This window comes from Gossypium hirsutum, chromosome A08 (assembly GCF_007990345.1).
Source record: "Gossypium hirsutum isolate 1008001.06 chromosome A08, Gossypium_hirsutum_v2.1, whole genome shotgun sequence".
NCBI classification, from domain to species: Eukaryota; Viridiplantae; Streptophyta; class Magnoliopsida; order Malvales; family Malvaceae; genus Gossypium; species Gossypium hirsutum.
In genome coordinates this window covers 118,335,008-118,449,348 of record NC_053431.1, presented here as the reverse complement: position 1 = coordinate 118,449,348, position 114,341 = coordinate 118,335,008, and the positions used below count along the sequence as shown (strand labels likewise).

The 114,341-nt window shown below is 33.7% G+C and overlaps 9 protein-coding genes across 35 annotated transcripts; 5 read left to right on the top strand and 4 right to left on the bottom strand.

Moving 5' to 3' along the window:
- Nucleotides 1-27,850: 27,850 nt before the first annotated feature.
- On the bottom strand, nt 27,851-31,263 carry LOC107962980 (uncharacterized). Of its 11 annotated transcripts, none has more exons than XM_016899584.2 (5): nt 30,898-31,246; nt 30,181-30,333; nt 30,032-30,094; nt 28,750-29,936; nt 27,851-28,637 (listed from the first exon to the last, which is right to left on the bottom strand). In XM_016899584.2, the coding sequence occupies exons 4-5, from the start codon at nt 29,926-29,928 to the stop codon at nt 28,293-28,295; spliced, it is 1,524 nt and encodes a 507-aa protein (XP_016755073.1). In that variant the 5' UTR covers nt 29,929-29,936; nt 30,032-30,094; nt 30,181-30,333; nt 30,898-31,246; the 3' UTR covers nt 27,851-28,292. The 11 variants fall into 11 exon arrangements, with proteins under 11 accessions (XP_016755073.1, XP_016755074.1, XP_040930867.1 ...); XM_016899585.2 differs by having other exon boundaries at nt 30,032-30,068; XM_041074933.1 differs by having other exon boundaries at nt 31,106-31,244.
- Nucleotides 31,264-35,473: 4,210 nt separating this feature from the next.
- On the bottom strand, nt 35,474-40,055 carry LOC107962979 (titin). Of its 2 annotated transcripts, none has more exons than XM_016899579.2 (8): nt 39,581-40,055; nt 38,810-38,885; nt 37,987-38,709; nt 37,676-37,810; nt 37,505-37,588; nt 36,975-37,034; nt 36,784-36,870; nt 35,474-35,906 (listed from the first exon to the last, which is right to left on the bottom strand). In XM_016899579.2, exons 1-8 carry the CDS (start codon nt 39,616-39,618, stop codon nt 35,727-35,729), a joined length of 1,383 nt encoding a protein of 460 aa, XP_016755068.2. In that variant the 5' UTR covers nt 39,619-40,055; the 3' UTR covers nt 35,474-35,726. The 2 variants fall into 2 exon arrangements, with proteins under 2 accessions (XP_016755068.2, XP_016755067.2); XM_016899578.2 differs by having other exon boundaries at nt 38,810-38,872.
- Nucleotides 40,056-63,734: 23,679 nt separating this feature from the next.
- LOC107962977 (tubulin beta-7 chain-like) lies at nt 63,735-66,693 on the top strand. The gene is made up of 3 exons (NM_001327734.2): nt 63,735-64,272; nt 64,347-64,616; nt 65,766-66,693. The coding sequence occupies exons 1-3, from the start codon at nt 63,879-63,881 to the stop codon at nt 66,434-66,436; spliced, it is 1,335 nt and encodes a 444-aa protein (NP_001314663.2). The 5' UTR covers nt 63,735-63,878; the 3' UTR covers nt 66,437-66,693.
- Nucleotides 66,694-68,902: 2,209 nt separating this feature from the next.
- LOC107962976 (lysine-specific demethylase 5D) lies at nt 68,903-83,153 on the top strand. 4 transcript variants are annotated; one of them, XM_041074926.1, is made up of 35 exons: nt 68,903-69,016; nt 69,163-70,515; nt 71,129-71,186; nt 71,504-71,626; nt 72,093-72,150; nt 72,260-72,396; nt 72,707-72,865; nt 72,973-73,059; nt 73,534-73,716; nt 74,456-74,608; nt 74,706-74,891; nt 74,965-75,030; nt 75,150-75,245; nt 75,336-75,422; nt 75,540-75,656; nt 75,739-75,946; nt 76,033-76,097; nt 76,210-76,268; nt 76,373-76,504; nt 76,598-76,757; nt 76,836-77,171; nt 77,425-77,535; nt 77,644-77,700; nt 77,782-77,843; nt 79,368-79,446; nt 79,827-79,976; nt 80,063-80,196; nt 80,350-80,464; nt 80,543-80,616; nt 81,123-81,270; nt 81,432-81,593; nt 82,128-82,223; nt 82,313-82,408; nt 82,505-82,710; nt 82,806-83,153. In XM_041074926.1, exons 2-35 carry the CDS (start codon nt 69,194-69,196, stop codon nt 83,035-83,037), a joined length of 5,514 nt encoding a protein of 1,837 aa, XP_040930860.1. In that variant the 5' UTR covers nt 68,903-69,016; nt 69,163-69,193; the 3' UTR covers nt 83,038-83,153. The 4 variants fall into 4 exon arrangements, with proteins under 4 accessions (XP_040930860.1, XP_016755065.2, XP_016755064.2 ...); XM_016899576.2 differs by having other exon boundaries at nt 72,704-72,865; XM_016899575.2 differs by lacking the exon at nt 77,644-77,700 and having other exon boundaries at nt 77,425-77,607.
- Nucleotides 83,154-85,768: 2,615 nt separating this feature from the next.
- On the top strand, nt 85,769-89,256 carry LOC107962975 (putative pre-16S rRNA nuclease). 11 transcript variants are annotated; one of them, XM_041074918.1, is made up of 9 exons: nt 85,769-85,826; nt 85,961-86,082; nt 86,268-86,410; nt 86,615-86,672; nt 87,545-87,613; nt 87,700-87,795; nt 88,108-88,197; nt 88,611-88,645; nt 88,972-89,256. In XM_041074918.1, the coding sequence occupies exons 1-9, from the start codon at nt 85,808-85,810 to the stop codon at nt 89,015-89,017; spliced, it is 678 nt and encodes a 225-aa protein (XP_040930852.1). In that variant the 5' UTR covers nt 85,769-85,807; the 3' UTR covers nt 89,018-89,256. The 11 variants fall into 11 exon arrangements, with proteins under 11 accessions (XP_040930852.1, XP_040930851.1, XP_040930853.1 ...); XM_041074917.1 differs by having other exon boundaries at nt 88,969-89,256; XM_041074919.1 differs by having other exon boundaries at nt 85,770-85,826; nt 88,964-89,256.
- Nucleotides 89,257-90,989: 1,733 nt separating this feature from the next.
- On the top strand, nt 90,990-94,582 carry LOC107962974 (AT-hook motif nuclear-localized protein 5). The gene is made up of 5 exons (XM_041074916.1): nt 90,990-92,081; nt 92,498-92,565; nt 93,028-93,159; nt 93,781-93,939; nt 94,089-94,582. The coding sequence occupies exons 1-5, from the start codon at nt 91,643-91,645 to the stop codon at nt 94,314-94,316; spliced, it is 1,026 nt and encodes a 341-aa protein (XP_040930850.1). The 5' UTR covers nt 90,990-91,642; the 3' UTR covers nt 94,317-94,582.
- A 363-nt stretch (nt 94,583-94,945) lies between these two features.
- Nucleotides 94,946-96,842, bottom strand: LOC107962973 (probable phospholipid hydroperoxide glutathione peroxidase). The gene is made up of 6 exons (XM_016899563.2): nt 96,591-96,842; nt 96,413-96,489; nt 96,240-96,301; nt 95,840-95,958; nt 95,351-95,518; nt 94,946-95,174 (listed from the first exon to the last, which is right to left on the bottom strand). Exons 1-6 carry the CDS (start codon nt 96,636-96,638, stop codon nt 95,148-95,150), a joined length of 501 nt encoding a protein of 166 aa, XP_016755052.1. The 5' UTR covers nt 96,639-96,842; the 3' UTR covers nt 94,946-95,147.
- Nucleotides 96,843-100,248: 3,406 nt separating this feature from the next.
- On the bottom strand, nt 100,249-102,115 carry LOC107963598 (probable xyloglucan galactosyltransferase GT20). Its single transcript, XM_016900049.2, has one exon. The coding sequence runs from the start codon at nt 101,894-101,896 to the stop codon at nt 100,289-100,291; it is 1,608 nt and encodes a 535-aa protein (XP_016755538.2). The 5' UTR covers nt 101,897-102,115; the 3' UTR covers nt 100,249-100,288.
- Nucleotides 102,116-109,092: 6,977 nt separating this feature from the next.
- Nucleotides 109,093-111,541, top strand: LOC107896998 (beta-amylase 1, chloroplastic). 3 transcript variants are annotated; one of them, XM_016822328.2, is made up of 4 exons: nt 109,093-109,362; nt 110,015-110,225; nt 110,324-110,434; nt 110,523-111,541. In XM_016822328.2, the coding sequence occupies exons 1-4, from the start codon at nt 109,100-109,102 to the stop codon at nt 111,327-111,329; spliced, it is 1,392 nt and encodes a 463-aa protein (XP_016677817.2). In that variant the 5' UTR covers nt 109,093-109,099; the 3' UTR covers nt 111,330-111,541. The 3 variants fall into 3 exon arrangements, with proteins under 3 accessions (XP_016677817.2, XP_040930846.1, XP_040930845.1); XM_041074912.1 differs by lacking the exon at nt 109,093-109,362 and adding an exon at nt 109,584-109,911; XM_041074911.1 differs by lacking the exon at nt 109,093-109,362 and adding an exon at nt 109,585-109,864.
- The last annotated feature ends 2,800 nt before the right edge of the window (nt 111,542-114,341 follow it).

The following is a 114,341-nucleotide window of genomic DNA, read 5'->3' as shown; positions in this document are numbered from 1 at the left end:
AGATTAAAGAGTTCCTTTGCATTTTCTGGCCCCTGAGCACTAAACTCTTTTAAATGATATCGGATACTATGATATAAGGTAATATATCCATTTCGAATGCCATACCCAGTATCAGTAAGATAATATTTACCTACAATTTTACAAAACATAATTATTACTAATAAATTATGAGCTTACTTGAACAATTTGGTATTTAATGTTCATTCTTACCTTCCAGAATTCTTAATCCTCTTGGGCGTGAAAGTGCATCACTTAAAATACGAGAATCATGTGCACTATCTTCCCAACCAGCTAGAGCATAGGAAAATTTCAAATCAAATGTAATGGCAGCCAATATATTTTGTGTCGTCCCCCCTTTACGGCGAAATCTTCTTTGAATGCTAAGTGGAACGGATGCACGAACATGAGTTCCATCTAATGCTCCAATACAATCTTTAAAATAAGGATAAAACATTGGATTGTTTTTTATTTCACTAGGAGTTGACTCATTAGGTAACCTAATAACTAGTTTATACAATTTCAAAATAACTCTCAGTACAACTCTAAAGTAACAGTGAATTATCTCAATTGATCTATAATATCTAGATCCAATCACTTGAAACCCTACATTATGACCAATTATATTAAAAATATAACTACTTGCTACCTAATATTCACCGATTTAGTTGATTGTAACAAATTATTCCTACTAAGAATATCACACAAATTAAAAAAGGCAATTGATCTTATCCTTATCACATCAATACAATGCTGGTCACCACTATATAAAATACTATTAATATAATTTTCTCTTTCATAATCTTAATTCACACGAGGGTGAGAAGCAATTTTCTTCCTAGTTTTTAATTTTTTAATCCAAAGAGCCCCAAAAGCTAAAATTTAGCCACGACTCCGACAAGTGCATTTTAATCTTGATTACGATCCATCTACACAAAATAATGCCACACAAATGTTTGATCACTACAAAAAAGATGCAAGCTTGCCATAAGATCACACAAAAATTTACAAATTAATATGCAATTATTACAAATCAATGCGCAATTATAAGATAATTAATCGCTAAAAATCTTTATTGATTTTGTAAAGAGACAATCAGACAAGTCATGTCAGATTGATAATGGGACAAAAAGGTTTTCTGGAATTTTAAAGCTATGAATTCATCTACTAAGCTCAAGCATTTCCAACATCTAATTTATGACTTACATCTCAAAGCAAAGAATGCAAAGCATCAAGCTTAATGATCATAATATGCTCAACAAATGTAATGGCCCTGCAAGGTCTGCATCATGTCATGCATGCATAGATGCATTACATTACTATAAGCAAGTTTACAGCTTTTCGGTCTATAACACAGTAGCATAATCAGAAACTATCAAACACGTCAAAGCATGCATGTCAGAATCGAATTACAAAGGCAAAAATATACAGGTTTCTTCTCACGTCAATATAGAAGAAACAAACTTTTACTGACTGCAAAGGACGGAAGATGCTAACTCAAGCCTTACAACAGTGCATACTTCACAAGATGCATGCAAGCCAATGGCGCCTCAAGAGACATGAAACTTTACACAATTAGAATCTTCACATTTACCCAAAAAGTTTAGACTTCAGACAACAGAAAATGGTAGATGAACTAGCTTTTTATAGTGTCAAACATGCTGCATTGCAACAAAATATTCAGATTGATCTTCTCCAATAAAACAAGAGGTTAACATTTTAGAGTTTAAAACAAACGAAAAATGAAAAAAAAATTGAAAACAAAATATTAAACAAATGAAAAAATAGAAAATAATTTCCGATATATATATGCTAAATAAAAACCCAACATGGCAATCGGTCTTGAATCCCAATCTCTTAACAATTCAAGAAACAAATTCCAATTCAAAAAAATCTCAATCTCTTAACAAAACAAAATCCAAATATACCAAATACCCTTTCCCTTACACACAAAAGCTAATTCTAGAGATTACCGAAAAAAAAGTTAATTCAAGAACCAAGCTTGAAAAACAACCAAAACCCCCAATTAAAATCTTGGTCAGCTTACCCTGAAAAATCACATAGAAAGAGAAAAAGAGAAACTCATAAGTGGCCATGGAGAAAGCAACAAATTTACAAAGTAACTAATGTAACACCCTAACCCTTATCTGTCGCCGGAACAAGGTTACAGAGCATTATCAGACTTTTCAAATCAAATACGAACATTTTATAACATTTAAAATAATATCAAAAACCAATCATAAATCACTCATATTGTCCCTTGTATGAGCCCGCGAGGCCTAAAATATGCATTAAAAGTAAATCGGGAATAAACCGGAAACTTAAAAAAAAATTCCCAAAATTTCAAAATTGTCCTTGGGTGCAGGGGACACACGCCCGTGTAGCCAGGCCGTGTGGCTCACACGGCCAAGAGACACGCCCATGTCTTTGGCCGTGTGGGCATTCAATGTGAGGCACACGGCCATGTCCCAACCCGTGTCCATGCCCGTGTAACTCTCTAGCTTGGGTCACATGGCAAAGCCACACGCCCGTGTGCTAGGCCATGTGAAAATACCTGGGTATTCTATTTCTCAATTTTTAAGATGCAGGGGACACACGGCCAAACTACACACCCATGTGATAGGCTGTGTGTCACACACAGCTGAGACACATGCCCGTCTCTGCCCGTGTAGACGAAATTAAGCCATTTTAAAGCTACATTTCTCACCCATTTTTAAATTTCAACGTAAACACTTCAAATTACACTATCATAAGCCATAACAAATCCCTCAATACAACTAAATCAAGCTTTAAACATATGTTATTACCACCTACATCCTAGCATTTTTAATTTACCATATTGATCAAACCACATATTTGATTTATTATACCAATTAAAATATATTACATATTCACCTATATGCCTATAAGCTATTCATCATTTAACCACTCCAAACATATATCAAGCATGATTAAACCATACATATATAAGTTGATAGGAAATATATAACAAAATGTGATTTTTAAACATTTGCACAAACTAACTTTACTTTAAACCAGTCCAATCCTATATATGCTATATAAACCAGAGAATACGTTTCAAATACTATTGGGATGAGCTAGATAGTGTGACTTGATGTGTTGATCCGATCTCCCAACCCTACATTAATCTACAAGAATATTAAATAATACAAGTAAGCTTAATGAAGCTTAGAAAGTTCGATGGGTTAAACGTAAATCTTACCGAACCGAATATAACAAATCAAATTTACAAAATTATTCATGCAGTCTTCCTGTCAATCACAACCTTAATCGGTGAACTAACTTATTTCAAATCAATATCAATAATAAACAATAAATCCTTCAATTTCATTTACATAAGTCACTTACCAAGTCTTACCAAATCAGAGAACGGCTTACGGATATTAGTACATTGTTTACAGAAGCCCGAAGGCTGAACAGAAGCACATAAGTGCTAAACAGAAACCCATAAGGGTTGAATGGAAGCTCATGAGAGCTTAACGGAAACCAATAAGGGTTAAACAGAAGCTCAAAAGAGCTGAACAGAGACCCATTAGGGTTAAACAGAAGCTCAAAAGTGCTGAACGGAAACCCTTTAGGGTTGAACGGAAACTTATATGAGTTAAACAGAAGCTCATGAGAGCTAAATGAAATGTAAACACGAAAATTTGCAACAAATGCTGAACTTCAGTTTACTTGGGTAAGTTGTCGTCAATTCTTCCTTTGTTGTCTTTTGCCACACAACGATTGTACTCAATCCTGCGTTCCATTTAAACCGGATATTCACTTCAATTTTATAATTTATCAATATTCCATTTTTCAACAACATATTAAAATACATAATATCATTCACCAATTCAATATAATTAATAAAATTTAACCATACAAACTTACTTGGGTTAAATTGTAAAATTTGTAGAAGTTTAGGGATTATTTTGTAATTTTCCCTTTTCTTGAGTAATATACAAGCTCTTGATCTAAAATATAAAATTATTCATTCATTAGCATATATTTCAGTTCCAATTCACTTCACGATTAATACCTCTCAATTTTTGAAATTACACAATTACAAAATTACCCCAATTTTTACAACTTTTGCAATTTAGTCCCCTTACTAATTAGTCTATCAAATGAACTAATTTTTCTTAATTGAAAATTTATCTAAATATTCTAGGCTTCTCAATTGAAAATTTATCTAAATATTCTAGGCTATCATACAGTCCTTGGTAAACAAAAATTTAATACCAAACCCTAAATTTATCCTTTTCACAATTTAGTCCTAAAATCAATATCTATCAAAATCACTTTATAAAATCATCATATAACAAAATTAAAGCTCTAAATCCATTTTATTTCATCAAAAACATCCAGTATACATGTAAGCACTAAATTTTTGTCCGACTAGAGTTTGTGTTTAATTTTCAAAATTTCAAAAAAAAAATTTTAAAAAATAAAAATTGCATTTTGACCCCTAAACTTTTCCTAAATTTCATTTTGACCCTTAAACTTTCTTTAAATTTCACTTAGACCCCTAAACTTTCATTAAATTTCATTTTAATCCTAAATTTTCTAAAAATTACATTTAGCCCCAGAAGTTTTGCTGCATTTGTGATTTGGTCCTTCAGACAAGTTACGTGATTTGGGGCACTCACTTCCCAGATTTTCAGGCCATAAACATGGGTGGCTGCACCTTCTTCACCCACTACCTGCAAACAATGAGAAAGAGGACAAAATTTGGAGCTTTTAAAAAGAAAAATTGAAGAGAAGGGAGGGGGATTTTTTCGACAACCAAAAAAGCAAAAAAAAAACAGCAGAGAAAGTTCAAAAAAATAAAAACAGCAGCAAGCCAAAAGACTCTGGCCACCGTCGCGCCACCACCATCGTTGCTCCACCACCGAAACCAAATCAAGAGCCAAGCAAGCATAAGCAAAAAAAACAGCAAACAAGAAACAACAAAAAAATAGCAAAGAAGAAAAAGGAGAGAGAGGAGCACCGACCATCGCACCACCGAGCCGAGGACGAGCACGAATGGCGGCCTGAAGGAGGCGACGGCTTGGGGCTAAGGTGCGGCAGTGAAGAAGAAAGGAAAAAGAAAAAGGAAAGAAAGAGGTTTTTGAAAAAAACAAAGCAGCAAAAAAAACAAAACAAAGCAGAAAAAATAAAATAGAAGCAGGCCACAGCCAGGCCTGTCCAGTAACCAGCAGGCCCACTCCCAGGCAGCCCACACCAACAGTAGCTGACCCAGCAGGGCCCAGGCCCGTGCAGCAAGCAGCAGACCAAGCAGGCCCCCAGGCCCGAATTCGGCAGCAGGCCCCCAGGCCCGAATCCTGCAGCAGAAAAAAAAAGGTAAAAGAAAGAGCCCACCTTTCAAGCCCATAATATCAGGCCTTTGGTAATTTTTTTTATCTCTTTTAATTTAGTATATGTATTTAAATGGTGTTTCATTTAATTTAAAGTAGCATTTTTAAAATAGTTTTTTTATAAATATTATTATGTCATTCTACTTGCATGTTTAATATTAAAATAATAATATTTTAATGCATAAGGCAACGAACCGATTTAGCACTAAGCCGTTGATTTCATCGCTATGTTGGGTGGATATCGATAGCTCGTATTAAATTCGGGACCCGTTTTAAAAATAAAAAATGTTCAAAAATCCTCGTGTTTCAAAAAAATTTTCTCGTGTTTTAATACAACCCGATTAAATATTAAATTGAATTGGTTTGACACTAATTCGTCGATTTCATTGCCATGTTGGGGTGAATATCATCGATTCGTGTTAAATATGGTACGTTTTTCTAAAAAAAAATTCTTGTTTCAAATTTTCGAATCTTTAAAAATTACTCGTATTTTAGAAATTTTCGAATTTTCGCGTTTTCAAAAGTTTTCGTGTTTGAAAAAAATTTTCGCGTTTAAAAAATTTCTCGTATTTCAAAAATTGTCGTTTTTTACAAATTTTCGTGCTTTCAATAATCCTCGTGCTTTTAAAAATTCTCATGTTTCAAAAATCTTTGTGTTTTCAAAATTCTAGTGTTTCAAAAATTTTCTTGTTTTCAGAAAAAATTTTCGTGTTTAAAAAAAAAAAAAATATTTCCGTGTTTTAAAACTTTTCGTGTTTTAAAAATTCTCGTATTTAAAATTTTTTTTAAGAAAAAATTGTGTTTCAAAAAATGTCTTGTTTTAAAAATTCCCGTGTTTCAAAAAAAAATGTCGTGTTTTAAGAAAATTTCGTTTTTTTCCAAAAATTTTCGTGTTTCTAAAATTTTCGTGTTTACAAATTCTCGTGTTTTCAAAAATTCTCGTATTTAAAAAAAAACTTTCGTTTTAAAAAAGAAATACTGCGCTTCAAAATTCTCGTGTTTTTTTTTTAAAAAAAAGGGGTTCTCGTATTTCAATCGGATCACGATTAAATATTAAATGGAACTCGTATTTTTGAAAATTAAGACAACATGCGTTTAACGAGATACCAATTTTGGGCGTCGCGAGGGTGCTAATACCTTCCTCGCGCGTAACCGACTCCCGGACCCTAATTTTCTCTGGATTTTGACGTGGACCTAAAATTGTCTCTTTTTTTTAGAAAAGTTTTAAAAAAATTCTTCTAAAAAAGGATTTTTTTTGGTGTCCGATCACACCTAAAAAAGATCGGTGGCGACTCCTCTTTTGTAAATAAAATTTGAAACTTTAATTTTTCAATAATCATTTCAACTAGCGCCTATTGCCAAATTTTTAGGTCGCTACAGCTGGCGACTCCACTGGGGACTTTTTTTTCCGAGAGTCGAGTCTAATGTTAAACGCGTGTTGTCAAAATTTTCAAAATTTCTTGTTCAAATTAACATTTAGTCGTGATCCTTAAATTTTTTGTTTTTAAAAAAATCATGCATTTGCATCGTGTTGTACATATTCTAATTTGTTTTATCAGGTTGTTTTTCAGCTTTAAATTTTTGCGATTTTATTTTTGGTTTAGTTTTTTCTAAATAAAACGTAAAGGTTTACAAGTTTCTCCCCACACACCGTGCACTTGCATTTTTTTTTTTGCATAACATGAGCTCTATACCCGGGCTTCGTCCCTGTTAAGAGAAAGTAAACGCTACGCCTTCGTGAGTTAACTCGTTCCTCCGCACAGGCTAGTGAATACTTTCGGGTTACATATGACTTATGCTTTCGTGAGTTAACTTGTCCCTCCGCATAGGCATAAGTAAATGTAATCCCTCGAATTGATCATCGTAAGCCTATGATGGGCCATGACCGAGGCTCTGTACTAATCTTAGTAGATGACAGTGCAGACGATTCGAGTACCCACCTAGAACCAAAACCGCATATAGTGAACCATACGAGCTATCCAATTAGAGCCATGCTGAACCTCTGTCCGCTTATAGTCATTAAAATAAGTACACGGGGAAAATGCCTTTTGCCTTTCATTTACGCTGTTTATGCAAAATAATTGGATTGGGTAGTTTAATTTGTTTTTCAAATTATATTTGTTGTGTTTACTAACCAAGTTTATTTGTTTTTAGTTTTATTTTCATCATGCATCATAGGCATCATATTAGGAAGGTGTTGATTAAAAGTTGGTTGCCAAAAAAAACGGGTTTCTGATGGAGGAGTCAATTACACAAATAACCGAGAAGAATGCCGTGGTTCGGGACTGGTCTCTAAAAATTCAGAGAGAAAAGGGGGATAGTCTAGTGGAAGGGTGTGTCGCTAATTTGCCCGAACATATAACTGTAAATGTTCGCCAAAATAACTTTGAGGATTTGGTTCGAATTTGGAATCAGTGGGATTCAGACACTAGAGACATTTTCACTGAGAGGTATGGAGATATAGCTCACCTGATCACCATCCGTGTAGACGAACAGTTGATTCAAGCCATGGTTCGGTTCTGGGACCCAGCTTATCAGTGTTTCACCTTCAATCAAGAAGACATGACTCCAACCATAGAAGAGTATGCTGCTTTACTCCGCATCGACAATGTACAATTCGGCAAAATATATGTGAAGGAGCCTAAGCCGATGACCTTCAAGAAAAAGTTAGTGAGACTGACAGACATGACTGATGCATGGGCCGAAAAACAGATAAAGAAGAAGAATGAAACCATTTGCATTTCATGGTCCTCCCTACGAGATTTGGCTCTGAACCATCCCAACATGCTGAAAAGGGTAAATCTATTCGCTTTGGCCATTTACGGTTTGGTCATTTTCCCAAAAGTTCTCGGACATCTCGAAGTTGCAGTAGTTGATTTCTTCAAAAGGTTAAAACAAGGAATCAACCCTGTCCCGACCATCCTAGCCGAGACCTTCAGGTCCCTGAGTAGTTGTCGAAGAAAAGGGGAGGGACGATTTATCGGATGCGCGCAGTTGCTCAATGTTTGGATTTTGAGTCACTTCTGGAAGGTAGAGCGCACTCCGTTCCATATGTTTTCTAAAATATTCTCCCCGCTAGAAGCTTACCTCAATAAAGAATGGCCGAAGGAAGTCACCAAGCAACATTGGGTATCAGTTTTTCAGAATCTTCGCGCCGAGAATATAACATGGAGAGCACCCTGGATCCGTCCTTCAGTTCTGCTATACAAATGTGGAAGCCAAGATTGGGTACCTTTACTCGGGTTATGGGGAGGAGTTGGATATGCTCCGCTATTAGTCTAAAGGCAATTTTCTTCGCGACAATTTCTCCCCGCAACTGGAGGATTAGCACAGTTCGAGTTCGCTTTCGCGGGTGAAGGATATATGAAGAGAGTCCGAGACACTGCAAAGTATTGGAAGGAAATTCATTTCATGGAATTAGCTTTGTATGTTGATACCCTTACCCAAGATTACGACATATGGAGGAAACAACGGGTAAATAGTCAGCAAATCTCATCAACAAACTACACCATCCAAATCCTTTCTCGGAGGAAACGCCGTCTGAGCTAGAAATGGCAAGACAAGAATTCGAACGAGAAAAGGCCAAGATGTCTCGGGACCTTAGTGCCCTTCAAGAAGAAAACTATCAACTGAAGATTGAAGTTCAGGTTGAAAGGTCCAAGACTGAAAAAGTACAAAGAGAAGCCGAGATAGTGAGAAACGACTTAAGGGACCTTCATTTGGAAAACAAGAAATTAAGAAACACTATAAAGAATAGCGGGTTGGGCAAGTCGACAGCAGAATAGAAGGAAGAAATTAGCAATATCAAGGGAGGAATGGAGTTTTGGAAGGGAAAAGCAAAGAAAGAAGAGGAAAAGGTTGCGCGTGCTGTGATAGAGTTAAGAAGGAAGAACGCCAAGTATGAAATAGTGACTGCAAAATTGGCGAATAGTCAGTCTGAACATCAAGAATTAAAAAGGAAAACACGAGATCTAGAAAATATGCTGCAATCTCGTCAACAACAATTAGATAACCTCTTGAAGGCTCTAGAAGAAAAGAGTGAGCAGTACGATAGGGACATTCACGCGTATGAAGGAACTCTCAAAGAAAAAGAAATGCAACTTGACTTCTTGATCAATGAAATTCGTAAAGCGGCTATACTAGTTGTTCAATTATCAGATGAAGCCGAAGTTCTCAGTTGCCAATTCCCTCCGAGCCAAAGATCGAGCATATCAGAGTTTTTAGAGCAAGTGAAGAAACAAGGCAATGTGGCTAGGAAATTTGTGTAACTGTTGGAAAAATGAGAACTTTGTGTAATAGACTATGTTGATAAATGAAATGCCTAAATATGGGGCTATCTTGAAATCAACACAAATTTCTTGCATTTCATTCATAACTGACATTCATTTGACATTCATGCATTCATTCATGCATCAATTCATTCATTGCATATCCCATACTCGTTCGCTGAGGTTAAAACATACAATTCGCAGTTGCAAGACTTCAAGACTGGAACCACGTCATCCGTATAAAACGCGCCGACAAGCTAGAGTAATGGAGAATGAATTCAATGAGAGAATTGAAAGGATGGAAAGGGCTCAAAAGGAATTACAAGAGCAACTGGCCAAATCGTAACAAGAGACGAGAGACCTAATGGTGAGATCTCGAGAGGAATCGCTCGAGCAAAGAGATCAGATGGCTAAAATGATGGAGATGATGACAACTTTGGTCAAAGGAAAGGGACCCATGCAGAACTCCGATGTTATGGAACCTCGGTCAAGAATTCACCATGATCAGGATCCATTCTATCCCCCGAGATTCACTCCACCGCCCGCATATACAATACAAAGAGGGTATACTCAAGAGGAACCCACTGGCTTGGAACATCGACCTATGCCACCTGCTCCACCCACTAATTTGGGGCAAGGAATGTTAGCATCGAACCCAGGGGCTAATCCTGCTAATCCACTAGTTCCAGATCTGGATGACCCAACAGAGGTAGCCAAGTTGAAATTGGATAACCATGACGCAAAATATAGGAGTCTAGAGGAAAGACTCAAAGCAATAGAAGGCACTGAAGTCTTCTCCGCACTAGGTGCCAAGGAACTCAGTTTGGTACCTGATCTAATTTTACCTCCGAAGTTCAAAGTGCCTGACTTTGAGAAGTATGATGGGACAAGGTGCCCAAAAGCACATCTCATTATGTTCTGTCGAAAGATGACCGGTTATGTGAACGAGGATAAACTACTTATACATTGCTTTCAAGATAGTCTAACAGGGTCAGCTCTTCGGTGGTACAATCAACTCAGTAGAGAAAAGATTCGATCTTGGAAGGACTTGGCGTCAGCATTTTGCGAGCAGTACAAGCATGTATCGGATATGGTGCCAGACCGTATGACCTTGCAAATGATGGAGAAAAAGCCATCAGAGACCTTTAGACAGTATGCGCAGAGATGGAGAGACGTCTCAGCTCAAGTGGAACCCCCACTAACAAAAACGGAGATAACTGTTCTCTTTATCAATACTTTAAAGGCACCGTTTTATGACAAATTAGTGGGAAGTGCCACGAAAGATTTCGCGGATATTGTAATATCCGGTGAACTCATAGAGAATGCCATCAAGAGCGGTAGAATGGAAGGATCAGAAGGCTCAAGAAAAGCAGCACCCTTAAGGAAGAAAGAGCCAGAAGCCCTCATGGTGGGAACTGGGAGTCGTTACATTCCCAATTCGTATCCTAATCAACCCCGACCTCGAAATTATCCACCCTCGAATTTCCATTATCCCCCTCAAACCCCTTACTACCAAGCACCACATCCGTCCTGCCCCGTATACGCCACGAACAACCAAAGACCCGTCACTACTTTCCCACAAAACACGGTACCCGCCCAAAGCCAACCCAGAAACGAACCAAGACCATCAAGGCATAATCCCGAGATACCGCAATTTACCCCTATCCCTGTGTCGTATGGGGAATTGTACCCAAAACTTTTAGAAAAACAGCTAATTTCTCCCCATTACATGGCACCCCTTAAACCTCCATACCCAAAGTGGTACGATCCAAACGCTAGTTGTGCATACCATGCAGGGAACCAAGGGCACTCTACTGAGAACTGTCTCGCTTTCAAAAGAGAGTTCAAGGACTCATTGACGCGGGTATCCTACGATTCGATAGTGCTAGTAACGCCACGGGGAACCCGTTCCCTAACCATACCGAAGGGAATGTGAGCACAGTGGGGAAAGAGGATGAATGGAAGGTCAGAAGATGTGTGGCAGAAATAAGGACGCCTCTGCAGAAAATCTGGGAGGTATTAGTTAAGAAAGGATTGCTCTGTCACTCTGATAGAGTTTTTGGAGAAGAAGGTCAAAGTTTTTGCAATTTTCATGGGATTGTTGGGCACGACATTCAGTCGTGCGAGGACTTTAAAAGGTTACTTCAAGACCGGATGAATAATAAGGAGATCAAGGTCCTTAACAAGAGTGAAGATGCCAATGAAAGAGAAGTATGCGTCTCTGATAGCCAATCATCAGGGCCCCCTTATAGTGCTGATCGACCGTTGGTAATTTATTACGACGCGATGAGAGAGCCATTGAAACCACAGATGGTAATTGAAGTACCATCTCCTTTCCCGTATAAGGACAACAAAACAGTACCGTGGAGATATGATGTTAATATCGTTACACCGGAAGTTGAAAAGTCCAAAGCCATAATTGAAGATGTTGGGGAGGTAGGTCATTTTACTCGAAGTGGACGATGCTATTCTAAAGAAGTTGAACCGGTAAAGAAAAGTAGTGACTCGAAGCAAAAAGGGAAAGCAGTGATGCACGAGGTCGAAGTTGAGCAAGAAATTCCACCCGTGCAAGAAACTAAAAAGCCTGTGAATGATGAAGAAGCTCAAGAATTCTTGAAATTTATTAAGCACAGCGAATATAGTGTGGTGGAACAACTGAGCAAGCAGCCAGCACGAATCTCAGTTCTATCTCTACTGTTAAATTCAGAGCCACACCGGAACGCTTTATTGAAGGTGTTAAATCAAGCTTACGTGGCCAACAACATATCTGTCGAAAAGCTTGATAGGTGGGTAAACAATCTGAATGCGGACAACTTCATCTATTTTAGTGATGATGAGATACCGCTAAATGGTAGAGGTTCGATGAAAGCGCTGCATATCACGACCCGCTGCAAGGGCTACATAATACCGAACGTACTCATCGATAATGGGTCAGCAATAAATGTTATGCCATTGGCTACACTTTCCAGAATACCGATAGATTTGTCCTACTTAAAGCCCTGTCATTCCACGGTAAGGGCATTCGACGGGACGAGGCGTGAAGTCATGGGAAAGATCGAAATCCCTTTGGAAGTGGGCCCCTACATCTATGAGGTCGAATTCCAAGTCATGGACATTACACCCTCTTATAACTGCCTTTTGGGAAGACCTTGGATTCATTCTGCTGGAGCAGTCCCGTCATCCCTCCATCAAAAAGTGAAATTCATTATGGATGGTTGTTTGGTCACAGTCGAGGGCGAAGAAGACATCATCGCATCTATCTCTGCTGATGCGCCATATCTAGAAGTAAGCAAGGATGCAGTGGAATGTTCCTTTCGATCCCTTGAATTCATCAATGCCACTTTCGTCGCTGAGGGAAATAGAATTCCAATGCCAAAACTGTCGAGAAATACCAGAATGGGTGTCAAGTTGACCGTAGGAAGGGGAGCTCGTGCGAGAAGAGGTTTAGGGAGATATATGCAAGGAATAGTGAGGGCTTTAAAGCCAGTGCACCACAAGGCCCGATACGGTTTGGGGTTCCAGCCTGACATGCGCCAAAGAAGAAGACAGTGGAAGAAGGATCAAGAAAGAAGAATTGCAAGAACTTTAGGCCGAGAACCAGAATGGGAACCAATAGAGTACCCTCCTTTGTCAAAAACATTTACATCTGCGGGAATGATGTACCTGGACAAGAGGATCCACGAAACATGTTGGGTTTAATTGAAAAGGATTTTCAGAATGTTAGTATAAATGTCATTGACAAAGAAGCTGGTGCAAGTAAAGATGTCTCGAGGATACGCCCTTGCCCTCCTGGTTTCATGTTGAGCAATTGGATTGCTGAGGAGCTTCTTGTAGTTTATAAGCCTTCAGAGTAATGCTAAACATCAACCTTCTATTGTGTCCTTAGATATAATAGATTTCTTTTGTAAGAGTTTGCATTCGCTCTTTATCATTTAAATGAATATCAATGAAGATGCATTTTGTCACGATTTTTCGCATTATCACTAATTTCATAATCATTTTCTCATTTCATAGCCTATCCTTACATTTGCCTCATTGCCATGACATAACATTTTGTTTGTTGTTTCCAATACTTGGATGTTCCCCGATAGCTTCCTTTTCCATTCAACTTTCAGGTGCTCAGATATTGACGACATGAATAAGCCCGTTACGAATCTTGAAATTGATTTTGAGAAGGCTGTTAGCTTAGGAGAATTTGAAGCCGAAGAAAATGCTGAAGATTATGTCTCGTCTCCTGAATTGTTAAGAATGGTGGAACAAGAGGATAAACAGGTTCTGCCTCATGAAGAATCTGTAGAAACAATAAATTTGGGCACTGAAGAGAGGAAACAGGAAGTGAAGATTGGGACTTCTATTTCAGAAAGCACCAGGCGTAGTTTGATCACTTTACTCCGCGAATACAAAGATGTTTTCGCGTGGTCATACCAGGACATGCCAGGGCTAGATGAAGATTTAGTGGTCCATAAGCTCCCATTAAAACCAGAATGCAAGCCCATCCAGCAAAAATTAAGACGGATGAGGCCCGAAATGTGTTGAAAATAAAAGAGGAAGTCAAGAAGCAATTTGACGCTGGCTTCCTACAAGCCTCCAAATATCCAGAATGGGTGGCTAACATAGTCCCGGTACCAAAGAAAGATGGAAAAGTACGAATGTGCGTGGATTACCGTGACCTAAATCGAGCAAGCCCAAAAGATAATTTTCCCTTGCCACATATTGACACGTTGGTGGACAACACAGCAAAACATTCATTGTTTTCTTTCATGGATGGATTCTCGGGGTATAATCAGATCAAGATGGCTTCTGAGGATATGGAGAAAACTACCTTCATAACAATGTGGGGAACGTTCTGCTACAAGGTGATGCCATTCGGGTTAAAGAATGCTGGGGCAACATATCAGAGGGCTATGGTGACGTTATTCCATGACATGATGCATAAAGAAATAGAGGTCTACGTCGACGATATGATTGCTAAATCTCGAGGAGAAGAAGAGCATGTAATGAACCTCAAGAAGTTGTTCGAAAGGCTGAGAAAGTTTCAGCTAAAGCTTAATCCAGCCAAATGTACATTCGGGGCTACCTCGGGAAAGTTGCTAGGCTTCATTGTCAGTGAAAGAGGTATCGAAGTTGATCCAGATAAAATAAAAGCCATCCAAGAATTACCACCTCCGCGCACGCAAAAGGAAGTTAGAGGATTTTTAGGGAGATTAAATTACATCGCCCGATTTATCGCTCAACTTACCAACCAATGCGACCCAATCTTTCGGCTTCTTCGAAAACATAACCCGGGAGAATGGAACGAGGAATGCCAAGTGACCTTTGATAAGATAAAACAATATTTGTCCAGTCCTCCAGTGCTAGTACCGCCAACTCCGGGAAGACCATTAATTTTGTATCTGACAGTGTTCGAAAGTTCAATGGGTTGCGTACTGGGACAACATGACGAGTCAGGAAAGAAAGAAAAGGCGATCTACTACCTCAGCAAAAAGTTCACTGAATATGAGGCAAAATATTCGTCCGTTGAGAAATATTGTTGCGCTCTGGTTTGGGTAGCTCGGAGACTCAGACAATATATGTTGTATCACACGACATGGCTAATTTCAAAGCTGGACCCAATAAAATACATGATGGAATCGCCGGCACTATCAGGAAGAATGGCACGATGGCAGCTCCTCCTTTCGGAATATGACATTGCCTATGTAAGTCAGAAGTCAATAAAAGGGAGCGCAATAGCTGACTTCTTAGCAACTCGAACGACAGAGGAATATGAGCCTTTAAGATTCGATTTCCCAGACGAAGACTTAATGTGCATCACAGAAATAGAATCCGAGTCATCAAAAGAGAAGTCATGGAAGATGTGCTTTGATGGTGCGTCAAATGCTTTAGGGCATGGAATTGGAGCAATCCTAGTATCACCAGACGGGAATCATTATCCATTCACTGCAAGACTGAACTTCTTCTGTACCAATAATATCGCAGAATATGAGGCCTGTATCATGGGGCTTCGTGCAGCTATCGAACGAAACATCGAGATCTTGGAGGTGTACGGGGACTCAGCCCTAGTGATTTACCAAATCCGTGGAGAATGGGAAGTGAGGGACTCAAAATTGATTAAGTACAGCGATTTAGTGGCTGGATTGACCAAGGAATTCAAAGAAATAACTTTTCATTACTTCCCACGAGAAGAGAACCAACTGGCTGATGCCCTAGCCACTTTGGCTTCAATGTTCAAAGCAAGTAGAGAAGCAGAAATAATGCCCCTCAAAATGAGCATATACGAGGTCCCTGCACACTGTTGTAGCATTGAGAAAGAAGTAGACGGACGGCCTTGGTTCCATGATATCTTAGAATATATCAAGAATCAAAGGTATCCCGAACAAGCGAATGAGAACGATAAAAGAACAATTAGAAGAATGGCAGCGGGATTTGTTCTTGATGGGGATATCCTGTATAAAAGAGGAAAGGATCAGATACTTTTGAGATGTGTGGATGATGTTGAAACCAGAAAAATACTTGAAGAGGTCCATGAGGGAATTTGCGGAACGCATGCCAATGGTTTCAATATGGCCAGAAAGATCATGAGACTCGGTTATTATTGGCTGACAATGGAAAGTGACTGCATCAATGTTGCCAGAAAATGCCACAAATGTCAAATCTACGGCGATAAAATTCATGTAGCCCCTTCACCCCTTCATGTCATGACTTCTCCGTGGCCTTTTTCTATGTGGGGCATGGATGTCATAGGGCCAATTTCTCCAAAAGCTTCAAATGGACATCGATTCATTTTTGTGGTTATCGATTACTTCACAAAATGGATTGAAGCCGCTTCGTTTGCCAATGTGACGAAGACTGCAGTGTGCAAGTTTTTGAAAAAGGAAATCATTTGCCGTTATGGTTTGCCTGAAAGAATCATCTCAGATAATGCCACGAATCTGAACAATAAGATGATGAAAGAAGTGTGCGAGCAGTTCCAAATAAAGCATCATAATTCCTCGCCCTATCGCCCAAAGATGAACGGGGCTGTTGAAGCAGCTAACAAGAACATTAAGAGGATCATTGGGAAAATGACTGAGACATATAAAGATTGGCACGAGAAACTTCCATTTGCTTTGTTTGCATATCACACATCTGTGCGAACATCTACGGGAGCAACTCCTTTCTCTCTAGTCTATGGAATGGAAGCTGTGCTACCTATCGAGGTTGAGATCCCCTCTCTGCGAGTATTGATGGAATCAAAGTTAGAAGAAGCAGAATGGGTTCGAGCTCGATATGATCAGTTGAACCTCATTGAAGAAAAACGTCTAAGGGCAATTTGTCATGGGCAAATGTACCAAAAGAGAATGATCGCAGCCCATGACAAGAAGGTACGACCAAGAGAGTTCCATGAAGGAGAACTCGTTCTAAGAAAGATTCTCCCAATACAAAAAGACCTACGAGGAAAATGGGCACCAAATTGGGAAGGACCATACGTTGTAAAAAAGGCATTCTTAGGAGGAGCTTTAATCCTTACCGAGATGGATGGGAAGGAGTTACCGAATCCGGTGAATTCAGATGTGGTGAAGAAATATTATGCTTAAGATGAAAACCCGAAAAGGGCATCTTAAAAAAAAAAAGGATCAGGGCAAAAACCCGAAAAGGGTGTCTTGATTAGTACAAAAAGATTAGGATGAAAACCCGAGAGGGCGTCCTAATGAAACAAACCTGGCGGTCGAACGGTAGGTCAAGTAGTGAGACTACAGTATTTGAAGCACTTCTGAAAGCTCAAAATTTTCTACGCAAGAAGCCATGCTCGAAAAGATTATTGATTGAGGAACGTGGAAGAGTTCATGTGTTGAATATCTAGAGCATTTGTATCCGTTGTATACGACCTTTTCTTTCTTTTTGACATTTTTACTCTCATTGGTTAACTTTCTTTGTTTGCCACATTTGAAATAAAGGAATATGAGATATCCTTTTTGTCCCTACCTGACCATTCTCATGTATCTCATTATGTGTTTATTTAATGATAAATAGTGAAATGACATGCTCTAAACAAAAGAAATGTCAAGCATTACCCGGATAAGAATTTGATAAGTGCAAGATCTTCAAAGCAAGAACAAAGTTTAACCAAGGGCAAAAGGGTGATATCTGAGAAACGTCGGTTACTCGTAAAGCTCGAAGACAGGTATGAGGCCTGAAGAGAAGGTCGAGAATCAAAGCAATGAACGCAGATCCTCAACAATCGTGGCTAAATGGACATACGACAAACATGCTTAAGGAGCACCGCATAATCATGTAGGCATAAAAGCATTTAAGACAAACATGTGCATATAATGATACATGGCATATACAGGTACTCCAACAGAGCAAGAAATCTTGAATGAGAGTCGCACTGAATCAAAGGAAAAGATACCCGAGTTCTACCAAAAGACTGGTTTTGGGTATTTTAATGTTTAATGTTCATGCTTTCCAAGGAAAATCAACTCATATCACGAGAGGTGAGTTGAGCCTTTTAATTTCTGTTTTTCAAAAATCAACTCATATTGCGAGAAGTGAGTTGAGCCTAGGGCACGCCAAGGTATTTTTAGTTTATGTTTTAAATTGACTCATATTGCGAGAGGTGAGTTAAGCCTTTTAATTTATGTTTTTCAAAATCAACTCATATTGCTAGAGGTGAGTTGAGCCTCAGGACACGCTGAGGTAATTTTAATTTCTGTTGTTAAAAAAAATCAACTCATATTGCGAGAAATGAGTTGAGCCTCAGGACACGCTGAGGTAATTTCAATTTCTGTTTTCAAAATTCAACTTATATTGCGAGAAATGAGTTGAGCCTCAGGACACGCTGAGGTATTTTCAATTTCTGCTTTTCAAAATTCAACTCATATTGCGAGAAATGAGTGGAGCCTCAAGACACGTTGAGGTAATTTCAATTTCTGTTTTCAAAATTCAACTCATATTGCGAGAAATGAGTTGAGCCTCAAGACACGTTGAGGTAATTTCAATTTCTGTTTTCAAATTCAACTCATATTGCGAGAAATGAGTTGAGCCTCAAGACACGTTGAGGTAATTTCAATTTATGTTTTCAAAATTCAACTCATATTGCGAGAAATGAGTTGAGCCTCAAGACACGTTGAGGTATTTTCAATTTCTGCTTCTCAAAATTCAACTCATATTGCGAGAAATGAGTTGAGCCTCAAGACACGTTGAGGTAATTTCAATTTCTGTTTTCAAAATTCAACTCATTTGCGAGAAATGAGTTGAGCCTCAAGACACGTTGAGGTAATTTCAATTTCTGTTTTCAAAATTCAACTCATATTGCGAGAAATGAGTTGAGCCTCAAGACACGTTGAGGTATTTTCAATTTCTGCTTCTCAAAATTCAACTCATATTGCGAGAAATGAGTTGAGCCTCAAGACACGTTGAGGTAATTTCAATCTTTGTTTTAAATTGACTCATATTGCGAGAGGTGAGTTAAGCCTTTTAATTTATGTTTTTCAAAATCAACTCATATTGCTAGAGGTGAGTTGAGCCTCAGGACACGCTGAGGTAATTTTAATTTCTGTTGTTAAAAAAAATCAACTCATATTGCGAGAAATGAGTTGAGCCTCAGGACACGCTGAGGTAATTTCAATTTCTGTTTTCAAAATTCAACTTATATTGCGAGAAATGAGTTGAGCCTCAGGACACGCTGAGGTATTTTCAATTTCTGCTTTTCAAAATTCAACTCATATTGCGAGAAATGAGTTGAGCCTCAAGACACATTGAGGTAATTTCAATTTCTGTTTTCAAAATTCAACTTATATTGCGAGAAATGAGTTGAGCCTCAAGACACGTTGAGGTAATTTCAATTTTTGTTTTCAAAATTCAACTCATATTGTGAGAAATGAGTTGAGCCTCAAGACACGTTGAGGTATTTTCAATTTCTGCTTCTCAAAATTCAACTCATATTGCGAGAAATGAGTTGAGCCTCAAGACACGTTGAGGTAATTTCAATCTTTGTTTTCAAAATTCAACTCATATTGCGAGAGGTGAGTTGAGCCTTTTAATTTCTGTTTTTCAAAAATCAACCATATTGCGAGAGGTAAGTTGAGCCTTTTAATTTCTATTTTTCAAAAACCAACTCATATTGCGAGAGGTGAGTTGAGCCTTTTTCTATTTTTCAAAATCAACTCATATTGCGAGAGGTGAGTTGAGCCTTTTGCAAATTCTGTTTTCAAAAATCAACTCATATTGCGAGAAGTGAGTTGAGCCTTGCTCACGTGCTGAGCTATTTTCAATTTCTATTTTTAATGTCTAGTTTTAAATAGTCAATTCATATTGCGAGAAATGAATTGAGCTCAGGATCACATGCCGAGTAAAGAATAAAGATTGGACAATTGAACAAAATTTAGTGCTTTTAAGTCTTTGCACTATCCTTGTTTCACAATGATAGCAAGAGGGCAGTTGTAAGCACTAATTTTTGTCCGACTAGAGTTTGTGTTTAATTTTCAAAATTTCAAAAAAAAAATTTAAAATAAAAATTGCATTTTGACCCTAAACTTTTCCTAAATTTCATTTTGACCCTTAAACTTTCTTTAAATTTCACTTAGACCCCTAAACTTTCATTAAATTTCATTTTAATCCTAAATTTTCTAAAAATTACATTTAGCCCCAGAAGTTTTGCTGCATTTGTGATTTGGTCCTTCAGACAAGTTACGTGATTTGGGGCACTCACTTCCCAGATTTTCAGGCCATAAACATGGGTGGCTGCACCTTCTTCACCCACTACCTGCAAACAATGAGAAAGAGGACAAAATTTGGAGCTTTTAAAAGAAAAATTGAAGAGAAGGGAGGGGAGGGGGGATTTTTTTCGACAACCAAAAAAGCAAAAAAAAACAGCAGAGAAAGTTCAAAAAAATAAAAACAGCAGCAAGCCAAAAGACTCTGGCCACCGTCGCGCCACCACCATCGTTGCTCCACCACCGAAACCAAATCAAGAGCCAAGCAAGCATAAGCAAAAAAAAAACAGCAAACAAGAAACAACAAAAAAAATAGCAAAGAAGAAAAAGGAGAGAGAGGAGCACCGACCATCGCACCACCGAGCCGAGGACGAGCACGAATGGCGGCCTGAAGGAGGCGACGGCTTGGGCTAAGGTGCGGCAGTGAAGAAGAAAGGAAAAAGAAAAAGGAAAGAAAGAGGTTTTGAAAAAAACAAAGCAGCAAAAAAAACAAAACAAAGCAGAAAAAATAAATAGAAGCAGGCCACAGCCAGGCCTGTCCAGTAACCAGCAGGCCCACTCCCAGGCAGCCCACACCAACAGTAGCTGACCCAGCAGGGCCCAGGCCCGTGCAGCAAGCAGCAGACCAAGCAGGCCCCCAGGCCCGAATTCGGCAGCAGGCCCCCAGGCCCGAATCCTGCAGCAGAAAAAAAAAGGTAAAAGAAAGAGCCCACCTTTCAAGCCCATAATATCAGGCCTTTGGTAATTTTTTTTATCTCTTTTAATTTAGTATATGTATTTAAATGGTGTTTCATTTAATTTAAAGTAGCATTTTTAAAATAGTTTTTTTATAAATTTATTATGTCATTCTACTTGCATGTTTAATATTAAATAATAATATTTTAATGCATAAGGCAACGAACCGATTTAGCACTAAGCCGTTGATTTCATCGCTATGTTGGGTGGATATCGATAGCTCGTATTAAATTCGGACCCGTTTTAAAAATAAAAAATGTTCAAAAATCCTCGTGTTTCAAAAAATTTTCTCGTGTTTTAATACAACCGATTAAATATTAAATTGAATTGGTTTGGCACTAATTCGTCGATTTCATTGCCATGTTGGGGTGAATATCATCGATTCGTGTTAAATATGGTACGTTTTTCTAAAAAAAAATTCTTGTTTCAAATTTTCGAATCTTTAAAAATTACTCGTATTTTAGAAATTTTCGAATTTTCGCGTTTTCAAAAGTTTTCGTGTTTGAAAAAATTTTCGCGTTTAAAAAATTTCTCGTATTTCAAAATTATCGTTTTTTACAAATTTTCGTGCTTTCAATAATCCTCGTGCTTTTAAAATTCTCATGTTTCAAAAATCTTTGTGTTTTCAAATTCTAGTGTTTCAAAAATTTTCTTGTTTCAGAAAAAATTTTCGTGTTTAAAAAAAAAAAAATATTTCCGTGTTTTAAAATTTTCGTGTTTTAAAATTCTCGTATTTAAATTTTTTTTAAGAAAAAATTGTGTTTCAAAAAATGTCTTGTTTTAAAAATTCCGTGTTTCAAAAAAATGTCGTGTTTTAAAAATTTCGTTTTTTTCCAAAAATTTTCGTGTTTCTAAATTTTCGTGTTTACAATTCTCGTGTTTTCAAAATTCTCGTATTTAAAAAAAAAACTTTCGTTTAAAAAAGAAATACTGCGCTTCAAATTCTCGTGTTTTTTTAAAAAAAGGGGTTCTCGTATTTCAATCGGATCACGATTAAATATTAAATGGAACTCGTATTTTTGAAAATTAAGACAACATGCGTTTAACGAGATACCAATTTTGGGCGTCGCGAGGGTGCTAATACCTTCCTCGCGCGTAACCGACTCCCGGACCCTAATTTTCTCTGGATTTTGACGTGGACCTAAAATTGTCTCTTTTTTTTAGAAAAGTTTTAAAAAAATTCTTCTAAAAAAGGATTTTATTTGGTGTCCGATCACACCTAAAAAAGATCGGTGGCGACTCCTCTTTTGTAAATAAAATTTGAAACTTTAATTTTTCAATAATCATTTCAACTAGCGCCTATTGCCAAATTTTTAGGTCGCTACAATACATCAATGGTAACTTCCAAAATTTCCAATAAAATCAAAACTAATGAAATAGATAGTTGGACCTAATTGTAAAAGTCTTAAAAACATGAAAATTCCAAGAAAAATGCAAGAATTGAACTCACTTGAATCAAAAATATGAAACCAGCTTCACAAGCTCTCTCGTATGGTGTTTTTAGGCTGAAATTTGGTGTTGAAATGTCTAGAAACTCTTAAATCCCAATTTAGCTATTTTTATTTTTATTTTTATTTTGTTTCCTATTTTGCCCTTGTCTCACCTAATTTCATTTTTTTTGGCTTATGCCGCCTCAGCCACTTCACTTAGGCTAATTTACTCTTTAAGTCCTCACTATTTACCATTTAGGCCATTTAATCACTATTTCTTTAATTAACAAGTTTACACCTTTTTTAATTTAGTCTTTTTTAATTAATTAACTATCAAAACATTAAAATTTTCTATTAAAACTCTAATATTGCCTTAATGACACTCCGTAAAATTTATAAAAATATTTACGACTCGGTTTATAAAATCGAGGTCTCAATACCTCGTTTTCTAAACCACTTAACTTAGTAAATCCTTATAAAACACAAATTACTAATTAAAAAATCTTTCTAAAATCACATTTGACTCATAAATACTAAATAATAAAATTTATGAGCTTACTCGTTGAATTTGGTGGTCTCGAACCACTATTTTCGACACCATTAAAAATCAGGCTGTTACAACTAAAATACAATAACTTTGAAGAACAAAAATAATTAGGGAAATAGCCAAAGAGAAAAGCAACAAGTTAAGCCCCATGAAGGAAATTCCAACTGCTCATTTATAGAGTAATCAAAATAAAAGATAGTGATATACCTTGATAGGATTGGAAAGCTAGATTTTGGGGTTTCTTCAAAACGCTGACTTGATAAGGACAACAAGATGACGAGACTCGGATTCGGAGGTGAGGTCAACAAACAGAGATGAGGAGGAGAGGCAGAGGCTGATGGACAGAGAGGAAGGAGAACGACTGCTGTGATGAGAGTGGAGGAAAATGGAAAATATCTTATAGAAATAAAATCAGTAAGACGTTTTCCGTAAAAAGCCATTTCATTTACCCGTGTTTTAGAAAATGATTTCCCATAGTAATTTATTTTCCACCAAACAAACACAGTAAAATAAGGAAATTATTTTATGGAAAATGTTTTACTGGCAAACAAACTAAGTCTTAATTTTTAAAATCAAATCTAACGTAAATAAATTATTTCATAAGTGTTTTTTATTTTTATTTTTATTTTTTTGTATTCAAATGAATTATTTGACAAAATTTTGTTACTTTCTTAGTTACTCTTATTTAATGTTTGATTAAACACATCGAATAAAATAAAAAGTTAATTGCATTATAAAAAAAACTCATAAAATCTAATAAAAAGTAATTGCATATTTTTTTATAAATAAAAAAATAAAGATATATTGATATATATAATTACCGATGTTGTTGGACTGAATGTGTTTCACAATCTAGTGGTTGTCGTTATGTTTGGAATTCCATCACAATGTAATTCACGTGTACTTCATGTTGACAATGTACTATTTGTCTTATATGTTTTGTCAACAAATAATTTAAAATTTATTAAAATATTCATAAAAATTCATAAAAATTCATAAAAAATTAGCATGAAGTACATGTGAATTGCCATACAAGTTGTCATGTTTAAAAATTTAATGCTTTAGTCAATATTTTTGAAAAAAAATATAATTTGACTCTTTTTAAAAAGTTTATGGTCAAATTTAAATTATATTTAAAAATTTGAGGGTCAAATTTAACTTAAAAAATTATGGGTCAAATTGACAAAAAGATGTAAACGTTAAGGGCTAAATTTATCATTTTTTTGTATAATAGATAAAAGGAAAAAATTACATATACATATTATCAAGTTCCCTGGAATCCTCGTGCAAGAGCGACAACAAACTTAAAGGCGGATTGGACAAATACACACCGGCACCAGCAATAGCTTTCACCTGATCTAATTTAGCAAGGTGATCAGCATATCGGTTCCCTTCCTAGAGAATGTGACAAACATCCAGCACCCAACCCTCCCCTATCAAGACTAAACAATCATCTACTAGTGTCCCCAAAGGGTGGCCAGCCTCGAAAGGTCGAGACAATATATTCACCAACCAAAGCGCATCAATGTATGTATATATATATGTACCACAATTATATCAAATACTTTACCATCTCGGCCTCAAGTTCGCAAATTAAATCAATTCACAAATTGTATCACTTATTAACATGACTTAGACTCGAACAGATACATGGATCCAACCAACACACCAATTCGACACCCAATGACTCATCGGAAAGTTCGAAGTAATTTAAATTGCGCCCAGTGCTCATCAATATAACCGAAGTAAAAGTTGTACCCAACACTCATCAACATGTTGATGAAGCAACCCGTACTCAATCTGTCCTAAGGCATTTCAACTATATCCGACTCTATCCGAACAATTAATAGGGTAACTAATTATTCAATTTATCATTTAGCTCAATTTACATTACATCATTTTCAATTCATTAACCAATTCATCAATTCATTATATAACATGACAGGGTTCAACCTAATTCAAAGTTAATTTCATATTTTCATCAAGTTACTCTATTTTCAATTCTATTCAATTTAGTCCTCTATTCGATAATCAATCTCAAACATAGCATTTCAAAACAAATTAATTATTTTCAAATTCTCTTGATATCATAATATACAAAATAGTGCAAATATGTAACAATTATGATGATTCAAATTATAGAAATACAATTAAAAAATTTGAATTACTCGTCGTCTACTCTCATCTTTCCTTCCCCTCTCGACGTTCCCATGTTGTCTTTAGCTATGAATAATAATCCTATAATACATCGTATTAAATTCCATCTCAATCACAATCAATTACAAAGTCACACATATTTTTTAATTTATTCAATTTAGTGCCTAAAATCGAGACTAGCATAACTTTCAATTTAAAGCCTCAAATTAAAATCCGATTTCAAAAAAACACATTAGGGACCCTCTATTTTCTATCACTACTAATAATTTATGATAATTTTTTATTTTATTCAATTTGGTCCCTAATGTACAAAAATATCAATTAAGCTTTACAATTTAGTCTTTTTCATAGACTAAGCTCAATTTCCATCAATTTCACACTTAAATCTTCAAGAAATCAATAATGGAAATTTTTTAAAACTTTAACATATTTATAAATTGGTACATGGGTTAGCTAAATCAAACTCACATGACCTCAAATTTACAAAAATTACAAGAAAATTACTTAAAATTTACTTACCAATTTTAGCCGAAAGTTTCAGGGCCTCAACTTGATTTTCTTTGTTTTTCCTACTATGACTAAGTGAGGAAGATGATGATATTACCTTTTCCAACTTTCTTTAATATATATACTATAATTATGCTTAATTAATCTTGTTTAGTTTAACTTAAGGCTTAAATCATACTAATCTAATATTAATTAAACTAAGTGGTTTCTCACATCATCATCCACCAACTGCATAAAATCTTAGGTTTACTTGTTATTTAAGTCCTCAAACCATTTACTAATTAAAATTTTATAGTGATTAGACTTTTACAATTTAGTCCCTAGGCTTTAATTAACCACAATTTCGATTAAATTAGTTAACCGAATTCCAATTCATTAATACACTAACTCTATAAATATCTTTATTTAATCTTTAGTGACTTGGTTTATGGAAACAGGATCTCAAAACCATATTTTCTAACACCATTAGAAACCGGGTAGTTAAATGAGGTATGGAAAAGCTATGGCATTATAACAATGCATATATAGCTAAACCCCAAAGAAGGCACATAAGAACAAAACATATTGGTAGAAAGAATCATAAGGGAGACGGTAGTATTTGACGGAATAGTGGATGTAGTCAAAGATTGCATCTAAGGACAAACCTTAAGGATTTGTTTTACTAAGACTCTGTTAGCTAGAGAGTTCTCTGGGAAACATATTAAGGGCATAGGAATGTGAAACATGACTCATTTACTTCACTAGGGCAAGTGGGAAACTGTTAGATCTGGTGCCCTAAGTGTAATATTTTCGTCTATGTACACTTGTAATTTTTCGAACAGATTTATTAATAAAATTATTCGTGAATTACTTTAATACCTTTTGTATATTGTCCTTACATGGTTTTTGCATATAGTTTAAAATAGAAGCAAATATTGGCTCATTAGTTGTCTAATGTTTAAACTAATACTAAACGGTATTACGTGGTCAAATCGTAATACGAAAAGATAGCTTATATTGTTAGGCGAACCTAAATATGTCCTTAGTCTAATTAGAAATGAGCAAATCGATTGAAAGACTAATATGTCGTCTATTAAGTCAATTAGGGAGATGTATTGTCTTGAGTATCGGAGCGGATTACTCCCAGAAGATAGAGACATAGATGTGACTGACTGGACTGACAGTACATCGGACTAGACAAGCACTGATCGAGTTGTTGGCCAATCTATTGACTCTTCCATTCCTTATTAATCTTAACTGTCAAAATAGCGGAGAAGTCACAATCACTGTCTTCCATTTCAGAATCAGAATTCGTATCATCCTCCTCCACCAATAACGACCCATGAAACATGTCAAAAAACATCGGAGACTAAATGAGCATGTCTTTAAAAGACCAAGTGAAGGCCGCAGCTTGCGGTGTGCCTACGCCTTCAATCACGTTAATTTTCTTAGTACTACGCACTAGATGATCCTGTTTATCATATGAGAGTTTGTCAGTTTCCATCAGTTTAACAAAACTATTAGGAACCGAATTATATCGTTATTTGACTTTAAATATATTGTCAAATAATAATTAATTCAAGTTTATTTTAAATAATTAATTCTTTGAATAGAAAATAATTTTTTTTTTATCATAATGTCTTGTAAGCATCTTCAAATTAATATATGATATTTGCAGGTTTACCATGTTTATATTATGGCATTGCCAGCAATATTGCAGCTTCTCCTCTAATATCAATCTACCTTATAATTTCATGATTAAATTACTTAACCCATCCTTATAAAGTTGATAAGCAAATTAATTTTCTACAATAAACTATACATTTAATTTTAAAATAAAGTGGTAAAATTTTTAAATAGCCATAAACTTAATTTCCAGTTTTGTTTCTTTGGTAGATTGCATGGTTTCAAAATGATATGGTTGGATTATTACACATACCGACACACACCTTGTTGCAATTCATTTGGCTTGATGCTTGAAAAAATAATGTACTGAGCTTTACTGATTTAACCATCATAAAGTCTGCAAAAACAAAACCCAGAATGGCAAACTTGGTTCTTATCTCTAACAAGTTTCCCAGCAGTCTTAAGTTTTACCACAAAATTTTCACATGTCCTGTAAGGGTAACAGTTATCTGGCAAAACAAGTCAAGAAACAATCTTAGAACAGGACTAGTTGCAGAAACAATTGAATTATTGAACTATTTTGAATTATTGAATATGAGGGTCAAAATGGATAAAATGGTCATATTATTAAGGATGTACAACACTTTTTTTTTCTTTATGAACGATGTTGGCTCTAAAAACATAGTAAACTGACTAAAAGAGCACTTTCAGGTAAATTTTTCTATGATATACTATTACCTCAGAGTCTCAATAGCTACATCACTAATTTTGCCTTGCTACCAAAGTTACAATATGAACGTTATGGTGTTTCTATCATAGAACGAATTGGTAGTGCAGTGAAGTTCTTGCTTGAGTGATCTAACCATCGATTCGTGCAAGATAAGACATTTTGTATTTACCGTGGATCAATGCTGTTCTTAGTCAGAACATGGCAGAATGCCTGGAGAAGGATCAATAGGCCAGTTTCGATTCAACAAGGCATTGTTTCGGGCTTAGACACGAGCGATTGGTGAGAAAGGAGGGTTAATCACATAGGATGGTGGGATAGCTTCCACCTTCTTGCTGACTTTCTTTTTCTTCTTATTCTTCGTCTCTACCTCCGTGACCGCTTTTATTAACGATTTCACTTCCTCCTCGATAAGCATTTTTAAGGAATTGTATTGTGATGAATGTTTGCCTTCTGTCTCCCCAGTAGCAGCAGCAGAGGTTTCTGTACAATGTAGAACTGCAACACAAATGGAAAACGCTTGTAATGTGGATAACTTTGCATGAAAATCGATTGCATACCCTCCTTCAATGGCCGTCATGGTCAACGCCGGTGTATTCTCTTTGGCACCCTACAAAGCAATTAGCAATATAAAAAATGAAGCAAATTGCTTTCCAACCATCTGTTTTTGAGGTAGATTCTGTATATTATCCACATTAGCATATGAGGAACTAAAATCTCACCTGATGAAAAAGTTGAAAAGGCTGCTCCTTATCCACTAGTAGTCGATCTTCTAAACAATTTCGACCAGGATTGCCAAAAACAACAAGGGGACAAGCCATGTCCCAGCCACCACAATCACAGCCTCCACCAATCCTCCACCTATCAAGTAGTGATGAAGGACCCCGAGTCCCAGCACAGGGAAAGCCGTGATTTCCGGTTGGAATAACGACCTTCACCTTCTCTTGGCTCCTGCTGTCTTGTATTGTGCTTTTGCTTTCTTCAGTCATAGAGACATTGAGTGGGTTTAAGTGGTTCCGGTCATCAGTTTTATCTCCTCTTCTGTATTTTAAGCTCTCTCTATTCTTAAATGGTACTTGAATGACTATGGCTGCTATTTCAAGGTTTGGATGCAATTTGGCAGGTGGTCCATTTATGAATTCAATCTCATCACTGTCACAAGCATGGTTTAAATGATCTTTAAGCGTCACCACATTAGAGCAGGCAGGGGCTTTATGAACATCAGTGGATCCAAGGACAGTAACACGTTGTTTAGCACGTGCGATATCATACAAAACAAACTCCGTAACCACAGAGTTGTCAACTTCCCCACCCTCCTTCATTTCTGAGCATAAACGGCTTGAAACTTGCATCTGGGCAATAATTGAAGCAGAATCTTTGCTACTATTATCACTTGGTCCTGATATACCAGCATTGGTTTTCTTTTTATTGCCAACAGAGTGAAAGGTATATACCCAATTGAAACCATTATTTGCCTTCAATGTTTTGGCTAGAAAAACATCTCCTGGTTCATTCATTGAGAACTCAAAAAAGGGTACCCCATGTTTAGCTCCCAACTTAAGACAACCATGTAGGTGAATCAGTGAGTGAACGTTGTCTTTCTCGAAAAAGTCGAAATCCGATTCAGCATTATGCAAGAAGTCATGTAACAAAGATTTCCGACATGTCTTATTTCTTCTCGTATTTCCCATCACACTAGTATCAACATTGTCAGCATCCGTGACCGTGACATAACCCAAAGGACTCGGTGGAGACTTTGCTTTCACCAATGGATCCAACATTTTTCTAATAGGACTAAAGTTAGCCCTTGAGCTGGTCCTGGAGAATGAGTCACCTTCAAGCGGTTTGTGCGGATTACAAGCTGCGTCATCGTCGGGTTTAAATCCGAAACTAACGTCCATCTTGTTATCTGAACTTAGACAGAATTCAATGAAATCATCAGATGAACATGATTCCAAATAAGGGCTGCTAGAGGATGTTGAGTTCAAGTTCGAGCCGACATACATCACCAGATCTCTTCCTCGTTGCGAGCTTTCCTCTTCTGAATTACAAAGAGAATCAACAATTCTGAAGGAAAAAGAAGTGTCACTACCACAAGATAATTCAATTTTTCTCCTCCCCTTGACAGTGCTTGTACTTTTCATTTTCCTTACCTCTTCGGAGCTTCGATATATAGAATGGCTTCAACCGAGCATTACAACATGGTTTTCCCCTTCCGACATCGCTTTAAGACACGGAACAACAGTCTTCGGACTCAGATCAAACGTGAAGTTTTCCCTAAGTCTTCAATTCATACATTTACAGTCCTGCAAGAATGCAAAATCATATAAACAAAGATAACATCCTCATTAATACAGAAGAAAATAAACTTTCCCTAAATTAATTACAAGACAATGTTTCTGAAACAATTGAAGGAAAAAAAAAACAATTTTTAGTCTGTAAATTGAAAAATAAGACCTAATAATCAAGCAAAAAGCATTTTCCAGAACAAAACCAAAAATCTCTGGTCATAATTCATACACAAGCAAAACTGGTAGCCTTATAAATAAATAAAAATAAAAATAAAAAACTTTGTAAAAAAGCAAATGGCTGTGATCACATAAATAAAGCTAAAACCTTTGAGACAACCAGGAATCTCGTGATCTCTATAAGCATTCAGGAAAAAAAAAACAGAGTAAAGTGACAGGGATAAAGGCATATACAGTTATTAAAGAAAAACACCAACTTTAGTTTCACTTGCATTCTAAGCCAACAAAAAGTAGGTAAAAGCTAGAAAAAAAAATGGGGATACCCCAATATAGATCATACAGAATTCAGAATTGAATTAAAAGAAGAACCTAAGAAATACTGTAATAAAATGCAAATCATACCCTTCAAACTCTTGAGCAAAACACCAAAAACCTTTGTTTAAACAAGAGTTGAGACATGTTCCTCAAAGGGTAATTGAAATTCTAAGAGAACCCAGCAAAACAGAGAAGTACAACAATGTGAAAGCAAGAAGAACAGGGGGAACAGTAACTAGGAAAAAGCGTAAGACACAAAAAGGTCGGAAATTTTGAAAGAGAAAACATGGCTTGCCTGTGTGATGGATTATACTAAGAAATTTGGAGGAGGGACAATGAGCTGTTCAGGTTTATTCTGTTCATGTCTAGAAAAAAAGCAATCTTGTATGTTTCAAGTCATGATCTGCGTGCTGGTTATGTCGTCGTCACTAGTCATTTTATGTGTTTATGTATGTCCTTTTTTCTTCTCTTTAGCTTGCCTTTTTCTCTTTCTTTTTTTCTCTTTTGGTCGGATACATGATAATAGGAAATGACAATAGTAGCCACAAATCATACAAGTCTCATTTCATTCCCATGGGTATTTTCGGTTTTTTCTACTTTTAGTCATTTCTTTTTTTTTTTAATCACTGTATCATTCATATTCTTTTTACTGTTCATATAAATTAATTTTTTCAAATTTCATGTCTACACTATTCAACAATATCATCTCTAAATTTTAAATACATTCTCCTTTAATTAAAAATTTTGATTATAAAAAGAGAATATATAATCATATTTAGAATTAAATTTAAGTTCAAATAATATAAATTATAAATCTATTAAAATTTTATAAACAAATATAACATACGATGTATTATATCTAAATTATTATACGAGTGGGATCCACTTACACCGTTCATATTTTTACTTTTTACATATTTTTATAATTTTTTTATAATTGATATTTTAACAACTTCGAATGTTATGGTTTATTCATGTATATCATACATGTTAAGCTTGAAATAAAAATATTAACTATTTATTTTATGTCAAAAAAAATTTTAAATCGTCAAATATATATTAATATAAACAATATTTTAGACTAATATAATAGAGATATTAGATTGACTCAAAATTTTACATACATAATAAATATAATTAAATTGATAAATTTAATAACTAAATTAAAAAAATATTAACCATAAAAAAAATCATTCTAAAACTAACAACGGGAGTAAGTGGTTGTCTTCGTTATTATAATATAACTTTACATAAAATATTAATCTTATAAATCATTCATTAGCAAACCCTAGAGATAATAATGTCCTAAATAGTAAAATGGTTATGAAGTTACATTAAATTTTGGAACCACTTTTTTTAATGGTGATGAAGTTTGCATGAGAGTAGACAAAAGGGTTTATTATTTTTTGAGACTTGAACTTTTGTTTTAAGTTAATTATTTTTATATTGAGTTTAACTTTATTAAGAAAATATCATAAATTAATTTGGACTAAAAAATTTTTAAGATTCAATGTTGAAATAATTTCCGAATTTAGAAATCAATTTGAAAAAAAAAAGTTGAGACATTAATATAGAAATACATGAATCCTAAAACAGATGGATGAAGGATTAGAGAGACTCCCATTGTATCATGCAATGGGACCTAAGAAATGTAGTAAAATCAAATGAATGTGTTATAGACATTGAAGCCTCTTAAATTGAATTAGCAAAATCAATCAATTTTATTAGTTGTTGGTAAATTAAGGAGAAGATGCTAAAAAAGGACATGTTAGTGTAAGGTAATTAAGACCCAATTGGGATGATTTAACTCTATTCTAATATTCATCTTCATATGAAAGAGTGGTTAGATGAAAATTATTATGAAAAGAGGAAAGTGAGATTTCTCATGTGGGACAAGCATTTTTGTGGGCCTTTTTTGCTACAATTGTTCTAAGCATTTAACTTTATATGCATGTGGCTGGTTAGGTGGGTGGGAATGTATTATTATTATTATTATTATTATTATATGTTTTGGCACATTAAAACAAAAGGTTTTTAGGTATTAATAAATAAAAATTAAGTCTTCAATTCTTTTAAAAAACAACACCATTGTAAAAGTATATATGTACCCTTACATAGAAGCTTTTACCACTTAAAACTAAAGCCGTGTAGAAGATAAAAAACAACAGGAATAATAGCTTTTGGTGAAATTAAACTTGTTTTTAATAAATTATAAATAAGGATAAAAAAAACTTACTAAGAAAGAAAGTTAATTATGAAAATATGGAAAAAAAATTTAAGATAATAATATCATGCAAAATGAAAGTAATATAATCAATAAAATGTTAAACCTTCTCAATTAATAATAATTAAGATTAGATTGTAAACCACATGAATTTATTAAATAAAAATAAATTCTAATTTTACCTTAAAACAAAATACATAAGAAATTGCATATAACTTAAAATATAAAATCAATTTAATTAGGGATGAGTAAGTAAATTAGATTTAATAAATTAATAAATTAATTATAAATAGGTCATATTAGATGGATATTGAAATTTGTCTTTATGTTTCGTTTTGAATGACGTCAATCATTATCTTTTAAGAATATGGATAAATTTATTATTTGATTTATATATGCTACTAAAATTTAAATTTTATTTAATTTTGCCATTAAATTTATTTTTTAATTAAAATTTTACCATTAGATATTAATTTTTAATGATTTGAAAACAAAATTTAATGAAAAAAGTATCATTTCAAATATTTTGTTTAAATAGCCAACATTAAGTTATTTAATAATAGGAAGACCTAAGAAATTTTAAAATATATATAAAAAATGAATGTTTTGTTTTGTTTTTATTAATAACAGTTTTTATTAAAATTTAATATTATGCTAATTAATAAATATTTTAATTACTTAAATAAAATATTTTATTAAATTTAATTTAAATTAAAATTTAATAAAAAATTAAACTTTAATTTTATAATTTAATCAAACAAAAGTAAAGTGACAAAATTTAATATCGAAATAAAGTGATAAATTTACCTTTAATTTAAAAATATAATAACAAGTATCAATAGTGATAAATTTTAATTTTTATCTAAAAAATAGTGACAAATTTACATAATAACCCGTTATAAATTCTTGAACCTAAATTTAAAATTTAATGGATAAATCTTAAAATTAATGGCAGAATCATTAAGAGATCGGAGGGCCATGCCCCTTAAAGTGGTAGATTTTTAATTTAGGTCCTTTATAATTTTTAAAATTTTAAATTAATAACGATTAAATTATATTTTGACTCTCAAAAATGATAAATATTTAATTTAATCTTTTAAAAATTAAAAAGGTATAGACTATTAAAAAAATAAAATTACATTTTACTAATGTAAAAATATATAACATAATTTCGACCAAAAAAGAATTTTCTAGCTCTGCCAATTCTTAAAATAATTACAAAAATAATTACATTATATAATGAGGATAAACCTATATCTTTAAGAGTAAAATGATAAAAATATTAAAATAAAATTAATATAAAAGTAACATTCCCTTGAAAATTCTGTATCTCTTCAAGAAAGAGGTATTGACAAGAAAAAAATATTAACTCCCTATTTTGAAATTTGAACACCATTGTAAGATTATTGTATCGAAGTCATCAAAGTCCAATATATATATATATATATATATTACCATCTCAAAAATACGAGATTCTAAAGAACCAAACATATCCTTGTAATTATTTATAAATAGTAATATTAATAAAATAGTAAAGTTCATGGCGTAAATGAGCATATTATAATAAATTCCATTCATCGCCCCGATATAACTAATACTTTCGAAAATATGTCCTGCACATTTTAACCATAATATATTTTTGAGATATAATAAATTCAACTTTTAATATTTACAGAAGTTGAATTTTTTAAAAAATATTGATTTATATTTTTAATGATTAAAATATTAAAATTTTAATTAAACAATTCACACTCATATTTTATTTTTTGAATAATTTTATAATTGAGAAATTTATCATTATGATATACAAAACAAATAATACCATATGGACTCATAAAAGATTTTTATTCTACTTAAAATTTCGTTAAAAAAAATACAATATCACTCTTTCTTATAAACTAGGGATCAAATATAATTTTTAAAATATCTTTTTAAAAGTTAATAATCAAATTTAATTTTAAGAAAATACAAATTGAATTGAGAAAAAAACAAAATAGATGAACATTATTCCTGTGAATGTTTCCAAATATACACATTTACCCTACTGGAAGCTGCTGCTGGTTTACGTCTCCTATTTATTCACTTCCAAAATTTTCTATTATGCCTTCAAGATGGAGTGGTTAGATATTTCTAATCTAAGATTAACATGGCTACCTGCAAGAGCCAATAAGTCGGAATAACTTTTAATAGCTAAAACGAAAATGGAATCTCTTCTCTTGCTATAAAAGTAGCATTAACTACTACAGCTGGGCAACCACCCATACAAAACATGGCCGCCATATTAATCCTTTCAAAAAAAGATTGATGGCGTAGGCGCCAACCTACGCAACCACACTCCATTATGTTAGCCAACCCTTTACTTCGGATGGCTCTAGCCACGTTTCTTGGCAAAGTTGCTTAAAAATAACCGGTCAGAAGAAAATGGTGAAAATAATCTTATGGCTCAAAATGGGGGTCTAAATTGATTTTTGTACATTGTGCTACTATATATTCAGTACCTTGAAAAAAATACTGGTTAATTCGACTTGTTTCAGCATAGATCAATAATAATTCTTTGCTGAAACCTCAATGTTATATCCTAACCTTCATGTGGATGTAATGTATATGCCTATGTACTCTGGGTTTTAACCATCACTAGGTCGCCATTCAACTGTACAAATGGTCAATTTTGTTCCTAACCGTAGTGATTTTCCTACTCTACCTTCACTGCAGATTCTGACTCACGGAGACTAACTAGCTTCTCTGAATTTTTCAGGCTTAGCTGTGGCTGATCACACCTTACCGGCAACTTTGGCAGTGAGGGCTCTATTGTAAGTGAAGCAGCCTCATCTCTAGAAGCATACCAGGAATGTCCACAAGCACCACATTCCAACTGTATCGAGAATGGATGTTCAAAGAATGTTAATGGTTAAAAATGGAAATTATATGACGTATATTAAACAAAAAAACCATATATACCATGCTTAGGTTCTTAAACTGCAATATGTTTTTCAGTGCATAGTAAATAGTACTAAGCTGCACGCAGTTGCCTCTAAATATCATAATAGATAACATGGTCTGTTTTCAATAATGTCAAGGCCAACAAACCCGAGACTTACTAGGAATTCCAGTCCTAACTCAAAATACTCATCCTTGAAGTTAAATTATATGTTAGCGATTCCATATATAACATTCATCCTTGATTCATAATTGCCATCTTGAACTTTTCTTCATAAGTCTGAGAGTCTATTCCTCTCCATCACCCCTAACATACAATTATCTGTTTTGATGCACATTATGCGCTTTATAAATGTCATATATCATCAAATTTTTAAACAGAAACATAGATATTGATGGATGAAAGATGCATGTCTATATCCAATTCATATTACAATAAACAATAATAATATCTGGCAAGTTGCAAGTCTGATATATTAGCTGTGCCTACATTTTGCCCTAATAAAAGATAACTTGTACCTAAAAATAGTCTTCTTGTTCAACATGGTTAGAAAACCTTTTTTGTCATTGGCTTGAAAAATTGTATAAAACTCAATGCATGCAGACAAACCCACAAATAAGTATGCATGAACCAGAGTATTGACGATATCTAGCATAGATCAATGTCTGTACTAAGCACTTTCACATTAACGTCTCTTTTACATAAACAAGTTCAATTATCTGAGCAAGTACACATCTGGCTAGGCAAGGAACATGAAGTTTTATTTTAAATAGTAAGAGTGACTTCATGAAAGAAGAAAATATGAGATCACCTGGTAACGGTCTCCATGTCCTGCTTGGATGATGTCCCTTAGACCAACTTTAAATTCCATGCATCTTGAGCATCGAGCATCAGTCATCTGCTTTCACGATAGTAGAACAACCGGCGAGCATACGTCAGCCACAATAACAAAAAGGTCATTAAATTCTATGCTTAAAACAAAATTAGGAAGAGAGAGGTGACCTGCATGCGCTCTGACTCATCAGGCTCTTTTTTGGCCGTCTCTTCTGCAGTTAAACCCTCCTAGAGTTGAAATTGTTAGTATATATGTTTCCACTCACAGAAAACCAAAATCCTAGTGTCATAGATGCAATAAAATGGTGCGGAATAATAGTTAAATGCCATTGTTCTAAATAATTTTAAATAAATAAACACCTTAAAACTTAATGGCAATGATAATTACTAACAAGTCAACAAAAAACTATTAATAAGATTATGTGTATAAAAGAAGACTTCTATAGCCACGGGCCACCACATCTATGCAGACAAGATCATGTCAAAATTCTACTCTCCCACAAAAGGTATATTTTATCACATTTTCCATTCTAAATTAATGAGAAAACAACTCCTAATAGATGACCAATTTTTATTTCATGTGTTCAAGAGTCATCAGATTCAACACATTAGACATTTCAACCTACATAAGGTTTCTATCACTCTCTCAAACAAACAGGAAAGAAGAGAAGCCTACACCTAACAGACTCAGACTGTACCTTTAACTCATTTGGCGACATGTTCAGTATTGTTGAAGGTTCTAATTCTCCATTTAGTAAACGACGAGCTAGAAATGCATTGTTCTGCCAAAAAGAAACAAAAATTAACATCATCCTAAATGCAAATAAGGCAAGACAGCTATAGAGATTTATAAGCATAAAGCCCTCTACCTTAAGATTGAACTCAAGCTGCCGTAACTTCTGGTTATACTTCTGGAAATCAGAACAAAGTGCATCATGTGAGGCCTTCTCAAGGGCAGTGATAGCAGGAACAGCAGCATCTGGCCATGTAAAAGATTTGCCACTCTGCAAAGCAAGAGAGAAAATAAATATTGTGCAAAACATAGAATCTCATCAATTAATAACACCTATACTTTTTTTTAGTAAATAACACCTATTCTTGTTAATCATAAATTGGGAAAAGATAAAGATATTCCTACTATAGAAACTAATTATAGGCCAAAAAGGAAATCACTGCACACATTTGAACTCTTCTCTTGAGATCCATTAGCAATTCTTGGACTCTTAATGTCTCTTTCACGTTCCAAGCCATCAGGACAACTACACATGTACTGAACTCCTTGAAGAAGCCTGGTCATCCACTTATCACGATGGGTTTCTCCAGTTAGCACCTTAGCTTTCGACAAAATTGTGTAATATTCATTGGTATTACTTGGACAGCTTCCAGGTGTTTCAGCTTTCAAACTTTGATCAGACCTGGTACTTCCTTCATCATTCCTGGTAACATCAAGGGGTGAAATGTTCTTTTTTCTGAGAGTTCTTTTTGCCTTCAACTGCTCTTCCTGATCAAAAACTGCAGCAGTAGAATCAAACTCAAGGTCAGGAAGGTCTCCCAATCGCGATAAAGTTTTCTGAACAAGAAGATCAATCTCATGCTGTTTATTATCCTCATAATCTTTATCAGTCAGCTTCCAAAGCTTCCGTTCCACTGTGTCATAGACCTTCTGCACAATAAAACCTGGATGCTCTTTACGGTTTGGAATTTGCTTGTGTATGGGAACAAAGTGCACCACACACTTGTGCATCACGGATTCTGCTGGAACCTCATCACGGTGGAAGCTATAGAAAAGTTCCCTTGTATCATTTAATGGCCAGCTTCCACCGCCTTTTTTCTCAGCCTCTTCAGGGCGATAAAACCACTGCCCGGTAACCATAATGCTCCCATCTTTAGTCTGACTAATGTCCTATCAATATTTAAAAGCTCCATTATTTGCGAAGGAATATGACTAAAAACACTTTTGGAAATAAAGAAACTGTACCTGTAATAGAAGGCAATCTAATTACCTTAATGATAGCCACATAAGGCTTTTGCTTTGTATCTTCAGGAACTAAAAGAACCGGATCCTCCTGTAAACCAACACTAGTAAACACAAATAATAATGCAAAAATGCAAAGGTATAAATCAGAAAAATAGACCATGTATGGGCACAAATAACTAATACCGAGTTCCAGAATACTAGCAACCAAAATAAAACAGAGCACAACAAAAATAAACCGAATGAATCTTCAGCAACTACTCAAAGCAGCTTCACAAGTTATTATTTAGAAAATAAAAAAGTCCAAATCCACCAAACACACACACACACACAATAATAATCCGTCAATCAGTTATCAGTCTTCACGAACTTGAGAAAACAGACACAAATGACAAAACCAAACATCCATAAACCAAAAATATACTCTTCGGTTCTCCCAGCTACAACTGAAAATAATATAATATCAAAATCACCATAAACAAATATTAAAACCAAGCACCCTTTCCTTTGAACTATTAAAATTTAAAAACGAACCTCGAGCAAGCACGAAAAATGCATTAAGAACATTCAAATATCCTAACGGATCATATAATTGTCCAACAACCAACAAATCAGATCATAAATCCCTATATCCAAAACCCAATACATTAAAAATCCTAAAACCCACAAAACATAGCAAACAAAAATCAGCAAAAAACCAGAAGCCAGATAAAAGAAATCACTAAACTCAAAACACTTAAAAAGCCATTCCAAGAAATAAAGCCTTGAAAAAAAACCCTAAATGCAAATAAGAACTTACAAGATCATATCGATTGCCATCAAACTCAAAACTCTCATAATGACTCCTCCTCCCTCTCCCTTTCCGAGAAACCCTAACGACTTTCCCTATCGGCTTGGCATCCTCCTGAATTCCCTCTTCCTCCGGTTCTTCTTCTTCTTCCTCGTCTTGCTTCTTCTTCTTCTTCCTCTTATTGGATTCCATCTGCTCATCCACCTCTTCATCGTCTTCATCTTGTAACTTCATTTTCTTCCTCTTCCTTTCTGGTCTCTTATCTTCGGACCGAGACCGTCTGCGAGTCATCGGTACTTCATCCTCGTCGTCGCTAGTGGACACCTGAGCAACCCTTCTGTTCCTCATTACGTAACAGGGCTTCTGACTTTCGCCTGTTCTTTTTTCTTTCTTTCAAGTGGATTTTCAAACGACGATTATTAGTGGGAAAATTTGGAAATAAAGGAGATTGGAAACACGCCCGCCACACCCAAGTGTTTGTACTCTTTTTGAGGTATATATATAGGACTAAATGTTTTTTATTATTGGAATTGGGTTTGTTTTTATATTATATTACCATTATGCCATTTCCACTTGTTTCTAGATTCTTCCGCAGCCAAAAAGAAATATCTCTAGCAAGTAACAATGACTAACACATCCCCAATTAAAGAAATAATGAGTGAGACATGGAATTCACATGTTATAGGTTCTGCTGCCTTTTCTTTTAAGGAGGAAATTGAAAATCAACTATTTTCTACCAAACATGTTGGGATGTAGTTGGGATGTAATAGGCTTTTGATAGTGAAGATTAATGTAACTTTTTTAAACTCAAGTCTCCTTATAGAGGAGCTAAATAAACAATTATAGTAGTTGATTAAGTCTTAGCTTGATTATGATGTCTTAAACAACAGAACGATTCTTTTATGCTTAAGTTGATTTTCAATTTTATTACTAATAAGGAATCATTATGGGTTAGAGTCATCAGAGCAAAATATAAGATTACTGAGGTAATTCCAGAAGATATCTATCATAGTAAATGTTCTTTCGTCTAGATATCGCTTTCAAAGGTTTGGCCACTACTACACCAAAGTCTACTATGGTCTACTAGTGGGAATCTTGTGAATTTTTAGACTGATAATTGGATAGTGGATGAAGACCCTCTTCTCAATTTTTGTAGGTTCTCATCTTTTATTGATGCTTCTATCACTTTGAATAAGGTTGTTTCTACGGATGGAAATTGGAATTGGGATTATTTACGTTGCTTTTTGGATAGTGATACTATTTTATTTTGCTGAAACCCCAACCCCGAATTTTCTGGTTGGTCAAAATGTTTTTATGTCAAAATGGTCTCCAAATGGTATTTATACAATCAAATTCACTTACAGTATGCTCTTGGAAAATTCTCTTAACCATTTAAATGACAAATCGAAGCTTGTTTGGGTTTTGGATGGTCCTCAGTGAGTTTGTCATTGTAACACCCCTAATCCGTCTCCGTCGCCGAACTAGGGTTACAAAGCATTACCGTATAATCGAAAATGTTAAACAACAAATCATTCAAATAGGCTAAACATATTATAATTCATTCAAACACATATATTTTGTCCTTAAATTAAGCCCACTAGACCCTAAAAATAGCTTAAAAACAATTTGAGACTAATCTGAAACAAATTGGAAAGTTTAAGAAAAAAACGTAAAATTTTCAAAACAAGGTCACACGGCCGTGTGTTCAGGCTATGTGTGTAACATCCCGATTTTGGGCTTAGTCGGAACAGTGGTTTCGGGACCACAAATTTGATGAGGAAAATTTCATTTTTTTATTATATTTTTATGATCTAAAATTTCACCAAATGATTTCGTGAAAATTTCGTTCGAAAATTTCGATGTTTGGGCACTCAATTTAGTAAAAATGACTAAATTGTAAAAAGTGAAAAAGTTGAGTTTTATATGTTAGAGGTGTCTAATTGTCATGAAATTTTAAATAGGAAGTCCTTAAATGATAATTAAACCATTGTATAACTTGTTGGACAAAAATGACCTTGTTTGGGTAATTTTTGAAAGAATAGTAAAAAGGGTATTTTGGTCATTTAAGGGTAAAATGAATTAAAAGACAAATTTTAAGCCCCAAATGTGTCCCTTTCTTCTTGATACAGCAAAATGTACCAAGAGCAGCCATGGTTAGGGTTTGGCCAAGCTTCCAAACTATTCTGAGCTCCGTTTTTAATGTTCTATGTATTTTTGAAATCCCGGTAACATGATTTGCTCATTTCTACCATTATTTTGAGTTAGGATTTATGTTTAAAAATTTACCCATGAACGATATGCATGTGTTTAAGATATTTTAATTTTGGACAAAAAATTTGTGGCCCAATTTTGCATGTTGTAAATGTTTAAGTCCGATAACGCCTCGAACCTTGTCCCGGCGTTGGATAAGGGTGAGGGGTGTTATATTTAGTGGTATCAGACCTATGGTTTAGTCGGTTCTCGGACTAACCTAGCATGTGTAAAAGTCCAGCTATACATGCCACCGATCCGTGATAATGTGATGTCTCTCGACGCATATGAGAGCCATTTTGTTTAGACAAAGATACTCTCCAACCGAGCTACACCGACCATGTTGAATGTGATGCTAAAATATTCGAGTAAAGTATAGTCATGATGAACTGAAACTTGGAAAGGTACGAATGAGAATTCATGACATGTGTACATAGTGAAATGAGCTTATCTATGATTAATAGATAATTCCATGATGTATATGATCGATTTATTTGAATAAATGCATATGTTTGAGTAACTTATCAAAAATATTGATAAGATAAATATTCATGTATATTGGTTGGGATGATTATGATTGGTAAGCTCCTATAACTTGAGTAAATGTATTAAATTGCTTGGACTGATATATATGATTGTAATGATATGTATATGATGACGTGTAAGGTGAAAGTTTAGACTGTGAATACTTATCCATGTTTGTTTAGCCCTTAAATGATATTATGTGCTTGATTTGTCTGATTTAATGAATGGATAAGTAAGATTATCTAGGAAACATGGAAATACATGTATAAGTACACTTGTTTAAACGAGATAACTGGAAAGTGAGTGTAAAACCAATATGGATGTTAGTTACTCGAAATGAATGACATGATTGAGATATGATTGCTATGATAAAAACCGTGTTATATGTATATGTATATGTATATGTATATGAGAGTTGAGTCAGAGGCCCTACGACCCTCTTCCCCTTACCAAAGTGGTGTTTTATAATGGGAATTCCTGAGATTTATGTTGAATGAGTTTCCAAGTGAGAAACCAAAGATTTCAATGATGGAATGGTTATAATCATGTTTAGAGATTGAGAATGGGTTGATAAGTACAGATATGAGCTAGAAAGATATCGGATTGACCGAAAAATTGTTTAATTTTCGCAATATCGCAGCTAGCGAAAAAGGTTAATTTTGGTAAAACGATCTATCTTGCTATGATATCGAGAAATGTATTGATTGAAATTCCCTAATGAATTGGTTTTCTTAGTAAAGGGAATATTATGGAATTTGGGACGATAGAAATAGTTAAAGGAATAATGTTCGAAATATGAAATGTTCAAGCATGGTAATTATAGTGAACAATTTGTGACTGTCTCTATAGAGATATTGTATGAGATTTCCTGATACTGGAAATATTATTGGGGCTATCTAATCCCTGATGAATTCTTATATTATGAAAATGTTCCTTGATCTTAACGTTAGATGAATATATTGTCAGTCTGATTGGGTTATGATCTGCATGGTTTTGTTTTTCTCTGGTATTTTGTTATATTCTGCCTATTGAGAATTGATGAGAAATTGTGTATGGTGCCATGATTCTATCTCTACTGATCATTGCTCTGACTGATTATACACACATATATATATGAAGAGCATATAGTTCCAGTCGTATTTGTTGTAATGGTTTAAAATAATGTTATTCTGGATTTCTTTATTCTAGGCTTCTCCGTCTAGAATTTCTCTATCTTGGATTTTCTGGTTATATTTATACTGTAACTTGTTGATCATGGCTTGCATTTAGAGCATGACCTCCAGCTTGTGATTGATGTATATAAAGAACAAGTATGACTATACCTCTGAATTGATCCTGATAGTGTGATGAAATTTCAAGTCCTAATGTGTATGGTTGTAATGAACCGAAAGTTACGGTATCGGAAATTGAGTCTTGAGTACTGTTTTCGTGAAATTTATTCATGAATATTTATTAGAAATATTTATGAATTATAGTTGAATGGTTATTTAGTGTTTAATTAAGTGAAGTAGCTTGAATTTAGTTTAAAGGATTAAATTGCATAAGGAATAAAAGTTTAATTATAGATTAAAGAAGTAAAAGGGACTAATCTAGCAATTAGACCCTAAGTGCCATGTCTGTGAATGTATGATATAACATGTGTAATAGTTGGTATATATGTGTAATAGCTATAAGATATTTAATGTTATAGCTATTACACATGTTAATTTTATATTTATTATAGGTTAATAATAATATAATATAGTATAATGAATAAAGAATAATGAGTAAAGAAACATAGAAAGAGTTACAGAGAGCAAACGTGAGAAAGAAAGAAAGAAAGAAAGAAAGAAATAGAAAAGGGAAATTTGAGGATTAAGGCCCTAAAGCTTGATTGGTAAGTTGTTTTAGCTCATTTTCTTATGATTTTTATGTTTATGGATGCCTAATTCAAAGTTCTACATGTATGAGGTTAAAATGAAGAAAAATAGAAAATTTTTAGATATTGATTTAGTTGAATAAATTGAGGTTTTATGGGTTAAATTGATAGGAATTGAAGTTAGAAGTGAAAATTGAGTTATTTATTAAAAGAATTCTAAGTTAGGTTTAAATAGGGATTAAGTTGAATAGAGCTCAAAATTTATGTTTTATAATGAATTTTATGAGTTAGAAATTGTTAATGAGTTGATTAAAAGAGAATATGAAGCTTAAGTTAAAGAAAAAAGAATTAGTAATGGAAAAAGGACGAAATTGGAATTTTTGTAAAAGTTTGATAGAAAGTGAAAAATGTGTTTTATGAATTAGTATATTGATGATTTTTAATTGTATGATTGTTAGTAGCAAACGTAGCACCGGATACGTCATCAAAGAAGGGAAAAGAGAAAGTGAACGAAGATATCGATTAAATTCGATAAATAGTGGTTTGTATTTCTATAAACCGAGCTTAATCGTTATTGCTATATTTGATATTTATATTGTATGAAAATGTGAATGAGGTAAGTATTTTTACCATATTGAAATGAATGTGATTTTGAATACCCTATTAACAGTGTCGGGCTAGTCGGATATAATTGACATGTCATAGGAATTGGAAGTATTGGGATATTCCGACATTGAGTCGATGAGACACTATGTGTCGACTACTGTTAAAGTTCCGGATTTGTTCCGATGAAGTACTTTGTGTACTATAATGTTAAAGTTTCGGATTTGTTCCGATGAAGCACTATGTGCTTATCCCGGAGTGTGGGTTGGATCCGTGTATCCGTCAGTGTCTGAGTTATGTTAATAAGGGTAAATAAAGTAAAGATTATTAAAGTACTGATTGACATTGAATAATAGCAATAATGTGTTTGAATTACCATGTTTTAAAGTTGATTAAGCTATTGTTTATAGAAATACCACTGAGAGTATTCTCAGCGTACGGTTTGTTTCTGTGCGCAGGCTAGGTACGAAAGTATAAGGACTCAGCATACAAGCCGATCCCCAAACTCAAATTGGTGAAGTTTCTATCTTTTTAGAAAATGGCATTGTACCTAGGATGTCTTTTGGTTATTTTGAAAGTATCTAAGTTGTTAAGTGATATTTTGGTATGTTTTGTAAATGTTACCAAAACCTTAAGTATGGTATGTTTTGATATGTTAGTGAAGAGTAATAAGAGGAATTGTTGGTAAATGTTGTAGAGAGAGAAATGAAGATGTTATAAACTTAGTTATCAACATTTTTTACTAAAACAGATTTAGATAGTAGCGGTAGTCCAACTTTGAAAATATACCAAAAATAGTATAAAGTGAATTAGATGATGAATAAAATATGTAATTGAAGCTTAATGAATCTATTTTTATATGGAAGAAACAAAATAGGTAAAAGAGTTGTATTTTATGAGATATTTACGTTTTGGTGAAACAGGGTTAGAACAATTTCTGGATTCCCTGTTCTGATTTTAGAAATTCACCATAAATTGTGTATTAAGAATTAGGACTCAAACTTTATTTGTATGGATTCCTTATTGAGTCTATTTTTAATTGAAACAAATGGCATAGTCATTGGATTTCTGTACAGGAAGAAATTTGATTCGTAGTGCACAAGGGTCAGAGTAGCCGAACCCTGAAACAGGGGAGACTTCTTCTAATAAACTGTACTAATTGGCCTGACCAAAAATTCTATAAAAAAATTAGTAAGTAGATATATGAGTCTAGTTTCAGGAAAAATTTACGGAATTGGATTTAGAGTTTCGTAACTCGAGATATGATTTTTTTAGCGACCGTGACGCAGATGGATAGTTTACTACGAAAACTGTTTAAGTGCTAAGATAAATTTTGTAATGTCTCGTGCTTGACTCCGGCAACGGTCTCGGGTAGGGGGACGTTACAATGGTGGATTTCCTTTCTCAAGTAAGTTAATCAGAGTTAATGTATTCAGTTGAGGTACCAGTATTACTTATGCTAATGGATTTGTTATGGTCTTCGATTGGCATGATGAGTGAATTTGGAATGATGCATGTTGAATTGTTCTGTTGACTAGAAGAGAGAATTTTTTTGAAATATCAATTATAGATGAATAAGGTCGACTTGATTGTTCAATCTGTATGGAATATATGTTTAGAATTTAATGAGATGTGCATGCTTGAGAATAAGATTTTATTTCTTCACGGGTAAAAAGACGAATAGTCTAATTAAGAAGTGTATGTTTCCTAGAAGAATCGTATACGATAAGAAGATCTGATATTGATAATGTGAAGATAATCTGGGTATCTAAAAATGCTGAAACCATCATTGTTTATCTTTGAGTACAAATTCTTGAAATGTTGAAAGTTTAAAGATGTATAGCAAGAATCATCAGAATTATTTTTACTGTTTGGGAATTAGAATGGAAATAGAAAAGGTTAATATCGATTTTCTTGTTTGGATCATTCATGTCCTTGAAAGAGGAAAGTGATATGTAGCGTTGTTAAACGTTATGAGATGTGTAAATTATGCTGGTTTACCCGAATGTAAGCTCACCAGATTCATAGAAATTTGTGTCTTTATGAATTTTGGATATCATGAAATTTTAATCTCCACTAATCGGATTGAGATCCGAGTTTCATATCATGATTTCTTTGGAAAGCCAGAAGAGGATTGGAATAAAGAGTGGCTGAGGGTTGAATTGACAAATAATTGGACTGTGTGAAATTATAAAAAGTATGAGGTTGAGATGAACTTATTAGTTTTACTATTCGAATCCGAAAAGATTCGGGTACGAATGTATATGTAACATGGTGGCATGGATCAGACTTTTGAGTACATGAGCTTTCTGGTAGAGATTAAGTTTCAGTAAAAGTATTGTAAAGTGAATACCACTTATAATTTTTGTATGTAAAATTTAAAGAGACAGGTAGTAAAAGTTTAGCCTGAGTGAAAGTTCTTTGACATCGATTATAGGATTGAGGAATCCAAGTGAAAAACCCAAAGCCACTTTTTTGGTGAGATTTTCGGGGACGACAATCCCTAAAGGGGGGAGAAATGTAACATCCCGATTTTGGGCTTAGTCGGCACAGTGGTTTTAGTACCACAAATTCGATGAGGAAATTTCATTTTTATTATATTTTTATGGTCTATGATTTCAGGAAATGATTTTGTGTAAATTTCGTTCGAAAATTTCGACGTTTGGGCACTCAATTTAGTAAAAATGACTAAATTGTAAAAAGTGCAAAAGTTGAGTTTTCTATGTTATAGATGTCTAATTGTCATGAAATTTTAAATAGGAAGTCCTTAAATGATAATTAAACCATTTTATAACTTGTTGGACAAAAATGACCTTGTTTGGGTAATTTTTGAAAGAATAGTAAAAATGGTATTTTGATCATTTAGGGGTAAAATAAATTAAAAGACAAATTTTAAACCCCAAATGTGTCCCTTTTGTTCTTGATACAGCAGAATGTACCAAGAGCAGTCATGGTTAGGGTTTGGCCAAGCTTCCAAGCTTAATAGTAAATGATTCCGAGCTCCATTTTTAATGTTCTATGTATTTTTGAAATCCCGGTAACATGATTTGCTCATTTCTACCATTATTTTGAGTTAGGATTTATGTTTAAAAATTTACCCATGAACGATATGCATGTGTTTAAGATGTTTTAATTTTGGAAAAAAAATTTGTGGCCCGATTTTGCATTTTGTAAATGTTTAAGTCCGGTAACGCCTCGAACCCTGTCCCGGCGTTGGATACAGGTGAGGGGTGTTACAATGTGACATAGCTCCAGGCCGTGTAACTTTCGAACAAGGGACACACAACCATGTCCCAGCCCGTGTAACTCTCTAAGTAGGTCAACACACCCGTGTGCCAGGCCGTGTAACTCCCTAACTTGAACCCTAAGAAATCCTCATATGACACATGGTCGTTCCGCCAGGCCATGTGCCTTACACGAATGTGTCACACACCCATGTTCCAAGCCGTATGAACCAAAATTTACCAAAAATCCAGCTATTTCAAAAACATTTCATGCATAACTATTTAAACCATTTGTGCACACATTCAAGGGGTTCAATCACCATTCAAACTTGCATAAACATATCATTTTTAGCATCCTAATTTACCCAACCAATATATCACTCAAAGGCACTACAAATATGCCAATACATAACATGCTAACATAAGTCAACATTACCTTATTACAAGCATTATATATTGATTCAATTACTTACCAAAGCATACCACAATTTGGAAATTATCAAGCCATTGCAAACATACCAAAAGAACCTTATATACATGTACTTAAAAGTGACCAAAATGACATGGTTAGGTAAGGGACTATATAGTTCACCAAATCAAGCATAATTTCAAAGCTTAAAACTTACCAAAACTTCCACTAACACATTCATTAAATACTATTACACAATAACCTATACATGTTAATATTTCCATTTCCATACATAATAACCTAGTTCAAATAGGAACTAAAACATGACACAAGTAACCATTTTCAAGCCATCATCAACATGCCAAGAGAACTTTATAAACAAGCACTTTAAAGTTACCAAAACAACATAACTTGGTAAGGCATCAAAGTGTACCAAATCAACATAGCTTTCTAAAGCTTATACTAGCCAAAACACCATTAACACACACACACCATAATACCATTACAAATCACCATATACATGTTATTATAAACCTTAGCCAAATGTAATAGCCTAAATTTTCAGTGGTGTCGGAACAGTGATTCGAGATCACTAAATCTGAAAAATGAGTAGAAAATATTAATAATTTAGTGAATATAAGTTAAGTGTGAAGTTAGGAAAATTTTTGAAATAGCGAATAGTGTACTAGAAATAAAAATTAAATTAGAATCGGAAACGAGATATCGAGAGTTTGAAAATTTTTAAAACGAGCCATAAATATTTTTATAAATATTTATGGAGTGTTAATAAGTTAGTATTAAAGTTTCGTCAAGAAATTTTAAAGTTTCGATAGTTAATTGAATAAAAAGGATTAAATTGTAGCAAATGTAAAATTATGAGAAATGATTAAATAGCTTAAATGATAAAAGAAAGAGGGTTTAAAAGGCAAATAGACCCAAGGTCTATTTGGGCTGGACGGCAAGGTGCGTGAAATCAGCAGCAAATTTGATGAATTAAGGGTAAAATTGGAATATTGCAAAATTTACTTAATAAACTAGGACTAAAGTGGAATTATCTAGAATTCTCATTATTTTTCTGCATTCTAATCAGAAAAAACACCATAGAAGGGTTTTATTAAGCTGTTTTTTCATATTTTTACTGCAAGTAAGTTCAATTCTTGATTATTTCTTGAAATTTCTGTGTTTTTATGACTTTTACAACTAGGTCCACTTGTTGAATTCATTAGTTTTTGATTCTATGAAAGAAATTGGAAGTTTTTATGAATATGTGTTGGAATTATATGATGATTTAGCATGGAATTAGAGTTTTAAATTGTTTATATGCTGATTTTATTGAAAGAATTGAATAGAAAGTGAATGTTTGGGACCTAATGGTGAAAGAGTTTGAAGTTAGGGTTTTATGTGGAAATTATGAATTTAAATAATTTTGAAATAACTTATAATGTCTAGGTAAAGAATTAATTGGGAAAAATTAACTTCATTGAGGGATTAATTGAGCAAGGACTGAATTGTATGAACTGTGAAATCAACATTTGCACTAAAACAGTTTTGGACAGCAGCAGTAGTCTAACTTTGAAAAATCACCATAAATTTTAGAAATCGAATTAGAAGATAAAAAAAATGTGAAATTAAATCTTATTGAGTCTAGTTTCTCATAGAAGAAACGGTGTAAGCAACAGAATTGTAGATCATGAGATATAATAGATTTTGTGAGACAATATCAGAATGATTTTGGGTTCCCCTGTTCTGACTTTGGAAAATCATAAAAAAATGAATAAAAATAATTATGGGCTTAAATTTATATTTTTAAAATCCTTAATGAGTCTATTTTCAATATAAACAAACATGGACATCATCCAAGTTCTGTATGAAGAGATAATTAATTTTTAGTGAAGAAGGGTCGGAATTGTCAAACAGCAGAACAGGGGTGACTTTAAAGAATAAACTGTACTTATTGGCTAAACCAAAAATTCTAAAAATTTTATGATAAGAAGATATATGAGTCTAGTTTCAGGTAAAATTAGAAGATCCTAATTTGGAGTTCTGTAGCTAAAGATAAAAATAATTTAGTGACTATGGCACTGATGGACAGCATTGGAATATACATAAGTAAACAATTAAATTATAGATAATATTACTTATAAGCGGGTTGAAGGTGAAGTCAATACTGATAAGTGAATGATTTTACAATGATAGATCGAGAACCAGAAGCAAGTCGAGGAAAAGAAAAAGTAGCTGATTAGTCCCTGAACTTTCACAAATTTTACAAATCGACCCAGGTAAGTTCATATGGTTGAAGTTTAATGATTATATGTAAATTTTATGAATTATATAATGTATGATGAAATATATTTATTGATGAATAAAGAATAAAATAACAACCCGAAAATCAAATAAATGATCAAATAGAGCGGAACGTCGGATTTGAGTACTTCTGATCAGTGACAAGTGATAAGTGGTAGCCTCAGCTACACTTATCTGATTAGTGACAAGTGATAAGTGATAAGTGGTAGCTTTAGCTACACTTATCTGATCAGTGACAAGTGATAAATGTGATCAGTGTAAGACCGTGGCAGGACTATGACTTCAAAAAGTGATAAGTGATCATACGCAAGACCATAGTTATACTATGGCAAAGTGAAAGTGAAGTACTCAATTTTCCGTAACCGTTCCCTAATATGGTTGAAGAATGATATGTGACAAACGGGCCCAAAAGAATTAAAGGAAATGGATGAGTGGTAGTAAGTTTATACAAGAGAACTCACCAATGACTGTGGTTGACAGGTGAACTTAATAGTTGTGTATATTGTATAAGTGTATAAATATTTGGTAAGATTTATGTTTTATGCCTATGAACTTACTAAGCTTCTATAAGCTTACTTGAATGTATTCAATGTCTCTTGTAGATTGACGTGGAAAAATACAGAGGGTCGAATCAACACAGAGGATCACACTATCCAGATTATCTCCGGTAGCTTTTGTAAATTTCCTTTTTGATTTATATGGCATGTATAAGGTTTGATGATTATATAAATACTAAGACTTGTTTAATGAATATACATTAAAGTAAAGAATGATGAATATGTTAAATAGTATAATTATAATAGTAATATAATTTGGTATCAAATTGATTGAAATGAATTGGTTGGTTGGATTGGTCTCGGTTTTAAAATTTGTAGGGAAGGTTAGATATTTATAAAGGGGTTATATTGAGCAAAAAAAATACTTTGGGATTTTGCGAAAAATTCTCTATGGTTCGATTTAATTCTGGTTTGGTCTCGAAGTATGTTTTGGGCTTTGGAGGCCATCTAAAGGACGCCATGACATGTTTTAGTAAATGAATAGTATTTAACTCGTATTAATGGAAAATTAATTCGATAAACTCCAGTAATGCCTCCTACCCTATTCTGGCGACGAATACGGGTAAAGGGTGTTACACCAAATCACTCAAAAACTACTGAATTGATTAGTGGATAGTGCAATAGGTCTTTGACGAGCTTCCAATCAATCGAGCTTCCGATAATCTATAAAATAAAGGAAAATAACTACGTAAGCAACGAGTGCTTAGCAATCTCGTATAAACTTAAAACATAACTTACCATTTTAATAATACAAATCATAGAATAAACATAAGACACTACTAATGCCATAAACTTAGTAAAAGCCTATTCAACACCATCAAATCTACAAGTTAGTATACTTGTTCATGATACGTATGAAATTAACCATGTATAAACATAACATTTAACTTATCATCGTTACCACAAGATTATGATTAATTCCATTTGCATACTTACCATTTCACATACCATGAGTTTAATACAAGCCTTTTCAAGGATCATCAAGCTCACATGTTAATGGATTTATTGACAAATCATATAAACTCATTTATAACATGAATAGATTTCATAAGATACCTTATATACGTGTCGAATCTTTCATAAAGCCATGAGCTTTTCCATTGAGTCACTTACCGTTCCATTCTTTTTCTTACCCGTTGAACCATCTAGAATTACATCGGATACTCGAGAAAGCTCACACGAAATGTACCTTTACATATAACTGTTACATTTCCTTTACATCAATGCTCACACGAGCTGTGAAATGGGTCTGGTCACACAAGCTGTGGGTTAGAATGTAAGCTACACGATACTGCTCATACAAGCTGTGGAGAATTTGCGACAAATGCAGGACCTCAGCCATCAGTAGGAAATTAAAGACCAGCACTCGAAACATGAAATCCCTAATGACATGTTATTTGTATCCTAAGAATTCTTAAGGTTCGACCGGGACTTGATATCCGTCAATTTGTCATAATATGGATACATTCCCATATATACTGATTCATTTACATTAAAAACAACAAAGTAAGCATTTAATTTAAATAACATTATAATGATTACAGTTCATACGAACTGACCAGACTAAATTGCAGCAACGATCAAGTATAGGGGCTATTTGATAATTTTCTCTTCTCCTCGATTTTCACTCCGTTTTCATCTAAAATAATAATTCCATTCAATTCACTAATTCTAAAATAAAAATCAATTCATTTTATGCAGTTAATCATTTTTGACATTTTTACAAAATTGCTTCCAACATTTTACTTTTATACAATTTAGTCCATAAGTCCAAAACATGCAAATTAACCATTTTTATTCAATTTCAAGTTTATCTAATTTGTTTGGAACTCTATTACAGCCCATATTTGCTATTATTTCACATCAAGTCCTTGTACTTTTACTAATTTCACATTTTAATCATTGAACATTAAAATTACCAAAAACTACTTTACACAATAGTCTTATCTAGCAACCAAGCTTAAGATTCTACCATAAAATTTCAAGAACATATCAAATTCATCAATGATAAAATTCTAAACATTTAACAATTTAACAAATTGATCCCCGAGTTAGTTAGATTAAACTACAACGATTTCAAAAACGTAAAAATTACTAAAAACGGACCTTGAGAGCATACACATGCAAGGGAAACAAAAGACCAAAGCTCCAAGCTCTTTAACAATGGTGGTTCGATCAAAGAAAGGAGAAAATAAAAAGATAGCTTTCATGTTTCATATTTTAACATTATTGTTTTATTTTAATAATAAAAATAACATATAAAAATAAATGTAATTTAAGCTCAAACCGTCTCACTATCCTAAGAATGGGTAATTTACCAATTAAGGTCATCCAATCATGTTTCTTTAATAAATTAACACTTTTAAATTAATAGTGCTTGACTTTTTCAACTATTACGATTTAGTCCTTTTCACTTAATTAACTATTTAAACATTAATATTTCTTAACCAAATTTTAATATGACCCTAATAACACTCCATAAATATTTAATAAAATATTTACAGCTCGGTTTATAGAAATGAGGTCCCGATACCTCATTTTCTAAAATCACTTGACTTTAGGTACATACCACTTGAACTTAATTATTCATTCAATTAGTATAAATTGTTAATTCTTAATTTATTTTAATACTATATTTGACTCGTAAATATTAAATAATAACCTTTACGAACTTACTTGTGAAATTTGTGGCTCCGAAATCACTGTTTCTGACACCACTGAAAAACATGTTATTACAATCATTTTATTTGGTTGGTACTCAAAGAACGCCTATTGACTAATGTGGAATATTGTAAACGAGGAGTTTTGATGGACCCTTCTTGTGTGATTTGTGAGAGGGCCAAGGAATCTTGTATTCACATTTTAAGAGACTGCTATCAAGCACGGGAGGTTCGAAAACGTATTATTCCCTCTAGTTTGTTAACTAAATTTTTTTCTTACTCATTGTAGGATTGGGTGTTGGCAAACTTAAGGAATGTTTTTGGCTTAGAATATCAGGATGTGATGTGGCAATCTTTCTTTAGTATTATCTACGGAAAGCTTTGGAAACAAAGGAATCTTACGGTTTTCCAAAGGATCTCTTTTAATTCTGCCAATATTATACAGTCCTTGTGGTGTTGGGCGAGTTATATTAAGACGAGGCATAGCAGGCCTAGTGGATCTATGAGTAATCGACGTAGGAATTATAGGTGGAGTCCACCACTTACCGGTTCTTTCAAAATAAATGTTGATGGTGCTCGCAATCTGTCTTTAGGCCTTGCATCTTTGACAGCAATGGCAAGAGATGAGTATGGTAGGTGGCTATAGGAGATTGAGAGAAATATTAGAAGATGTAGTGCTGAACAAGTTGAACTTTAGGCTATTTATGATGGCCTTCATCTTGTATGGGATTTCAAGTGGGAGGAGGTTATTCTTGAGGCTGATTACACTCAGGCTATTAAAGGTGTTCATGAGGGCTTTAAAGGACTAGTGAATAGAGATTTGATACTACGAATCCAAGAATTGTGCAGACATGATTCACAAGTGGTCATTAAGCAGATTCCAAGAAAAGTGAACTTTGCTCCCCCCATTCTAGCAAGTCTAATGAAAGAATTTCCAACTGGGCCCTATGTTTTTCATATTGCCCCTACTAAAGTTGTTGATCAGTTTCGATTAGATAATCTTTTCAAACTATCTAATTCTAATGTTATCTCTGTTTGATTGTAACTAACTCTTTATTTACTACAAAAAAATTAAAATTCTTTTAAAAAATCAAGTTTTATAAATACTTTAAAATGTGTACTCAAATGCTTTGACATGCATAATTTTTTTTCTTTTACGTTAATCTAAAATCATTTGAACTATTTAAAATCGTGTTTTTAACATTTTAAAAGCATAGTAATGATTCCTTCCGAGGTAGGATCGATCCGTAGCTAGGGGTTGATTAATCCCTATTAATCCCCCTACTCAAAAGGACTACCCCTTACATATGGGATTAATCCCACTGCTTGTTAATACCTGGAATTTAGTCAATTCCATATTTCGTAGGATCAATCCCCCTACACTCATATGTGAGCATAAGATGAAGTGAAAATATAAGAGAACTTTATTTTCATCTTGTTCTTGTACATATATTTTATAAAGTTTCTTTGCAAATATTTGTAATAGATTTATTCAATCTTCTAATGAGCTAAAACTTTGTGAACACACCCCTTAGAGAGGGCTTTTATCTACACAAAATCCCTAATTGTAGTCGAAGAGGTTTTTAGTTTAGCCTTGAAAGCTAGAGAGATTGCTAGTTGATCCTTGGAAGCTAAAGTGGTTCCGTGTTAGCCATTTTAAAGGAGAAATTATGTTCTATCTAATCATTAAAAAGATGGGAATCGTAAATGTTATACATTGTAACAATTCAAATTAGTGAAATGAAAAAAATCATTAACAGGAGGGGCTAAAATAGAGGATGTTGGCAATTGAGGTTGAAATTCTATAAATCTATTTTATCAATCTTTTCTAGTTCACCCTCTCTTGGTAAAGGCTAATCCATTAAGGCTTTTCATTTGGTATCAAAGCAATGTCTTCATCAAATATTTCACTATTGAAAGAAAAGATCTTTAAACTCAAAGTGTTCGAATTGAAAAAAGATGTCATTTGATTTTGGGTCAACTAGTTTCGAATAAGGGTATTCTATCATGTATCCTCCACTTCTAATGGCGAAAATTACTTCCCTTGGAAAGTTAAGATCAATGACGGTACTTAGTAGATGGCCCCCTAAAATGGAAAAAATTTAATTAGGTCTTTTATAAATTTTTAAAATTTTAAATTAGTAATAGTAAAATTACACATTGGCTCCCAAAAATGATAAAAATTGGATTTAATCATTTAAAACTTATAAAGATAAGATATTTAAATTATGAAAATTTATTTTTACTCTCTTAAATATATACAATTTAATTTTGGCCTCAAAAAAGAATTTGATTAGGTATTTGGAGAATTATTATGAATGCTCCTCTGGAAGTGCTTAAGAAGGGAAAAAAAATGAGAATTTGGGTTTAAGGGAAAAATTGGTAATTTTTATTTCCCTACTCACGCAACAATGCCGAAGACAGAGCCGATACTCCCTCTAGAATTGCAGGTCTGAAAACAAGAGAAGGAATAGTTTGATTGTTGCAGCAAGTCCTTCCACAGAGGATGCTACAATTGCTACAGTGCCATTGACAAAAGAGGATCTTGTAAGCCTAAGGAAAAATGGAGGTTAAAAATCTCTTTCCTTGTTCTTGTTAGATTATAGTACTTGTAGTATTTTGTTCTACTTGAAGATTAAAAGTTATTAATTCCATCTTCTTCTCCTTATGTTTTTCAACTTGTATGTTACTTGTCTCACACATGATTTGTTGAGAACTCTTTGCTTCCCAATATCAAATTATCCATGGCTACTAACTAAGCATATATTGTCCTTCACGTGTTTTAGTATTTATATCGAATTTGTGGTAGTTTAAGCATGTTCGTTAGCACAATGACTTCAGTTCTAAAGCCAACATGATCAAGAAATTTCATGCTGCTCTTGCTCTGCAACCTGTGAGAACATTAATACTTAATCTTCCTTTGAATATATCTGTTTTTTTTTTTTAATTGGTGTAGAAAATGAAACAGATAGCAACAGCTCTTATTTGCAAATTCAACCTCTACTGAAGGAAAGCAAATGGCTACCTCAGCATGAGAAGGTTTTCAAATTTTATACTATAAAGTATACTGTTCATATGCTTTTGTGTTCACCAATTTATTGATTTTTCTCTTAAAATGAATTTGAACAGTCAAATCTGGACTTATACCGATAAGGATCATACATACATGGCTTAATAATTTGATTAGTATACTTTCCTATTATTGTGAACATTTTGTTTGCCATATTGTTGTGAGAAATCATCCCATCTTGTATCTAGTTAATTACTTGATGGTATTTTATTTATTTTGCTGCCTGCAGGTTTGAGCAGTATGTGGGCTACGCTCTTTGCACCGAGATGACAATCAAGCTTTCCATCTATCCTTTTGTTCATCAATATCATTTACAATATTGAATATAAGCATGCAACTTTTGCTTTGTCCCTCTCAAGTGCTAAGACTTCAATTCCTTATGGCTGAGAAGATTGATGTTGATGATATAACTTGAAAACACCAGCAGAGAAGCTTTTCGATTTGTGTAATGGGAAGTGGGGACAATCTGTTGACGACGTTTTTGAAGAGCTGCTTTATTGAGATGAATTACATTCTTCCCTTCTATCTTAGACTCAGAGCAATCCGAATCTTCAGCGTCTTCTATTTGTAATTTGCAGGGTGACATATAATTACCAGAATAAAGGATAGTCTTATATTACGAGGATTCTGATGTAGCTGTCATTGAATATAAGATACTTTGTTCCAATTTATATGCTGCTCCATTATCCTAATTGCTAAAGTTTGATATTGCTTTCTAATATCATGTTCTTATAGTGACAATTACGTGGCATTGCTGACATCACAACCATGGAGATGTCAAATGAGCTGCAATATATATTTCTATTGCTACCTGTCTTAACCTACACATGTCATCATTTTGAAAGGTAAATTGTTGCTTATAATGATGATGAACGACGATCAATATTGTTTTTACCCTGTTGGTAGAAATTAGGTGTACAGCCACCTCACTGGCTTCAGAATAAAATAAAACAAATAAATTGTGTCATGTATCCATACTTCTCTTTATTATTTATAGAATTCATCTTGTAAAAAATAGAAAGGTTTGAATAAAAATATACATCTAAAAATAAGTTTCGAAGAAAAATGAGGGTCAGGTATTGGGTAAAAGTTTATTAATCCAAGCTCGGCTCAAATAAATTAATTAATTTTTAATAAAAAATTATATTGCTGTTTTTTTTGCTATTTGGGTGTTCAGGGGTAAAGTCAAGGGGGCTGGCATGGGCCCCGACCTTCCTAAAATGTAAATTTGTTCTTTTGGCCCTTAAAAGTTTTTAAAATTTTAAATTAGTAAAAGTAAAATTACACTTTTGCCCCTTAAAATTATAAAAATTTGATTTAATCCTTTACAAATTATAAAGATATAAATTATAAAAAATTAAAATTTTATCCGGCCCCCTAACAATTTGTTCTGGCTTCGCCCCTGTGGGTGTTGTTGTTTTCTTTTTTTTTTTGTATTTTTACTATTGTTTCAATGTTGTTTCGATGTCGTTTTTAATATTATTTGAATACTGTAGAACCTATGTTTTATTGTTAATTTTGCTACTATTTTAGTTGCAACTATTTTGCTAGAAATAACTTTTAAGCATATTCAATTTGTTTGTTGTTTTAATGTTTTTAAATCTATTTGATATATTGTATTTTTTTAAAATTTATTACATATAATAAAATAATCTAAAAATAATAATATGAGCTGTGTCAAAGTGAACTCGAATTTAACTACTATAATTCAAATTGAGTTTAAACAAAATATTAAACCCATTTTTAGGCCAAATCAAATTTAAATTTAAAATTTTGTTCCGGCCACCATATCTCTAATCATTTACTTTACTGTCGCAAACTGTGAACTAGTTTGGAGGGAATGTAGTAGCCGTGTTGGCTCATGAATGTTGTCGCATTCATTGTGTTTGGTACATAAGTGTTCATAAATCTAATATATAACATCGTCTAAAAATTTGAATATACCACATTTATTTATATCATGTGTTCTTTGAAACTTATCATATATTTTAAAATGTTGTTACATATAATTAAACTCATACCATAAAATTAATATTATATACATATTTAAATAAACTTGAATAATAGATTAAAGCGGATAAGCTTTTGTAAGCTAGCGTGAATAACAATATTTTCTTTTATTTATATTTCGGAAATTATTTTATATTTTTGTATAATAAACGGATCAGTTATGTATGTTAAATTTATAATTATTTTATATATTAGTTTTGTTTAAAATTTTTAAATAATTTCTTCAAAAAAATAATTAATAAATTAAAAAAGTAATGCAATTAAAAAAATAATTTTAAAAATATTTAACTGATTTAAAATAAGTTATATTAATTTTATTTAAATTTTAAAAGATTTACTATTAAAATAATACAAAAAATATCAAGGTTTGAATATTAATATTAATATATTAAAATTTAATTAATATTGTTAATAATTTATTACATGTTATTTTTATATTAATCTTAAAATTTTTACTATTCGATATTTTCGTAATATTACATGTTATCTTTGCTCTACTTTAATCAATGAACATAATTAACTCTTATTATATTTGGAAAATATAAATTTGATTCGATAAATGTTACTAATATGAGTCTTTTTTAACTATATTTTAAACGTAACAATTTAATATTATAAAATTAAAAATTAATTCATTTAAGTAAAATCTTAAAATAAAGAGATAATTTTATTTAAAATTAATTTTATAATTGACATATAAAAAATTTAAACAAAAGGCATTAAATAACTTAAATAAATAACAAAAAGTAAAGACTAATTTACTCAAATCTTAAATAAATACTTTAAATAGAAAATGTCGTGTTAAAAAAGAATTAAAATAAACATGAATATTGTATTGCTATCATGATATTGATTATTTTTCAATGAAGAGAAGAAATAAAAAAGTCGATATATTTAGGTAAATTTAATAATATAGGGTAATAATCAAATGGTTGAGATTTGTGACACAATAATTGAATTATAAAATCACCATAGGTTCAAATGTTTTCACATTCCATTATTTAATCAACCCATTTAAATATGCTTTAGTTTGCTTTAAATTCAGAATATTGAAGTTCATACATTTGGGAAAATCTACTTTATCTCTTTGACTTTTCCAAATTTTTTATTTCCAAAACTCAAACCTAGCATTGGACATTAGTATAATTTAAAATAACATTAATATTAAAATCAGTATAATTTAAATGCTTAAGCCTAAAAAAAATTTTAGGTACTTTAATTTTTAAAATACATAAAAAAAGGTTTTTTAACTGTTTTCAGAAAAAACAATTAAGCTTCTACTTTATTTTTTTTACACTCAGTTGGATGCTTGAACTGTTAAAATGCATCAAAACTCCATTTAACTGTTAACTTTAACGTTGACTGTTAAAGTTAACCGTCCCTTATTCTTTTATGTTAAATCCACCACATGTCACAACTTAAAAATTATTACATTTTAATAAAAATATTAAAAATTAGAAAAAGAAAATATAGAATATATAGAAATATAAAAAAATTATAAAATTTTATAAAGTCGTAAGAAAATTCATAAAAAAATTTATAAAAACTATCGTACAAAATAAACAGTTTATAAATTTTCTATAACTTTTATTGATTTTTATTTTTTTATCATTTTTCACCACATGTCACGCTGTGTTGTGACACGTGATGGCTTTAACTGAAAAAAACTGAGGTTGTTAACTTTAATAGTCAACAGTTAAAGTTAATGGTTAAATGGTCTTTTTGATACAGTTTATAATTTTTTATGATTTTTATAATTTTTACAATTTTTTTTTTATTTTTTGTTAAAATTTAAAATTTAAAATTTTTTATACTTTTTTGCTGCATGTCACACCATGGTTGTGACACGAGATGATTTTAACTAAAAAAAATTAGGACTGTAAACTTTAATGGTTAACTGTTAAAGTTAACAGTTAAATGATATTTTTTATACATTTTGATAATTCAAGTACCCAATTGAGTGTAAAAAAAAGTAGGGTCTTAATTGCTTCTTTTTTAAAAAAAATTGAAGGCTTTTTTGATGCATTTTTGAAAGGCTAAATACCCAATTATGTGCAAAAAAAAAAAGAATGAACTTAATTGTTTTTTTTTTAATTTAAAGACTTTTTACACCCTAAACCTAATTTAAAATGTAATAAAACAACATTAATATTAAAATAACATTTTTTTTCACACCATACATATGATATTCATAAAGTTAAATATGTTATATTAAAAAAATGGCTTTTAAGGGCCAGGCATTATTAAATCTAAATCATTTTACTAATAAAGTGTTAAATGCATTATCAAATGAGTGTTTGACAAAATAAAATTTCATCTTAACTTAGATGAAACGGTGATTAAAATTTTTGTCAAATATCCATTTAATATTAGTTCAAATTTTATCACCTCATCTCTCACCTTAATATTGTACCCTCAAAATTATAATATGATTTTTTTTATTCCAACTATTAGATAAATTTTCTTTTAAGGTATGTGGTTTGGAGAAGAAATTTTATTTTTATGAAGATTTTTAAAATTTTGAAAATAAATTTACTTGTTTAGCTAAAAATAATATTGAAATTGAAATTTTAAGAAGAATTTTAAGAGGGGATTGAATTTCCACTATCAAATTTCATCTAAAGAGTGACTTTTCAATATCCTCATTATTTTGTTTTTAATACATACAGTTTCACCGTAAAATAAAATAAAAACATTTTTAATTAATTTTAATATATATTTTAAAACTTTATTTTATTAAAAATATTTATATTATTTTACAAATCTAGCGATATATGTATTTAATATTTTCTATAATATCTATTTTTAATATCATTATTTTTCTTTTATAAATATTTTTAATTTGTAAAATTTCAATTACCCAAATTTTCTTATGAATAAATTAATATTTAATTTCAGATCAGATCAGAATGATGAAGATATGTTGGGTGGGGTCGAACAAGTAAAAAGCCGTCCCGGCCCGCCGGACCCTGTGCCGTTGCTATCTCTAGAATGGTGGGGATTGAGCATTGGATTCCAGGCAGTGGGCAACTATTTGGAAGTTGTGTGCGGGGATGGAAAGAGGGACCAGAGACAGATAGATTAGTTTTTGTTTGAGATAAAAACTCTCTTCCAATAATTGAAGCCTTCCCATTTGCGGTCTTATTCAATTTTTTCATCTTCTTAGGTTAATTTTTGCTATTAGTCCTTATGCTTTATGAAAATTATAGATTTAGTATTTATATTTTAATTCGATTAAATTTAGTTGTTTTATGTTTCAAACTAGTCAATATTAGTTTTTATGCATTTCAAAATTTAGTCTTGACCCAAACAATAGCAGTTAAGTTCGTTTGGTTAAATTCAATTATTAGTCTTGTACTACGTGTGCAGCTGTAAATTTAATCAATATCCTCAAATTAGATCATTCTAAATTCCTATACTTTTCGAATTTTAAAATTTCAGTATTGACACAAATAAAAGTTGTTAACCTATTAATTGGTTTTATAGTGACTAATACGTGGAAATAACAAGCTATAATCTGTTTGACACATCGGATTTTGAAAATAATAGAACTTAACTAATGATTTTGACAATTATCGTTTGGTGAATATTGAATTTTTAAATTTTAAAAAAGTACAAAAATTAAAAATGACCGAATGAAAGTATAAAGATTAAATCCACAATTTTTCCAAAATATAGAGACTAATAACAGAATTTAACATTATTCTTAACACCTAATCTGATACTCAAATCAGACATGCAATCTTTTGAAATGTTAAATTAAGGTATTTTCCTTTTTTCCCTATTTCTTCATGCATCATCTCAACTACATTAATTAATGATCTAACAACATCACCTTTTCAAAACAAACAAAACAATAATTGAGATTAAGGGCAAAACAATCAAGTTAAAGAAAAAGGGTTTTTATTTTTTTATAGAAAAAAATGCTAATGGCAGATGGGGAATCAAATTGGAGGATGGGTTGGTCAGATATTTTATTTATTGAATAGAGCCATAGCAACCAACATGCATCTCACTGTCTCCTTCAATATCCAGCTCACAATACTCCCATTGATATTTGACAAGACTTCTTCCAAACAATGACACTTTGACACAATTTTTCATTGGGTAAATTATACCCAAGGTCACTGAATTATTGATCACTCAATTTTAAAAAGTTACAAAATGGTTATTAAATTATTTGAAGGTTTTCACTTAAGTCACTTAGCTGTTAAGTTTTTTTGTTTTAAAAGTCTGTTAGAGAGTTTTAAGCGACAATTTGACGATCAATACGGTGAATCGATACCTATTGATGAATAGAAGAACATACCTTAAACCTAAGTTGATCTGATGCTCAATGTTGAAGATCAGAGATGAAAGTTGTTTAGATTTTGATTTATAGATTTGTTAATGAAAAAAGTTGAATTGTAGAAAAGGAGGTGAACGAGAACTTTTGATTGCTATAGGCAACGCAAAATAGAAAAAGGTCATTAGGTAACAATTTTAACATCCCGATGACTTAGATGAAAACTTTTGAATAGTTCAATGATCATTTTATAACTTTTTAAAGTTGAGTAACTAAATCATAAACTTACTAATAATTGAATAACATTGGGGTGTAGTTTACCCTTTTATTTATTTGAGTAATAATTGTATTTTTCCATATATTAAACATTTAAGTAAAAGAAATAATATCAGTGTCACCATCTTCCACATATCTTTCTATATCTGCTCCATTTGCCTACATAAGCCCACACCCCCTCCATGTTCATTGCTCACACTGCTCTCTCTCTCTTATTATCTTTTTCTTTCTTTGTTTTATAAAAGAAAAAAAAAAGAAAATCCCAATACCATAACAATGAGAGAAATCCTCCATGTTCAAGCCGGTCAGTGTGGTAATCAAATTGGTGGCAAGTTTTGGGAGGTAGTATGTGATGAACATGGCATTGATGCCACTGGTAACTATGTCGGCACTTCGCCTGTTCAGCTTGAAAGGCTTAATGTTTACTATAATGAAGCCAGTGGTGGCAGATATGTGCCTAGAGCTGTGTTAATGGATCTTGAGCCAGGAACTATGGACAGTTTACGAACAGGTCCTTATGGAAAATTGTTTAGACCAGATAACTTTGTGTTCGGCCAAAATGGAGCTGGCAATAACTGGGCTAAGGGACATTATACTGAAGGAGCTGAATTGATTGATTCAGTTCTTGATGTTGTTCGTAAAGAGGCTGAGAATTGTGATTGTTTACAAGGTAAATTACACGTTTGAACGCTTTCTTGTTTTTGGTTTTGGGTGTGTTGGCTAATGGAACTTTATAATGAGCAGGTTTTCAGGTTTGCCATTCACTGGGAGGTGGAACAGGGTCAGGGATGGGGACATTGTTGATATCAAAGATCAGGGAAGAATACCCTGACCGGATGATGCTAACGTTCTCGGTGTTTCCATCACCTAAAGTATCGGATACTGTGGTTGAACCCTATAATGCGACCCTGTCAGTGCACCAGCTTGTGGAAAATGCTGATGAATGCATGGTCCTTGACAATGAAGCTCTTTATGATATCTGCTTCAGAACTCTTAAGCTCACAAATCCCAGCTGTAAGTCCAAAATGTTCTATAACTTGTCTTAGTTTTAATCCGCATCTTCATTTTCATACAAGATACAATATGCTAGCAAACAAACGAGAAAAAGGACAATCCTTAGTTATCATAAAATTATGGATTAATACCTCTTTTGGCTTTTGTACTATAGTTAAATTATTACTCTGATATTTATATTTTTTTTATCAGTTTGGTCCCCATCTATATTTTTGGTTAAAAAATCTCCCCATCCAGTCAAATACTATCACATGTAAAAAAAAACGCAGAATTCCTTAAAAATATCAAAAAATTCATAAAAAATCCTTAAATTTTCAAAAAAAAATATATATATAACCAAAAATTCTAACCAAACAAAATTTTCAAATTTATTTATTTATTGAATTTTTTCATACTTATAAATTTTAAAAATATTTTTATAATTTTCTAAAATAAATTATGATTTATTTTATTTTTATAATTTTCTAAGTCTTAAGATTTTTGGGCTTTTTTAGATTTTGAAAATTTTTCTGACGTTTTCTAAAATTTTTAAGTATTTCTTTTTAACTTTTTTTCTTTATCACATGACATTATTTCATGGGTTGACTTAATATTTTCTTTAACAGAAAAAAGTACCAAAATGGTAATACAGGGGTCAAAGGAGGTATTAAACTTTTTTCTTTCTTATAATCGAGAAAGAAAAATGAAATTACTTAGACATCAAATCTAAACTCCCCTATCTATAATATAATGTTCTTGTCAATGAGTTAAGATATTGTTGGCAAAGAGAGGTAGTATTAATTCTAAAATGTTACTCCTTTGGGTTTAAGATTTAGGTTAGTGTATTATTGGAATTACTTTTTATCTTGTGCACATGCAATCACTTCAATCATGAAATTGCAAAATTAATTATTAATGCTTTTAAAATTAGATCTGCAATCGAATCGGTTAATTTATCAATTTATCTGTTTAATCGGTTTAATTTAAATTTTATATAAATTCAAATAAATTTAAAAATCGATTCAACTAGTTCAATCGCCAATTCAACCAATCCAATACCATTCTTTAAATTGAAATCTCAATTGATTTCCGATCCGAGTCAAACATAATTGCTACCAATCATATCTATATATGACTTATTTTCGTGCGTTTATGTATATATATGAACAGTTGGTGACTTGAACCATTTGATTTCAACAACCATGAGTGGAGTCACATGCTGCCTTCGCTTCCCTGGCCAACTCAATTCCGATCTTCGAAAACTAGCAGTAAACTTGATCCCATTCCCACGCCTCCATTTTTTCATGGTTGGTTTTGCACCTTTAACATCCCGGGGTTCACAACAATACCGAGCTTTAACGATCCCCGAGCTAACTCAACAAATGTGGGATTCCAAAAACATGATGTGCGCGGCTGATCCTCGTCATGGAAGGTACTTAACAGCCTCGGCAATGTTTCGAGGCAAAATGAGCACCAAGGAAGTTGATGAACAAATGATCAATGTCCAAAACAAGAACTCTTCGTACTTTGTGGAGTGGATTCCGAACAATGTTAAATCAAGTGTTTGCGACATCCCACCAACTGGGTTGACGATGTCATCGACGTTTATGGGGAACTCGACATCGATACAAGAGATGTTTCGACGTGTTTCGGAACAGTTCACAGTGATGTTTAGGAGGAAAGCATTTTTGCATTGGTATACAGGGGAAGGGATGGATGAAATGGAGTTTACTGAGGCTGAAAGTAATATGAATGATTTGGTTTCTGAATATCAACAATATCAAGATGCTGTGGTTGATGAAGATGGTGAAGGGTATGAAGATGAAGCTGAGGAAAATTGACGGAATTCTTTTCAACTTTCTATAGTAATGGCCTAGGAAAAAAAAATCAAATATGGTGTTCATTTTGATGGTTCTAAATAAGGAGGCCATGTTTTTTCATTTGTGCTGGGATTTTTAGTAATGTGAATTGTGAATTTGTATATTTATATCAAATGTGAATTGTGATTTAATGAATTTGGAGTGTAAATTTATGTAATGAATTTGGAATCACAAGTTTCAAAATTTCAAGATTATTCCTTTTAGAATTTGATATTTAATTTTTATGTATTTTTTAAATTTAAAAATTATAATCCAATCATTATTATTGTTGATAATTTTTATAAAATATTATTAATTTAACACGTAAATTCATTTTGGTAACTGCTTCGTTTGAGCTGGTTTAAACTCACTTGGGACTATTAAAAGTAATGTTAAATATGCCCTTATTGGAAATTTTTGGGGAAAAGAAAAGCAAATTTGTGGGCTTTTTTTTTAATTTAGGAAATATGCAAATTTTATGTTGGTTAAGAGAATTGGGTTCGACAATGAACAAAATAATGAATATGGTCTAAGCCCAAACCCAAAGGAAAAGAAAAAAAGAAAAGAAAAGAATAATGTGTGATACGGATTGAACACTATCACTTAGGTTTAACTCGTTTTTTCTTTTTTTCTTTTTTAAGTAAATTTATAAGCATATTGTATAAAATGTATTACATTATAAATGTTATATAATTGTATTTGCATGTAATATTTTAATGTTAGATTCACATATATGAAATAGTAATTATTTAGTTATTTTTAATTAATATAATTATTATAAATGAGTTTAAATGTAATTCAATAATGCGATTATTGATATATTATTAGTAGACATTTATATATATATATGTACAGTTATGTTTCTAATATGGCATATTGGTTAATGGTTCTTCATTGTCAAGTGACATTAATGCAATCAAAATTTTTTCAGTGGTTTAAGAAATTTCACTAGATCTAATTTAATGAGTTTCGTAATTCTAATTTGTATTATGAGATTAGATGCAATTGGGCGATTGTTCATAGATAGGGCATTGTGCATTGCTCATTTTTAGCATATAATTAATGGTGCATTGATTGCTGATGGCAAAATCTCATTATTTGTATCATTACAATTGGTTTAAGATTCTTAGTCAATCATATTGATATCAACCAACAAAGTAAAAACTCAACTAATAAAATTAAGTTTTCAAAAAATATTAAGTTAGTAACACTGATAACATAAAAAAATACTGATATCAATCATCTTATTTTATCCATTATACCGAAGCTATAAAATGTTAAATTAGGAACAATACTAACAAATCCGATAATACTACAAGGGTAGTAAAAGAAAGCATAACAATGACATAAAAAAAACATATACATTATAGATAAAGCAAAAATCACAAATTTAAGAGGTTTTATAAAATTTTAAAGGTTAAGGAAGTCTAATCTTAACACTTATAGCATCAAAATTAGGCTATTATAAATTAAATTCGTATAAGTACAAATATTAAAAAAGATAAATTTTAACACTTATCAACTTATCATAAATCAAATTCATAACAATGCAATTACAAAGTTTCTAAAGGAATTTTTTAAAAAAATAACTAACCTCTACACTTGTTAGTGTTGAGTTTATTGTGGTGTCATCTCATAATAGCCTAAATGATTGGAATCAAATTCTTCAATTTTTTTGGTAAATAATATTCATCTCCGCAATTATGAAAATTGAAATTTAAATAAAATTGACCATGTGGACATCTCTCCATTTAAAATTGTTTAATATTAAAATTACACATTCTAAAATAATTTTTTTTTTTGTGAAGTTTAAGATATTCAAATAAAAACCTCAAAGAAACATGATAAAAAAATAAAATAAAACTGTCCCTTTACGAATTGTAACTAAAATCACAAATCTTTTTGTCAAAGGATTTAAATTTCAACGTCTAATGAATCTTTTATGTATTATTTATTTAAGATAATTATAATAATCTCGTCAGAAAAAAAAAGAGATAATTATAAAATATCTCATAATAATTTTAAAACATACCATTAAAAAAGCAAATGCAATTTTTTAAAATTTATATTTAAAATATCATAAAATAATTTAAAATATTTTATATAGTAAGCAAAATCTTTATATATTAGTGACACGTGCACAAGAGTGGTAATATCTAGACGCTAAAACATGTATTGTCATTCGCCAAGACTGACTCTTATCAACACGCAATTAAATCTGGCCCATCAATTTCACCCTTAAGCATTATCTACCGTCGATCACTTAACGCGTGGATCCAACAACGCGCGTGGATATTTTCTTAAAACTCATTAGATGCTGATAAATAAGGACAATAGATCCGCAGTCTCCGATAAAAGGGCCACAGGAAAGTGTAATACCAATTTCGTAAATTTAACAAAAGTTAATGATTCTAAAGTAAAATCACTATCCCTTCCTTTTATAAAATAAATAACAAACTTTTCGTTTTTATTTTAGAACCAAATCTCCCACGAAACTCTCAGTCTTTAGTCTTTTCTTTTTATCTCTCACTAACAAAGACCACCTCACAATCTCCGCTAAAGGTACGCTTGAAACCCTAGAAAATCTTACTAAAAAATTTTAATTTGTCTATTACTTATATTTGAAGCAAAGGATTTGTTACTGTTAATTATTGTTTGTCAAAAACATTTATGTGATCATATTTATATGTGCATGGTGTTTTGTATAGATTGTATGTATAGGTTGGAGTGGTGGTGGTGATGGGGAAGGGGAGACCTAGGGCAGTTGAAACAGGGCAAAATTTGACTGTTTCATCTACTGGGTCATTGAATATACAGTCGGGGCCGGTTTATTACCCTAGTGAAGAGGAATTTAGGGACCCATTAGGGTATATTTATAAGATCAGGCCTGAGGCTGAGCCATATGGGATTTGTAAGATTGTTCCTCCTAAATCTTGGAACCCTCCATTTTCGTTGAACCTGGATTCTTTTACTTTTCCTACCAAAACACAAGCAATTCATCAGTTGCAGGCACGGCCTGCTTCGTGTGATTCAAAGACTTTCGAGTTAGAGTATAATAGGTTTTTAGAAGGACATTGTGGTAAGAAGTTGAAGAAGAGGGTGATTTTTGAAGGGGAGGAGTTGGATTTGTGTAAATTGTTTAATGCAGTGAGGAGGTATGGGGGCTATGATAAGGTCGTGAAGGGGAAAAAATGGGGGGAGGTTTTTAGGTTTGTGAGGTCAGGGAAGAAGATTTCGGAGTGTGCTAAGCATGTTTTATATCAGTTGTATAGAGAGCATTTGTATGATTATGAAGGTTATTATAACCGGTTGAATCGGGAGAGGGCGAAGAGTTATAAGAGAGGCATTAATGAGGATGCAAAGAATGAAAAGAAGGCTAAAATTTATAGCTCCAAGAGGAGACGGAAGAATAGTGACCATAGGAATGTTAAGGTCTGTAAGGTGGAGGAGGAAGATCATGATCAGATATGTGAGCAATGCAGAAGTGGGTTACATGGGGAAGTGATGCTACTATGTGATAGATGTAATAAGGGTTGGCATATATATTGTCTGTCACCACCGTTGAAGCAGGTCCCACCAGGTAACTGGTATTGCTTTGAGTGCCTGAATTCTGACAAAGATAGTTTTGGTTTTATTCCTGGAAAACAATTTACATTGGAAGCTTTTAGGCGTTTGGCTGATCGAGCCAATAAGAAATGGTTTGGATCAGGATGTGCTTCGAGGGTACAGATAGAGAAAAAGTTTTGGGAGATCGTGGAGGGTTTGGCAGGTGATGTGGAAGTTCTGTATGGAAGTGACCTGGATACTTCTGTTCATGGGAGTGGTTTTCCACGTGTAAATGACCAGAGGCCAGAATCTGTTGAGCCTAAAGCATGGGATGAATACTGTAAGAGTCCGTGGAATCTCAATAACTTGCCCAAGCTGAAAGGTTCAATGCTGAGGGCTGTTCATCATAACATTACTGGTGTCATGGTTCCCTGGCTGTATATTGGAATGCTGTTCTCAGCTTTCTGCTGGCATTTTGAAGATCATTGTTTTTATTCAATGAATTACCTTCACTGGTATGTTTCTTCTAATGTCTCATGCTCTATTTTTTTCAGTAGATCATGTTGACATTGTTGTTACTGCTTTTGAGGTTTGACCAGGACATGATTTGTGCAATTATGTAATAAAAATTGTCTGGGCATTCATATCACTAGACGATATACTTTATAGCAAGTCAAAAATATTTCAGATGCATTTCATTAGAGGATGAATGGTTAATATCTGGTTGATGGTTCAGAACCTCAGATTATATCTGCATTAGAGGCTGGGCAAGTCTCTATTACCTTGGTCAGTTTTACTCAATGCATCTATAATCTCGGGTCAATTTACAACTTATTATGCTTCTCATATAGGAATTTTCTGTTTAGGTTCCTTTATAGGCGATCAAGACGTTACCAAGGACTGTGAAGAATATTTAAGTAATAATATAACTAATTCAGTTGGCATATCTTTCAATTTGCCTGTTTGATATTGACATATCTTATTGAAAGAGGACATAATAGATAAAATACATTTATATTTTCTTAATCTTCTGATGGTTTTATTGATCTGTGCCTCTATTATGTTTTATAAAGTACATGTATAAAAATTTCATTTGTGACATTTGATGGTTATATTTTGTGTTTGCAGGGGAGAGCCTAAATGTTGGTACAGTGTCCCTGGTAGTGAAGCTAGTGCTTTTGAGAAGGTAGTCTTTTATATATTAATGTAATTCATTGCACTTTGACATGTGCGTCCTGTCAAGCCTCTCATACCTTTTAATGATTATTTTTGAATATTTTTTTTTCCTTACGTGATATAATAGATATCTAACTTCTAATTACTTTTTTGTTTGCAATATGGTTTTGCCCGTTTTGATTTTCTTTTTAGTGGATTTTTTGTGTTTTTGAGTAGCATAGCTGATGCATTCATGGTTCCTCTCTAGCATTTCATGTCTTTGAGTATTATTAGTCTCTCTTGTTTTCTGAAAGTATGTCTGCAGCTGAGATTTTCCATTTGTTGTAGGTGATGCGGGATTGTCTCCCTGATCTGTTTGATGCGCAACCTGACTTGCTGTTTCAGCTTGTTACCATGTTAAATCCTTCTGTCCTGCGAGAAAATGGTGTCCCAGTCTACAGTGTGCTACAGGTTTTCCTTTTATTATTTTGACTTCTTTTTTAATTTAATGAAGAAAATAGTTCAACTTTATGTTTGCTCAACTATATTGATTTCTTATAACTCAGCATGCTAAGCTGGATGTTTGCAATCCATTGGTATATGGAAGTTTGTTGTTTCTGTATCTATATTTGGTTAAATATGTATGAATTTCCTAGTGAACTTTAAGTTGACTGCTTGATGTATTTCTTTCAAATAATTGTTGTTTTGGTCTGGTTAAAGGGTGCCTGTAGGCTCTGGTTAAGGGCATTTAAATTCTATTTTGAGAAAGGTTTTTGCATTTAATGCCTTATTCTCACAGAATCAAGGTGGGACATTTGTTAATTACACATGTTTTTCCATAATTATCACCTTATCTATTGCCACTTGGCACTAATTAACCCTTTATGTTTGGTGTATGTTGATAAATTTCATGTGTTGCTTGCTTTCCTTTTCCCAGGAGCCAGGAAATTTTGTCATTACTTTCCCTAGATCTTACCATGGAGGATTCAATTTGGGTAAGTTGTCATTATTTTATGGGCTAGTTATGTCTCAATTTAATGGTAGGTTTGGTGTGTCTAAACTTGTAAAGAATCATTCGCACTGAACTTTGCTTTGTCTTCTCAGGTTTAAATTGTGCAGAGGCAGTAAATTTTGCTCCTGCTGATTGGTTACCCCATGGTGGGTCTGGGGCAGAGCTGTATCAGTTGTATCGTAAAGCTCCAGTTTTATCTCATGAGGAGCTTCTTTGTGTGGTAGCCAAGGTATGATTAATTGACTTTCCTTATCTATTATTCATTAATTTAAGAATCACTGTCATTAAACATGACAGTTTAATGTTCTTTTGCAATTTTGTTATAAATAAAACCAAGACGAATGTGAAGGTTTGGGCCTATGGTAAATCGATCCTCTGTTGAATCTGATGTCAGATTCAAATAATTTGTAATTTTTTTATTGCAAACATTTTGGTTAGCAGAGTGATTGGGATATACGACTGATGTTTAATTTATCCTATGTTGAATGTCGATGTCAGGGCTAAAATGGTTCCTAATTTCTATTGCGTTTGTTTAGCAGAGTGATTGGGAAAAAAATGCATCAACTTATTTGAGAAAAGAATTGCTCAGAATATATAAGAAAGAAAGGACATTTAGGGAGAGGCTTTGGCTAAGTGGCATAACAAGATCATCTCCCATGTCTCCTCGGAGATCTTCTGAATTTGTGGGCACAGAAGAGGTAATATTTGTGGATGGAGAAAAATTCTGGCTTGACTTATTTATTTTTGTAGCATTCATAACAAGATAATGCTTGATCATGACAATACCTCCTGATCGCTTTTGTAGGATCCAACATGCATTATATGCAAGCAGTATTTGTATCTTTCTGCTGTTGTTTGCCGCTGCAGGCCATCTGCTTTTGTCTGCCTGGAGGTAATTTAAGCTTAGTGATAAGTTCTGATCTTAGTTCATTTGCATCCCCTTTACATTGAAATTTTTGAAAATTGATTTTTAAAATTGTTATTGCTTTTGGCAAAAAAGAAATGTTGTTGCTTCTCTTCCTTCTGAAATTCACTATCTATGTACTTTTGAAAGAGAAATTGGGGTGCATAGGCTTTTTTCCCAAATATATTTGCCCTTATTTATTGTGGCTGTTTACCTGATACCTGATTACTGGGAACTTTATGGATATAAATGCCGTGTATTTTCTATATTATGAATTTTTAATAATACAAAGTATTCTGTTGGTGTTCTAGCCATCCAGTGTTACTGCTTCCTTTTGAGGCTACTTCTTGAAATGAATTTGATTTCGTTGATGAAGGTTGTTTTGAGGCTAATTCCTTTTATTCTAATTTTGCTGACTAACCTTTTCTTTTTCTTTTATTATCATTATTTTTTATCATGCAGCATTGGGAGCACCTCTGTGAGTGCAAATCCAGTAAACATCGTCTTCTGTATCGTCATACTCTGGCAGAATTGGCTGATTTGGTGCTTATAGTGGACAAGCATGAGTCGGAGGAGATGCCACAAAGTGATAGTTTACTCAGGAACATCTCATCTTTCAGTGAATTGAATTCTTTAAAAAAGAAGGTTTAATGAATTTCCTTTGGATATTTGTCAAAAATAGCTCTTACTCTTATTTTTTAGCTTGTGATGAGCTTTTGTTTGGACCATGCTTTTTCACCCTTCCATTCAGTTATAAAGTAACATGAATGTGGAGTAGCTTTAATTTAATAATTTTGATAGCTGTATTGATTTGATTTATGGTGGTTGAGGGGAAATTAATAGTCAATAATAGTCAAAGAGTGCTATTGTTGAATATTAGTTTCTTGTTTCTTGTGTATTGCTTCTTGACATACTCTGGTTTGATCAGTGAATTTAGCTTGTGGTTTTTTTATGATTCCTATGGCTCATGTTCCTGAGTTACCACTAATACTATGACCTGAGTGAAGGCTCTTCAAAATGGTTCAGAAATGGATCTACCTAGCCTTCTGATTTGTGAAAACTCATTAGTAAGGCCTTCTGCGATATTTTACTCTATTCCCTCTAATACTATAATGTCCTATCTAATGATACTCCTCACTTTTTCTGGTGGTTGAAGTTTTAGATGTATTGCCCATTGGGTGATTTCTTTCTGATGCACTTTGCCCTGAAATCTTCTATATAGAGACACAAATTCTTACTGAAATTGTTCTTCTTTAGTGTATTTCACCAACAAGCGAATGATCTCTGGATGTTAACACTTTGCAATCTAGTGATTTTCTATTTATGATGGGATGTATATCTTTTTGAAGATAACTGAACTAATTGAATAATTAAATGCATGTAGGTGAAAGGTGCCCATGTTACTCATGCTCAACTTGCAGAGCAATGGCTTTCACGGGCATGTAAGATTTTTCAGAGTCCTTTTTCAGGTGATGCATATACTACTCTGTTGAAGGAAGCTGAACAGTTTCTCTGGGCTGGTGCCGAGATGGATTCCGTAAGCTTCAAGCCGAATTTGTTTCATTCTTGTATTGCTCATCCTTCTGCATAGTATTATGATTGTAACTGATGTAACTATTTTTCATGTACTATAGGTACGCGATGTGGTGAAGAATCTGACTGCAGCTCAGAAATGGGTGCAAGGAATAAGAGACTGTCTTTCTAAAATTGAAAATTGGTCTGCTGGAGGTGATTTTGAGAAAGTGGCTCATAAATGGGTTAAGAAATTGCTTAGTGTTGATCCTGTGCCCTGTAATGAACCTGGATATCATAAGTTGAAGGTACAACAGTGTAGCATTGCTTAATCTCTTCTTTTGTCTGTGTCTGAGAACTCTTACAATTGTTTTTGTGCAGCATTGCGCCGAAGAGGCCAATTTGTTGGTTCATGATATTGATGCTGCTTTATCAACATTCTCTAAGGTATCTCTTGAGATGCCTCTACTTCTTATATCAATCACTTAAAGTTAACATTTTTTATTATCTGGAGAGCTTATTGCTTGGACTGGATTCTCTCTCATCAATTATTTTGGGTCTTGCAGCTTGAAGAGTTGGAGTTGTTGTATTCCAGGGCTTGCAGCTCATCAATACATGTAGAACAAAGTCAGAAGTTATCACAAAAAATCTCTTTGGTGAAGGTATATCTTTTTAAGATTCACAATATATATTTGTTGTTTATGAATGTCTATTGTCATGCCTGATTCACTTTCATCATTGAGGTCCTCTAGGTATGGATAGACAATGCAAGAAAAGCCATCTCCAATGAACAGCCTGCAGCAGTTGAGGTTGACATTCTTTACAAGTTAAAAACAGAGGTGATTGAATTTCTTTACCTTGTAAAATAGCTCTCTTCTTTGAAGAAAAGAGACCTGAGAATATGGTTGTTGTTTTCTTTTTATTATATATTTGATATCCCATCATTATTTTGATAGATATTGGAGCTTCAGGTCCAAGTTCAGGAAAAAGAAATGATTTTTGATCTTGTAAGCCAGGCTGAATCATGTCAAGCCCGGTGTAGATCTTTAATGAGTGGTTCTGTTACTCTAAAGGTAGTCACTTTACTCTCATTTGTCCACTTATGCATGTGCTTGAATATTTAAGTACTTGTACTTTGAACTCTTAATTGTGCAGAATGTGGAAGTGCTTCTTCAAGAAATGGCAAGTTTCAGTGTTAACATACCAGAGTTGGCACTTCTGAAGCAATACCAGATTGATGCTTCTTTGTGGATCACAAAGTTAAATGATATTTTGATAAATATCCATCAGAGAGAGGATCAACAAAGTGTTATTGATGAATTAAATCGTATTTTAGAAGACGGAGAATCACTGAAGATTCAAGGTTCTTCCAACAGCTATATATAAATGTTATTTGGTGATTTTTTGGACATATTTTTTTGTTATTGATTTTTCTTTTCCTCGGAACAGTTGATGAGTTGTCACTTGTGAAGATTGAGTTGAAGAAGGCTTGTTGCAGGGAAAAGGCAATAAAGGTAATGATGTCCTTTTTCTTTCAGCTATTATATGTTAGTATTTCAAAATGCATGCATATATTACATTTATATAATTCACTAATATTTACAGCGTATATTATTATTTATTTAGGCACGCAATTCAAAAATGGCTTTGGCCTTTCTTCAGCAACTGTTGGCAGATGCTGTTGTGTAATGCTTTCTCTCCATTTGTCTCACAACTCATGTTACTGAGTGTTGTCTTTGTTACATTTCTTGTTACTGCCAAAAGTCTCATTCTGAGTTTCCTGTTTCAGTTTGCAAATTGAGAGAGAGGATTTATTTCTTAGTTTGTCTAGAGAACTAGCTGGTGCTCTGCAGTGGGAAGAAAGAGCTAAGGATATACTTGCTTGCAAGGCTCAGATGTCTGAATTTGAGGATCTTATAAGGTTTGACGACCAGTTGCTATCATCTTTCACCTCACTGAGTTCTATATTTTGTTCTGTTGTTGTGTATGATGATACTGAATTTGATCTTTTTAGGATGTCGGAGGACATAGTTGCTATAATGCCTTCATTAGGTGATGTCAAAGCCGCAATATTGGTGGCAAACTCATGGTTAAATAATAGCAAGCCATTTTTAGAACCTGATTTGTCTGGGTCATCTACATCTCGTTCTTTGCTGAAACTTGACGATCTGAAGGTTCATATTGCTCCTTCATTTGCTATGTCTGCTGAAGTCATTGAAACAAATTTGAGAAGTTTGTTTTATATTTTTCAGGAGTTGGTTTCTCAGTCAAGATTTCTTAAGATAACTTTTAAGCAACAAAATGTGCTTGAAACAATTTTGGAAAATAGCAAGAAATGGCAGCATGATGCCTGTTCCCTACTGCAAGATGTGGAGTGCCTGTATAGTGTGACTGACATTGGTGATGGCAGGAGCAATGTTCTTATTTTGAAAATTGAACATATTGTTAACTTGATTGAATCTGTCTCAAAAGCTGGTTTATCTTTTGGACTGGATTTTCCTGAGATGCTAAAGCTTCAAAATGCTTGTTCAACGCTGCATTGGTGCAGTAAAGTCCTTTCTTTCTGCTATTTGATGCCTTCTTACGAGGTAACAATTCTTAGTATTTTGTTTCACTTTTTTGATGCTTTGCTTTGCCTGGTCTAGTTGCTTAGAAAATTGAATAATTTAAACTAGACCTTGTTTGCTTTTTTCTGATTTTTGTGTTTTCTCTTCTATCCCCCTGGCCCCCAACCGAAAGAAAGAAAAATGATGCATCTTCTTTAATTTTTTCTTGCTTACATATATTCTGGAGCGCTTAATTCTTATCAAATCTATGATGGGCGTTATTTCTGTTTCACAGGATGTTGGGAGTTTGATGAATATCTCAGAGCAGCTTTCTATTATGCATTCTTCATGTAATTTGTTGAGCTCCTTAATTTTTGGAGCGAAATGGCTTAAGAAGGTTTCAGAGGTGATTTCCGCACCTGTGAAGCGTAATGCATGCAAATTGATTGATGCTGAAGAAATGCTTGCTGCATATCAGGTTTTTTTTAATCATTGTCCCTTTCTGTGCTTGTAGGAATTTAAAGCTTCCACATGCACCTTCTGGATTTGGGATGGTTATTTCACTTATAATGTTATTAAAACTTCCGTTTATTCTATCCAAAAAAAAAAAAAAAGACCTTCCGTTTAGAATTTATTTTTGTCTCCTATGCAGGATATTAGTGTTGCCTTCCCAATGATGTTTGCACAACTTACAGAGGCTACCTGCAAACATAGGTCAGTCTATTGAATGTTTAACAACTTTCTATTTGACTGACGCATCTTTCTTTTGGAATTGGTTTATCCATATCTTTCTTTTTGCAACTTCTACTCTAGTAATACAACTACCCAATGCTATGATGAATGATTCAGTATTTTGGGATATAACATATATGGGTCCTTACTTTAAACTTGTTTCTAAATTTAGCTCAAATCTGTGACATCCCTCAGTTTATACTACTGCTTATATGAGGTGTAAATTAAATAGTTGTTGTCGGGTAAACCATTAATGCATATATCATAGCAAGTAATATAGAATTAAAGTATTGTTCCCATGAAAAATTGTACCCATTTGTTTAGTGTTAAAATTAGCACAACCTAATCTTGTTTAAACAACTGATTATTTTAATTAAACTAAAACTAACTTAAAAGTAAATAAATAACAAAGAAATAATTAAAAGTGATTAAATCAATGGATCTAAACCTAGGAATTCAGCTTCCTTTAACAGTTCATTAAATCACTTTTTTACTTGTTTCTCCTGATTAATGACGATGTTAAGCAAGAGTTTGAAATCAATTATAAGGCTCTTCATATATATTCCCTTAACTAACTCATTATATTTCTATTGTAATTAAGAGAAAATTCTTAAGCTTAGACTTTAATGTTGGTTATACATCAGATGTAATTATATTCTTATCTACCAAAATAAATGAGTTTGGGACATTTGTTATTCAATCCATGTCTAAATATATAATTCCTCTTTCCAAGTTCATTAACGTTCAGAAGATCATACTAACTGGTGACAATCAACTAGAAGCAATAGCACATAAGCAGAGGATTGAAGAAACAACTCAACTATCATTCAATTAAGGGATAAAGTATAATAATTGTTAATGTCCATTGAAATCATGCTTAATAATGAAAGCATGATGCAAAGGAGTTCCACCAGCATCAACATTATAAAAGAATAAAAAGGGGAAAGGGCAAATTAAGTTTTTGTACATGAGTCTGCAAGGTAGTTCAATCGACCTAGGCTGCACTTCTGAGTTTGCTGTAATTTTGTGCTGCAGCAACAGTTTTTAAAGCTAGTTTCCTGTTTTGACTTCCTTTTCATCTGTTTAATATCCAGTTCATTCTTTTCTTGCTCCAATAAATTCTTAATTGATATTAATGTATAAAAACTTTAAAAAATTAATGTTCTATTACAAAATAAATATCAAACTTAATTTAAGCAAAACAGTAATCAAATACTAAATGCAACACAAAAGGTTAAGGAGTTAGCCAGTTTTAACTCAACAAATGAGACAAAGGTACACCATTTTATAGAGCGTTATTCTTATTTTTCTGATCAAGTTCTTGTTTCCCCACTAAACTTTTGGTCCACTAATTTTTGGTTTGAAGGTGGTAAATTGTGATAATCTGGTTGCATGCATGTGTATGTGCATGATACTTATTGCTGTCAGCTCTTGTCTAGCTTTCATCTTGATACCAGAGATGCAATTTATTTTGATTGTTGATCATGTGCTTAACTGTAAATTTAGGTTGTGGCAGGAGCAGGTGCATCAGTTTTTTAGTTTAGAGTTGGGGGAGCGATCGTGGTCTCAATTAATGCAGCTCGAGGTATGCCATGGATGGTTCTGGGCAAAAGTTTAGGCATGAACTTTTGATATTACAAATTACTCTTTATAGTTTTCCTGGAGTATTTTGTTAATATTTGCTTCATTTAGTATATTGTGGCATAAGTTACTGCCTGCATTTTCCCCCCAATAAATTAAAATAGCAGGTCTATCTGTTAGACTTTTCTTGCTATGATTATGAAGGAATTGTATTTCACAATGAAATTGTCTGCTCGCTTATCTTTTGTTTCCTAATCCTTTTAGTAAAACCTTGCTTCACTTATTAAGTATTTGAAAATTTTTAAAGTTCTCTGTGTTGATATGTAATTTATATTGTTTAAGCTTAAAGTTCATGATTTGATTCCCTATGAGCTTCACATGCAGGAGTATGGAAAAGCTTCTTTCTTTACATGTCCAGAGGTAGATATTGTCGTGTCTGAAGTTGAAAAGGTTGAGAAGTGGAAGCAGCGCTGCATGGATGCTGTAAAGACCTTTGCTGGAGATGAGAGCTTACTGCTCTGTGCCTTGCAGAAGGTTCAGTTAGATAATCCTTTTTGTATTTGTAACTTTGGAATCATTTATTATTAGTTAACCCTAAGAATCTTTCTAATGTTCTCCAGATCAAAGAGTCCCTAGATAGATCTCTGTATATATACGAAAAGTCAGAGAGTTTTGGAGGAGTATGTCTCTACATGTGCTGTATGAGTGGTTCTGAGGATTGGGATTTTTTAACATGTTCAACATGCAAGGACTGGTAAGGTCTCTGTTTGGTGTTACAGATTGTTCTCACTTCATCATCTGTTTCTGACTTTTATTTGATCAAGTTTGAGTTCTTGCCTTATTGTGCATGCTTTATAGTCGATGTGGTCTGTTCTTCTCATCATATTGGTGTCTTTCCTATGAACAGCTACCATTTGCAGTGCCTAGAATATAGAAGAAATAATGCAGAAGAAGCATATACGTGCTCAAATTGTCAGCTTCTTGCGGGTGGATTAATACCTCCCAATAGATGTGGCTTCTTGGTATGCATTTATATTTGTCCAGATTGTCCTTTTGTAGAAGCTTGTATGTCTGTTAACAGGATCTGTTGCTTGTCACAGAGGCATAATGGCAAGTATTCAGACTTGAAGCTTCTCTCTGATCTTCTCTTTGTTGATGAAAAGTTTTGTGTAAGGTATACAAGCAAAAATTTAAATGCTATTTTGCGGTGTCCAATTTACTATGTGATTAATTTTCAATATGTTTTAATATGCTATTGCCTTTTCATCGCTTCAAAAGTTCAGGAATTATCAATTATGTTATTGGGTTTCATGTTTATTGTTAAAAAAAAACTTGAAACACTTATTGAGATGTTGTAAGAATATTAAATTAAACAAAAGAGTTGCAAGGAGTCGTTGTTCCATGTTCAATTGAGTTACTGTGTTCCTATTTAGGGTTTTGGGGGAAAACAAGAGCTGGCATGTAGTGAATTTCTTTTTGTTTCACTTTCACCTGAAACTAATTGCTAGTTGCTATTTATGTTGAATGTTTTGAAAAACTTAAAGCTCTCGTCTGTCTATACATTCTGCAGAATATGAATGTGATTTTTCTGCAATAATTCTTTTTATCAATCATTTGATTGTGTTTAGGGATTTAAAAGTTCTGAATACAATTATTTTGTCGCATTGGGTACTGTTACAGGATTGAAGAAAGAGAGATATTACAGCAAATTGTAGACCAAGCTTATGCTTGCAAAAAGTGTTTGACAGAGATACTGGACTTTGAAATGTCTTGCTATAATAAAGATCAATTTACTGCTGTTGGTAAAAAACTCACTACTGCTTGGAAGGTATCCTCTTTCTTCCCCTTTTCTTCATTCTGCTTTATCATTCTTCATATATATTCTAGGCAGCATATACAGACTTCTTTTGGACATGAAATGATGTTAGGTATTGTTGCTGCCAAACATATTAGGGATCCGTCTGAAATTAGTTTGATTTTTGGGTACAGGCCTTTGGAGTGGCAGGTGTATATGATCATCAAAGTTATTGTGATCTTGAGCGGGCATTAGCTAGATTCTCATGGAGATTCCAAGTTGCTAAATTGTTAGATGCTTTAGAGAAGGATATAGAGAAGCCTTCAGTCCAACAGATTTATCAGCACCTGAAAGAGGTATGTGCTATTGGCAAAGCTTGCAATTAGTGCTGATTAGTGTTCTAGACTTGAGCCCTCTGAGATCTACATGATTTCTGCCTCTGATTATTTTGCTTTTGTTACTTAAGGTAAGAAATGCTCATGGCAACAACAGTAGTCCATAGTTATAAAGGCCCTTGTGATATCTAATATGAGCTGTTTGTCTCTCCCTATCTGCCCATTTCAGATTCTTTCATGATCTTGAAGATATAATCACAGCGTTTTTATTCTTATCTAAATCATTGTTGATTATCCATTGGTCATTAGATTTTTTCCATATGGTCAGTTGGCTTTCAGAAATGATGAGCAAATTACCTATGCTGATATGGTATGAACTGTCAAAAGGGAAAGCATTGGTACTGTTTTCATTTTTAGTAACAACCTAGTTTTGTTTGCATCAAAAGTTCCTCTTAACAAACCAATGATTAGCAGCTTTTCTGGATGTATACGTCATGCATTTCATGAATGCATTTGCATTCTCGTGTGGCGCATCTAAAGATGGTTTTTTGATAGGGAGATGCGATGAACATTTCACCTGAAGATCACTTAAGATTGAAGCTTTCCGAATTGAAGGACATTGGATTGCAGTGGGTGGATCGTGCCAAGAAGGTTGGCATCCTTTATTTGTTTGTATGTGGATGCTACTTTTAAATTGATTAGCCGTGGCCCTTCAATTAAGCTATCTTTTCTCTTAAAAGGTTGCAGCAGATTGTGGGTCACTTGGCTTAGATGGAGTTTATGAACTTATCACAGAGGGGGAAAGGTTGCCAGTTTGCTTAAAGAAGGAACTTGAGGTATCAAATCACCTCTTCATGCAACTGAACATGTCTAACTTTCTTTTTTCTTTTTTTAATAAAATAAAGTTTGTTTTTGTTGTTTTACTAATGTAGTTGTTAAGAGCCCGAAGTAGGCTTCATTGCATTTGTCGAAAGCCATATGATGAAAGATCAATGATTGTTTGCGGTCGATGTGATGAGTGGTACCACATAAGATGTGTTAATTTAGTGTTCCCACCAAAGGTTTATATCTGTGCAGCATGTATGCCTGGGACTCAACATTTGGTGTCCTCTTTTGACTCATTGATGGATCATGAAAGGTATGGTAATGGAATATTTGTCTTGACTATCGCTAATATTTAACATCCCCAATACTTGATCTACATAATCGTTCTGTTTTTTAATGCATTGGCAGATGTACGGTGGAGCCGAAAACCCCATCTCCTCGGCATAAAAAACCAAGAACGGGACCAAAGAAATCGGAGTCCAGTGCCACACAAAAAATGCTGATTGGTGATGAGAATGGGAGTGGGATAGGTCATTTGAGGTGGCGAAATCGGAAGCCTTTTGGGAGAGCAGCGAAGAAGCGTGCTGAGCTTGATAGTCTTACTTCATTTTTCCATAGACCACAACCAATAATCACATAAAAATGATTGTTAGCAAATTAGCAAGTAGCATACATTTCATTGATTCAATTGATTCTTGTGGCTTAAGCCCCTGTAAATTTTGCCAGCCCAATAATCAATTATCTGCAATTTTCACTCTTGCTTTCTTGATTCTAATAGTTGACATATTAATTTAGTGCAGATTTCAACTTATCTACTCTAGTCCATAAGAATGGCCGGTCATCGTTTAAAATGTCGGGCAAGCTGGGGGATAAAGCATATTGGCCAAAAGTAAATAGGTCAAAACTTTTAGTCGCCAATATGTTATGGGTTAAAATATTCACTGTTAATCTTTACTTAATTGTTGTTATGCCAGTTAATGTTAGTTCTGTTTTCTTTAATTGTCGTAATGTAAAAGCACCGTTTCAGTGGTAGGATTCATGAGTCAAGCGACGCGTATTGGGTAGTAGTGAAACACACCGTTTTGGAAAGAATGGCAGTTAACTGATGCCAACTGTAATTGGTTTTTTGTTCTCTTTTATCACGGTAGAGGTGTTTATGGGCTAGGCTATCCGATCTGGCCCGAAGGTTTGCCCGAAATGTGGGAGGGTTTGGGTAAAAATATAGGTTCGAAAAATAAGCTTTGACAAAAAAAAAGTCTATTTTAAAAATGGGCCGGGCTTTGGATAAGGTATTTTTAGCTCGGGCTTTGCTTGGCCCAGTTCAATCTGAATTCACTAAAGGACAAAAAAATTCTGTATTTTTTTTATATTTTTTAATGTTATTTTCTTCTTGTTTTTTTCTTATTTTGTTACCATTTTAATATTATGTTATTAATATTTTGTTGTTATTGTTTGGATATTGTATAAAACTTATTTTATTGTTCATTTTGTTATTATTTTAAAGGTATTTGTTAATTTTTTTATTATTTTAGAGGCACTTACTTGTTAAGTTGCATCAATCTTAGTGTTATTTAAGTCTACATATTTTTTAAAATTTATTTTTAATTTGTTGGGAAATATTTATTTTGATGCTTTTAGTATTTTTGATGTATTAAAAAGAATATAAAAATAATATAAAAAATTAATATCGCCTGGCCGGGCTGGGCTTGGGTTTTAGTATTTTTTTATTTGGGCTGAGTTTGGGAAAAATTTTAGGCCCATTTTTTGAGCTTGGCTCGGCCCAGCCTATGAACACCTAATCACGGGGAAAGGAGGCAGAAACAGTTATGAAAAGAAAAGAAAAATTATTCTTTCTCCTCTCATCTTTCTACATTCTTTCTTCTCTTTCTCTTAAAATTCTCTACCATTTTCTGGTTCATCACACAATATCCATCACACTATAATTGTTAAATGTATTCATAGTAATCTTTATGAACATTTTCAAGTTTTTTTAATAAAATTTAATAAATTTGACTAGAATTGTAATTTATATAAAAATGTATGAGGATTATATGATTAGATTAAAGTATAGGGATTAAATTTGTAATTTATGAATAATAAAACCTAAGAAAATTGAGTTAAATTTATAAACAAGTGTGAACCGGTAAAAAAATAAAAATTGAGACAAAAACTAGTGATTCAATCAGTCGAATCGGTTTATGGGTATTTTTCATTCTATTTTGATTTTATCATAATTGATTGGTGGTCTAATTGGTTGAATCACTATTTCAATTTTTACACCATTGATGAGTTCCAAGATTACATGGGATACAGTTATAGATTTTTTAAAAAAATTTGGATATCATTATATTTGCAAAAAAATTATAAATGGTTTTAATGAAATAAATTTTTAAAAATATACATTACAATTAAATAAAATAAAATTTGAAGTTTAAATTTTAATTTTATAATGAGATCATGTGTATTAAATCAAAGGGTTAATATGTAATTTGCCTCCTGAACTTGTCCAAAAGTATTTAATTGCTACCAAATTTTCTTTTTAATACTTAGTTGATACTTGAACTTATATTTTGTTATTCAAGTTGGTATCTCTATTTTAACATCATTAGTTTGTACTGATGTGACATTGATAGCCAATCTGGCGATGACATGTGGCAACTTCTTTGTATGCCATGTGACAAGTATAAATTTTAAAAAAATAAAAAATCTATAAAAATAAATAATTAACAAAAAAGAATATAAATTTTTGTGGAGGTTCATTCTTCATGTGAAAAAAAATATATTTTTTAATTAATTTATATATTTTTAAAGTTTTTTAATTTTTAAAATTTATATTTGTCACGTGACATATTGAAAGGCTGCCACGTGTCAGCAACATATTGGTTATCAGTGCCACATCAGTATAAGCTAATAGTGTTCAAACAAAGGTACCAACCTGAGTAACAAAGTACAAGTTCAAGTACCAACAAGTATAAGAAATTTTAGATATCAACTAAATACTGTTGGACAAATTTAAAGGACAAACTACATATTAACCCTAAATCAGATAAAGTTATGAGTAATTTTGGAAAACCACCTATTTAGTTGAAATGTGAAAAATAAATTTGAATTATTAAAATTCTCTTTTGAAATTACTCATATTTTAAATTTGTCCAATATATTTATTCAAATAAGTAAATTTATACAAATAAAATACATTCTACAAATTTCTCACTCAAACACATCCTTAATTTTGTATCCCAAAGTGCCACATGACTCAAAAACATCCTTAATTTTGTATCCCAAAGTGCCACATGATAAGTTGTTATTGATAGATTAGAATTAAGTGGCCTATTAGTATAGGTATATGTAGAGTGACATTATGATTTGCCTTACTTACCCTCAAATGAAAATTGTGTCACGGATCTGATATGATGGTTATTGAGCATGGTCCGTTTAATATAATAACTTTCATTACACTACCTCTAAATGGATAATGATACAGTAACTAAAATCTTACAAAACAATAATATGAATGAGTAAAATGTAATAAATTGAAGTTTTCCTTTTCTATTTTATTGAAGGTAAAAGTGGGTTCTTTAGTCTAGCAGCTAGACCTTACACGAAAGTGTTTCTCTTTCGTGTCTCCTTCAGCAGCTGCAGCTCGAAATTAATCCCCATACAAACTCGCCATTATTTTTTTTCTGTAAGTTGAACATTTTGCTCCCTTCCCTTTTCCCCATCCTCTTCTTTTTACTGCTTCGCCCTTCGACTTTCAATTTCGGGGGCGAAGCAACTAACTTCATTAATGCTCTTAAAATGTTCGAATAAATGTTTCATTGAATTTTCTTAGTCTTGTGATGTAATGATTTGATAGATAGACAAATGCAGTACGTAAAGCCTTTACACCTATTCCAAAATTTGGTCAAATCAAATGCATCGCAAGGAGGACGGTTGCTTGGTTTAGATGTGGGTGTTAAGTATGTTGGATTAGCTATCTCAGACCTCGATAATAAAATCGCCTCACCTCTAAGGTATATAATTTTCATATGTTGCAGATAGCATTACTCAATGCTAAGTATTTTTCAACTATTTGATCTCAATGTTGAAACAATCTTTGAAAGTCTGGGTATAGATATCTCAATACACTTGATATTTAATATCCCTGAGTTATTATTCTTCACGAGATATAGAACCATTAAAAAGCTTGTTTATTTATTTTTAATATATCTGTGCAGTGTTTTGGTTCGAAAGAAGACAAATATTGATCTAGTGGCTCATGATTTTCAAAGCCTGGTGAGGGTTGTTTAATTTGCTTTCTTTGTTGCTGGGCATTAGTATTTAATTGACATAACTTTTGAGAGTATACCTTCCTGATTTTGAAAATAATTTTACCTAGAAAGAGTTAGTCTCATGCTACTTGCTAACCATAGTGAGATAATGCATGTAAATGTTAATGCCCCAAGATATTTTGTTGTTTGTGAGTTAGCAAACAGGATGCTTGGGGTGGAATGTGGTGGAGAAGAGACAAGGGGCCTAGTTTTAAATATTTTTGTGGAATCTGGATCATGTTATTTGATGGGAGGATGTCACTTTGTTTATTTTTCTCTCCCTATCATTTCATGGAGTTGGGGTTGCAGATGTGGACTTGTGTAAGTTTGCTGGGATTATGGAAATTCAATAGTCTCTTTTACTTTTTTTGCTGGACTTGTATTTGATGAAGTTGTCTTGTCCATCTTTGTTTTGTTACATATGTGACTGCTTTTGTGCTGCTACATTGCTTTGTGGAATCTTTTAATCGTTTGATTAATCTTGTCTCCCTTTGCTTAATCTTTGCTTCGAGTGCTCCTTTATTTCTATATCAAGGAGTCCCATATGTTCCTTCATTAGAAGCATCTAAACAACATAATAATATAGGACTTTTGGGTCAAAACTCATCTAGTCAAGTTGCGGAAACATGCCATAACAATTTCACAATCGTATTTTAAGTGAAGTTGGCTTGCTTCTCTCCTTTTTTGTTTTTAATTATGTCTATGGATGCACCCATGGAACAACTGGTATGAGAAGAGATATGCATATATCTGAGGCCATGGATGCTGCTGCTTGTTTTTGAACTTTGAGCTATCTACTTTATGACTCTTGATCATTTTTCTCCTGTCTTTATGCAGATCTCTGAACTTTCTCTGGTAGGCTTCGTAGTTGGCTATCCATTTGACAGACAACGACTTGCTCCTGATGTGTGTATTATTATTTCCCTTATGCTCTGTTAGCATAATCTCTTATTTGCTCCCTAATTTTTTTTTATTATTTTCATTTTAATTAGGCTACACAGGTGAAGCTATTCATTGATGATCTTTCAGAGACGGGAAAACTTGATGGGTTAAAGTTTACGTTCTGGGATGAGCGCTTTACATCAAAGGTAGGTGCTGGTAGTTTTGTGGCTATATCAGAAAAAACTTTAAAAAATTAATCCAGATAATTCACAATCTTTAACAGAAGTAGATTAGTAAGACTTGAAATACAAGATTGAGTTTTATTCTCTTTCCTTTTCACATATCTAAATATATCATCATTAATCCTGGATGCAATCATATACTATTTTCTACATGATTAAATCAGATGAAATGACTGATTTCAAAGCCTATGCCTATACCTATGCCTTTTGAGAGGGTCACTACTGTGGCATTTCATGGCAAGCAATAACTAATCTCATAGTTTGCATTCTCAACAGAATGTGGAATTGCTGATAAAGCCTTTGAGCTTGCATCCAGTACTAGCAAAAACTGTAGTTGATAAGTTCGCTGCTGTTCAGATTCTTCAGGTATCTTTCTTGCTTTTGGTCCCTTGTAAATTTGTAAGTTCCTCGAGTAATATGTTTAAGCATTAGATTTGTTTAGTTTAAATTTTAAACGTTAAAGCAGTAGTACGAGTCAGTTAAGGTCATAGATAAGGACAGCTACATGTTCGCATGTTATTGCAAGTTATCATTTTGGTAATGGAGAGAATCCATATTACAATACCATATTCTAAATGCTGACTTGATGATGATGATGATGGGCCTAAACCTTCTTTAGCATGTTAAAATTCCACGATCCTCTTTTGTCAATTTTCTTCTTGTGAGATACTGAACCTATTTATCCGGCGTTGGTTATGGTCAGTTTTTAAATATGCTCTTAAAGTTAAACATTTATAAAGAAACTATAAATTTCCATTTTCTGATATTTTCATTTGCAGGCATACCTGGATTATGTGAACAAGAAGGAAAATAGGTGAGATATAACCCTATTGGTATACATCTAGGCGTTATGTCATCTGATTAACACCAGGGTCTTAGCTTTGTATGTGAAAATACTGAAGTAGTTTGGCATTTTGAGAGGAAAATAAAAACCCAATTGTATTGCCAACACTCCAACAAACAGGTCTCAGCCTAGCAAAAAGTAAATGTTACTCTGCTGTTTTCATTTCGACTAAACCTTATTTACTTTGTGGGAACATAGAAGAATTCTTGATATCTTTTGCCATGGAGTTGGGATCTTGTCAGATATTTTTTCATCCATTGCTTTATAACATTCTTATCTTCATCGAAGGTTAGCAGGGGCTGCAACATCTTAGAGATGATATTATTTGGGTTTCGGATCTAAAGCTAGCTGGCCTCTTTTAGTACCAATCAAGCCTAACAAATACTTCGTATCCTAATTCCACAGGAGGACAAGCTAATCTGGATGCATGAAAGCACACGAGTATACTTGGTTTTGGTTAGAGGTAGGGAGAGCGTTTGATCCATTTGAATGAAAAATTTTCGAGTTAGTCAAGTTAATGAGTCTTATTTTATTATCTTTTAACTCAATTTTTTTTGAATAAAGTCAAGTGAAATTGAATTCGAGTTGAGTTAAATCAAATGACATTGTTTAAATTAAATTTAAAAATTAAACATGTCAAAATAAAATATTCTTACAACATAACTAATTCCATGTCAGAGAATGTAAATTTAAAATCATTTATATTTGAAAACTCTTTCAAATAAAAAGAAGAGAAAAAAAGAAGATATTTTAGTATGATAAATTTGAATTTACAATTTATTTGTTTAGGGCCTTAAAATTATTATTTTGAAAATTTCTTTAAATTTCTAAACATTTTTTTATACATTCTTTGGATTCTTTATTTCTTTTTAATTTTTAAAAATATGAAATTTTAAAACTTTTATAAATATTTTGAATTATTTTTATAATTTTCTATTGAAAATGATAAATTTGTGCATTTTTAAATTGTTAGGGACTAAAGGTGTATTTTCTCTAATTTGTCATTTGAGTTATTCGAGTTATTTAAATTGTAAAATTCAACTCGACTAGAACTTGAAAATTTAAATTATTTATTTAAGTTGACTAAAAATAAATAAATAACTTGACTAACTCAATTTGATTAACTCAAAATTTTTTTTATTTTTTTTTTATTTTTCGAGTTAGATCAAGTTTTACTTACCCCTAGTTAGAGTAGTTATAAGCTATTAATGCTTGAATTTGTGTAAAATCGTAACACCAAAATAACCAAAATAAATACGACATAAAATTTTATAATAGAAGATATACTGGTAAATTTGCACTTTGGTTACTAAATTTCGAAAGTTACAAATTAAATCATTGAACGATTTGAAAGTTATAAGTTGACCATTGACCCATTAACTAGATAACGAATGTTAGATGTGGGGTTAAATAAATTTATGATTTGTTCACTCAATCGTTTCACCATTACTCTTTAGCTTTATAATCTAAACAATATCAATAACTCAAACTCTAAAACTTAGCAAAGTCACTATCAATCCCACGCCTCATCTCTAACCCAACCTACTCAACAACCTTTCATTCTTGATCTATTCACCATTTCCCCTTTAGCTAAAATCATAATCCCAAAAAAATTACTATCACACTATTCACATACCTTTATCCTGAACCAACAATTAAATATCATCACAACTACAATCAAAACAAACAAAAATAAAAAGAAAGCAAATAAAAAAAATAGTAAAAAGTCTTGTGTTTTTGTAATGCCCAAACAATACAAAACAAAATCAAAGAAAACAAAATCTCTAAGTTCCAAATTTGTTTAGGAGTTACAGAGTTTCAAACGAGGAAGCTCAATTCAAAAGGCTAAAGAAAAAGTCTCTTTGAGAAAAGGGACATATTTGAGTCAAGTCGCCATTCAATAATGGTGAACTAAGATCGAATAGTTTTTTAAGACATTTTAAAAAAAAGTTAAACCATAAAGTTGGAAGAGAAGAGAAAAAAAATTAATTTAACGTGTTTTTTATCGAAAGAAGAGGCCGAACGGTGGCAAAATGACTGGAGTACTATTGTAGAGAAAAAAATTATAAATTTCAAATAATTTGATAATCAACTTGTTACTTTTTAAAATTAAATAATTAAAGTGTACATTTAATGTTAAGATTATCAATAGTGGATTAATGTCACATTCGATTATTAAATACCGAGACTAATTTAGAATTTTTAAATAGTTGAGTGAAAGTAGTATAATTTACTTTTTACAAAATAATTAACTTGACTCTTCACTGAAAGAGTAAGAAAACGAACGAACCCCAAGGAAAGAATTTTATTTTAAAAATGAAAAATAAAAAACAAAAAAGCTCTTCAATTCTACATTTCTACATGATAGTCATACACCTTTAATTCAAAAAGATCTTAAATTTTGAAATAATTTTTTCTCTTTGTCTTTTCTTGCTTTGTTTCTGCCTCACTTTTCCAGTTGTTCTTCCATTTCTCTACTCAAAGCTTTAGGGCCCGTTTTCAAATCTAGGGTTTGTTTATTTCCTTGATGAGCTGAGTCTCAGTGCACCAACTTTTAAAAGTTCCCTACTTTGTTTGGTTCTTTAAGCTTTTCATACTCGGCATTATCTTTGTTACTGAATGCTTAGCTTTTTTCTAATCATGGGTTTTCTAGTAGTGAAAATCAACCTCTTAACCCTTGTTTCGTTTGCTTTTTGTTTAAATTCAAGCTTCTCGGGTCCTTAAATTTTTACTCATTTAGAAAAGGACCCTGAAAACCCCTGTTTTTGAACATCATTAGGTTTGCTGTAGAAGATTTAGGGTTTAGAAAGGCTTACTTGGGAAGCTATATTTTCTTGCTAAAACCTTTTTTTCCTCAAAATTTTCTATTTTTTTGGTGCTTCTTCTTTGTTACCATTTGAGGTTAAAAGGCTTTAAATACACAATTTTTCTTGTGTACCAATAAGCTAGCGTCTCAATAGTAAATGCATGGATGGGAGAGAAGCTATGGCATTATCAGGCGGGTCAGCTCCTTATTATATTCATAGAGGGGTTGGTGGGTCTAGTTCTGGTTCAGTAACACACACTGGTATAGCAGCATTTCATTCTCAACCTGGGTTCAGGCCTTTATCTAACCCTCCTGTTCAGCTTCAGTCTAATGTTGGATCAACCTTTACTGGGGAGCTTAAAAATGTCAGCTTTCCTCATGGAATTAACATGGATGCCTCCTCTGGGACGCCACTGAGCGAGCCAGCAAAGAAGAAGAGAGGTAGACCTCGCAAATATGCGCCTGATGGGCAGGTTTCATTGGGGCTTTTGCCTATGTCTGCGAAGCCTAAGCCTTCATCAGGATCAGATGCTTCTGGTCCAAAAAGAAACCGAGGCCGGCCTCCTGGGACTGGAAGGAAGCAACAGTTAGCATCTCTAGGTGAGATTTTGCTGGATTTTGATGTTCAAATTAGAATGTAGCTAAGAGGCTTTGGTAGGAAACAATTATGTGTCTCTTTAGACTTTTATTTTATTGTCCTACTCAATGATCTGAAAGTTTTCGGCTTTAATTCATCTTTGATATGAACAATTATGCTATTTGTGTATTCACAGTTAATAGACCCTTTATGACTCATTTTTTATAAATGAAAAAAGGTGTTCTCTTTTGGAAGGGATATGTTGCTTGTCCTTAGATTATACATACCCCTAATTCAGTGGCTGCCTTGCTTATACTTAGACTGTAAACATGATTTTGGAACTTAGTGCTCAATTAGAAGCTTATGTAACCACCTGTGTTGCAAATATATGCTACCTGGTTTCTGGGATCGTCTTTAAAGGTTTGGTTTTTTTTTTTAGGTGAATGGATGAACAGTTCAGCAGGGCAGGCGTTTGCTCCTCATGTTGTCACCGTTGGAATTGGAGAAGTATGATACATCTTTCTAGTTCATCTCGCACTGAATACTCTTAAACTCAGATCAAAGTTAACTGCTTGTGCAGTTGTGGTTATATATATGGAGAGTAAAACATGTTCACCATCTGAAAGAAGGGCTGTTTGAGTGATATGAATTAGAAAAATATGATGAAGGGCACTATATTCATACGCACTCATGCTAATTCACTTGAGCAAAGTTTAGAGACAATACTTCACACTCTACCATGACTGTTTTACTACCTATAAACTGTGAGTGTGAGAGGTTGTCCCTGCTGTAAGTAAACATGAGCCCTTGAGAATTGGTTTATGATGAACATGAACACCCCATATATGGTTCAAATTAACATTAATGGGTTTACCCTAATATGATTAGTTGTGAATAGCATCTGCAATTTCCTAGGCATCTTGAACTAAATATTGATCTAGGAATTGCATCTGTATCTTCTTTTTTCAGGACATTGTAGCAAAAATGTTGTCCTTTTCGCAACAAAGACCAAGGGCTGTCTGCATCCTATCAGGCAGTGGTACAGTTTCCTCAGTAACCCTACGTCAGCCTGCATCATCTACTCCTACTGTGACATATGAGGTTGTGGCACTTGTGCTCCTTTTGATTTTTCCATTTTTTGTAAATGGTAAAATTTTGTATGCCATGACTTTTTGATGCCCAAATAAGTGAATAACTTACTAGCTTCTTTATTATTTCTTAGTATTGCACTTTGAAATGTGGAATATGACTGACGTGTTTTTACACTCTTGATTAAATACATTTTCCAAAATCAGAGCATAGTAGCCTTAATCATGTATTAATTTAGGCCTTTTTTTTGTCCTTTTTGTTGTGCAATAAAGTGATGTGATATATAGCTATGGTTATATGTCTATAGTACGTGTAAAAGTGAGGTTATATTACTTCTATAGTATTTGAGTCCAGGATCTAGCTCCCAAAATATTTCTGCCCAGATGAACTTGCAACTTGATATGAAATTTTTACGTTGGTCCTGGGGCTTAAATAAATGGAGAGAACTTTTGGTTAAAGGTTGGCTTAGCTTGCAAACAAATTCAACTGCTTCAGTTTAACCTGACAATATTAGCTTTAATCAAGTTTGGTATTCAATTAACTTTTCATTTTATGCACTTCATCCTTTCGAACCTTTAGTGATACTTGTGCAGCTTGGAGGAAACTTATTTGATATGTTTTAGCTTTTCTTAGGGCCGTTTTGAGATATTATGCTTGTCGGGTTCTTATTTGCTTGCTGAGGATGGAGGACCTCGCAATCGAACAGGTGGCATAAGTGCTTCTCTTTCTACTCCCGATGGTCAGGTCATAGGTGGTGGGGTTGCAACATTGATTGCATCAAGCCTAGTTCAGGTATCCTTTGTGTTTTCTCAAAATTTTACTAACGGTTGTATGTTGGTGCTTATTTATGAGTTGTGATGTGTGAAGTAAATCTATCTGTATGGCTCAACCCAGATGATGTTTGCATCTGAATTTTCTAATGCGTTGTGCATTTGCTTCAGCTAGTGGTATGCAGTTTTATTTATGGGGGATCAAAAACCAAGACCAAACAACCAGCTAGTCCTCAAGGCAGCAAGGAATCTGTACCCCAGTTCAGCCCTAAATCAATCATGCCTACCATTGCATCTTCAACTCAGAATTTCACTCCCCCTTCAATGAACATTTGGCCTGGTTCACGTCCGGTTGATCTGAGAAACCCTCACACTGATATTGACTTGACACGAGGATGATTGTACATATGTATTATTGTACATGTACTGAACCTTTGAGAGGTTGGAAAATTTTAAAATCTTTCCTATTCAGCCAACAGGAGCAAATGGGGTTTGTCCTAACCTAGATTGTAACATTCAACTGTGAGTTTTCTCAAGTTTGGCTGGGAAACTTGTTGTAAGATGTGTAGTTTGGAGTTAAAAAAGTAACATTGATCTGTAGTTGTAAGAGATGTCATTTTAAGGTTCAATGGTAATTCAAGCAAACAAAAGTTGCCATTTTTTTAGCCATTAGGTCGTGCTGTAATTTAAGTTGAAATGTCTGAAATTTGTGGTTTGGTACAACATTGCTCTCTGGTCACTTGAGTAAATTCTCTTCCTTAGAATTGAAATTATTAATTTAATTTTAAGTGCATTTAATCTTTTACTTTTAAGTAAAATGGTTAAGGTTAAATTAAGGAGTAAATTGATTTTTTGTTAAAAAATTTATTTATATTAGCATGAGATACATATGGGATGTCACATGTAATTTTTTAATTATTTTATTTTACACTACTATTTTTTAATAAAAAAATAAAATCCAATCCGAGATCTTCATGTAGTTTTACCAATAAAATTTCGTTGCTAATAGCAAAATTAATTCAAGCATAAAGACAAACAAAGATGTGTACTTTTCCATGATGAATAAAATATTATAAAAGGTACAACTTCTAAATTGTAGTACAGTCTAACCCCATCATTAGGAGATGGGGGAAACATAAACAGAGATAGAATAGTTTTTTTTTTATTCATAGGCATATCTAATTTATTGACTCTATGAGGTGATCAGCTAATCTCTTCCACTCATCAAATTCAAGCCAGCAGTTTCTTAATATCCTTCTGCAAATAGAAATAACAACCATTGGATGTTATATAACCCAATATGTGAAGATATTCAGTCTATAAATACAGAACTTATGTCAATTCCAGGGTTTAATTTCCCTTGGGATGTTCTCATTTCCACTTTCTCCTGTTACAACATCACTAGCAAAATACATGAAATTAACAGGACTTACCTCAATGCTAAGAGGAGAAGTAGTGGGAGCATAACGATCGAAGACATGGCCCTCCTTATCGACCAAGAACTTGGAAAAATTCCACTTGATGCTGTCCCCAAAAAGTCCACCTTTACTAGACTTGAGGAATTTGTATACGGGAGCAGCCTTCTCACCATTCACATCAACCTGTAATCAAATTAAACGACATTAAGGTCGGTTCTATAACACTGTAGAAGCAACAATCCCATGAGTAAACCAGAACACATGACATCATACAACTTCCTCAATTGATAATACTAATAATTTCATAATCTTAGTACAGCATTATAAAGGGCTTGATTTTGAGATAACTCTACACAGTAATTCACCTATTCCTAGTTCAACAGAGGAGTCTGTTTAAGATATTTGATTTTCAACCCTCTCAGTGTAAGCTAGAGTCAAAGCTTCCAAAGATATTAACCTACACTACAAGCAGTGCTTCCATTCATATGGCTAGAAGGTATATACCTTATCAAATATGGGGTATTCAGCTTTAAAGCGAGTGCAAGCAAACTCTAAGATTTGCTCATTGTTCCCTGGCTCCTGTCCTCCAAACTGGTTACATGGGAATGCAAGAATCTCAAAACCTGCACAAGACAGTAACAAGTAATATAATATAAAGTTAGGACAAATAGTAACAACTCAATTAATCAAGTGTCCTCATCGTTTTACGATCTGGGACTAAGTCTGAACCTAATCCTGTTTGGTCAGGATGTTATTCAAGTAAAGCCCTCCTGACAACTTGGTCTAAATGCCTGAAAATTTCATTTCCACTTTTTCCAACCACAAGAACCTCTTGGAATATATTATATATAAAAAAATAATACACATATATATGTATAAAGCCAAAAAGATGCCAAAAACAAACCTTGATCTTTATATTGCTCATACAATTTACTTAGCTCAGTGTAGTTGGAATTGGTCAAGCCACTGCATCAACATTTAAGCAGCAAAAGTAAAAACTATGTCTAGATACTACTAATTAAAAAATGATTAATAATGGACAATAGGGGGAAAAAACCCTCCAAAATTGAAATTTACCATTGTGATGCAACATTGACAATCAACAAAACCTTGCCCTTGTAAATACTTAAATCAACATCATTCCCTCTTGCATCCTGAACATCCAAAATACAAAAACAAAACCCAGTGAGATAAATGAAAGACAAATTAAATTTAATCAATGGGCGTATAAATTTGAATTAAACCCAAAACCAACCTTAACAGTGAAATCATGAACTGATCCCTTAGAAGATTGAGAAGCCATAACAGCGGAATCAGGCGAAAAACAAAAAAAGGGTTTTGCTTGGAACTCAGTATAAGAGAAGCAAAAGCAGAGCAACTATATCAAGATTTAATTTATTTATTTTTTAAACGAGGCTAATACAAGTTGAAAATGGAACCATGAAGCGTTAATTTATAGGATTTTGAGCCGACGGTCAAAACGTCGTGTGGGTATCGCGTTTTTATGACCGTGAAGGCAAAATTTACAACGTGGAATTTTCATATGTTCCCACATCGGATAGATAAATTGGGGCCGTATTTGCATCAGGGACTACGTCATGGGGCGCCTCTTTTCCTTGTTTTGGAGTTTTGGGCGTGTGAACGGAACATTTTGCGCTTTGCCCATTTCTCAATTGGTTAAACAGTTGCATTTCTTGGGTTTAAAATTTGTTATAATATACTATAAGTCTCAGTAGTTTTATAAATTCAGAATTTAATCCTTATACTTTTATTTTTTAGAATTTAATTATTCTATTTTTCAGATTTCAAAATTAAAATCCAATTATTAACATCTTAATTTTTTTTTGTTAAATTTATTGATATGATATTTTGAAATTAAAAAAAAAACTCACTTGGTAGTCATGTAACTAAAAAAATGACAATATAACGATATTAAATTTAACAAAAGAAATGTGTTAACAATTCAACTTGCTTTTCTAAATCTAGAAAGTAGAGGGATTAAATTCCTTATAATAAAAGTAAGGGGACTAAATTTCAAATATGTAAGGAATACAAAGACTTAAAGCATATATAATATATCTAATAAACCTTATAAGACACTTATCAGCTCCCTAATCCTGCATTTGAAGTCAAAAAACTCTATCGACATATTAACAAATATTTTCTATATATATATTATAATAATATAAGATTACAGAAAAGGAAACAGTTCTTATATGGCATAACTGATAAACACACTAATTTACATAATTCTTATGTTTAATTTGGTTTATTTCTGAATTAATCCCTGCTTAATTGGTGTTTTTTATGATTTAATCTTGTCAGGGATGCAATTGGTAAAAAACGAGCAAAAAGGGACCAAATTGAAAGACAAATCGTTGACTTGGGGCCAAATCATAAAGATGGGAAGGCCAAGGATTTAACATCAATTTTGATTTTGTAAAAATCTAAAAATAGAAGATATTATTTTATTTTATTTAGTTTTATTTATTATTATTATTATTATTATTATTTTATTAATTTAGAATAGGCTATTTTTAATAACCCTATGTATATAAATAGGGGCTTTTAGTTTTCTAGAAAAATCATCCTTTAATTTGTATTCCTTCTTCTACTTGGAATAGAATTACTCTCTCTCTTGTATTTCTTTTTTCAATTTGGAGTTGGAATATTATTTCTTTTCTCTTCAATTTGACGTTGCATTTTGTAGCTTTGTATCCAATTTTTGTTTCTTTTCCACAATTGGGTCAATTGCTCTCCAAGTCCCCTTTCCTTTCCAAAATTCCATCACCCTTCACACAAAGCCAAAACACAATTCACAACCTTCAAGCATGATTAAATTCATGCCACACTAAACCCCTTTCAGCTTTAAGCCGGTGTTAACCCTGTCAAAAACCCGTGAGTTACGAACCCGAGCTGTTTAACTCCCAATTTTCGATATTTATTGTTTCTCTGGATTAAGAGTATGACTTTGTCAACTCACAAAGTCAAGTCAATACTAAGTCAAAAAGGACGTCGTTTGAGTTAGTGTGGCTAGACGTACGGTTGGAATTCCGAAAGGATCGATTGTCTAATTGATTTTTCGTGAACACATTGGCATGCCAAGTGGGGATTGCTATTTGGTTCCGTCAAGGGAAGTAGTAATCGGATTTAAATGTCCTGAACGTTTGAGGGCATTGGTTCGAGCTAGGCTCTTCTAGAACGCAAAGCTGCCGGAGTTCTAAATCACGAACGTTTCGTAGGTTGTTCGATCGGTAAGGGTTAGTTATAGGACGTTCCATAACTAATTTACATAAGAAAGAGTTGGTGTCCGAGGCATCCTTGGTAGCTATAACTAGCTTATTGGAAAAGAGGAGTTCACCTAATTTTGAGGATCGGGTCAAAGACAGAAAAACCCGTGCTTAAGGCTGAGCTAAGTTTAATTGATTTTTCTTTAGATTACTTCGTTGTTTTTTTATTTAATCTTTTACTTTTTTACGTTTTTTTGTGTTTATTTCAAGTTTCATATTTTATTCCCCCAAACATCGCGGGCACGACAACTGCCCAGACATAAATCTGGTCGAGAGATAAACAATTTTTAGTAAACCCAGTCTCTGTGGGATCGACCCTACTCCCTATACTGCTTTAATTTGCAAATTAGATGTAGGTTTATATTGGTTGAATCGATAGTCATCAATAACTTATAAATTATCATTTGTCACCATAATAATCTGCCACGTCTAACTGTTAACAATTTAAAAAAATTAATTCAAAACAAATTCAACTAATTTGGATAAAAAATTCCTTATGTTTTTGTCGATATCTCGACAAATTTCACAATATTAATGCATTTAAGCTTATTTTAGTTTTAATATATTATTACATGTCATATTTTTGTTGAATAAAATTAATAATTTTTTATATGATTACAAGATTATGCATATATAAATGCAGTTTATTTTTACATAAATATTTTTGTGATATTTAACTTAAATAGTACACTCTCTAAACGTGCATATATTGAAATGTGCGAGGATATATACTCTAAAAATACAAAATTATAATTAATTATAATTCTATTTATAATTACATTAAATAAATTATAGGAAATACAAATTATAAAACAAATTAACACAAATATATGGTAAAATTTTAAACTTAAAATATTTTTCTAAATAAAAACGCATTTTAATAGCATTGATTAAAGTAAATTTATATTTTGTCAAATCGTTAATTAATTCAAGAAAAAAAAAATATTAATACACACAAATAATTTGTGCATCGTTGCGAGAATCCAAACTAATTTTAACATGGAAAATTTAGTTTTTTGTTTTTAATTTATGAATTTAGACTTTTTATTTTAATAATTAAAATTCAATGTGATATTGTTAAATAAATTTGTTTAATTAAATTATGATACATTTAAACAAAATGTTCGTAAAATTAAATATTAAATGATTGAAAGGTCAAATAAACAAATAAAAATGTTTAATCAAAGGTATAAGGTTTTCAATTAAGAATTTGGAGTTGCATATTGTTGTCGGTGTAAGAAAATGTAGGTTCGAGTGCGATGAGGTATGTTTATCCTCTTATCATCGATTGCACTTGAATTTTAATTAAATCAGAACCCAAAGAGATCTTGGAATTCAAGGTAGAGGGACCAAATTTTAAATCTGCAAAGAGTATAAGGAATAAGAGCAGAATTAAACCTTAAAAAGTTTGTCAAACTAATTATTTCATTTTGATTGAGCAGCTTTCGTTTTTCTAGAGTTTTCTAGCAAAAGATTCTCTATAGAAGGAAAAGCTAAGATATGTGGAGGAGAAACCATTGTTGAAATTGATTATTCTAAGCTACTTATAGATTTCCAAAATACACACTCATATTCGAAAATTGAAAGTGACATTGATTGATACAATTTACAGCTTGAAACTAAACAATTAGTGTTCATATTTGAACAAAAAAAGTGGATTCATTCATTCGATTTTGTTTACCCTTGCAAGCAAATTATTAATTGTTATGGAAAATGCATCCTGGAATTTTTCAAGCTGGGAATTTGAGTCTCCATATACTAAACCAGGCAATAATTCGTAAACAATGTACCTTCTCATATCTTCTCTTTCCCTTATAGGAACCGTCATCAACTTTTCTATTATGTTCACCTTCATCTTTCTCACCTCTTCTTGTTCTATGAACACTGAGTATTTGCTATGATCTTCGGGTAAATGCCATGGATATTGGTAATAAGCTGTAAAAGGGTCGAAAAGTACCGGAATACAACCCGAAACAAGGGAATCGAATACGGATTTTCTCGTCGGGCTATCACCGGGAGGTTGTAAACAGAATTCGGAATCCATGAAGAGCTCAACGACTGATTCGGGTTGATCACATCCACCTGAACTACAATTCAGGAACCTACAATTGGTTCCTGAATTATTACATTGATTGATCAGTATTGACCTTATGTTTTGTGGTGCATCAGGCCTTTCTGCCCCTGCGAAACTGACTAGACTCGTGCGGTTCGATCGGATAATCTTGAGCTGCCATGTGATGATATCATCGTCTACATGGGGATGAAAGTACGTAGGATGCGGGATACCGATGTCGTTTACGTGCCACGGTTGACGTTCGATTAACAACTTAATTGATTTCTGCAGTTGATCAAGCTCTAAAAATCGAGTACCCCATGATGAAACATCTTCATTTTTTCTTCTGAAATCCCATGAAATTTTACCCAACACAAACACATGATCTTTCCCAGAGTTTTTTTGCCACGATTCCTTGTTTTCAAGCCATTTAACAAGTTCCAACCCCAAGGTGTCTTTAACATCATTAGACACATTTTTGAAGTGCCATCTCAAGATATCTAACCCACCATAAAATGGTACATAAAACAGCTTTGCCTCATTTTCATTGTAAACTCTACAAGTATGTTTTAATGCCCTTGTGTGAAATATCAACTCCAAGGCATATTGATGAGTATGATACCATCCTTTTCCAAGCTTTACTAGAGGTTCTCCCATGGCTTCATTGTTGAAGTACTTACAAAAATTTGTCCATGGAATCATATCTCCACATTGACCTACCAAGTCCTTATTGAACTTTGATGGCAAATCATACACATAAATCCCTTTCCCATCACATGATGTTACATGATTTTTATTTGATATCCATGATCTTTGAACTTGTAGCTGCTGTTCAACAACCTTGACAGCAAACGCAACTTCCCCATCACTGCCATTGTTGACGATCGGGTCCGGAACTTCCTGGACAATATCGACTACCTCTTTGATACCGGTGCTAATATTGTTGCTCAAAGCTGGAATTGGAATTTCAAAGTTGGGTTGGGTACCTGCAGAGAGACAGTAAAGATTGTTGAGTTTCCGCGACGACACGCATACGTGAACGAATTTGCCGGAGATGATGGTGGTGGAAGATGACCAAAGGAAAATAAGGATTAATAGAAAGATTGCAAGAGGGATACGGTTTAGAATTTTGAACAAAAGCGTATCAGAAAACTGATGGTGTTTTGTTTCTAACTTTTTGGATGGTTTAGACTTCTTTTTGGACATTGGGATTGCCATGTCTGATGGATTTAGTGTCTGTTCAGTGCTTTGTTTCAGGTTTTTCTAGTGGGAGAAATCTGCATATACATGGCTGCACGTATAATGGTTGGTTCCAAAATTGCATGCACGTTTGTCTTGCAAAATGATCATTAGGTGGTGCTACATTCATTGATTGACCAATTTATAAAAATATTTGTCCAAAAAAACATATGCTTCATGCAATGTCAATGAAATGAATATGACAGCCATGCAGCTGAGGTTTTGATTTAAATATTTGTTGATGATTGATAGTATAGACGATGGTTAGGATTTTTATAGCTTTTTTAATGGTTGAAAATGAGTTGTTCTACAGGCATTTTGGATGCTTCATAAGGCCTTCATAGAGAGAGAACTGCTAGTGGTATGGGAAATAAATTATGATGCAAAACTCTATTGAGATTAAATCAAAATAGTATTTTACAATCCTAATAAAGAGGTAATTAAATAACATTATAGGATAATACAAGAAGTTAACATACAATCATACTTTAAAGAAACAGAGAAAACTCCAAACCTGTTTAGAGTTTAAATCAAGTTAATCAATATGGCATGGATAAGCACACTATTTTTCTATTGAAACTAATATACCATTACTGATTTGTTTTGATATTTTGTTTCAAATTTTTTAATATTTTTTAAAAATATTTACTATATGTATATAAAAAATCATTATTCAATAAATTAAAAAAATCATAATATCAACACAAACATTAAATAATAAGATTATCCAAGATAGTCATCCCATACTATACCTATATGGTGGAAGTTCTATACAAACATGAAGCTACGTTTGAGAAGTTTTTAGGAATTTTATTTGTTATATAAATTCTTTATTTCTTTTAATATTTATTATTATTATTTTTCTTTAAATTTTAAACTTTAAACTTCGACAAACTTTAATGGTTAAAGTTTTAATAATTTTATATATTTTTTTAGAATTATTCATGCACCAATCCATGCAAAATTTTCTAACTAATATATCTAGAATTGGGCAAGGGCTGCTACAAGCGGTACAAGCCAAAATTTTTATCGATGCAGAACAGAAACTTAATAGTTCTAATTTTCTATAAGAACGGTACACGGCACACTAACCAATATGACGGGAACTTATGTGGAACCAACTATATTGATTTAAATCTCGACATCCAGACTGCAGAAGGAATGAACATGATTTAAAGATTTTATTTTCGTTGAATCCTTCAATAAGTGTTTCAAAAACCCTTCATCCAAGCCAGATGACTTACAGCCAAAGTTTATTCCCATCATTTCCAATTTGTTCATACCAAGACAACACAAGGGCTGGGGAGAACCTGTTACAATTGTACAGTTGACAAACATCTAACTACATGATTCATTGTATAAATCATAAACCATCTGGTCTAAATGTTTTATGTTTATTCAGTTTTTTTTCACGTCACATTCTTGCACGCCACCACTGTTCGCTGACAGACACACCTCCATGATTTGCTTCCATTAACGGCTTATTTTTTAGTTTTTCTTTGACATTCATGAGGTTCTTATGCACGTCGCCAAAGTGAGGACTAATAGCATATCTTGTATGCTTAATCCACCGCTGAACTTTCTTGTATGGACCCAATAACCTATAACGATACTTCTCATTCAAAACCTGCACCCAAGATTATAACCATTGAAAAGGACCTCATTTTCATATAGTTATAAAGAATATGGAGGATATGGTCCTAAAAAGTGCACAATGGGGATATCAATGAAACAATTCCATTCCCCATGTACTGGGAAGAGGATAGAGGGAGCATATCATGTACAAACAATTGCACTACAATTAACCAATTAGAACACAGGTAGGGTCCGTTAAAATACCATAAGCGGTGACCTCTACGTAATTCTTAATCGTGATTGGGTAGCTGAAGATTTTTAGTAAAAGTAATTGCAGATTAAATGTTCCCATCTACGGGGAGCACAATCGAATCTATATCATAGAAGGCTATGTTCCACCCGAGAAATAATGACGACAATAAAGAATTCAGATGTGGGCAAAAATATCATTACCTCAAGTTGCATTAGCTCACAAACAAGTCTAAGATCAGCTATGGAGGGTTGATTCCTGTTGCGGAAAGGATCGATTCGAGAACTCCGATATGACTACAAGTAAATTGACCGGAACGAAAATAAAGTGAACACAAGGATTTACGTGGTTCGGCTTTAATGCCTACGTCCACGGGCAGAGGCGAAAAGAAATTTCACTATAACAAGATGAAGATTACAAGTGTTTTACACTCAAGACACAACCCGAGAACCTCACAACTCTCAACCCCTATAGAAAACCCGAAAGCTAAAATCCTAGCTTTCAAAGAACAAGCTTTGCTCTCTCTTGGTTTGGGATGATTAATATGGCTAATGAACCTCTCTATTTATAAGAGAGTTCAAGGACATAATTGTCCAAAACTTTGGCAAAGATTTGTGGTTGAAAATGGACACCAACAACCATCCACTAATCCACTACCACCAACAACCCACTACCAACAACAACAATCCACTACCAATTTTAAGCCATTTCTTAACAAATCTCCACCTTGGCTTGAAATTTACCAAGCTGAACATCATAGTGAATTCCTCGAACTGGATCACCTCTTCCAAACGCCTCTCTGGCGCTAATCAATCCCGAATACCTATCAAGTCCAAGCAATGCTTGAACTTATATGCAGGGATCACCTTAGTTAACATATCTGCAGGATTCTTCTCGGTAGCAACCTTGCTGATAACAATGTCACCTTGCGTAACATGTTCCCGAACAAAATGATATCTGACATCAATGTGTTTGGTCCGTTCATGAAACATCTGATTTTTAGTCAGATGTATGGCACTCTGGCTATCGCAAAATACAACAGTGAAATCCTGTTGTAAACCCAAACTGCTTACTAGACCTTTCATCCACAATGCTTCTTTCACTGCTTCTGCTAACGCCATATATTCCGCCTCAGTCGTAGATAAGGCTACGGTAGACTGTAACACAACTTTCCAACTAATGGCTCCTCCAGAATAAGTGAAAACATAACCCGTCAGAGATCTTCTTTTGTCCAGATCTCCAGCATAATCAGAGTCCACATAGCCCGTGACACTGCTAGTGCAGTCACTCTGATCATATACCAAGCATAAATCTGCAGAACCTCTCAAGTACCTGAGAATCCATTTCACGGCCTGCCAGTGTTCCTTGCCAGGACAACTCATGTATCTGCTGACCACACTAACTGCATGTGAAATGTCTGGACGAGTGCAAACCATTGCATACATCACGCTTCCAACTGCACTCGAGTATGGAATGTGAGACATTTGCTGCTTTTCTTCATCAGATTGTGGTGACAACTCTGCAGAGAGTTTGAAATGTGGTGCCAACGGAGTACTCACAGTTTTCGCTTTATCCATGCCGAAGCGTTGAAGAACCTTTTCAATGTAGTTCTTCTGCGACACACGAAGCTTGCCCGCCTTGCGATCTCTGTGAATATCCATGCCCAAAATTTTCTTGGCAGCACCCAGATCCTTCATCTCGAACTCACCACTCAACTGCGACTTTAACTTGTTGATTTCCGACATGTTTTTGGAAGCAATTAACATGTCATCAACATACAGCAACAAATAAATGTGCGAACCATCTGAGAGCTTCCGATGATAGACACAAGCATCATAGTCACATCTTGTGTAACCATGCTGAATCATGAAGCTATCAAACCGCTTGTACCACTGCCTTGGGGATTGTTTCAATCCATATAAAGACTTCTTTAATAGACAGACATGGTCTTCTTTACCAGGAACTGTAAAACCCTCTGGTTGACGCATGTAGATTGTTTCCTCGAGCTCACCATGCAAGAACGCCGTTTTTACGTCAAGCTGCTCAAGTTCTAGATCAGACTTGGCCACCATGGCAAGTAATACACGAATGGAAGAATGCTTTACGACTGGGGAGAAAACTTCATTGTAGTCATTCCCCTCTTTCTGAGTGAAGCCTTTAGCAACCAATCGTGCCTTGAATCTAGTTGCTTCAACCCCTAGGATGCCTTCCTTTTTCTTGAAGACCCATTTGCAACCAACTATCTTCTGGTTACTTGGCGGCTTAACCAACTCCCAAGTATGGTTCTTGTGAAGAGATTCTATCTCCTCACTCATAGCAATTGCCCACTGTGCCGACTCATCACACGTGACAGCCTCATTATAACTGGAAGGTTCTATACCAATGGACTCCGCCACACTGAGCGCGAAAGACACCAGATTAGCGTAACGCGGATTTGGTTTGATTTGTCTCTTCGTTCTTCCAGTGGCAATGCTATATGGTTTTTCTTGAGGTGACTCATCTTCATCGGAATCTTGCACCTCAACTTGATCATCCTGGACTGAAGTACCTTCCGTAGGAATTGGAGCGTCCACCTGACACTCCACCTGCTTCTCAACACCGTGATCTCCCATTCTATCTGACTCCTCCTTTTCCCGGGAATTTGTGGTGGATCGAAGCATGGATGACTCATCAAAAGTCACATCTCTGCTGATGATGAACTTGGACGAAACCGGATCAGGACACCACAACCTGTATCCTTTCACCCCTTGGCCGTATCCAAGAAATATGCATTTCTTCGCCCTCGGTTTGAGTTTTCCCTCATTTACATGAGCATACGCAGGGCAGCCAAACACTCTTAAACCAGAGTAATCAGCAGGAGAACCAGACCATACTTCCTCAGGAGTCTTCAGCTCAATAGCTGTTGACGGAGATCTGTTAACCAAATAACAAGCAGTATTAACAGCTTCAGCCCAAAATTCTTCACCGAGCCCAGCATTTGATCGCATGCAACGAGCTCGCTCCAAGAGAGTTCTATTCATGCGTTCTGCAACTCCATTTTGTTGTGGTGTTCGACGAACAGTGCGGTGTCTCACTATTCCTTCATTTTTGCAGAACTCATTGAATTCACCTGAGCAAAACTCCAAGCCATTATCCGTCCGGAATCGCTTGATCTTCTTTCCTGTTTGATTTTCGATCAAAGCTTTAAATTGCTTGAAGTTGATGAGAACCTCATACTTGCTCTTCAGAAAATACACCCAAACCTTTCTCGAGTAATCATCGATAAAGGTAAGCAGATATCTGTAACCACCTTTAGAAATTGTCGGAGAAGGCCCCAAAGGTCAGAATGGAAGTAATCCACTGTGCCTTTTGTCTTGTGAATCCCAGTGCTGAACTTTACCCGAGTCTGCTTACCGAAGACGCAGTGCTCACAGAAATTCAACTTTCCTGTACACTGCCCAGACAATAATCCTCGTTTGCTTAGCACCGATAAGCCTCTCTCGCTCATATGCCCGAGCCGCATATGCCATAACTTCGTGGTGTCAGAATCTAGATCATCTGATGATGACACTCCCGCAACACCTGTAACCGAGGAACCATCGAGGAAGTAAAGGCCCCGCTCCAAATTACCACGTATCACAGTCAAAGCACCCGAGAATACCTTGAGAACTCCACCTTCAGCAGAGTACCGAAAGCCTTTCTTGTCCAACGTACTCAAAGAGATCAAATTTTTCTTCATTTCTGGAATGTGCCGAACATCAGTTAGAGTTCTAACAATACCGTCAAACATCTTTATACGAACTGTGCCAATCCCCATGACTTGACATGCGTGGTCATTTCCCATTAGTACTGAACCAGAATGCTTCTCGTATGTTGAGAATGCATCTTTCGAAGTACTTATATGAAATGTAGCTCCCGTATCAAGAATCCATCTCCCACCAGCGTAAGAGTCGGATACTGCAAGAACGATCTCGGCATCACTTGAAGAATCTGCATCAGCTACATTCGCACGATCATTTTGTTGCTCCTGTGATTCTGATTTCTCCTTCCTTTTCGGACAATCTACCTTCATGTGCCCGTACTTCTTACAGTAGTAGCACTGTATTCTCTTCTTGGACTGCGATCTAGGATGGCTTTTACTTGAACTTCCACCCTTTGCCTTGGATCTTCCTCGAGCAACCAAGCCTTCGCCTTCATTGTTTTCGACCACCTTACCAGTGATTTTCTTCCTCAACTCACTGGAACTTAAGGCATTTTTCACCTCCTCTAGAGTCAGGTCATCACGACCGTACATCATTGTATCAACAAAATTCTCATACGAGGGAGGCAAAGAACACAAAACAATTATTGCTTGGTCCTCATCATCGATTTTGTTATCGATATTATTCAAATCCATGATAATGGAATTGAATTTATCCAGGTGCTGGGAAACAGGTGTACCTTCCTCCATCTTCAGGGCATAGAGTCTTTGCTTGAGGTAGAGCCGGTTCGTCAATGACTTCGTCATGTACTTGCTCTCTAACCGGAGCCACAAACCGGACGCGGTTTTCTCATCCGCTACTTCTCGTAGCACTTCATCTCCTAGACATAGCAGAATAGCACTATGTGCTCTTTCTAGCATGTCATCCTTTTGCTCTTCCGAAAGCGTGCTTGGTAATTTATCTTTACCAGACAATGCTTTTAGCAATCCTTGTTGAACCAGCACTGCCCGCATCTTGATGCGCCATAAACTGAAACTATTTTTCCCGGTAAATTTCTCGACATCATACTTAGTCGATGAAACACTTGTAGCCATAATTTGGAACCTTTGAATGAATGATAATATTTTCTTCCTGATGTGAAAGATCAGACAAAGCTGCAGTCACAGGGCAATTCAGAAAATATTATCACTCCTTCAACTACGCTCTGGTACCAATTTGTTGCGGAAAGGATCGTTCGAGAACTCCGATATGACTACAAGTAAATTGACCGGAACGAAAAATAAAGTGAACACAAGGATTTACGTGGTTCGGCTTTAATGCCTACGTCCACGGGCAGAGGCGAAAAGAAATTTCACTATAACAAGATGAAGATTACAAGTGTTTTACACTCAAGACACAACCCGAGAACCTCACAACTCTCAACCCCTATAGAAAACCCGAAAGCTAAAATCCTAGCTTTCAAAGAACAAGCTTTGCTCTCTCTTGGTTTGGGATGATAATATGGCTAATGAACCTCTCTATTTATAAGAGAGTTCAAGGACATAATTGTCCAAAACTTTGGCAAAGATTTGTGGTTGAAAATGGACACCAACAACCATCCACTAATCCACTACCACCAACAACCCACTACCAACAACAACAATCCACTACCAATTTTAAGCCATTTCTTAACACGTGATGATGCCGTTGGATAGCGTGACGAACGGGAATACGGTGAATAGAAAGAAGGCGATGAATGCGAGTCTCCACGCGCTGAAAAGCGCGGGAGTGGAGGGGATAATGATTGACGTTTGGTGGGGGCTGGTGGAGAGGGAAGCGCCGGGTGCTTACAATTGGGGTGGCTACGCCGAGCTTCTCGAGATGGCTGAGAAGCATGGCCTTAAAGTCCAGGCTGTCATGTCATTCCATCAGTGTGGCGGCAACGTCGGTGACTCTTGCACGTTCGTATCTCCTCCTTACCTCTCTTTACTGTTTAACTTTTAAAATTTAAACCCTTCTTTTTCTTTAAGATCCCGTTACTCAGCTTATGAAAATTTTATTTAAAAAATAGTAATTTTAAATTAATTTTTGTGGGGATGGGATACCTTTTTGAAAATCAAGAAGAAAGAAAAGTTTACACGTTTGATTAATTATTGATTCCAAGTCAATCATTTGCTTTTTTTTGAATTTGAAAGAGACAATCAGATGAACCAACGTTTTTAAAAAAAAAATTTAGATGAAGGGATAACGTAAGCTTTCATTGCATCTTTTTACAAAAGTGGGGTAAAAAGGGGACCGAAAGAAATTAAATTTGGAGATAGATATGGAAATAAATTTTCAGAACCTATTTTAAAAGTTCATGAATCAGAACAAATTTTTTTTACGAAGGATAAGGACCCATTTTCACGGAGGGTACGGTGGTAGCTTTCATTTCTCTCCATCTCTCCAGGCAGAGAATATGGGGTTTGTATGGAAATTTTCATAAGCCCCCATACGGTGGTCCAAATCCTGTATTATTTATCTAAATTTTTATTGAATCAAATACTGGGATGTATTGATTTGATGTTATGGAGATACTCTTTTAAAGGAAAAAATATGGTTGTTTTTGTACAGTATTCCTTTGCCCAAGTGGGTTACAGAGGAGATCGAGAAGGACCCAGACCTCGCATACACTGATCAATGGGGAAGAAGGAACTACGAATACCTTTCACTTGGTTGCGATACCCTTCCTGTCTTGAAAGGCCGTACGCCTGTTCAGTGTTATGCTGATTTCATGCGTGCCTTTAGGGACAATTTCAAACACCTCCTTGGTGATACCATTGTGGTAATTCTTCTAATTTACTAGTAATTGTTGATCCCATTTTGTCTCATCCTCTTGGAAGAATTCAACTGCTAAGGAATTACCGTTGTTTTTCACTACAGGAAATCCAAGTCGGAATGGGTCCGGCAGGTGAGCTTCGGTACCCTTCGTATCCGGAGGCGAATGGGACATGGAAGTTCCCTGGAATTGGAGCCTTCCAATGTTTTGATAAGGTACCCTGACATTGCACTGCTCTCTCTTGTCTCTATTTCAGATTAGGTTCTGTTTTGATGTTAATAATATGGATGTTATTTGATGCAGTATATGCTTAGCAGCCTCAAAGCAGCAGCTGAAGCGGCGGGTAAGCCAGAATGGGGTAGCACTGGCCCAACTGATGCTGGTCACTACAACAATTGGCCAGAAGATACGCCTTTTTTCAAGAAAGAAGGTGGTGGTTGGAATACTCCATATGGTGAATTCTTCCTTACCTGGTACTCTCAGATGCTGTTAGATCACGGGGAGAGAATTCTATCGTCCGCAACATCGATTTTTGACGGTGCAGGTGTGAAGATCTCAGTGAAAGTTGCGGGAATCCACTGGCATTATGGAACCCGATCCCATGCTCCTGAACTCACAGCAGGGTACTACAACACAAGGTACCGAGATGGTTACCTCCCGATCGCTCAAATGCTAGCACGTCATGGTGCCGTTTTCAACTTCACTTGCATAGAGATGCGGGATCATGAGCAGCCCCAAGATGCCTTGTGTGCACCTGAGAAGCTAGTGAAGCAAGTTGCTTTAGCAACCGGAGCAGCACAAGTTCCGCTTGCCGGGGAGAATGCACTTCCCCGTTATGATGAATACGCCCACGAGCAGATCTTACAAGCTTCATCGTTGAATGTCGATGGCTCACCAGTTGATAGAGAGATGTGTGCATTTACGTACTTGAGGATGAACCCATCGCTCTTTCATCCGGACAATTGGAGACGGTTTGTTGCATTCGTGAAGAAGATGAAAGAGGGAAAAGGAGCTCGTCGGTGTTGGGAAGAGGTGGAGCGGGAAGCCGAACAATTCGTGCATGTCACGCAGCCTTTCATTCAGGAGGCCGCTGTTGCCCTTATGCATTAGCGCATAAGAGCAATGGTAGCTTAGTAAAGAGTTTGTATTAATAACAGTTCCTCAAGGATTCTGAAATGATATAGTTTTTCCTTTCAATTTTTTTTCCTATGCAGTGGCTAGGGAAAAAAATGCATGTTGTATAATTTGGTATTCGATTTTACTTTGTACCAAATAGTTCCAACTCTTTCCAATTTTAATCAAGGATCATATATATTAGATTATTTATTTGCCTTTTTTTAAAGCATTCGATTATATTTGAATTTCTGAAAGAAAGGATTTTACGTTTATAAATATGGTAAAAGTATAACAAAGTTTCTAAACTACTGTTAAAATATATTATGTATAACAATAAATTTAGTCTTCAATTTTTATATATTTATACAATTTGATTTATTCTTTTGCTAAGAGTAAATTAAAAATTTTTGAATAGCAAATTAAAAAAAAATCTAAGCTCTTTTAAATTTTTAAAAAATTATAAATTAATTGTTAAAAGTTTAGAATTAAAATTTTTTATTAAAGCATTAAAAAGTTTCTAATTTTAAAATTAAAAAAATTTGGTGTAAACATATTAAAAGTTTCTTCTTAGTTTTATAATTTTAAAATTATAAAAGTTAATAAATTTTTATTTTTATAATTTGTTTATAATTTTTATGATTTTTTAATATTTTTAAATTTTAAAATCGTAATTGATTTTTTAAATTTGTTACTAAGGTCTTTTTGATCCTTTAGTTTTATTAGTTTAAAAATTACTTCCAATAAAAGAGTACGAGTCAAATTAAATAAATGTGTAAAGGTAATAAATGTGTAAAGGTTAAGGATTGAATTTGTTATTATACTTTATATAAATATCATATTTGAATAGAGAGGTGGCTTTGCTCACTCATCTAACATAAAAACGACTAATTTGCACATTTATTCAGCAGAAAGGGTAAAATGCAATTCAATGTATAATACAATAGATTTTGTGATACTTTTATGGGTTTTTTTACATAAATAATATATAAAAAAAAAACCAAAATGGGCTATTCAAATAGGCAAAGGGTGGTGCATAGGCGACACCACCCTTATTCTGACATAGGCAGCGCCACTTTTCTATTTTGGTATATACGGGTAAAAAAATACAAAAGGGGTACGGTGCCTATCTGATAGGCGGCACTGGTGGTGCCTATCTGATGGGCGACACACTAGTATATTCCCCCTCACTCCCCCATTCGGCTCGTATCAGTTAAAAAAAAATTAGCAGAACAAGAAAGGGAGAAAAGAAGAAAGAAAGAAAAGAGAAGAACGAAAAGATATTATTATTTTTATTGTTATTTTCAAATATAATAGAATATGATAAGAAAAAAATATTTTGTTAGTATTATATAGTTTGTTTTGTGTTATTTTTATGTTTTGTTTTAAAGTTATTTTGTTTATTGTGATTTGTTAGTAAGTTTTGTGTTTAGATTATTAAAATATTATGTTTTAATTTTTTTAATATATTTGAAAGTTTTTATGTTAATAACTATTACAAAGTAATTATTAGTTAGTGATAACAACAAAAAAAATAGATTAATACTGAAAATATTTTTGTCATAGATATTGTTAGAAATGGCAATAAATTTGATATTGTTAGAAATGGTCCTTTTTCATTCATTAAATTTTTTATGTAAGTATCTTTATGCTATTCGAAATTGTTTTGAGAATTTTTGTTTATTTTTTAACAGTTTGAGTATTGAAGATGGATAATAAATTTTTTGTATGCGTTTATTTCGATAGAATCATCCTGACAACAACCGTTGGATATATATTTGAATGTCGGCAACAAATAGCAATGAGATTTAATAGAAATGTCTCGTTCGATGATATGAAGGAATGGATTAGCGCAAAAATTGTTAGACGTTGTGGGAGAAGGATCTCAAAACTTTTCTACAAGTTTTCAGTTTCGACAGATCCCATCAAATTCATCGAAATGGAACTTATAGATGATGAAGACGTAGAGACAATGATCGCTCTTTATTGTAGGAATCAGAGTGACCAAAAAGCACCGATTCACTTACTTGCTGAGTTAGCCAGTGTGGAGCCAAATGAAGATCTCGCTGCATATGGTGAAGAACATGGAGCTTAAGAATCGTGCATGGTGGCTCCAATATTGTACGTTGATAGTGAATCGGCTATACGCGAGATCGATATCGATCTTAATGTTGCACCCGATATTAATGTGGTTGGTGATGATGGATACAATAGTATTGTTCTTTGTGATCAAAAGGTGGATAGTGATAGTGATCCCGATGTGGACGAGGTCCCCGATGATATTGATGACGAAGACGTGAATGACGATGGAAACATTAACGCGTTTTCAGTCAGGAACCAGATTTGACGTATTGTGATACACAATAATCCTAGGCCACACATGTTGCTCATAGACCTCGACGCGACGCACTTACCTGAGTTTTTGGAGTATCGTGAAATACTACCTGCTCACCGGCTGGCCGTAAATTCTGATCCTAATGAGTTGTTCGTAGGCAAGAGATTTGAAAGTAAGGAAGAATGTGTATTTGCTATTAAACGGTATTGCATGAATATATCAGTGGGCTACAAAGTCGCAGTGCCTAAACCGGTGTTATATATTAGGGAGTGTTGGAAGTCGGTGGAAGGCTACAATTGGCAGGTACGAGCTGTATTTATTCAAAATTCGCAGATGTGGGAGATACGAAAATTTGTTGAGCCTCACACATGCATATCAACACGTATGACAAAAGATCATCGAAAACTTGATTCCAAAACTATCTGTACGTGTATCATGCCAATGGTGAAGGACATACCGACCATTAAAGTTTTAGTACTGATTCCGAAATGTAGGCATGATTCCAGTATCGAGTATCATACCGAAAGATGTGGATAGCTAAACAAATGACAATGGAGTAATTGTACTGGGATTTTGATGCATCGTATAATGAGCTACAATGATGGATAGCCGCTATACGGGAGTATGTACTAGGTATTATCATTGAGTTACAGATACGACCTTATTATGGCCCG

Excerpts from the sequence above, each read along its gene's own strand:
- LOC107962980 (XM_041074929.1), bottom strand. The coding sequence starts at position 30,171 with ATGAAAAGTACAAGCACTGTCAAGGGGAGGAGAAAAATTGAATTATCT. Across the intron at positions 28,638-28,749 it reads CTTTTCAACTTTTTCATCAG|GGTGCCAAAGAGAATACACC; the intron begins GTGAGATTTTAG and ends ATTGCTTTGTAG.
- LOC107962979 (XM_016899578.2), bottom strand. The coding sequence starts at position 39,919 with ATGAGGAACAGAAGGGTTGCTCAGGTGTCCACTAGCGACGACGAGGAT. Across the intron at positions 37,589-37,675 it reads AGCTTGAGTTCAATCTTAAG|AACAATGCATTTCTAGCTCG; the intron begins GTAGAGGGCTTT and ends TCTTTTTGGCAG. Across the intron at positions 35,907-36,783 it reads GACATGGAGACCGTTACCAG|TTGGAATGTGGTGCTTGTGG; the intron begins GTGATCTCATAT and ends TTCTCGATACAG.
- LOC107962977 (NM_001327734.2), top strand. The coding sequence starts at position 63,879 with ATGAGAGAAATCCTCCATGTTCAAGCCGGTCAGTGTGGTAATCAAATT. Across the intron at positions 64,273-64,346 it reads GAATTGTGATTGTTTACAAG|GTTTTCAGGTTTGCCATTCA; the intron begins GTAAATTACACG and ends TATAATGAGCAG. Across the intron at positions 64,617-65,765 it reads TAAGCTCACAAATCCCAGCT|TTGGTGACTTGAACCATTTG; the intron begins GTAAGTCCAAAA and ends ATATATGAACAG.
- LOC107962976 (XM_016899574.2), top strand. The coding sequence starts at position 69,194 with ATGGGGAAGGGGAGACCTAGGGCAGTTGAAACAGGGCAAAATTTGACT. Across the intron at positions 71,627-72,092 it reads CAGTCTACAGTGTGCTACAG|GAGCCAGGAAATTTTGTCAT; the intron begins GTTTTCCTTTTA and ends TCCTTTTCCCAG. Across the intron at positions 80,465-80,542 it reads CCAATAGATGTGGCTTCTTG|AGGCATAATGGCAAGTATTC; the intron begins GTATGCATTTAT and ends TGCTTGTCACAG.
- LOC107962975 (XM_041074917.1), top strand. Across the intron at positions 87,796-88,107 it reads ATGAGCGCTTTACATCAAAG|AATGTGGAATTGCTGATAAA; the intron begins GTAGGTGCTGGT and ends CATTCTCAACAG. Across the intron at positions 88,198-88,610 it reads CTGCTGTTCAGATTCTTCAG|GCATACCTGGATTATGTGAA; the intron begins GTATCTTTCTTG and ends TTTCATTTGCAG.
- LOC107962974 (XM_041074916.1), top strand. The coding sequence starts at position 91,643 with ATGGATGGGAGAGAAGCTATGGCATTATCAGGCGGGTCAGCTCCTTAT. Across the intron at positions 92,566-93,027 it reads TCACCGTTGGAATTGGAGAA|GACATTGTAGCAAAAATGTT; the intron begins GTATGATACATC and ends TTCTTTTTTCAG. Across the intron at positions 93,160-93,780 it reads CTCCTACTGTGACATATGAG|GGCCGTTTTGAGATATTATG; the intron begins GTTGTGGCACTT and ends AGCTTTTCTTAG.
- LOC107962973 (XM_016899563.2), bottom strand. The coding sequence starts at position 96,638 with ATGGCTTCTCAATCTTCTAAGGGATCAGTTCATGATTTCACTGTTAAG. Across the intron at positions 96,490-96,590 it reads TTCATGATTTCACTGTTAAG|GATGCAAGAGGGAATGATGT; the intron begins GTTGGTTTTGGG and ends TTGGATGTTCAG. Across the intron at positions 95,959-96,239 it reads TGAGCAATATAAAGATCAAG|GTTTTGAGATTCTTGCATTC; the intron begins GTTTGTTTTTGG and ends TGTCTTGTGCAG.
- LOC107963598 (XM_016900049.2), bottom strand. The coding sequence starts at position 101,896 with ATGGCAATCCCAATGTCCAAAAAGAAGTCTAAACCATCCAAAAAGTTA.
- LOC107896998 (XM_016822328.2), top strand. The coding sequence starts at position 109,100 with ATGATGCCGTTGGATAGCGTGACGAACGGGAATACGGTGAATAGAAAG. Across the intron at positions 110,226-110,323 it reads TCCTTGGTGATACCATTGTG|GAAATCCAAGTCGGAATGGG; the intron begins GTAATTCTTCTA and ends TTTTCACTACAG. Across the intron at positions 110,435-110,522 it reads CCTTCCAATGTTTTGATAAG|TATATGCTTAGCAGCCTCAA; the intron begins GTACCCTGACAT and ends TATTTGATGCAG.